At 41.4% G+C, this 142,493-nt stretch overlaps 10 protein-coding genes, 1 long non-coding RNA gene, 5 other non-coding genes and 1 pseudogene across 22 annotated transcripts in view; 6 read left to right on the top strand and 11 right to left on the bottom strand.

The window, feature by feature from the left end:
• The window catches only part of LOC131702963 (zinc finger protein 135-like), a 145,234-nt gene extending 140,577 nt beyond the window's left edge, over positions 1-4,657 (bottom strand). The window contains exon 1 of the mRNA XM_059005804.1: positions 4,590-4,657. The gene's annotated coding sequence lies outside the window, so the exon portion shown is untranslated. The remainder of the gene's footprint in view (positions 1-4,589) is intronic.
• LOC131702962 (zinc finger protein 135-like) overlaps positions 1-8,210 on the bottom strand; it is a 16,153-nt gene extending 7,943 nt beyond the window's left edge. Inside the window, exons 1-3 of one of the 3 annotated variants that reach the window (XM_059005794.1) lie at positions 8,116-8,210; positions 7,134-7,397; positions 4,590-5,087 (exon numbers count right to left, since the gene is read on the bottom strand). In XM_059005794.1, coding sequence (XP_058861777.1) covers positions 4,590-4,851 — 262 coding nt within the window. In that variant the 5' untranslated portion in view covers positions 4,852-5,087; positions 7,134-7,397; positions 8,116-8,210. Of the gene's footprint in view, positions 1-4,589; positions 5,088-7,133; positions 7,398-7,958; positions 8,048-8,115 lie in introns of those variants that run through there. The other 2 variants (XM_059005795.1, XM_059005797.1) reach the window with 2 other exon arrangements.
• Positions 8,211-9,235: 1,025 nt separating this feature from the next.
• On the top strand, positions 9,236-9,354 carry LOC131703513 (5S ribosomal RNA). The gene has a single exon (XR_009309955.1). It is a non-coding gene; the product is annotated as a 5S ribosomal RNA (ribosomal RNA).
• Positions 9,355-17,061: 7,707 nt separating this feature from the next.
• LOC131703108 (uncharacterized) lies at positions 17,062-23,504 on the top strand (annotated as a pseudogene).
• On the bottom strand, positions 21,409-22,129 carry LOC131702997 (histone H1-like). The gene has a single exon (XM_059005873.1). It carries the CDS (start codon positions 22,078-22,080, stop codon positions 21,463-21,465), a length of 618 nt encoding a protein of 205 aa, XP_058861856.1. The 5' UTR covers positions 22,081-22,129; the 3' UTR covers positions 21,409-21,462.
• A 2,605-nt stretch (positions 23,505-26,109) lies between the features above and the next one.
• LOC131703501 (small nucleolar RNA U3) lies at positions 26,110-26,314 on the bottom strand. The gene has a single exon (XR_009309943.1). It is a non-coding gene; the product is annotated as a small nucleolar RNA U3 (small nucleolar RNA).
• A 7,601-nt stretch (positions 26,315-33,915) lies between these two features.
• LOC131702978 (zona pellucida sperm-binding protein 2-like) lies at positions 33,916-36,260 on the bottom strand. Its single transcript, XM_059005845.1, has 8 exons — positions 36,137-36,260; positions 35,843-36,012; positions 35,095-35,147; positions 34,896-35,023; positions 34,586-34,815; positions 34,338-34,431; positions 34,143-34,247; positions 33,916-34,050 (listed from the first exon to the last, which is right to left on the bottom strand). Exons 1-8 carry the CDS (start codon positions 36,189-36,191, stop codon positions 33,941-33,943), a joined length of 945 nt encoding a protein of 314 aa, XP_058861828.1. The 5' UTR covers positions 36,192-36,260; the 3' UTR covers positions 33,916-33,940.
• Positions 36,258-38,082, bottom strand: LOC131702969 (uncharacterized). 2 transcript variants are annotated; one of them, XM_059005828.1, is made up of 7 exons: positions 37,886-38,082; positions 37,683-37,779; positions 37,367-37,587; positions 37,141-37,291; positions 36,838-37,046; positions 36,606-36,723; positions 36,258-36,529 (listed from the first exon to the last, which is right to left on the bottom strand). In XM_059005828.1, the coding sequence occupies exons 1-7, from the start codon at positions 37,988-37,990 to the stop codon at positions 36,273-36,275; spliced, it is 1,158 nt and encodes a 385-aa protein (XP_058861811.1). In that variant the 5' UTR covers positions 37,991-38,082; the 3' UTR covers positions 36,258-36,272. The 2 variants fall into 2 exon arrangements, with proteins under 2 accessions (XP_058861811.1, XP_058861812.1); XM_059005829.1 differs by having other exon boundaries at positions 36,366-36,723; positions 37,886-38,080.
• Positions 38,083-38,445: 363 nt separating this feature from the next.
• On the top strand, positions 38,446-41,522 carry LOC131702966 (E3 SUMO-protein ligase KIAA1586-like). Its single transcript, XM_059005812.1, has 2 exons — positions 38,446-40,602; positions 40,997-41,522. The coding sequence occupies exons 1-2, from the start codon at positions 39,727-39,729 to the stop codon at positions 41,495-41,497; spliced, it is 1,377 nt and encodes a 458-aa protein (XP_058861795.1). The 5' UTR covers positions 38,446-39,726; the 3' UTR covers positions 41,498-41,522.
• Positions 41,523-41,844: 322 nt separating this feature from the next.
• Positions 41,845-43,460, bottom strand: LOC131702984 (uncharacterized). Its single transcript, XM_059005861.1, has 6 exons — positions 43,342-43,460; positions 43,199-43,260; positions 43,021-43,110; positions 42,437-42,564; positions 42,216-42,359; positions 41,845-42,102 (listed from the first exon to the last, which is right to left on the bottom strand). Exons 1-6 carry the CDS (start codon positions 43,365-43,367, stop codon positions 41,860-41,862), a joined length of 693 nt encoding a protein of 230 aa, XP_058861844.1. The 5' UTR covers positions 43,368-43,460; the 3' UTR covers positions 41,845-41,859.
• Positions 43,461-54,051: 10,591 nt separating this feature from the next.
• LOC131702968 (P2X purinoceptor 4-like) lies at positions 54,052-85,103 on the top strand. 4 transcript variants are annotated; one of them, XR_009309627.1, is made up of 12 exons: positions 54,052-54,298; positions 66,821-66,968; positions 74,375-74,446; positions 76,471-76,543; positions 77,448-77,544; positions 80,557-80,637; positions 80,740-80,881; positions 83,099-83,235; positions 83,700-83,790; positions 84,142-84,202; positions 84,331-84,447; positions 84,879-85,103. XR_009309627.1 is itself a non-coding variant. In XM_059005825.1 (12 exons), exons 1-12 carry the CDS (start codon positions 54,183-54,185, stop codon positions 84,927-84,929), a joined length of 1,191 nt encoding a protein of 396 aa, XP_058861808.1. In that variant the 5' UTR covers positions 54,052-54,182; the 3' UTR covers positions 84,930-85,103. The 4 variants fall into 4 exon arrangements, 3 of the variants coding, with proteins under 3 accessions (XP_058861808.1, XP_058861809.1, XP_058861810.1); XM_059005825.1 differs by having other exon boundaries at positions 84,142-84,207; XM_059005826.1 differs by lacking the exon at positions 84,142-84,202.
• A 13,946-nt stretch (positions 85,104-99,049) lies between these two features.
• Positions 99,050-99,122, bottom strand: trnak-cuu (transfer RNA lysine (anticodon CUU)). Its single transcript has one exon. It is a non-coding gene; the product is annotated as a tRNA-Lys (tRNA).
• A 414-nt stretch (positions 99,123-99,536) lies between these two features.
• On the top strand, positions 99,537-99,610 carry trnan-guu (transfer RNA asparagine (anticodon GUU)). The gene has a single exon. It is a non-coding gene; the product is annotated as a tRNA-Asn (tRNA).
• A 135-nt stretch (positions 99,611-99,745) lies between these two features.
• Positions 99,746-99,818, bottom strand: trnaf-gaa (transfer RNA phenylalanine (anticodon GAA)). Its single transcript has one exon. It is a non-coding gene; the product is annotated as a tRNA-Phe (tRNA).
• A 14,542-nt stretch (positions 99,819-114,360) lies between these two features.
• On the bottom strand, positions 114,361-115,292 carry LOC131703047 (uncharacterized). Its single transcript, XR_009309667.1, has 2 exons — positions 115,193-115,292; positions 114,361-115,105 (listed from the first exon to the last, which is right to left on the bottom strand). It is a non-coding gene; the product is annotated as an uncharacterized LOC131703047 (long non-coding RNA).
• Positions 115,293-117,279: 1,987 nt separating this feature from the next.
• Positions 117,280-121,501, bottom strand: LOC131703107 (uncharacterized). The gene is made up of 13 exons (XM_059005973.1): positions 121,390-121,501; positions 121,248-121,306; positions 121,067-121,156; positions 120,504-120,631; positions 120,280-120,426; positions 120,087-120,167; positions 119,243-119,413; positions 119,042-119,138; positions 118,726-118,946; positions 118,503-118,653; positions 118,202-118,410; positions 117,974-118,085; positions 117,280-117,299 (listed from the first exon to the last, which is right to left on the bottom strand). The coding sequence occupies exons 1-13, from the start codon at positions 121,413-121,415 to the stop codon at positions 117,280-117,282; spliced, it is 1,512 nt and encodes a 503-aa protein (XP_058861956.1). The 5' UTR covers positions 121,416-121,501.
• A 4,987-nt stretch (positions 121,502-126,488) lies between these two features.
• On the top strand, positions 126,489-133,864 carry LOC131703106 (reticulon-4 receptor-like 2). The gene is made up of 4 exons (XM_059005972.1): positions 126,489-126,540; positions 130,925-131,145; positions 131,626-131,883; positions 132,526-133,864. Exons 1-4 carry the CDS (start codon positions 126,489-126,491, stop codon positions 133,354-133,356), a joined length of 1,362 nt encoding a protein of 453 aa, XP_058861955.1. The 3' UTR covers positions 133,357-133,864.
• The last annotated feature ends 8,629 nt before the right edge of the window (positions 133,865-142,493 follow it).

Here is a 142,493-nt window from a genome sequence, read left to right as displayed (position 1 = left end):
GAGTGATGTTATGGGAAACATATAAAAGTTCAAAATGTATGTGAATTGTTTTTGAAAAAAAAAAAAAAAAAGTACCAGAAAACTCTGACTATTCAAAAAGGTCGCTGTAAGAGATAGCCGTCTCTTTTAAAGAAGAACATAACATTAAGTTTCATATTGCACACACTATAGCTTCTAGAGGGAGAGTGAATTAGAGGACTGGGAATGTTAATCAAATCTCTTAACTGTTTCATCGATTTTTACCTACATAATTGGGTACAATTTGGTTTCGACAAACAAATAAATACAATAAATTGAACTGTGTTTGGGATCTCAAGCTGTGTTGTACGGACTGTGTGAGAATGGAGAGAAAGATGTCCAGCTGCATTCTGGGACTACAGGCTCTCACCACACAGACACACACACACACACTCATTTCAATGCCCACTTTTTAAATAATATACTTTGAATACTTAGAAGTGATTAGGAAGAAAATAACATGAATTTGGTGATTGATTTTGCATAGAATTAATTAACACATAAAGCATTTTGTTGTAAGAATCATTTAAATTGTTTATTTCTTACTTTTGATAAACACTGAAAGACCTTGGCTGTTAACTGAATCTGGTAGTTATGGACATGTTCATTAAATTACATTGAAGTTTTACCCAATTAGCCAAATTTGATAAATTACTGTGGATGGTCTTTAGGAGCAGATCCATTACGATGTTTATCTACCAGTTCCATTGAGAAAGATCCATGAGAATAAATGCAATTCATATTACAAAAATTAAAAGTAATCTGAACATTTTAAAAGTAAGACACATTGACATTGTAATAAGAAAACAAGTTTTACTTTAGCCATTAACTAATTAATGGCTTGTAGACTGAGATTATGGAAAAGCTAATGATTAAAAACTTTTTACAAAAGTGGCCTTGGGCAGCAAATTGGACGGGACCACGTGAAATTATAGACACATGTGGCGAGGGGAATATGATGGTTTGTAAAAACAAGGAAACAGCCGACATATAAATGGTTTCATGTGGATTAGTGCAAATTGTTTAAAGGCTGATATTGTCTAGAATACATTCTAAATTAAAGTCTTAGACCTATATTTCAATGGGGAGGTTGGGGCAAAAGTCATGCAATATATATTTAAGGTTTTCAAATATTAACAAAGAATAAATCCTTCACTTGATTTTTCATTTCAGAAGCTGCTGTTCTGTGTGCATTGGTGAGCCTGCTAGCAGTCACTGAAATGCACCCTTTAGTCCAGATCCCTGTGTTCCCTCAATGAGAGATAAACAAGCCGATTACTGCTTTGCTATGAACTAAGATCTGGTGGAAGCAGTGATTAACAAACAAGGAGAACTCCACAGTGATGTTAACAGAGGGGAAGCGAGAACCCGCAATTGATACAGGCAGTACCTCCAGAACAAAATACTGATGAACAAAAACACATAAAACCTACTGCTTTGCCAAAGATTGGAGATGTCAAATCCCTAAAGAAAGAGGAACATGGAGGCTGGGTAATGACTTCATTCAAAGATTGGAGATGTCAAATCCCTAAAGAAAGACGAACATGGAGGCTGGGTAATGACTTCATTCAAAGATTGGAGATGTCAAATCCCTAAAGAAAGACGAACATGGAGGCTGGGTAATGACTTCATTCAATATCCATTGTTGTTGAAAAATTCCTAATGGGGGGGGGGGGGATCGGACATTCCCTTTAAGGAGTTGCGAATTCATCCCTTCAATGCAAAACACACTGGAACTTACTGGTTGCAATATACCACACAATAAACTTGGACCACTCTCAATGTGTTTCAGCTTTCATTTCTGAAACAAAAACCCATTATTATTGCCACGACCATGACCAAAACCACTGATACCACATAGTCCACAGACTACTCCAGGATCCGCAAACAGACTTGTGTTTACTCGTTTCAAAAAGACTACTGTTGAAAATGTTCAAATAATCAATGTTGACTGTGCTTATTAATGTTGATAGTTGGAATAATATGCTAGAAATGTATTGTTTAAACGACATTAGGTCTAACTCGAAAGTTATCCAGGGTGCCGTTTCCCAAAAGTAACTCGACCATCGTAACAGCAACGTGTCAAATCTGATGTGTTTCCCAAACACCGTCGTTAGTCAAGTAGCTCATGAATAGCATTGTGGGTTCACGAGCGGTCTGGGGTAATTGCGAGGAGACTTTGTGAGCACACAAGGGCTGCGGAGCACCACTTGAAGTGTGTGTGTTGAGGGCATCAAACATATACATTCTGGTTTAAGTTTAATAATTCTTGCTTTGAACAGCATATCGCGTTGCTTTGTGTTGAATTTATTGCATTTATAACAAATAAAAAGGGTAATTTTATTAAGAATAAAAAAAGACCAGTATTTAATTGTATCGTTTTGAAGCCAGGTTACCTTCAATTGCAATGTGTAAAATAAAGACGCATTATATGAGGGCAGAAGTACAAAGTTTAGTAATACAAAGTGTACATAAGATCATGATTTAAATGGAAATTGAAATGATATCTGGAAGATGCTGTTATCACAATACATAATGGTTACTCCCCATGACCCTGTAAAGGAGTAAGCGGTTATGGAAATGGTTACTTGGATATACTGAACGGAGACATCACCACCAGGGGCCATAAGAAAAAACAAACTATTATTATTATTGCGCTGTAAGGCTAACCTACCTGCATTCTATATCTGGGATGGATTGAACTTATTATTACCAGTATTAGACCTATTATTATTATTTCATTACTTATCTTTATTAATAGACAACATTGATCTATATTTATAAACAAAAGTGCTAGTAGTTTATATCTTTAATTTACTTATTTGTATATAGAGCTTGTTTTTACTGTACCGTCAGTTCAGGGGAGTCCAGATAAGAAGAGAAAGATTGAGTTTGGCACGGTTGTTTTGTATCCCTTTTCACTGTAATAAACCCTCCATGCTTGATTCAAGTGGCCTGTTCGCATTTATATAACCCATGCCTGGCTGTCTAATCTTTTTAAACCCTTACAATATTACAGTATATTAACAATACAAATTTTTATTTCTGCTTGTTCATTTTCCAAAGTTTCCTCGTCTATATAATCGCCAGGTCTCAAATAAATTGGCAGTCTCCAATAGGCGCTGGTCTGCTTGTGAGTTTTGTAAATAAATGCCTGGCCGTTTAATAGAAGTTTCACGGTATGTGTTAATGTCCATTTAACTGCTGTTAAATACTTTTGTACATGTCCGGCTACAGAGATTAGCACTGTCTCTCAGAGCCGGCCTTAGGGCAAGGCAAGCAAGGTGACCGTCTAGGAGGGCCCCACCCCCAAATTGTGTATATGACGTCTTGAAATGAATCCCGATTCAGACTCTTCACAATAATCACCTCCAAAATATATTGATTTCTGCTTACCAATTTACTGTATGCACAGACTGACAAAGTGGATGTATTTCCTCATGTGTGTACTTGTTCTGCCATAACGGCCCTTTTATTGAAGGATGGGTCCTGATCATGACATGCTTTTATTAATTAGTAAAAAAAAATACTTAAAAAAAAAAAAAAAAAAAAAACTCAAGCAAAAAAGTAAACCTACAAAAAGGACCCTTCAGTACGGCATTCACACAGCGATATTACAGGCTCAGCTGCAATTTGGCAGCATACCTCCATTTACATAGAAGGCAGATCATGCAGTGTTAAAACATGCTGCCGGTGTGTCACACTTCAAAAGAATATACTGTATGCTGCACACATTAAATAGGGATTCGTTTTTTAAAAAACAAAAACATTCTGTTCTTCAAATCTGCAAGAGCACAAAACATAAAGTCTACCGGTAACTCACATTTCAGTATGTTGCTTAGACAAGTTAAACTGATAGTTTGTTTCAAACTTTTTGTGCCAAGTAATCATACACATAAAACAGTAGGCTACAGTATTTTAATTAAAGAATAAACCATTTTAGCCAGAACTCTAACTTATTCTAATAAATTAAACTTTATTTTATAATATAAAGCAGAAATGCTGTTAACATATGGTATTTTAAACAGTATTTGTGTTTTTATCATTTATATTCTGAGGTGAAATTAAATATTTAAGCTATTTATTACCCAACCTGTGACATAAAATATACAATATACTAGCCTACGCTGGTCAGACAGTTGGTTTCGAACTTCAGCCCCGTGTCATCAGCTGCAGATGTGGGCAGGACCAGATTTCAGAACACGAAAAAATAAGGGGAGTTTTAGGACTGTACCAGTAACATCTATTACACACATTATAGGGTGTTACATACTGTCCTATACAAAATGTGGTGTCTGTTCACACTGAGAAAAATCTGCTTCACACCGGCACTGTGCCTCCACTGAACCACCTTGAGAGTGTCGCTGCATTTACCAGCATTTCCCATTGACACTGAAAGTGATTCCGCATCAGTGCCGCCACAGACACAGTGATTTGCTTCAGTGTAGACAAGTATGTGAAATGAACCTGGATGCTAATGTGGAGCCCTGCTATCTGTTCTCAGCCTCTCAGTCACACTGTGGCCATCACTCAGTGTAGAATGACAATGTCACAGCTAGTCAGTCACTCACCTGCTGGACTGCACTCTGAATGTGAGCTCTCGTCGTCCTGTCCACCTCCTTGCGTGCTGTTGGGAGAGCCTTCCTCTCCAGAGCCTTGCTTTCTCACATAGATTCTCTCCAGCACCACGCTACACTCCCGCAGATGTACCGGACCCAGCTTAGTGGGGGCTGCTTTCAAGTCTTCGGATTCTTCCTTCCCTGGTTTCAAGAGTACCTCCTCTTTCAGGGGCTCCATTTTAATACGCACCATTTCCAGCACCTCTTCTTTCATAGGAACTGGTTCTTCTGTCTGGGAGATCTCCAGTTCGTTGCGCTCAGCTTTAATTCCACCACTGGCTTGATGCTGTCACAGGGCGTCTCACCGAGCTCCTGTTTAATGGGGAGGGCAGCCAGTCCAGTGAACTCCAGTCTAATGGGGACCAGTTCAAGTTTAGGGAGCTCCTCTTTAATCGGGACAGATTCCATCTTCACATTGTCCAAGGCATCAAACGTGGTTCTGCTTGGTAACTGTCAGAAAAAAAAGAAAAAAAAGATGAAAGGCTGGTTTCATATCACAGACCCTGATTAGCACTAATGCTGAGGCATGTCTACACTGAAGCAAATCACTGTGTCTGTGGCGGCACTGATGCTGAGTCACTTTCAGTGTCAATGGGAAATGCTGGTAAAATGCAGGTAAAATGCAGAGACTCTTTATTCTGTCACTGACCCGTCTCTCGAGGTGGTTCGGTGGCGGCACAGTACCGGTTCTGAAGCAGATGTTTCTCAGTGTAAACTGCAATGCCACAACAGACACTGCATTTTACACAGAACAGTATGTAACACCCTATTATATTTGTAATGGACGTTAATGGTACACTCCTTAAAAAAAACATTTTTTTGTGTTTTGAAATAGGGTTCAACCCGCTACGGTCCCCTGCCTCCCGAGCCCGCTCCTTCTCCACCCTTGCTCCGCAGTGGTGGAACGACCTTCCTACAGATGTCAGGACTGCCCAGTCCCTGACCACATTCCGGTGCCTCCTTAACACTCACCTCTTCAAACAGCACCTGTAGAACTCCTCTGTTTGTATCCTGGGACACTATCACCCTTCATTTAAATGTGCTTTATTTTGCTCTTATCTGCCCCCTATTTTACTGCATTTAATCCTGTATTTCAGAATATTGTAATCTGCCAAGTGTTTAACCTGTAGTAGTTTGTACTTAATCATATCCTGATGTATCTATCACTATTATCTTCTGTATTATTGAATTGTGGTTTGTCACACTTGAACAAAAATTATTGTATTTCTTGCTCTTATTGTATGACTTGTATTGTAACACTTGAATGTATTTGTATTTACTTGCGATTGTAAGTCGCCCTGGATAAGGGCGTCTGCTAAGAAATAAATAATAATAATAATAATAATCTGCAGCAGGGAGCCGAAGTTCAAAACAAACAAACTGCAGTGTACAAAAATGAGGGTCGATAGAATAAAAGAAGTAATTTTTAAATTACTAAATGATGCTTTAATCATGTCAAACTTTGTGTAGATCAACTTATTTAAAAATGGATTGATTTGATCGATTGCTCAAAGTAGGTGTTAATCCCCAGGGATCCTAGAAATCTGTTTATAACAGAATACTGTGGAAAAATGCGCAATTTGCATTTTGGCAGAGAATTTGTATTTTTTACATTTTGTGAAGAATGCAAAGAACATCTATGAACCCCACCAACTGAATGAGTTGTAAATGTTTTAATGTAAGCACCAGTGACACTTCTGCAATGTGCACATCATCACCCTGTTGTGTTTGATCAACCGCTACACCTACACTCTACAAGAAGCCTGGGAAAGTACTGGACGTACTGCATTCATCCCGTGGGGATAAAATAAAATAAGGGTTTTGGAGGTTGCCTGTGCTTTGAAGTTTTGGTTAGGATTGTTAGGATTATGGTGAATTATAAAAAAAAAAATCATGTGATGAATGAATAGCAACTGCCCACCAGCATCGAGTATGTGGGGGCCGTGAGACCTCAGCCACCCTCGGGCAAAGTCAGCATTTTAAAAGGGGGCTCAACCCCCCTGTGTTTTGAGACATGTCAGGGCATCCCTGCTGATCACAAATGAAAAGAAAAATGGTTTCACATTACTAGCATGAAATACATTGAAAGCACTTAGATCAAAATACCTATACAGTTTGTATACACAGCAATGCAGTCGAATACGTTTGCCTAGAGATTTATTGGTAGAGAACTTCTGACAGATATATCTTATAGTCAGTCTGACATACATAACCAACCCATACATAATTCTTTAAAAAAAATCTTATAACTGCTGTGACTACATTTTCACCATTCTGGTGTTGTGGTCACGTTCATGGGTTCTTTGTTAAAGATCACTTAACTCTGTTATTTTACCGTCAAAACTACAGATATATATCTATAGACAGATCTAGAGCTACAATCAGCGGAGTTCAAGTGAGATTTCGGTCCATCATCTTGGGTGATGATAAGAACACGAGAGAGTACACATAGTTCTATATATGTCTCTGGAGGGGTTCCAGTTTAGTAATACACACCATTTCCAGCACCTCTTCATTCACAGGAAGGGGTTCTTCTGTCTGGGAGATCTCCAATTCATTGCGCTCAGCTTTAATCCCAGACACCTCCGACTTGATGCTGTCAGATGGCATCTCACAGAGCTTCTGTTTAATGGGGAGGGAAGACAGTCCAGAGAACTCCAGTCTAATGGGGACCAGTTCAAGTTTAGGGAGCTCCTCTTTAATCGGGACTGATTCCATCTTTAAACTGTCCACAGTATCAAATGGGGTTCTGCTCGGTAGCTGCCAAAAATAAAAAAAGAAAGATTATAAGTCCTGTCAAAGAGGTTTAAGTGGGGGCTCCTGACAGGCACACCCAGTCAAAGCGCTCGCCCGAGTGCAGTGGATTTGTATTTCACTTTCAGACTCCAGAAACTTAAAAATACCAGAATTATTCTGATCTGACTCTTAAGGTGGATTTCACTTTTAAATCGCCACAAAACATGAAGATGTTTAATTTAAATTACTGATTGCGCATGCGTCTATTAAAAAAAACTCCTGCAAATTCGGCGAGTTTTCGGTTTAACCCTGAAGCAGAAATCGTGTTAACCATTGACACACACACACACACACACACACACAGACATATATATATATATATATATATATATATATATATATATATATATATATATATATATATATATAACATGGATTACATTGTCAACGTGTAGTTTATACTAACGTTTCAGAAAATGCGGAAAAATTTGACTACATGTTGTATTCACACACAAACAGGAAACAGGCTGCTCTCGTACAAGCAGTGTTATAGATTGGGTGGATTCCACAAACGATTAGACTCACACTGTGTATTACTTCTAAATGAACACACTTTATTGAAAATCACACATCCGGTACAACGAACTCCGCTCTTCCCAGAATCCCGCTCTCCAACATCTTCCTACCAGACCCCACCAGACCAATATAAATCCAGGATTTTATGAAATGGTTAACAACTCACCCGCTACTAATCTTCAAAACTCAAACCCGCCGCAAATCTTGCGCTTTAAAATGATGCGTCCGGTTCAGTTGAGTTTTTGGAAACCAAGCTTGTTCTGGGGGGCAAAACGAATGCTTTGCTTCTGATTGGTTACTTGCGAGTCTAAAATGATTAATGGAACATTTGATTGGCCAGATTATGTTACAAAAAGCTGGCGGGGAAAGACTGGGAAAAATTTAGGTGTGTCTGACTTTGCGGTTAGAACTACCCACTGAAATGCATAGAATTATATAAAATATTGTATAGAAGAACAGAGGCTGTATCAAACTACCGATATTTTTTTTTTTTTTTTTAATTTTGCAAGATTCGTACATATACAATATTTTAATACCAGTGTTTCCAAAGATGGTTTATTCAAGTTTTTCATGGCAATGCAGTGTTGGTGATACAGAATGAGACTTGAGTTTAAAATATGTCTGCCTTGAGCAAGTGCAGGTCTGTGTCCATCCTGACCGAATCATCTGTCGAGTATAAACAAATAACCACTAAACCTACTGCTGCCCCTCGTCAGCGGAGTCCAATGACACATCTAGCCCTTTATCATTCATTACACAATACAACTGAGATCGGCTGTTTTAATAACGGTGTGTGGATTTCATTTCTGCTTCTTTACGTGTTTGTTTTCCCTTCAGTATAATGTTTGCTTTTCAGGTTGTGTGTGTGTGTGTGTGTGTGTGTGTGTGTGTGTGTGTGTGTGTGTGTGTGTGTGTGTGTGTGTGTGTGTGTGTGTGTGTGTGTGTGTGTGTGTGTGTCGTTTTATGGCCGTGCATATGCGTTTCTTATTTTTTATTTGTTCTTACCCCGTGGTCAGTTTTGGTGTCGTTTAAATTTGGTATTTAGGCTACTGAAAGAACAATACAGACGAGAATCTTGTATGAAGTTTGTCCGACCACCTGCAATTATCGAAATAAATAAAGTAATATGTAAATATTGAAATGAATAAATAAATACGTATGGGAATAAATACATTTATGTCGATATTTATGAATTCATTCATTCATTTTAAGCAATGCTTTTTTCCTCGTGTAGCACTATTCCGGTATTAGTTACTATGAAACATACTAAACCACCACAGCTTTCCGCTTACGGCCATACCACCTTGAGAACGCCCGATCTCGTCTGATCTCGGAAGCTAAGCAAGGTCGGGCCTGGTTAGTACTTGGAATGGAGACCGCCTGGGAATACCAGGTGCTGTAAGCTTTTCTACCTACAGCTTGAAAGGGGGCGCTATTTCCCCACATATTTCGAATAATATTCTCACACTTACTCCAACTAGAATTTGTTTTACATTTTATTTTAACATTTAACATGAAACTTTTAACATAAGTAAATGATATGAACTCAATCCATTCCGCCCTTTTCCCATGTGTGTGTGTGTTCGAGTTTGTTAAAACATAAAAAATTACATTATTTTTTCAGTTTGATAAATAGACATTGTTGTGGGATTACGTGATTTCAAAGACATTGAGATTCAATGTATTATCAGTATATCAGCCTATATATGTACAGTAAAATGGTACATGCATATTTAAATATGATTTTCTATTTTCTAGCTGCCATGAAAACTTACTGGTGTTCCTTAAAAAGAAAAAGCAACAAATCCAACATTTGGAACAGATGGCATCTTGAGGAGAGAAGAAGAAAGTCAAAAAGAAATGTAAGTGGTTTTACTATATGGTTGCAATTAAGGACAAATATTTTAACACATTGAAATGGTCTTTGTTTTTGTTAACTTTTTTTAACTCAAATTTTAAAAGTTTTGCTGAATGTATCGGACACTACTTCAAATATTCCACATTGTATTGGACAGGATTAAGCAATATAAAAATGTCAGACGCATGGAGAGGTGTCATTAAATAGATGAAATGCTTTGTAAAAGAAAATGTCAAAATTAAAATTGTTTATTGCTAATTTTTCCAGAAAATACAACGTCGTCTCCAAGAAGTGTCAACAGCTGAGAACAGTAGTTAGGCCCAGGCGATGGGCATCACCAACATTTAAAGAGGTGAAGAAACACCTTGACTTACAATCCAGGGCGAGAAGCCCACAGGCAAAACCCCCCAAAAATGGGGTCATACTTAATTAGAGAGCATCCTGAATTTGAATCAGCCTGGATTACTCGGGAGAAATGAGCAGTATTCAATCAAATATGTCATGATAACAAAAAACACCAAGTCCCATATGCAAGTTGATAACTCCTCAGCTCCAAGCTAGTGCCACTGGAAGCAAACCCTGCCACTTGTTTCTCTAGATCTAACTCCAGACAATGCAAAATTGAAGAAACATGGCAGTTTGATTACAACATAATTTCTCATTTTTTGTTGACCCTTGCAAGGTCATAGGTCGAAGGAGAAATTAAAAAAAAATAACAACCATAGTTTCTGCACTCAGCATGTCAGAAAAACCCAGGTGATTTTTTCTAGTAAAATCTGCACTGGTTGACTTGGTATGGAATGCCCCATATATTAACATGGTGTGCACCTCAAATAGATGGAAGATTGGGTGCTTTAGTCTACTTTTTCTAACTTGGATTATAACTTATAATAATAAAAATGATGTTATCTCAATTTCAGACACATTTTTAAATGAGGAACTCAGAAGTCCCTGAATGAATTTGTATTTTTTATTAAGGATCAGCACATCAGCGTTATTGAAGGCAGTTTATTCTTCATTGTCTTGCCTCCTGTGTCATCCTTGTTACCCACCTGGTCTCCTTCATTCCTTATGTGTGCAGCAGCTCCCTGGCACACATGTCTCAACACTTATGGGCCAGTTCATTCTGAACAGGCAGATTTCTAATGCCCCTCCTAGAGAGCAGGAAAGCAATGAGAGGCTAAACATAAAACTACAGGAAGGATAATCTAACTGCACTGTGAGTCACCCAACCCTATCAAGTCCCACCTGTGTTCACAGCTCAGATCTCATAGAACTGTCTGTGACACTTATTGAAACAGAAGTGCAGCGCTTAGAACACATATACAAATAGAACTAATCCACTCTTCTATTAAACTGTGAACTTAGTGTTTGATTGAATCCCTCTCCGGAAACAGGCATCAGTGCCCTGCCAAGCTGCACACACTGCCATCACTCACACTGAGCACAAGAGGGAGCCAGAGCACTACTGCTGCCCCATACTGTAACACAGTAATAAAACATTTGAAATAGGCAGCAGCAGTGAGCTCCCCAGTCAGCCCAGTTCTCCCATTGTTAACACAAGGCTCCTCACACCCAGTAATCTAAACACTCCAGTGTGGTCTGTGTCTGGAGGAAGGAGCTGCTCACCGTGGTGTAGTTTACATGTATGTGTCACGGGTAGGGTGTCCACTGTAACCTGTATGATACCAAGAGATTGTGTTGACTACGCCACCTTGGGTTTTGGAAGGACAAGGACCTTCGTGGCCGAGAGGAAATAGAATTTGCCCCATGCGGCTTGGCAATTTTGAGTGAGTATTTAGGGCGCTGGCCTAAATCTTCTATGACGCTGGTTTGTGGACTGACCACGACCTGCCGGTCGGGCTCGGTTACCTGCTGGTGTGCGATGCCTTAGGTCACCCAGTGGAGCTGTGGAGACTGGGACTGTTCGTGTGACAGTCCGAGTCTGTGGAGCTCGTCAGCGGCCTGACCTACCCCATGCAGCGGCACAGGGAGGGAGCAATGCGGCCACCTGACTGGATACCTCGCGTTCCTGGTTTCCTGGTGGGATCTTTGCAAAATCTCCTCCACTGCTCGCCCAAACGTATGACCTGGGGATATGGGCGTGTCAAGCAGCGCGGCCTTATCCGCATCAGGGACCCTGGCTTGAGACAGCCATAGCTGTCTACGAGCCACCACTAAGCTAGCCAGGCTCCGGCCAAGGGCTTGTACTTGGAGACTGGAGACTTGCAGCAGTGTGCTGGACAGGAGTCGCAGCTCCATGGCCACAGGCCCGGGGAGTGGGGCTTCACGCAATACACCATCTAAATATGTGGTCAGCACACTAGCTGTATTAGCCAAGCGAGTTGCCTGCGCTTCTGCTGTGTAGGCTCGCTTCAAATGTGTCTCCGTCACCCTGCATTGGGGGTTCGGGCACGCCGGGTCTTTAATAAGACCACCCACCGGCGGGGCCTTAACCAAGGCTGCAATGGTGGAGTCTACCAGGAGGCAAGCGATGCAGCCTGCTTCAGCACACTGAGTCCCGAGGCCGGGTGGTCCCAGGAGGAGCGTACCTCCTCCAAAAAATCTGGGAAGGCTTGGAACCTCTGGGGGTGGGGAACCAGCGCCTGCTTCCGGAAAATGGACCAGCATGGTTCTGATGCTGGCGTCCCGGGGAGCTGCAGGAAAGCTGCAGCATGTCCCACAAGTGCCGAAATGGAGCTGGACAGCGGGGTGGTACTGGCTTCTGAGACACTCTCAGAACCAGGCTCTTCCTCGGTAAGGGTCTCACCCACTTGCATCTCCGAGGAGAAAGAAGCCCCGTCACCCGAGGCCGCTATAGACAGCGTGTCCTCCTGTACCAGCTGAGACGACCATGCCCACCCCTCCTGCACTCCGTTGGGAGGGGGGGGGGGGGGTATGGCGATTGGGGCTGTGGGACCTGGACAGGACCTGGATCATCTTGGCTTTGAGATCCATAATGTCCATACAGGGATGAGACCCTGACATAGTCCTGGCCTTGTGCATTAGCACTGAGACACTGCTTGCACTGCGACGAACACTTGCAAGTGTTAGCATAGTGTATACAACCACTATTGTTGCAGCAAGGGTATTAACCTTGTGCACCTTGTGCCGAGTACCCTGTTTACACTGGGTGCTGCGCAGCACTGTGAGCTATATGCTAGGTTGACCAGTGCCTACGCAATTAGCGCAACGTGCACCACATGTTCTGCTTGCACTGTGCGTCCCAGGCACCATATCTACGTGAACTGAGTACCGTGCGTAATCACACTAGAGTGGTAGAGGTATCAGCACACATGCACACGTGTTCTGTGTGATCCGAGCACTGCACACTCCGAGTACTGAGGGCACTAAGTGCACCGTGTATCGTGCAGCGTTGTTGTGCACTACCACTGAGGCGCTTATATTAAGCACCTGTGCCCCGAGATAATAACATCACGGGTTATGCGTGCGCCGCAGTATCGCAGCACCAGGGAGGCCGCTACGCAATGTGCCGACCCTAACCGCGTGGTCAACACACACACCTGGTCAGCGCGTAGCGTGTACCGGGGGGGGGGGCGCAGGGCCAAAGCCGCGGTGGGCGAGTATAAGCAGACAACAAACACGGTGAAAAATAGTACACTGTTTGTTTACAGCATTGCAAACACCTTGCTGCCTAGAGAGCACACACACCACAAACAATACATTCAAAGTAATACCGATAAATATGACACACAAATAACATTAGTTTAAATTATTATTATTATTCAACATATACGTCATTCAATAATAATAATAATAATAATAATAATAATAATAATAATAATAATAATAATAATAATAATAAAATAGGCTTCTAATCAATAAACTGCATTTCTGTTTTTACTTTGGAAGAGAATTCAATTGCTGAATATTTGTAGGAGGCACAGAAAAGAACAAGACACAGCAATTATTTGACACATGACGGGAAGCAGGGATTCAGGATTTAACTGTGGAAAATTAGCAGAGAACAGAGCATACAGTGCAATAATGAAGTGCTCTCGAGAAACTCATCAATATAATGAGATCTGATTGGGACAAAGCAATTCCACACTCAGTGCAGTAATGAAGTGAACCTTTATACGCTTTGGATTCCAAACTAATCTCAACAGAAGACTTTGCTCTTGTTATTATTAAGTACGATTTCATCAACTCTACTTTACTTGTGTGTGCAGGCTAGCTTTAACCCTACCAGGACACCTGTCCTTGGCTCTAATAATATGACTATAGTAGCTTATCCACCTGGCTGAAAACCAGAGAATCCAGCACTGTTATGGATTTTTTTCAGCTTTAGCACAAACCAGAGGTATTTACAGATACTGTAAAAAGATCACAGAATGAGTGCAATAAGGAGCCCAGCTAGAAGAACTTGAAAATCAACAGGATGAATAAACCTTGTTTGTTTGTTTATATTCTTTCATTATTATTTTTTAATTTGTTTAATTACTAAAAGGAAAGGGGGTGTCTTCTGTAATGGGGCAAGATTATCCCTTTATTCTATCTTTCGTTTTCTAATATTATTTAAGGTTGTTGTTTTGTTTTGTTTTTTGCTGATAGTAATCCTATACACGCATTTACAAGTACAAGGAAAGCTCACCAGAGGGCACCAAAACATTACTTGTGTGGAAAAGGCCTCAACATGGCTGTCCAGGGTATTCTGTTGGGAATGGTAATGGACAGAATCCACCTGTCAGGAACTTCAGTATTAAAGCGACCACACTCCAGGATAAATTACCCTGAGAGGGAATACCTGCATCATAAATATACAGTAAAATAGACTATACAATAAAAATAAACTCAAATACAATATATACTGTATACTATACAATAAAAACAAACTCAAATACAATATATACTGTATACTATACAATAAAAATAAACTCAAATACAATATATACTGTATACTATACAATAAAAATAAACTCAAATACAATATATACTGTATACTATACAATAAAAATAAACTCAAATACAATATATACTGTATACTATACAATACAAATAAACTCAAATACAATATATACTGTATACTATACAATAAAAATAAACTCAAATACAAATTATACTGGGTACTGTACAATACAATTGACTCAGATGTCTACTGTCAACAAAAGACCTGCTGCAATGTACTGCCATTTTGCAAAGGTTTGAACTGTATAACAAAAATAAATCTTTGAACGTCTAACAAACATGAATGAATTCATTTAGAAACAATCAGTTGTTTCATAATACTTACACTGTATCTGAAGCCATTTGGACTAGGTTGCACTGACATTCAGTTTAAATGTTTAGTTAAATTACAGTGTTTTTTTCAACCTTACCTGTTGATCCATGTTATTACTTACAGTACCAGTATTGTCCTATTCATTTCAGTGGACAATGGCGCTTCATGAATTAAGCAATAATTCACTAGAACTGTGTCATTAAGGATTACTCAAATACCAGTGGAAGTAAATGTAATCAAATGCTTCTTAAATAACTTTGAATATCTACCAATATATATTTTTTGAGTGAGCAGAAATGATTTTCATTGGTAGTGTAATGGGCAGTACTGTGTGTTGCACTGTCGTTATGGATTCCGTCCCCTGTCGATGAGATGAGATGAGGATAAAAGCTCTATAACCACAATGCAGACCAGCTCTTTGCTTGCTTGCTTGCTGTGGGTCAGGTCGCTGGTTTGGACTCATCCTCTGTCCTGTTAATTACACAGGCATGCTTGTCATACCTCTGATTGACTAAGCAGGTACTGTATTAGAGAGATGTGGTCATTTAGATTTTAAACACAAAAATGCAAGACACACAATGGTTTCCTGCATCTCTGTCAGACACAGGGCACCCCTATTTCCCTTAGAGCGCCCCCATCAGCAGAGGGGGTGGAGCAGCAATGCTCTATTGCAGTTCCACTAGCATTTTATTGAGACATTGTTACAAGGCTCTACATATCCTGTTCAGGAGCAGGTTATGATTATGGCATGTTGTATCCAATCAGAGTGATCTCTGAATGTATTGTAGCAAACCAGCTATTTTATGAAGGAGACTGGAAACTGGAGGGTAATCTAAATAGACACCCAGGCTTTTTATTACACAACAGCAAAAATAGCTGCTGAGCAGCATGACACAAAGTAGGTACAAATAAAACACTTACTAAAAGAAAATGAGTTGTACAGATCTAAACCTTGCACACTGTAGAAAACCTACACAGTTGAGCTGATTGAATTCAGTTTCATTTGCCTGGTGAAGACAGCCATATCCTTTTACGATTTATATTAAAGGGTAAGCATTAAGCAATTATTATTATTATTTTATCTCACATGCATTGCATGTATTGCCATAAGAAACTCACGCTAAGTTTTAGAAATAAGAGAGAGTTTTGTTGAATGTGCTGAAATAGACCATTGGGTACTTTAGGTGACGTGTTCTTGGCCTGCTTGTCGGCCTTGATTAACACATATATACATGTATTAAAGTGTTAACGTTGATATCTGTTAAGACACTGGACTGCCCAGTGTGTCTTTAAGCTGGGGATATGAAGTAGCCTGTAGCTACTCTATCCAATATTTAACCACCACCCTCTTGCTCTGTATAAGATTGTTCACCTATCCTTAAAACAAAACCCTATTTCTATCTTTACCTGCTCTATTCCTTTGTACCCTTCCCTTGTGTTACCTCTCTCTCCAATTCTTCTTTCTTACTAATTTTGGTGAATAAACCGAGACCCTGAAAAGAACCCCAGACCCCGTGTGAGTGTGTTCAAAGAAAGAGAACAAAACACGAGGACCCTGGTAGAGAGGGGGGGGGGGGGTTACATAATAATAATAATAATAATAATAATAATACTTACAGCGCATCGACTCCCAACAACACGGGTGTAAAAAAAAAAAAACATGAGTGTGTGTGCGTGTGTAAACATTTGTTTGCCTCTGCAGAAATACAACTGCAATACGCAGGGAAATGCATAACCATTATCTAAGAAAACAATGTGAAACAACTTATTTGGAATCAGGTTAACAACGCGAATGCAGATGCATGTATTGAACTGTTTTTTAATCAGCAACACTATGCAGGGAATGCGAGTCAGCAGTTTGGTGGTTAACACGCGCTCACAGACACGGCTCAGTGGTGGGCGGGTCTAATGTGTGCGCGCTCTTCTTTGCTGGCTTCTTTTTCAATCAGGTCCGGTCTGCGTGTATGTAATACAACCTCAGCCCTTGTTTCAAGTATTGTGTTATTTTCATAATACGTACCTATAATATGTCTGGGAGAGGTAAAGGTGGTAAAGGACTCGGGAAAGGAGGCGCCAAGCGGCATCGCAAAGTGCTCCGTGATAACATCCAGGGCATCACCAAGCCCGCTATCCGCCGCCTGGCTCGCCGCGGAGGAGTGAAGCGAATCTCTGGACTGATCTATGAAGAGACCCGCGGGGTGCTGAAGGTTTTCCTGGAGAATGTGATCCGGGATGCCGTCACCTACACTGAGCACGCCAAGAGAAAGACCGTCACCGCTATGGATGTGGTGTACGCTCTGAAGCGCCAGGGTCGCACTCTGTACGGATTCGGAGGTTAAGGATATTCATCGGCTGCATTTGAACACAAAGGCTCTTTTCAGAGCCACCCACAATATCAAGCACGAGTTTAAATCCGTTTACTAATCATTCACTTTCTACAACATGAGGAGATGCTTTTTGGGTTAGGGTGTTACATATATAAACATGCATAAATATATAATTATCTGCGTAAACTCTGAATTCCAATGACATTGTATGTATAATATGCGTTTTGGGAGTTATTTTGTTTAAAGAAAGTCTGCATTAATAAAGTATGTATAATGTATTAACGAGCTAATTTAATTAAGGTAGTATGTTGATGTAAACTAGGGAAAGAGGTATTGTTATAAATTTGAACAGTCTTAAGCAAAAACACCGCTGCGTAACTTTAATATTAACAAACTGCTGATACCGCAGAACTAGCGGTGTGTTCACTGGAAACCCCTTGCAGCTCTCCTAACAGGAGGCTGCCTGTCACCGGGGGAATGCGCTGCTCAGATGCGCGGGATTAGACAGCGGGTGTCGAGGCCGAGTGGGTAAGACGATGGACTGGGAATCCATTGGGGTCTCACCGCGCAGGTTCCAATCCTGCAGACAACGTGTAAATATCCATTTTGTATTATTCCGTGCCATTGTATAATCTCAATGAAACCATAGATAGGATGTCTATGAATGTTTTCAAATGGGCAAAAATCTGAGCCTGTGTTACTGAACCTCATCCCGAGGATACTCGGGTTAAAACAGGCACGGTGATCTAAAAATCTACAGCGATATTTCGGTTATTTGTACTTTGGGGGGGGAATGTTTTAATCAAACTGTTTTATAATGTAAATAAATTATTGGAACATATAATTTAAATTGGTATAATTGCAGATATAACTACCTTTACACAATGTAAACAAACTGGACAGTCAACAATGTCGACTTTCTAGTTAACTGAAGTGCCCAGAACTCTAAACTGTAAACTAAAACCTAGGAATTATAACAACTCGAACACGACTGTAGGGCAGTGTGGTTTTAAACACTTCTAAACGGTTACATTTTGTTACAGCTGTCTTCCAATTTAAAAATGTGCGCCAAGAGGAAAAAAGACAAACCGCAGCAGAACAGCGCCAAATCAGAAACAGCGGGCAGGGAATGATACAACCAATCAGAGGCATGCAATAAGATTCTGCACGCCCTCATCCACTATGACGTCTTTTAACATTCTAACTAGTATTGCACCGTTCTGTCCAATCACGAATGAGCCGGTGTGTATAATAGCAGGAGAGCGGCCGCGCATTTATTGTTGTGATATTCTGAACTACAGTGAAGATGTCTGGAAGAGGAAAGACTGGCGGTAAAGCGCGTGCTAAAGCAAAGACTCGCTCCTCCAGGGCAGGACTGCAGTTCCCAGTCGGTCGTGTTCACAGGCTACTGCGGAAGGGAAACTATGCCCAGCGTGTGGGCGCTGGAGCCCCGGTCTATCTGGCCGCTGTGCTCGAATACCTGACTGCTGAAATCCTGGAGCTGGCCGGGAACGCCGCCCGGGACAACAAGAAAACCAGAATCATCCCGCGTCACCTGCAGCTCGCTGTCCGCAACGACGAGGAGCTCAACAAGCTGATGGGAGGCGTCACCATCGCTCAGGGCGGAGTGCTGCCCAACATCCAGGCCGTGCTGCTGCCCAAGAAAACCGAGAAGCCAGCCAAGAAATAAATCACTCGGACGCCGCTTTTACATCTTATAAACCCCCAAAGGCTCTTTTAAGAGCCACCCACTTTTCTATAAAAGCGTATCGAATCAGTTTATTTTTATTGTCTGAAAAATACCGACTGGTGAGAATTGAAGCAATAAATAGTTAGTTTGTATTTGTGTGTGGCAGTGCAGCGCTGCCATGTCTGTTTGGAGCGATATCAAACCCACGCCTCGCCTCAGCGCGTGTAGATCACGTTCCCACATTAATGCCACGTTCTTTACAAAGAGACAATCTGATACAATATCAATGACTGCTTTACTTGGTTTTCGATCGAGCTACCTTGAAACATGCTTCCAGTTGGAAATCCACCCCCTCCCGCGTTTGTGTTTTATTGCGGGGATATGTATTTTCCGTGTTTTGTTTTTTGTTTGTTTGTTTTCAGTCTGATTTATAGTTTTTGAATTGGTTTATTTTCTTTAGTGTTAAGGGTACATGCTTGGTTTATGTATTTTCTCTCGCCATAAATAAGTATTGCTTGCCTATTGTTGAGCGTTTCTCCGTTACAATTTTGAACCCAGACTGCTTAATGTGAATGGAATGCATTTCTTATACTGGGGATAAGCAATGTTGTCCTGAATGACTATACTGTATTTATTTAAAAAAGGCGCCAACAGCTCCGAAACAATAACTGCTTAACAGAATGCGCGCGCGCAGAATTCAAATGTTCCAATCAATCATTGAGAGTCTGGAATATAGCCAATGAGGAACAGAGACCCGCCCTTCAGATCTCATAGCCTATCAGAGTAGCTCAGTTCCTATATAGTCTCTGGTATCGGCTGCTTGTGCCATTTACAGTTGTTTTTTTTAATACTGTGTAGTAGAGTTTGAAAATGGCAAGAACTAAGCAGACTGCGCGTAAGTCCACCGGTGGAAAGGCGCCCAGGAAACAGCTTGCCACCAAGGCTGCTCGAAAGAGCGCCCCCGCTACCGGCGGCGTGAAGAAACCCCACCGTTACCGACCTGGCACTGTGGCTCTGAGGGAAATCCGCCGCTATCAGAAATCCACCGAGTTGTTGATCCGCAAACTGCCCTTCCAGCGGCTCGTCCGAGAAATCGCTCAGGATTTCAAGACCGACCTGCGCTTCCAGAGCTCCGCTGTGATGGCGCTGCAGGAGGCTAGCGAGGCTTACCTGGTCGGGCTATTTGAGGACACCAACCTGTGTGCCATTCACGCCAAGAGAGTCACCATCATGCCCAAAGACATCCAGCTGGCCCGCCGAATCCGAGGAGAACGCGCTTAAACTGCAAAACCCTTAAAATACAGCGAAACTCAAAGGCTCTTCTAAGAGCCACCCACTTCTCTGAAAGTGTTATATTCCAATTTTAAATAAACAGCTGTAGTTTACACGGTAAGTGTTATATGTGTAAGTTTCGCAATTGGAACATGTTAATATTATATTAAGAGCGCGTTTCGCTTTTCCTTCCCAACGTTGTGTTTCTTTTAAACCATCAAATCTATAGATGGAAAGAGAGGCTACATTTTAGGCCAAAATAAAAATCTGATATCAGATATAAAAAAATGCCTCGTTTATTATCGGCGGAATTTCGGGAGGTGAACCGGCTCGGACTCGCTCAGCTTGTTCGGTGTGTAACAGGAACAGCTTCGAGTCTTTTCTCAGAATCAGTTTGTTCTGTTTCTGTTCTAGCATCTTGGCTGACAGCGATGTGGGGATGATGGGGTTTGTGCTTGGTGATGTTTTTTCAGTCGACAAGTTCAAACCAGTATTTATATCATATGTAAAATAGCAACATTAATAAAATTGAGTCAAATACATAAAAACAATCTCGCTGTACAGTACAGACCATCGTAAACCGAGTCTGTTTATTGCAGTTTCCCAGTATTGCAGATACAGCTGTCATTGATCTAATGTATAATGTGCACAATGTGATAGATTTTAATTGTAAGTCGCCCTGGTTAAGGGCGTCTGCTAAGAAATAATAATAAAAATAAAAGTATTGAACAATGTGACGTTTCCAAATCTAACACGAAATACTGTACAACTGCATTATGGCTTTTGATAGACTTTTACGACATCATTTCGTAGTTTATTTGATTACATGTCAAATAAAAGATCTAAATGAGGTTATTAATTATTTTAAAGGTGTTTCAATCATAGAATTCGAGATAATGCAACACCTTTGTCCACAGCTGTACCTGCGGGGCGGCGCCATGTTTCACCGTCTTGGACTGCTCGCCGAGGAGACCGGGCTGTTCCACCGAGAAAGCGGAACACGTTCCACGGCAGCACATTCCACACATCGCCCTGTGTTTACAAGGACAATCTGCTCTTTTAGAAAGATGTTTTGGCTCTGAAAAGAGCCTTTGGGTTCACTGTCGCATGGTCGCTTTAACTGATCACTTCTTTTTAGGAGGCGCCTTCTTCGCTGCGGGTTTAGCTGCCTTGGTCACCTTTTTAGGTTTGGGCGCTGCCTTCGCTTTCTTCGGGCTCTTCTTCACGACCTTTTTAGGCTTGGCAGCCGCTTTCTTCGGGCTCTTGGGCGCCTTCTTTACAGCTTTCGGTTTCTTCGCTTTCGTAGGAGTCTTCTTGGGTGTCGCTGCTTTCTTTGCCGAAACCTTTTTCGTTGTTTTCTTGACAACTGCTTTCTTTGCCGCTGGTTTCTTTGGAGCTGCCTTCTTCTTGGCCGCCTTCTTCTTGGCTTCAGCTGCTTTTTTGTTGAGCTTGAAGGAGCCCGAGGCGCCGGTGCCCTTGGTCTGTAGCAGGGTCTCCTTGGTCACCAGGCTCTTGAGGGCTCTATTGACGAGGGAGTTGTTCTTCTCCACATCGTAGCCGCCGGCCTGCAGGATCTTCTTGAGCGCCGCCACAGACAGCCCGCTGCGCTCCTTGGAGGCAGACACAGCCTTGACGATGAGCTCCGACACGCTGGGACCCGATTTCTTGGGCTTTGCTGCGCTTTTCTTCTTGGGAGCTTTAGCCGGAGCAGGAGCGGCTGGTGCTGGAGCAGTTTCTGCCATTTCTAATATTTCAACACGGAGAAAACTCACACGCAATGCTGAACTGTTCTGCGAGTCACAGAATGCGAGCAGAAAGGCGGAGAGCGAAACTTATCCACACGATGAGAACCGTGTAGACTCAACTGACCCGCAGGCAACAGATTCATTATGAAAACGTCCTGTCTTGTGTTTTCACGCAGCACAAAATATACAATTTGATAATGAAATTGGAACAAATGTACACAAACAACCGGAGGTATCAAAACAGAAGGGTTGTGTTTACAATATAACGTATTCTTTAACCAGGACCTTTACTGCATTTTTAATTGAGGTGACCAAAACTGCACTATCCTCCAGCGAAACCAAACTGCTCGCTCTGTACTTCGCTAGATTTTTTTGAATATAAGATGACAATTGTATTATTTAAAGTAACTGTATGATTGGTTTCACAAACGAGAAAGCTAGGCAAACACAACTTAAGTTTGAAGCGTGAAGTTTGTAAAACTGGACATTTAATCACCTTTATGTGCGGTGCGGTTAACACACTGCAGCACGGTCTGCAGGATCATCCCCTTGTAATCGATTGGGAGAATTACTTTGTTGAATTGTATTTCTCTTCATCCCTGACCCACACTTGTTGCAAGAATGTAAGTACCCTGGCATCAGCACAGCATTCTCTGAGTAGTTTAAATATTTCATTAGTAGTGTATTTCATAGGCAATGCCACCTCTGCCTCCTGGTGAGGAAAAAAGGTTATTTTTCCACTGTGTGTTTGCCTGCAGAAATACATAACCATTATGTTGGAAAACAATGTGTAAAAACTTATTTGGAATCAGGTTAAAGGACATTTCCATAAATTCATTCACATTCGCGTTGTTTAATCAGCAACACTATGCAGGGAATGCGAGTCAGCAGTTTGGTGGTTAACACGCGCTCACAGACACGGCTCAGTGGTGGGCGGGTCTAATGTTTCCGCGCTCTTCTTTGCTGGCTTCTTTTTCAATCAGGTCCGGTCTGCGTGTATGTATTAGAGCCTCAGCCCTCGTTTTAAGTATTGTATTATTTTCATAATACGGATCTACAGCATGTCTGGAAGAGGCAAAGGTGGTAAAGGACTCGGCAAAGGAGGCGCCAAGCGGCATCGCAAAGTGCTTCGTGATAACATCCAGGGCATCACCAAGCCCGCTATCCGCCGCCTGGCTCGCCGCGGAGGAGTGAAGCGAATTTCCGGGCTGATCTATGAAGAGACCCGAGGGGTGTTGAAGGTGTTCCTGGAGAATGTGATCCGGGATGCCGTCACCTACACTGAGCACGCCAAGAGAAAGACCGTCACCGCTATGGATGTGGTGTACGCTCTGAAGCGCCAGGGTCGCACTCTGTACGGATTCGGGGGTTAAAGATTTGGACACAAGGACACGAACACAAAGGCTCTTTTAAGAGCCGCCCACCTTTTCATTTAAAGAGTTTTCAATTCTGAAACAAGCTAAATTTAGTACACCACTAAAATCTTCAAAAGAATAAAATCAAATTTTTCAAAATGTTTTATACTGTTATCTCCCCAGTGTTTTCTTTGTTGTTTTAAAATGGCTATTTAGACCTATTTCACGCTGTGGAACGAGAGTATTTTAGGCTTAAACTTAAGTGTTGGATTTTTAACTCTTGACACAAATCCAGAAAAAAATAAAATTAAAATAAGCATTTCAGTTAATAAATCAATAAAATCAATTAATTGAATGGAATTGTATTTTAAAAAGTGAACATTTTCAGTAATAATGAGAAAATACGAGCTCGGTTTTATCCGATTCCCTGCAGAATTAAAGTCAGATAAGAAATAAAACACTTAAAAAAAAAAAAAAAAAAAAGTCTTATCTAATTTTATTTTCAGTACATTTTGTAATCAGTATAATAAATTAAAAGCAGCAGATCCTGATTCAGCTTTGAGCTCCACGATGTCGTCTTTTCTGAATTTGAGTTGAAGTTTCGCCATTCAAGCTGCTGTGAAACAATCGGGACTCTGGGATGAGGAAGAAATCGAAAAGCATCAGCATTGATCGTGTGTTTCTACATTTAACGTGTTTAATGAGTACAAAAAGTGAAAAGTGACGTGGGTTTGATTATTTATATTTCTATATTTAAGACGCATCGGGTGTGGATTTCAGTATTGCTGTATACCGAGTTCTTCATGTATTTAATAAATGAAAAACAAAAGACCTAAACTAACCGATCAAGAAAAAAGGCGCCGAATTCAAACCTGAACTCGAGAGAGAGAAAAAAAAAAGATCTCAGCTCGCGGCAAAGTCACCACCCCCTCTGTTGCGTTTCCAGTGAACAACCAATCACATCGAAGTATTCCGTCACTCGGGAGCGTTGCTAGGTTAACAGGTCAACATTCTCACTCTAAAGGGTTGTTTGGTAATAATTTGCATACAGACTCTATAAATACTGGGGCTCTGGGGGCTGGTTACTCATTCATCTTTCAAAAAGCATCAGAGAAGGAAAATGCCAGAACCGAAAGCTGCACCCGCGCCGAAGAAAGGCTCCAAGAAGGCTGTTGCCAAGACCCAGCCTAAGGGAGGGAAGAAGCGCAGAAAGACCAGGAAGGAGAGCTACGCCATCTACGTGTACAAAGTGCTGAAGCAGGTCCACCCCGACACCGGCATCTCTTCCAAGGCGATGGGCATCATGAACTCGTTCGTCAACGACATTTTCGAGCGCATCGCCGGCGAGTCGTCCCGCCTGGCTCACTACAACAAGCGCTCCACCATCACTTCCCGGGAGATCCAGACAGCCGTGCGCCTCCTGCTGCCCGGAGAGCTGGCCAAGCACGCCGTGTCTGAGGGCACCAAGGCCGTCACCAAGTACACCAGCTCCAAGTAAACCGAGACCGCCCCTGCTCCGTCTTTACAACACAAAGGCTCTTCTGAGAGCCACCCAAATACCGCAAAAAGAGTACAATTCTCATTTCAGTTATCTGCACATTTTAAAATGGAAATGTTTAAGGTAAGGAGACTTGCGTATTTATTTGGGAATGCATTTAGTTTTAGTTTCATAAACTTAAATGTTTATCGGGTTTTATGAATTGTATTTTTCTTGTAAAAATCGATTCGAATCTGTTTAATTTCGGCGGGAAAAATTAAATATGGATTGTTTCGACAAAACTGCGAATATTACAAGAAACATTACATTTGAGTTATAATAAGCGTTCTTAATTATTGAACAATCTGCTTTTGTTGGTATCTCATTTATTTCATGTATATTGCTGCCTCCACTGGCATGCATTCTGTTGTACATTGCAATTCAAAGGTTTGGTTGTGCATTGTTCTAAATCGAGAGTAGAACCGAGGCAGGTTTGAATTTCAGTGTTTACATTCATATATCATGTTTGTTTTTTATTAACCCAGTGAAATACACCGCCCAACTATCAGTGTATTCATAAACCTTGATTTAAAAAAAAATAACTGCTTGATAATGTTAGTTGTCCAGTTTGTTTACATGCTCTCCATTTGCAAGCAGCAGCGCTTGCTGGAGCATCTTGAGAAACGCAGCCGTCTGTTTAAGTGAGATAGAGAGATCTCAATGACACGACACGTGATCTTCGTTCTGTTTGCACCAAGATCACCTCGAACAACGAAATGGACCTGGATCAATATGGAGATGGAGAGATTCGCCTGTAACAGAACTCCCATAGGCTATACTGCAGAACGTGTCTATTGCCATTGTGCTTTTTCTTTCTCCACTAGATGGCACTCTTCTCTCATTTGTAACGTCTTTATCTTTGGTTCATTAATAAAGAAACAGATGCCACTCCTTGTAAGTGGGGATAAGCACAGGTTATTTTCAAATGTAATGTCTTTATTTAAGCTCATCTAGTCCTGCGTAGTGCAAATCACATTACTATATTTTTTATATCAGTCAAGGCCTATTTAAAGTGATCTTAAATTGTTTTAACATTAGCATTGATCAATTTGAAATTTGCTTATTTATTTAAACAACTGAACAATTGTAGGCTTGATGGTTTCTGATTTTCTGCGTTTCTACCAGTATGAGATACGCACTCAAAATGTGTCCCCTTCCTTCAACAACCCCCGATTGAAGATTGAAGTGTCATCACTAGCAGCGAGCAGGTGCCCAAAAACAACACTCATTGTCAGCTTGGTGCTGAGAAGAAAACACTCCCATTCCTCCTGGTGGATACCGAGACCAATCCCTTCAAAACATGTTTCACTCTAGAAATGATCCTTGCAAATATAGTCTTCTCTTTTATTGGCAGACCGTCGCCCCCAGCTGGCAAGCTCTACTTCATATGATACAATGACTGGGCAACAACGAGGTGTTCCATTAACAATACAAACTAACTTGAGACAGCCAAGTCGTTAAAGCATACCTTAAGTTTGTCATGAGATACAAAAGCAAGTTTTGGCATTTTTGCATTGCCAATAAAAAAAAAAAAATCTATAGGACAATCTGAATTCATATCAATCTGTGATGTAGCCTATGAGAATCAGTGGCCCCATTCAAGAGGAATTAGCTCAAATGATAGAGCGCTCGCTTAGCGAGAAGTAGCGGGATCGATGCCCACATTCTCCAAATAGTTTTAATGTATCTGCGTATTTAGTCCCAACACATTATGGAGATAAATACAAAGTGTAACAATTCTTTGTAACAGAGACGCCCGCCCTACATGTGTATTTTAAAGCACAGTCTCCTAATTTGTAATATTCCCCCGACTGAAAACTGCAGTGCGCCCTCCATCGTATGCCTTCCGAGAAGCACAAAGGGAGATTTTTTTTAGCAATTGAAGTGTTTGTGTTAATTGATAATAAATATAAATGGTTTGAAGTTTGCTTTCATTTGTAACGTGTTTGTAATTAAATATGTTTTTGTGGTTCCCTTTTACCAATCATTGTACTGTATACTAACTATTGTTCTATGTCCATGATTTTGCTACATAGCTTCCTATATGGTCTAGTGGTTAGGATTCCTGGTTAACACCCAGGCGGCCCGGTATCGACTCCCGGTAAGGGAACGTCTTTGTTATTGTCATTTTGTTACAGAACTAAAGTGTGTAATGTGTTTTCATTATGATAATAAATCTACAGTTACTTGAAATATATATATATATATATATATATATATATATATATATATATATATATATATATATATATATATACAGAATGATGCAAATGTATTTGACTCTATTCACATACACTCACATTTTAAATCCTCTTGTTTCTAAGCGACAATGAATCTGGAATAACATTCTTAGGGTTCGTGTCATACGACTTTGTCTCATCAAAGCTGTTTCTGGTGACGTGGATTATATTTGGAATCTTTGGTTCTGTCGTTAAGTATTTTCTCAAATAAGATGACAAATTAATAGCTCAGTTGGTTACAGTGAAAGTCAGCCCGGCTAGCTCAGTCGGTAAAGCATGAGACTCTTAATCTCAGGGTCGTGGGTTCGAGCTCCATGGTGGGCATCCTTTTTAAATACAAATTGAAGATGTTTCTTCGAGGCAACGGAGCAATGTCTGATTCTGTTCACATTGTATACAGTATTGCAACAAAATTACTTATTGGTCATTGTCAAATAGCAATTGCTATTGTAAAATGCATGCATCGTTTATAGCTATAACGATACTGAAATAAATAATCTTACTTTTTTGGGTTGGCTTCAATCCGTTTCTTTTTTTACAATTGTCATTACATCTTTCATGGAGCAACAGTTGGTATGTGCGTAATAAACCCAATCGGGCCTTGATACAATAGACAACCCTAGTCTGTGCTGAAATAAATAATGCAGATTTTTACTGTAATGGCCGAGTTGTCTAAGGCGTCAGACTCAAGAACTCTGTGTTTCCAAAGAATTGTGTGTTCTGATATCCAAATGGAGATGTGGGTTTAAATCCCACTTCTGACAGTTTGATTTTTACTTATTTTTAAAATGAATAAATGTGTTTACTTTACTATAAAAGATTGTTTCAAGGAAATCAACAGCTGATACCAAACTCTTGTCAGCACTCAATACCATTTTAGAAGTTGATTTGCTATTTGTTTGGTTTCCACACTGTTTAGCTGTTCTTTTCCCACCCAGCTGTTATATTAATCAGGAAGGCTATTTCCGTGGCCAGCACGAAGCGCCAGCAAACAGAAGAGCCTCAACAAAAGAGCCGGGAGTCTAGCTGTGGGAGTCCAGCGAGGGGAGGCCTGCCTCGAGACGCTGTTCGAATAGATCCTAACCTAACAGCGCTCTGGATGATGCCATCTACTAGTCAGGTCTGTACCCTCCACCGCACCGCTCCCACTGTGCCTATTTGTCTTACCTGTCCTGCTATGACTGTCTCTCAATTCCCTGTTCTGTCCTCTCGTCCTCGTCCTCTGCCCTCTCTCCACTGCTGCTCCTCCAACCCCTCTAACCTCATCCCGCTGCCTCTCCCCCCTCCCGCACACTCTCTGGTGCACTCTGGAACTGTCACTCTTCTGCTAACAAAGCTGATTTCATCTCTGCCTTTGCCTCCCACCTCTCTCTCGATTTCCTTGCTCTCACTGAAACCTGGCTGTCCCCTGATAACACTGTAACTCCTGCTGCCCTGTCCTCTCTCTACGTCCTGTCCCATACCCCGCGTCTCCCTGGACAGGGAGGTGGGACTGGTATTCTCCTCTCACCCTCCTTACTCTTTTCGGTCCACTCCAACCTCTCCTCACTTGCCTTCAAACAACCCCCTATCACTCCCCTCCTTAAAAAACACCCTCGACCCCACCTCCCTCCAGAGCTACCATCCTGTCTCCCTCCTACCCTTCCTCTCCAAAACCCTCGAGCGGGCTGTACACCGCCAGCTCTCTGCTTTCCTGTCCAGCCACTCTCTGCTCAACCCTCTCCAATCTGGCTTCCGCTCTGCTCACTCCACTGAAACCGCCCTCCTGTCTGTCACCAACTCACTAAACTCTGCCTTAGCTGCCTCTCTGTCTTCTGTCCTAATTCTCCTCGACCTCTCTGCTGCCTTTGACACTGTCGATCACTCAATTCTACTATCCTCTCTCGCTGACCTGGGAATCTCTGGCACTGTTCTGGCCTGGTTCTCCCCTAACTCTCCAACTGCACTTACCAAGTAATAAAAGGTTTGAACACAAAACAGGACAAGGCACTTCACGCCAAAATAAAGAGACAAACAAAACGGACTATACAGTGCACGGACAGACACACAAACAAACACGGTGAGTTTTAAATAAACAAGTATTGTGCTGGTCCTACCAGCACGTAATAGCAATTGATATTTTAAAGTTATTCTCCTTCTCTCTCTCACCCGTTCTCCACTCTCGAACACCCAACCCTGAGTGAATGGTACGTGTCTCTATATATACTGTTGTGCTGGGATTGAATTACTAATTAATTTTTCACTTGAATCCCAGCACGTGAATTAATTCTGTGCAACCCCGTGCTCACATATTACATTTAACCAGCACGTGAAGTGATTTGTGCCCTCCTCGTGCCTAAATACAAATCTACCTTTTAAAATCACACGTGAAACACAGACCCGTTTATATCTCGTGTACCAATGACTATACACCAACATTAACACACGCATGCAACATACAACATATAACACACAAATGCACACAGGGGCAGGGCACATTGCCACAGACACTCACTTGCCGATTCTTCCTGAGCAACATATGAAGAATCCGACCCTTCCTCACCAACTACGCCACCCAGCTCCTGGTCCAGGCCCTGGTACTCTCCCGTCTAGACTACTGCAACTCCCTCCTGGCTGGCCTCCCTGCGTCCGCCACCTGTCCGCTCCAGCTCATCCAAAACTCTGCTGCTCACCTGGTGTTCTCTCTGCCTCGCTTCTCCTACGCAACCCCACTGCTCCGCTCACTCCAGTGGCTCCCAATCACCGCTCGCATCCAGTTCAAGACTCTTGTACTAGCCTACAGATGCCTTGACCAGACTGCACCCAGCTACCTCCAGACCCTCATCTCTCCCTACACCTCCACTCGACCTCTCCGCTCCTCCTGCACTAGATGACTGGCTCTACCTCCTCTACACTCCCCTGCCTCCATAACTCGCTCCTTCTCCACCCTCGCCCTGCAGTGGTGGAATGACCTTCCTACAGATGTCAGGACTGCCCAGTCCCTGACCACCTTCCGGTGCCTCCTCAAGACTCACCTCTTCAGACAGCACCTGTAGAACTCCTCTGTTTTTCCCTCTGGACACTTATCACTCTTCCTTAAATGTGCTTTACTTGCTCTTATCTGCCCCCTATTTTACTACATCTAATCCTGTACTTGAGAGTACTCTAATCTGTCAAGTGTTATTTAAACTATAGTATTTTGTATTTAATTATATCCTGATGTAACTATCACTGACACTGTTATCTGCTTCGTTATTGAATTGTATTTTGTCATACTTGTACTTGCTTGAACCAAAGTCATTGTATTTATCTTGCTCTTAATTGTATTAATACTGTACTGTGATTCTTGAAATGTATTTTGGTTTACGACTATAAGTCGCCCTGGATGCAGCAGCAAAGGTCATTCAAAATGATCTAGACAGCATTCAGAACTGGACAGACATATGGCAAATGACATTTAATAGAGAAAAGTGTAAGGTACTGCACACAGGCAATACATTTCTCCCCCCTTCCTTTCTATATTGGTTAATTGTAGGCTCTAGTATTTTTTTTAAACATCACTGAGACCCTTGTCCCTGTGCAACCACAATGTAGAAACATATAGAGAATGTATGTGAATGGATAATAAACATCACTGCTGTTTCTCTTAAAGCGTGTTTATTTATTTATAATACTGGAGCCTGTCTTAATACTGTATTACATTCTGAATATGAATATAGCTGAATTATTAATTGTAGATAATACTTAGAATACCAGATACATATTTAGCATTAAAAAGAGCAGTGTGCTATACTGTAATGATGCTCCAGTCAGTCTGCCCGGACTGCACCAGAACCATCTTGAAAACACGAAGCCTCCAATAAGCTAATTTGTAAAAGTTAGTAAAGAGTTGCGCTAATAATGAAGATAAATTTGAACTCCTAGCTGGAGCAACGAGAGAGGGCGAGAGGGCGGGGCAGAGAAGGAGGGGGAGACGCTGCTAGGCAACCGGCTCGTGAACATTCCACTCAGCTGAGCAGAGACCGTTAGGATTTAAAAATGCGAACGTTCCGAGCGGCGTTAGGCGCTTCGTTAAATTAACACACAGTTGCTGGCATTTTAATTTTGAAGATAACCATATTTTAAATACTCAAATAGCACAGTATTAAAAAAAATATACTTTACTTCAGTTCCAGACCGTTTTCCAACAAATTAAAAGAAGTGCATATTTATAATATGCATATTTGTTATGATATTAAGACTAAACAAATGTTCTACAGTTTGGTGTATAATTTATTTATTTATTTAATGTTGTAGTATTTCTTTTTTAATATTGTCTTGTTTTCACAAAATAACACCCATACATTATCAGTTCATCTGCTAGAGTAATCAAATCACAAATATTACTCTTCAGTAATTCATACACAGACATGCTGTGGTAACTTCAAGAAGTTAAAATGTAAGGCTGGATTCAAGTTTAACCAGATAAATAAGTAAATACATTAATAACGACATGAAACAAAAATATGTTTTGGTAGCTCATACGTAGGCCTATTTAAATTACAAAATGCGACCTGTTTTAGAAATTGATTGATATACTACCTGCCATTTAAATCTAAATTATATTTAAAACTGTTTGAGGGGCAGACTAGTATAGATGATTTCTAAAATCCATTAATATGTACACCACATTAGCACTCAGAGAAACATAGAAATTGATAATTTGTAAATAATTAGCTGTGGGATTATAATAAGAATTATGGATCATGGATTTTTGATTAAAATACACCCACATGTATTTCTGTTTCATGTCGTAATTTATTTATTAATTTCATTTTTATCTCTTGCTTGTGCCACGGCTTGTCTCTGTATCAATTCACTGATATTTGAGGTTTTGTTTAGTACACACTAGCAGGTGATCTGATAATCTTATTGATGTTATTTTGTGAAAACAATAACACGTTAATACTGTGCTACAAAAAAATGACTCGCCGTGTTCTAACGTGTGCGGGTGATGTCATGGGTTGTCATGGCAGCGTCGATCATCACGGGAGGGGTTATCAGTGGTTGTCGGAGAAACGCTGGAGTTCCGCTGGCTTCCGAGGTATCCAACCCGAATATCTAAATCAATACATTGACAACAAAGGAATGTGACATATAAACCTAATGACTACATTAATGAAGCAGTAATACACGACAGGGTGTGTGTGTTATCATGAGGTAATATCACCATGCCTTGGGTGCGTTGGGAGACACTAGACGAAGTCGAGTTCTTGAACCGCCCAGGAAGTGGTGATATATCTCATGATAACACACAGACCCTGGAGTGTATTATTGCTATTATTAAATGGGTCTAGGAGTGTGGTGTTGTTGACAAATGAAGACTTTAAACCTTATTTTAATAATTCACTGAGAGAAGTAGTTCTACAGTAACTAAAAATGGTTAGATTAACAATTAAATATTTGATTTTAAACTGTTTTGTATAATATTTTCTTTTTCGGGGCTTTGCTAATAGTTTCTTGTTTAGGCTTTGTAGATATTGAAGTGGATCATTGTTTCAACGTGTATGTCTGGGTTTTGTCCAGTAGATGGCGCTGCTGCTGCTGCTGTGATGTTTTGTTTAGCAGAATGCAGTTCACGTACCGTGTTACAAACGGTACGGCGCTGCACAGAGCGGTACAAACTGTGCAATTAAAATCTCCGGTAGTACTACAGACGGGCCGCCGATAATCATCTCTGATTAACCCAACATGAATATAAATACAAACCCAGTCTGTTTCAAAGAGCACTCAGAGTGATGGCGCCGGAGAGTCTGATAGCAGGTTTAATAATATGAATGTGGCTGCTCGAGTTTTGCATCAAACTCAGTGTCCTCTATATAGTATAAACACATTACACAAGGGGTTGCCAGCGGGTGTAGTGAATTCAGTTCCAATATCTCAGCTCTCTCATAGATATGTTAAAGCTCAAAGAATGGAACTTCTGGTTCAGACTGGTGCGCGGATCTAAAGATTCCCCGCATCGGGTGTACCGGTTTGTTACGGAACGTGTTTCGTAAAATGAGTTTATCCAGTAACAGACAATATAAACCACAGTCAAAACAAACATGAAGAGAACATGTTGCCAAGTAGTGGTTTGTTTAACCAGTAACTCAAATTACTTAAAAAAAACAAACAAAAAAAACACAACCTCATTTCTATAGTGTTAAAACTGAAGAAGTTAAACTAATACCTTACTTGGAGCTCTCACCAGGGACCACTTTCAGTAAAAGACGTATTAATCTCAGTGAACAAAATGAATACAAACTTGTATTCATAACAAAAAAAAAAAAAAACAAGCAATCAGACCATATAAATCTACACACTTTTTGTGATGCTAGAACAAGGTTTATATATATATATATATATATATATATATACATATATAAAGGAGTGTTGATAATTTCACCCTAAACTTGCATACTGAAAGCAGCATGTCAAAGCAAAAAGGAACATAAAAAGAGGGTTACAACTCAATGGAGAAGGAAAGTCTTTGCCCCCAGGTTCACTCAGTGAATTAATGAAGGGTCCTTGAATAACACACCATATTGAGAATGGCCTGATCAGGAAACAAGCAAAGCATTCAATGCAGTAAGAGGAGAGAATCCCATTAACATGGCCATTCCGACACTCACCAATATATAATCTATGTAGAATTAGTCAAGCACCCACCAAAAAAATAAAAACACACAATCCAAAAAAGTCTTTAAAAGCAAGATTTTTATTTATCAATACACACGTTTGGGCATTTTCCAAAAATATACAACTCCAGCTACAAAGACAACCACTGGACACACACCCATTGCAGCTCCCAGAAGGGACCACACATTGAATTGGCCTGCAAGAGAAGAAAGAAATAGTTAGTGGAATATAAAGAGATAGTTATATATTTCACTTGAACTGCAATTGTGTTCACATCATGCATATTACCGCTTCTAGGCATAAAGTGAAGGGATCCATCTCTCTTCAGCTCAATTGGGCCAGAAGACACCAATGCCTTTACTGCACCACCATCCATCCCTTCAGCACTGCGACCTACAGGAGGAATTAGGAGTCCATCAAAACAAATGGACAAAAATGCATGCAAAATGTCGTCCCCCCCCCCCTCTCAAGCAGAGCTCTTACCAAGCCTCTGTTTCCCTGGAATGCACCGTCTGCTACAGAGGCTGTCTGATGGCCGGTTTGAATCACATATCACAACACTGCAGTGGAAGTAAATCTGAAAGACAGCACACCTTGTCAAGTAAAACAAGCATCAATAGATCAGGCAGGACCATCATCCAATGAGGATTACTGAATTGAAAAACAAATATATTGCATCATAGTAAGTGTTTCTTGCAAATGTGCAGTTATAGGTTTTCATTCCAACTCACTAAAGATGTGAGCACAGTGACCATTTGCTGCTTGCAAAGCAATCCAAACCAAGCATCCCACTTTGGAGAGCTATTCCTGTCAGCAGAATAGGTTGCCCAGCAGTTCTCCAAAAACAATTCAACCTGTGAATCCCTGCTGTACAGGAGCTCTACCTCAAAATACAAGGGTGTTCGCAAGTACTTCACAACAGGGTAATCCTGAGCTCCATAGAAGTCGTTGTAGGTTGAATCTGCAGAGATGCAAGGGAGAATTTTATAGGTGGAAACACGCTACTAGAGCATCTATATTATTTCAATTGCCAAGTCCTACCCAATGCAAGCTGCATGATGACCGCAAGGTCACCCAAGCCAGGCTGGACTACAGGTGCAGGATTATTCTGGTACAAGAACTGTACTACCTTGCTGTCATTGACCAGATAGTGACAGGCAACTCTCAACCTGGAAAGAGATGGGGTTAGCAGAGTTTCAGCATCAACCACAAGGATACTCACTTTGATTGCAATCCTTACCGGTAAGATGTGAACAGCACTTCATTCTCATAAGTCAGGAGGTTGTTGTCAAACTGAAAGAGAAATCAAAGACCCAGGTTGCAATGAACTTGTAGATTTAGTATGGAGCTGCATACCAAGTTGCAGACTAGCTAATATGGTACTCTGGATCATCCCCAGCTGTGTACTAACCTAGTACCAATTTCACAATTTAAAAATAAAAAGCGTTGGTTATGAATATTGCAATTTCATAATTGAACACTTTTTCGGGACCTCATGATTGTTACAGTTAGTATGATACCTCAAGCCTGTCTACAGAAACTGCTAGACTAATATGGTATTGTTTTAGTAAACTCTAGGAGGGCAACAGCAGTTATTTTGGATTTGTTGCGAATACACATTTGAATACACAGCTGGTGACTCTTGAGCTGCAGTTGGTATCAACTCATGTATTAGTTTAGTCCCGGCCTCACCACGGGATCATCCCCAGTAAGTACGCTCTTTCCAGTTCACCGCTATTGACCCAAAGGTCTCTAGGCAGCACATGCAATGCCATAACCAAGAGTCATGTGTCACAACGCCTTTGTCAACTGGACAAGCAGTTCAATACAAAGGTGGCATCCTTCAGATGTCCACAATTCATGCAAGTAATTCAGCGGATAGAAACACAGGTCACCATGGCTCCCCAGACTGATCCAGGGGTGTTGGGGCCACCTTGTCAATATGTTGAACCTCCTCATAATATGGTTTTAAATGTGTCAATACTAACCCTTCTAGTTGTGCCACAGGAGTTGACATTGAAGTAGAAAACCGCATTGATAGCATCAGACTGAAGAGGCCGGCAACTTGGATCCCTCAGAGTTAGTTGACTTGGAGACAAGCTGGGGACAGATTCCACTTTCACAGCAAGAGCTGCCATAGTTCCATTGGTGAAGCAATCTGAAACACAGCATTTGGAACCAGGTTAAGGAAACAGATTATAGCTTCAATACCACTTCATGCAGCCTTTTTCCAATCTCAAAAGCAGCTATTCTAAAGAATGCTTTGTTCGCAGGAGAGTTACCAATCATCTTTGTAGGGAAACTGCAGGACAGGGAGAAGTCAGCCACCACAACCATGGTCCCAATATCCTTCAAGGTCAAGTCAAGCCTGCTTCTGATGCCTGAAGAACTGATCACCTACAGAGACAATACATCAGGTCAGTAATGTGTTGAACCCAAAACAGCTAACACACATTTTAAAGTTCCATCACTTACTTCATATGTGGCATCAACTGAATTGTATGGGACAGTCATCCAGAAATTGGTAGAGTTGGCATTATACTTGTACAGGGCAAGCAGACTTCCACCAAGTTCTCTTGAGCCCACAAAAGGAATCCAGTTGCGACCCATGTTGCCATATGTTACCATGGTATAGAATGCAGCACCATCACAGTAGCCAGTTACTGTAGGTGGAACTGCAAGAGGAATTGTCACGGCAATGGACTGGATTGGTTAGAAAAAGGTAGTTGTAGACCACAGTCAGGCACTTACTGATGTCTTTGAGAATGGCTTCGACTACAGCAGGATGAGTAAAGGGTGTATTCTCTGGCACTATTTTCAGCAAGTAGGTCAGGGGCAGAATGTAGGTTCTGGTGTCTGGAGGAGTTACCTGAAAGAGAAAGGGTTTGTAGTATTAAACCCAAAGTCAAACAGCAAGCAAAACGTCCACAGGAAGCAAGTGTTTTCAAAGGGCAATAGGATGGTTTAACAGGTGGGATGTTACCTTTTGCTTCACATTGGGGTCCTCAAATGGCACCTGGAGAGTGTAGGTCTTGGATCCATTGGGAAAGACATGCTCCTGGACATTATAACCTTTTAGGTTGGCTTCTGGCACAGTTAACGTCTCTGGTCCAACTATAATTTTGACCAGCTCCACATCAGGCAGGAATGTCCCCAGGGTCACATTGAACACTCTGGCTTTAGGAACAGTGTCTGAAATTAAAACATGCAGTTAAAATGAAGGATATGAAGTGGAGCACTGCAACAAATCCCTTTGATTTACTGCATGTGGACCGGTTCTACATACGGTTTGTGACAACTGGTGGCCGAGGCATGAAAGGAGTGGTTATTGGATGAAGTACTGTGTACTTGGTCTTCTCAGGCCCATCTTGCCAGGTATGCTCCAGCATTGGTTCAATAGAGTAAGAGATCACATAGGTGTTGTCCAATACATGGCTCTGAAAGCACAGAAGCATCTTAGGAAGAAAGCTTTAAAATGAGAAGGATTTAGAAGATGTTGAACTTCTACATACCTTGTAATATCCACCAACAGCTCCCACAGGAATTTTTACAGTGATTAGCTGGGGACTGACATCCAGTTTATAATCTCTACTATGAATCGTTGCAGGGTCAAGCTTGCGGCCATCAACTCCCATTTGGACATCAAGGGTAGTAATTTGTGGTGTCGGAACAAGAGGAGGCAGAACACGGGGAACATTCCATGTAATCATCTGTTCTGTGAAGGCTGTTCCATCTGACAGAAAAGAACACCATAGACTTGGTATAGAAAATTCATACTTAAACCTAGAATAGTTCTTGAGCACCGTTGCCCTCCATAAACTTACTCACCAGTAGGACATGTAACTGCAGTGTCCACCATCATGACCATCCATCTTTGCTTATAAAAGGTGGTTGATCTTAGCACAGCCATTGGTACAGTTTGGATCTGTTGGAGGGGAGGGGGAACTTTTACTAAAACAAAAGCAAGATTAAATCTACCTTCATAGTCTGGATATACTGTACTAGACAACAATGAAGCCTAGACTACTTACCACCTGAGGCTGGCTTTCTGTGGAGTTGTATGCAGCTCTAACCAGAATTCGAGTTGGTGTAGTGTTTATGCCATAGCCATTTGTCATGGCCTGAGCAACAGTCATAGTTGTCTTTCTATTTGCTGAGAGATGGAACACAATTTTCCAGATGCTGTTGTCAGCAGCAGTTGCCTAGCAAAGAAAAAAACCTCATTAGAATAAGGAGTTTGAACACAAAGCATCCCCAGTCTAAAGGATTTGTCACAAATGGCTTGTTTAATAAACAGGAACTAAAACTGAAAGGTGAAAGTTTAACAATGTATCACTCAAACTGTTCTATGTTCACCGGGCATCTCTAATAGAACAAAGTAAATCCTCAAATACAACTGCGTACAAAAGCCTATGTGAAAACATGTTGTCTGGATCCGATACAGGCAGAGTTTACAGCCATTCATTTGTACTGCACCTTAATACATCAGTGTACCAAACTTTAGGACAATACCTGAAATTGCACCTATGCAGCAGTCCTCAAAAAGGTAAATCAGGACACATTTAGCATGAAGGGTTTATAACCAGGGGTGTAGTGGAGCCGGAGCGGGGCGGAGCGGCGCTCCGGCACTTTTTCAATCCATGTTTTTCAATTGCAAATGTTCACATTTATAAATACATATATTTAAAATATTTTCGTGTTCGAATTTTGTCTAAACACTTGTAGTAAGCATTGCCTGCGGCTCTGTGCCAGCTGTGCGAATTTGCGACAGACAGACAGCTAGCTATACGTTTAATAAAGACAAGCTGTCGGCTAAAACATCAAGTAATCTGAAAAACGATGTCACCACAATAAGCAGCACAGTTGCTGCTTTTGATTGGTCCATTATTATGCCATTAAAATATGCTGTCATTCCAGTTTTTTTTTTTAGCAAATCAATTTTGAAAGTGATGTTGCTGACAACCAATCAGAGAAGGAGGCGGTTCATTCCTTGGCCGTAACTGAGGTGATGATATTAGTAACGGTATTAATAATAATAAAAAACAACTCGCAAATCAAAAATGTCTGGTCTCGGAGGTAGTAAACGAACTCGTCAAGAGACTTTGATACAATATTTTGGCAATAGTAGTAAAAAACAGAAGATCGTTTGTTGTACGGCAGAAGCAGAACCTACAGTGGAACCAGAACCTACAGCAGTTGAAGAAAAAAGCGCGGAGAAACAGCCATGGCCAAACATCTGGAGTTCTGAGGTATGGGAAGAAAAGAAACAACTTTACACTTTCCTTGACTGTGCGGATGGTAATCTGGGCTGTCGTGTTTGTAGACGTGTTTCTGCGCTGTCAGTTTTGAAAAGTCAGGGTGTTTCTCTGTCTTCTGAGTGGAAAAATTACAGTGTTGGGTACAATGGAAAAACTCGAGAGCAACAGCTACGATCTTTGAGAAAAAAGATAGCTGAACACAAGAAATCCAGCGCTCATAACAAGGCCACTGCATTGTTACAGCAGAACACAGAGGACATTATTGGGAAATGTGTTGACAGTGCAAAAAGGCGAGATCACGAAACTACCTGTAAAATATTTTCTACTGCTTACTACCTTGCAAAACAAAATCGACCCTATTCTGATCATCAGGCCTTACTGGAACTGCAAGAAATAAATGGTGTTAATGTGGGAACTGGTCTTCATTCCAGATACAGCGCCACTCAAATTATCAACCACGTTTCTGATGAAATGGTCAAAAGGCCTGTGAGAGAATAATACACATCGATGGAAAAATTGCTGTGTTAATTGATGAATCAACAGCTCTGAATGGTTCCCCAGCACTTATTGTGCATCTCAAATGCGAGACAGACAAGACACGTGACCCTCACTTCATGTTTTTGGAGTTAGTTGAACTTTTTGATCAGTCAGCTGAGTCCATAGTGTTAGCGCTTACTAAGTGTCTTCAAAAACACGGGTTTGACCATGCATACTTACAGAAGAATCTTGTTGCATTTGCAAGTGACGGTGCAAGTGTAATGCTTGGGAAAAAATCTGGTGTGGCAAAACGAATTTCAGACATGTACCCCAACATTGTTGTCTGGCACTGTCTAAATCACAGACTCGAACTTGCAGTTGCCGATAGTGTTTCTGAGACTACTGGCATGAACCATTTTCATTCTTTCATGGACAAGCTATACTCAGTCTACAGTAGATCAGCACTAAATCAGCAAGAACTCCGAAATTGTGCGAAGGAACTGGATGCTGTCTTGAGGAAAATTGGTCGTGTACTGGATGTGAGATGGGTTTCCAGTTCGTTCAGGACTGTCTCCGCTGTGTGGGAAAGTTTTGAAGTTCTGTCGACTCATTTTAAAGCTGCCGTAAGCTCTAAGCGGACTTCTGCTGAAAGAGCGACATACAGCGGTCTACTGAAAAGGCTGTGCTCGCCAGAATTTCTCATTGACCTCGGAGTTATGTACGATGCCTTATACGAACTTTCACTGCTGTCAGAGATTCTCCAGAAACGGACTACTACATTGGTTTATGCAGATAAAATGGCACGTAGAACAGTAAGGATTTTTGAATCCATGAATGAGAATGTAGGTACAAAGACTCTTGAAGCGCAGATAGCTGCCATGGAAGGAACATTTAAATCTACAGTGCTGACGTCGAATCCCAAACATGTAAAAATAAATCATAAACAATTCCTTACCAAACTCGCCAATCATATGAAAGAACGACTTTTTACAACCACTGCATCAAATGAGAAGGTATGTTCATAAACCTTGTACAGATTTTTTTAATTTTAATAGCTAGCCTAATTGTTTGCAATTAACGAGCAGAGGGGGGCGTTAATTTCAGTTTCATGTGTAGTATAAAACTGCAACTGAGAAGTATATACAAATAAATTATAAACATCTGCACTCCTGTCAGTCTCATCGCAGGTGCATAGACTAATGTAAATATAAGAATAGAAAAACACTCCCGCACAGTATATGTATTCTGCAAAATCTCACTTTTATTATTTACTTTATTTAATCCTACTCAAAACTACAAAACGCATATATATATATATATATATATATATATATATATATACAGTTAAGGTTTCGAAAATACATTTTAGAAATGCTACCATTAATTTCAAATAGCTTATTCTTTCAGGCTTCTTCCGAGGTGAATTGCCAAAAATATGAAAGTCTTCTTTCTGAGCTCTTGGTCCTGGATCCACACCACTGGCCTGCAGAACTACCCCAGGGTTATGGCGAAAATGAAGTTGAAAGATTGTGTCGGCGCTTTCAGCTAAATGAACGTATTATCAAAAATGCATTTCGAGATTTTAAGGAGAACAACGGAAGAATTCCAGATGATTTAGCTCCACTTATTAACTGCACACGTGTGATCCCGTGCAGTACTGCTGAATGTGAAAGGGGATTCAGCCAAATGAACTTAATTATAACTGATCAGCGTTCCAAAATTTTAATCAAACATGCTTCAGCCTTAATGTTTATCAAGCTTCATGGACCCCCTTTGAGACAGTGGAATCCAAGCCCTTATGTGACCACTTGGTTGCGACACAATCATCGATCCGCAGATGACAGCCGTACACGGGTGGCAGCTCCAATTTCCAGCGACTCCCCTGACGCTCTGTGGCAGTTCCTATAGTTGACTAAAAACAACCTGTGATTGGTAAGTGGAACTTTTAATTTTCTATAGAGAGGGGAGATTTTACAGAAATTTGTTAAGTAAAATATGTGTTATATTATTATTAAAAAAACCCCGATTAAATCGCGTTAAATGGAAAGTGGGCGTAACTGTTAATACCTCGTTAACTATTTAATTGATTCTCATTGGGACCGCTCCGCTACTTTTTTTTTTACCACTACACCACTGTTTATAACCCTGCACATATGAAGCCACTACCTCAGTGGTTGAAATACAAGGCTTACACCAACAAGAAAGGGTTAATTTCTCCAATCAATTTCTATCAAAGCAATCACAGAATACATGTATGCAAAGCCAATGCCTTAAATGTCACACAATTCCAATATGGCCACCCTCTTGGGAGACAGGTTAAAGTTAAGGGGGCCGTTAGATTTTGCTTCCTCTAGACGAGACAGTAGAGTAAACTTCAATAGGCAAGACCAAGGGGACATGAATGAAGAAAATGCAAAGTCACATGATTCTACCTCTGGGTACGCAAGGGACCAATCAGGATCATCTTGAACAAAGTTTGGCTCAATGAGTGGCACCCCTCTTCTCACAGAAACCTAAAGAGAATTCACATTAGTCATGAGTGAAGTACTTCTGCAGTGACAATTAAATACCCACACAACCCAACAAGTTATACTGAACAGCATTATCACATCCCGACAGCCCTTACCTCCATGTAGTTTCTTTCACACAGAATCTCCCTCTCTGCCCATGGAGAATAGTGGCATGTCATGCTCTGAACATAGGAGGAAGCTGAAGTCATAGCACTGTTTGAGAAGACACTGATTTGTACTGTCAGCTTGTACGTCTCATTCTGGAAACAAAGGCTAAAGTTAGTCCCAGCATGTCACCATTAGAAACAGGTTTACAAGAAATAAAATGATGACTCACTGTGTTCTGAACAAAGCAGCTCAGCACAGAAGCAAGGAACTTGGCATTTCCCAAGAAGTCAACGGTTAAGCTATATCCACACTGTGCAGCCAGTCTTGGAGAGAGGGATACAAGCACCCCCTTATTGTCTATGGGAAAAAATTCAGTTGGCCTTAAACTGTACACGTGATCAAGCAAGGTAGAGATATAACAAAGTGAACACCCCGACCGCCCCGTTCCATCTACTTATTGAAATTGTCATAACTATTCCATCTACTAAATGCAATTTTATAAAAACGATTCATACAAGTAGAATTATACGCCCATTTGGAACAGTGGGTTTAGTGTAAATGATGTCTATTTCTGCGCACTTGCAGTCAACAAATCTGACTAAGGCTGTAGCAGCACAGGTCTACTTAGTGAGATCAGCAACATGCTTCTAAAACTAAGGCAAGAGCCTTTCATACCCTGCATCCTAAAAAAAACAAAGCCTGGTTGCTGTCATACAGCGCAGGAGTGCTCTGTATTTAATTCAGGTTATTACATTACGAGTCAACAGGCTTTGTACATCAAAAGCTTTCCATTCAAGAAAAATGATCACTCACCAATCACATTGATGCGAAAATACTTTCCAACAAAAGACTTCTCCAACATCATCATCATAACACTCCCTTGACATTCTGTCCTCACCGAGCCTGTAGAAGACAACGATACTTGAAAACACACAACCGGCAAATAAACAGGAAGCTGAAAGCTGTTGTGCTGAAGCGACCGTTATCGTACCTAGAGGGGCACAAACTTGCGTCCAAACTTCTGTGACTAACACTGCTAATAGCAATGTTATTCTGCATTGGAAAAAAAAAACGCAAGTGAGAAACACACAATAAAATGAACGTTTCTAAAGTAGAGAAAAGATCAACAATTACCCAAATCTAAGACAACACGGCATCATTAAATCCAAGGCAGCCCCGACCGTGAACTTTCACCGTTATAAAGAAACAATAATAAAAACAAACCCGTCAGTAGCTGAGTTTGGGGTTCCTTAGAGTGCAATGGGGTTATAAAGAGGTTCAGGTGCTAATGGGATCTAATTAGCTGCAATTGATGCACGCACCTCTTTCATATTAGTCCTCTAATTTGCAATCAGTACGTTAATTAAAACTGATAATAATAATAATAATAATAATAATAATAATAATAATAATAATAATAATAATAATAATAATAATAATAATACTTTTTAAATTATATTACAACCCATTTAGAAGATTGTACTTTGAATTGAAGTTTGGCAGAAGTACGTGCAGATCAAACTGGACTGTCACCTACAAGGACTGTCTGATTAAAGGCTCAGCTATGGAGGCATGTAGTAAACAAACCCCAATGAATAATAAAAAGCAGGCCGCGCAAATGAAGAAACACATTTATATCATGCAGGAATCCAGGCAGATGTGTTGCCTGCGCCAGTGTGAGGGGACGAGAATGACATCTCGAGTTCTGATGTGAACATCCACAAGTCAATTACACATTTTTACAATTTCACCAGACTGATAGGTAGGCTAAGCAGACATTAATGTAAACAATTTATTTGAGGCCACTTGATTTAAGAAACAGTGCAAAGCATCTCTTTCGCATGTCAGATTTGCCATGAAAGGGGCAGTCCCGGGGAATAGAATGACCAAGTGACAAATGGAAAGCACAGCGCTTAACCTGAAATACAACGCGCAGAATTGATTTAGAACAGACTAAACACAAATCGGATGGCGTGCTGGAAATTTGAATTGTAATCAATTTATTTAAGATTTCAAGTTCCCATTTCAATTTTTGAGCTTAATTACATTCATTATTTTATGTATAATTCATTCAATTAGTGTGTTGAGCATTTTCAATTTGGCATTTTATCTTCGAGTGTTGTGCTTTGTCTATTTGACAGCTGTTATTTCAATTCAAATGTTGAACTTTGTCGTTGATGTTTGACGCTCTGGCTTTTGAAGTTCACATTTTTGTTACATTCCACCTCTCATAGGTTTGAACACAAACGGGTTTATTTGTGAAATTGTCACATTGTTTATAGTGTATCCAGCGATCATCTGAACTAACTGGTTCAGTGGTGTGTTCCCGTGAATAGACAGCACATGTCTGAGGGGGTGTGTTCTGTTCAGCTGTGCATTTCTGTGCGCTCCCCAGCCCGGCCAGCTCTCCCTCCCACCCGATCTGCAATCTTGGGAATATCTTGGTAGCTTTGACCAATCATAGCCCGTGTCACTACCAATTAGCGAGCCAATCAGATTTCGCAGAGCTACCACGAATGAAGTGACGGAATTATCCAATCAGATCTCGTAGAACTCCCAGGAATCCTGCGCGTTCTCAACGGCGGGAGATTATTGAATCGTGAAGACTTTTGGTTTATTTCGAAATACAATCATCTGAAGGGAAGAATTTTATTACAGTATTATTTTAATTGTCACTAGTACTGTACGTATAGTCACCAAAAATTAAAAAAAATGGCAATAATAATATATGTTCGTATTGACATTTTTACAATAGGTGTCAGTTCTGAGTGTTAAAAAAATGTAATATTTACAACAGCTAGAAACTTGTTTGAGGGACTGTTTTATCCAAAGCGCAATTATATTTAATACATTTCTCCGTTATAATGTTACTGTAATACTTGTATCCGGGACAACAGAAATCGTACCATGGTAAAATAAATAGTACCATATAGTACCGTGGTGTAGTGTTGCATTATACTGTAGATACCAGGATACTTCTTAGAAATAAAAAGGACAATCATATTATCATGATGGTACTGCATTATAGTACCAGAATAGTGCATTGTACATTGATAGTATCGGATACATTGTGTTTTTCTATCATTTATTTTTAATTATGTATCCATGAACGTTATAGTACTGTATTTAACTTCAGGTTTTTAAGTCTAATTTAGTTTCATTGAAAAATGATCTTGTTTTGAAAGCAATACTTAAAAAATGTGAACATGGATACTCCATGCTTTTTAAAAAAAATAATCTCTCTTTTTCAACAGTAAGTCCCTTTTGTCATTGTATAGTAGTGTTTATTTGTTTTCACCCAGTGAACCCCTTTTTGATTTCTTGTTGTTTTGTGTAGAAACCTTTTATTTGGCCATTGTGACTATTTTGTGTTTAGGCTATTTGTTTAATTGAAGTCTTTTGTTTAACTGCAACCTTGCTATTTTGTCACAAATGTTCTTTTTTCAGGTTCAGATGGAACCCTTGTTTAGAAGAAAGGCTGATGGCAGACTCAGCCTGACTGATACAAAGTAATCTATAAGCTGGTATCGCCCCAGAAGGTTCAACCATGTAAGTTCGAATTTGAATCAATGCTTATAAAAATAATGATCTTCACATTATAACTACTTTATAGGTCTCCCTTTCAGTGCTAATTTCATTATCGATTACAATGCATTTTTATAACTGATGGTGTGATTTAAACTTGGGTGCTATATAATGAATGTTCTAGTATACACATATCAAATACTGGCATTATAATATTTCGAGGAAAACAGTCAGTTGATATAAATGATATGTGGTCCAGTTACCATACCAGGTACCTATTGCTGTTGTTTTTCAGCTCTGATGACTGGTGCTGAACTGAGCAACCAAGAACTCCAGAAAAATCGTATCTTCTTATACTGGACCATGCAAATACACAGGTACAGTGAACTTGATAAAGGATTGTCAGTATTACCATTAAAACTATAGGAATAAAGCTGCTAAATTTTTAGCGCAATTTCCTATGAAATTCCACACAGGAGTTGGTAGCAGTGTTTGATTTTTATAATCTTTCATAAATAATTATAAGGTAGCTGCATTTCTTAATTACAAATACAAAATTAATTAATATTACATTTCGCAATCAAGGATGATGTAATGCGCAAGGATACTTGTCTTTCATAAGAGCTGAAATAAATTATAGCGCTTTGAGATTATATATGTTACTAGCGGATTGTTTAGAAATGTACTTAATTATATTACAACTTTTCTAAAAAAAACAATGTTATCTCGAGAAAGGAGGCTTGTCAAGCCGAAATAGCTCAGCTGGGAGAGCGTTAGACTGAAGATGTAAAGGTCCCTGGTTCGATCCCGGGTTTCGGCAAACAGCAAGAATATTTTTCTGTTTTGTATTATTTTGAACTAAAAAACAGAACATATTTTCTTCTTCAGTGTAATTGGAGGAAATAATAACATATTACAGTGCCATCTTCTAATGGGATTAAGAAATGCAAAAAGCATCGTCCCTGGGTGGGCTTGAACCACCAAACTTTCAGTTAACAGCCGAACGCGCTAACGGATTGCACCACAGAGACCAACCTGTTAAACCACCAAAGCATACGGGAGATGCTGCACAACGTGATCGAGGGAGCAGAAAGCCGAAACAGACCACATCTAAGAAGAAAGCAACACTGGGCAGGAAAGTCTGTAATCACAATTACATGTATTCAAACCAATGCAAGCAAATTTCAAACCATTTATATTTATTCCCAAATAACACAAACTCTTCCATTGCTAAAAAAAATATAAAAAAAACTCAGTTTGTGCTTCTCGGAAGGCATACGATGGAGGGCGCACTGCAGTTTTTCAGCCTGGGGAATATTACAAATTAGGAACTGTGCTTTAAAATACAGATGTAGGGCGGACGTCTCTGTTACAAAGAATTGACACACTGTATGTATCTCCATAATGCGTTGGGACTTAATACGCAGATACATTAAAACTATTTGGAGAATGCGGGCATCGATCCCGCTACTTCTCGCATGCTAAGCGAGCGCTCTAACATTTGAGCTAATTCCCCCTGAATTATGCCAGCGATTCTCATAGGCTTCATCGCAGCTTGATTTGAGCAATTCAGATTGTTGGCAATGTAATCTGCGATTTGCAAATTCAAAAAATAAATTAATTAACTAAATAGCAAATATTTCGACGAGAGGCATGTTTTCAATTTCTTCAAAAAGTAGTCTCAGCTCGTTGATTCAGTCGCTTTAAAATCCATCTCTGTATCCCGATGCAGCAGCGCTGTGTGCTGTGGCTCGAGTTTGTTTGACGAGGCAGGCAATGCAAAAATGCCAAAATTTGCTTTTGTATCACATGACAAACTTAAGGTATGCTTTAAAATAAAATTGAACTGTCAGAAGTGGGATTTGAACCCACGCCTCCACTTTGAGACCAGAACACAATTCTTTGGAAATACAGAGTCTTTGAGTCTGGCGCCTTAGACTACTCGGCCATCCTGCCAAGCTGCACATACTACAGCAGAAAACCACATTATTTATTTCAGCACAGCCTAGGGTTGTCATTATCACGGCCCGATTGGGTTTATTACGCACATACTATTTGTTTATTTAGCAGACGCCTTTATCCAAGGCAACTTACAGAGACTAGGGTGTGTGAACTATGCATCAGCTGCAGAGTCACTCACAACTACGTCTCACCCGAAAGACGGAGCACAAGGAGGTTAAGTGGCTTGCTCAGGGTCACACAATGTGTCAGTGCTTGAGGTGGGATTTGAACCGGGGACCTTCTGGATACAAGACTTTTTTGTTTAACCACCGGACCACACAGCCTCCTAACTGTACATAGTGTAAAAAAGAAAGGGATTGAAGCCAACCCAAAAAAGTAAGATTATGTATTTCAATATTGTTATAGCTATGATGCACGCATTTTACAATAGCAATTGGTATATGACAATGATCAATAAGTAATTTTGTTGCAATACTGTATACAATGTGAACAGAATCAGACATTGATCAGTTGCCTCGAAAAAACATCTACCCGGGACGTTGAAAAGAATTGTGGGAAATGTGGGCTCAGGCATAGAAGCAAAGGTATATTTCAAGGTCTTATTGTTAATACGTGTAGAGGTTGCATGTCCAGAGCTATATTGCGGCGACACAGAAGGAAGCGACACAGGATGGCTTTAAACAGAGCAGTGTGTATATTTAATAAAGACAAAATGTTTAAAATAAGGAACAACCTGTTAGAAATGTACATACTTACTTAACCCAACACAAACAAACAAACAAACAAACAAACAAACAAACAAGGGCTCTGCACTCTTGACCGGAGGGTCGTGGGTTCAATCCCAGGTGGGGGACGCTGCTGCTTGAGCAAGGTACTTTACCTAGATTGCTCCAGTAAAAAAAATAACACCCAACTGAATAAATGGGCAAGTGTATGTAAAAATAATGTGTAAAAAATAATGTAATTTAATTGGTTTAAAAGCAAACAAGATTATCCATAAACTAATGTTTACAGAAAATACATATAAAAAGAGAATTTCGACAAAAGCTGCCGGGAAGCACTGTCGCTGATGATTGCTTGTTTCTACACGCTTTGAAACGGGAGTCTCCTCTTCCAGAATATCACTTACAATGAGCGCCATCAAAAATAAAAATAAAGTTTCTAAAGAAGATGATTTCAGCAAGCTACAACACCACACGAACACTTGTCATGTGGCACTTTCTGTATTGGCTTGCTAGCTTGCAATGGTCTGCTGGTCCGCGGCGGTGCGGCACTGAGCGCTGGTTTAACATGTTACAGGTGTTACACACTGAGCGCTGGTTTAACATGTTACAGGTGTTATACACCAGCGCCAGTAGGCACTGAGCGCTTTTCACCTCCAGCGACAGTGTGTCACTGACGCTGGCATGCGTACCGGGTGAAAATGTAAGCAAGTTTATCTTTGACAGATATTTACAAATCCCTATATTTATAATAAAGAATGAACAGTTAAGGGTTTGGAATGAACTTTTCTTCGTGTTGACAGGATATTTGTGTTAATAATCTCAAGAGTGCGATGTACGTCAGAGGCATCGACAGACATGTTAACACATGGACGCTACAGCGTTTGACAGCTGACCAGTTTGTGTGGCATAGAGGATGGACTAAACTAATATCTCGACACACAAAGCATAGTGTTTACAGCTGGGCATTAGATACAATTTGATCATGTAAATTAAGCACGTTTTACTATGGAGGTGACATTGGTACCTAGTTTCTCTATTTCACTTCAGTCGTGTTAGAATTCCCCTGTAAAAAATGAAACGGTGGCACTACCTCCTAGCTCAGGGAGATATTTATGTTCCTTCATTTCAGTGCATTCAAACTTTAGCTTTTTATTTTCAGGATCTTTGAGGAGGAGCCCCTCTGTCAAAGAGTCTGCATACTGTATTGTGAAGAATGTGGTTATCAAGTGACTGCATTACACCCCAGATAGGGCAGGTGTAAGTTAGATAGCCACGAGAGACGACAAGTTAAAGAAGAGCCCCTCACCCCCTTGTTTTTACACACTCTGTTTTAACAAGTCAATTTGTAACCAAGAAAAAATCCTTAATGTGAATTTAGGATACCTTCATAAATTATTCTTTGCAAAGAAAATGCTTAACATCTGCTTAAAGTATTTGTTGGTGTTTTCTTTATATATACATATTGGATATATGAGTGTTTGTAGACAAAATGCACGCATACAGAATGCAAAATGTGTGCTCACACACCCCGAACTATGTGTGTGTTGCAAATAAATAACAAGAAGCAGCGGATCCGTCCTGTAACGTGGAAGCGCAATACAAGCGAACCGTTTCACAGGATGTGGATAAGTACCTGTTTGTAAATATTGTAAATGTTTTGTAAGCAATGTTTTCTGATGACTAAATTGGAATATTTTTTAATTTATTGTTTTTTTTAAGATTTCAGTTTGCATAACTGAATTACTGGCACCACATGTTTCAATACTACACAGTAGTTGTTTGCAGAACACTGACACAAAACCGTTTCTAAAAGGACAATAATGTGAACACCATGAGGTCGGTTGGCCACTTGGCATCTTAAAACACCACATTTTCTTAGCTGACATCACAAACTGGACATTCTCAAGAACACCCATCCCAGCTAATGAGGGGCCCAACTAGCATTTCAAAAGTTTAGTTATTTTCATCTTGGCTAAAATAACAAACTCTTGAACACCGTAGCTTGGAAAAATATAACTAGCACACACACGCACGCACGCACGCACACACACACACACACAGTGTGAAGTGTAAGGGCAACAAAAGAGGATAGTTTTACAGTGTGTGCCCTGTGCTAAGAACTCCACAACAATTGTTTATCGCAATTGCATTGCCGATTCTCTTGTGAAACTGGCTGGACAACCTCTAGATAGCACCGCAGGACACAGCAGGTTGTAGGCTTTGAAATGCGCTGTCCACTTCTTTAGCTGTCTTGCTTGTCAAAGGGCCAGGCCCTGCATCCTTAGACAGCGCAGCTATACATGCTATAATGTAACCTAAAATCATCGTTGAAGTTTCAATACCAGCACATCTCTAATCTCTAGTTCATTTTGCCATTGCTACTCAATGTCAGCAACCACCGTTCTGTTTCTCTTGAAAAATGCTCCCTATTTGGTTTATGCATCGTGTAAGCTTACTGGTCTGTTAACCAATTTGACACTTATTTTCTTTATGCAGACACCCCACTATTCTGCACACTTTTTAACAGGATATCTGGAATAGTTTTTCGTGCAGTTTTCTGTAAATGCAGTCCTATGTATGAAAAACTTTAAAACGGGAGTGACATGCTGTGTAACGAGAAGTGTTCTATGTCATTTTATTAACTTTTTTAAATTGTTTAACATTCCCCTCTTTAAAACTGTTCTCATTCTACCTAAAGGAATTACAGCAGACTCTTGTACTTATCGCCTCTAGCCTATCACCACAGGCCAGTGCAATCCCCAGCCCCTCGCTCATGAGGGGGATCTGTCGCTTGTACAATTCTCTCTCAGTCTGCCATGCTCACACAAGAATAGACACAGCCGAAGTTTATCACATTTTATTTTAAAACAGTTTTTTGCTTTAAGTAAATACGTTGTAACAAAGTTGGAAATTGTCTAAAATATGACCGCTGATAGTCAATGTTTGTACCATATTGTTTTGACGTTTTGAAGCTTTAAAATAAATAAACTTAAATAGACATTCATGATCCGTGCATTTCAGCATAAACGCCTGGTTTCAAAGTGTTTAAATACGTGCCTAAAGACTGTTTTGTTCAGATGATAATCCTTCAATCTGTACTTTTGAAAACTTTTGTGTTTTTTGTATACTTCTGTATAAGCTACAGGCCTCTTCAGCATTGCCAAGAGAGACCCAAACTGATCTTTCTGCACAGCTGGGTCAACATATGCCTTATTTTAATTGTATAAATTAAAAAAAAATACATCAACAACTCTATACTTTAGTTTTATTTACCGTTTTACGGTAACAATTTGTTTTCTTTATATCAAAATTGACTTGAAAACTTTAAAACTGTTGTTTTAAAACTAAACACATGGCCCTGAACCGAGGTAAAACTTCTGTAAAAACTACAATCACGTGACAGGAAGGGGCGTGGCGCTTCCACAACGCCCTCAGCACCCTGGGGGAACTGCAGCCACACTCGCAATTCTCTCTGTTTGTTCAGATACAGACAAGCACTGACACTGAAAAGGTTTGTAGCGTCTTATTTTAAAACTGTATTTTTTTTCTTCAGTTTATGTAAACACATTGTAACAAGTCTAACATAGCAGCAGCCGATAGTCAAGGTGTGTATTCTTTTTTTATTTTTTATTTGACATTTTAATGTTTTAAAGCAGGGGTGCCCAAGTCTGGTCCTGGGGGGCCGATGCCCTCCTGGTTTTTGTTTAAACTGTACACTAAATTGATTAATTGGACAAATTAAGCTTCTAATAAGGGCTTGATTGGTCCAATTAAGTAATTTTGGGCACAGTTGCAACAAAAGTCAGGAGGGACATCGGCCCTCCAGGACCAGGATTGGGCACCCCTGTTTTAAACTCAAGACACTTGGTACAGACATTTCAGAAGCCGACCCTGCTGTTTTAGACATGCTTGTACATCCAGCTGTGTAAAATAAATAATGCAAGAAGGTTTTTTTTTAAATGTTAACAATGTATACAGGGTCTCACATTATTATTATTTAATTTAATTTATTTATTTATGTATTTATTTATTTGTGTTGGGTTAAGTATGTACATTTCTTAAACAGGTTGTTCCTTATTTTAAACATTTTGTCTTTTTTCAACAGACACGCTTCTCTGTTTAAGACCATCCTGTGTCGCTTTACTTCTGTATAGGTCAATTTAGCTCTGTACACACAGCATCGGATCGTTGTTCATTATAAAACACTTTATTTTATTTATTTATTTTTAAACGGACACGCTTCTCTGTGTAATGTACTTGTTTTTAACATTTTACTGTCTTCGTTTTCAAGCTCGTTTATTTTTTCAGCACTTCGTACCCTTTTTGTTTTCACCCATTTTACTGCTCATTTTTTTTCTGAAATAAAGAATAGAACAAACTGTATACCCTTGTTTTCAAACTTATTTTTATTTTTCTAAAAAGCTTATTTTATTTTCTGAAATGACACATATAACAAAACAATGTATTCTCCTGTTTACCCATTTCACTCTAAATACATTTAAATTAAAAATGAATACCCCAAACCTTTGTTTAATTCGCTATTTTAATGTTATAAACTACAATCATGGAACACGGATTCCAAAAGTGCATTAACAACTACATACACGTGACATGATGGGAGGGTGGGACTTCCGATATTGCTTAAAGACTACAAACACATGACCGGAACTGGGAGGCGGGACTTCTGGTCCTGATTGGTTAAGGCCGCCTGTCAAAACCAAATGCTGCATTTTCATTGGTTAAAAATTAACATGGTGATATCGCATATAGCGTATTCTACTGACGTCACACGTGAGAAGTTTTGGACATTTTTGCGGGTATTTTATTTGGTTATATTTTGAGTAGTTTTAAAATATTTACGATATGACTAAGCAAAATACTAAGCTGTATGATACACAACCATTAGTGTTTACATCACTGTTGCTAAACATTGTAACAATGACACGCATCAATATTTGTCATATGATGTACATTTCATTATTACCTTGGGCTACAAACGGAGCACTTTCTAAAAGGCACAGTCTGGTAACAGGCGTTATTGCAAATAAGAATTTGTTCTCAAAGGTTTTACTTGATTAAAGAAAAGGAATGATTTTTCGTATGATTCGTATCAGCGTTATTCCACAATTAAAATAAAAGGCTAAAATTGAGTTCCCCCAACATCTTTAAACAGCTTGTTGAGTAGTAAAAACGCGCTGGATACTGAACTAAACTGCAGCTACGTTTCAGCATGAATGTGACACTGACAGTGTGCCTCGTTCGCCAGAAGCAGTTTTATTGAACAAGTATGTTCACTAAATTTAAGCATTGCCTGTGTCGATGATGATTATATATGAGAAGTGTATTGATATGGTTACCAAACAACCAAAAAAAGCCTTCATAGTTTTTGCAAGTGTACAAATAAAAACTCTCCGACAGCAACTTATTCCGCAGCAAACGGATTCCGAGGATCCCTGGTAATTAAGCACATAAAACACAAAAAGTTGAAATTGCAAATAATGTAGTTGCTATTTGTTACACTGGGGAACATCAGAGGTGAGTGTGATGTCACAACTTACGCTCCTGCTTGGGTTGGGTTTGGGCGGGTTTTTAGGAAGAATTGGTGAGTTTTTGTAAAAATAGTTGGCAACCCTGTCGAGCACTAGAAAAGGCAGCACTGGTGCTAGTAGTACATGTGACAAGAGTATCTTGCTGCCAGTGTTAAGGAACAGAATTTAGAACACTATATTTATTTTTATTTCTTTAAACAATTTCAGGCACACAATGGGTCTGTGGAATTCCATTAGGTACTACAATACAGTTAAATACTTGCAGATTAAAAGCAAAAAACTGGCATGCCTGAAATGGAGTATACACGGAATCATTTTCATATCGATCTGGTGAGTCACAAGTCAAAGACTTCTACTGACAAAGCACTAATGCTCTGAAAGAAATTGGACATATTTAATTGAGGACTTTCCTCTAGTAAAATATCGGGTAAAATGTACTTGTTGTTACTATTAGTAGTACTAACCTTCTTCTTCTTCTTCTTCTTCTTCTTCTTCTTCTTCTTCTTCTTCTTCTTCGTGGTAGTCGTAGTAGTAGTTGTTGTTGTTGTAGTCATAGTCGTAGTGGTAGTATTAAGAATAACACACAACATAATACAATTCATTTATTTACATCACTTCTTTTTTTGTGAAATATCATTAATAAATTCGTTTTTTTTTCTTCTATGCTGAAGTAGCATAGTTCAGATCCCTGAATTTGCATTGTTTTGAAACGAAGGTCTTAAAGTGAGACTGGCCACAACGAAGGAGAGAATTATTAAACTATTCATTCCTGTTGTTTGTCATCATCCTGAGTGATTCAGAGTTCTGTTGCTCCCGTATTGAGATTAGTGTTCCTTCTATTTGACAACATATTTGAGTTAAATGCACTTCTACCTATGACATGTAACACTACCATTGCACTAAGATCAAACTATCCGCCTGATTTTCAGAAGGGGCAAAGTGAAAAACAGGTCGCAAAACACCTTTGTGACACCAGATAGCTGGCAAGCTGTATTTTCAAAAGCCAGCTGCTCGGAGGCATTTCAGGGTTCGCGCTTTATGAAAATACACTCGCATTACAGCTTGTTAAGCAATTGAAGTCCGCAATTATTCTGTTTTGCAAGTCGAGTGCGGTCCAGCAACAGCTGGGGACAGATCAGGCATCTGTCAGTCTTCTGTGTCAGAGATACTGGCTGATGTCACAGATGCGCTTTTCCGTAGGGCACGGGAGTATAATATTTCCAATTGGAGGTGAGGAACAAAATAGAACCAAACACAAATGCTATCAGTTGTCTGGCTTCCCAGATATGCCCTGGTGTAATAGATTGCACACACGTTGCAATATCGCCGGATTCAAGGAATTAAACTGCTTTCCGAAACATAAAACATCATCATTCTTTATATTATTTACTGAGTCTCACACGTGCAGCCAATACAACTTTAGTACACTCTGTCAATATAAACTTGGTACTTCACGTATTCTCCTAGAATAGGGCACCATCTATTGGCATATCCCGGTATTGCAGGTACACCGACATAACTGAATCCCAGTAACTTAACACAGTATCATTACATCTCCCCTTCTTTATAAGTATTCCAGTGTTTTGTAAGTGCAGGGGTGGACTACCCTGACCCTAGTGGCTATACAGGGATTATTCTGTCCCAGACGCTATCCAGTAAGAATTCAGCTTTCTGAATTCTAACTGGATAGTGTCTCTTCATGAATATAATATTAGTGGGTACAGAATATAATATTAATGGGTACACACTGTATAGGAAAGACAGGCAGGACAGAAGAGGCGGAGGGGTAGCGCTATACATAAGAAATAGTCTTGAAGCCCAGGTGTTCAATCAGGTCAAAGAAAACAATGCAGAATCAATATGGGTCAGAATAATGGACACAAATTCAAAGGGCATAATAATAGGAGCATGCTATAGACCGCCAAATTCAGTCGCTGAGCAAAATAATCTGTTATACAATGACATTCGAAATGCATGTAGAAAAGGAGAAGCCATACTAATGGGGGGTTTCAACTTCCCCCGTATAAAATGGGAAAACCCGATGGGGGGCACGACGGACGAAATTGAAATGGTGGAAATGACAAATGACTGCTTCCTAACGCAATTTGTCAAGGCACCGACTAGAGGGGAGGCATGCCTTGATTTAGTCTTTTCAAATAATGAAGACAGAATAACTAAAACAGAGGTCAGAAAGCCATTGGCAAACTCAGACCACAACATGGTCTCATTTGAAATATTTTTTAAAACCCCAAAAGTAATGACTAAAGCTAAGGTTTACAATTTTAGAAAAGCAAACTATGAAGGTATGAAACAGAGACTAACAGAAGTAGATTGGAGTAAAATAGAGAAAACATCCACAGAAAAAGGATGTCTGTTTTTTAAAAATGTAGTACTAGAGGCGCAAAACAATTATATCCCAAAAATAGACAAATCTAAATCTAAAACAAAATGGCCAAAATGGTTTAATAGATCAATTAAAAAAATATTCAGCGAAAAAAGGCACTTTACAGAGCATTTAAAAGGGACCAAAAACAAAGTAGACAGAAAGAGTACTTGGAACTGCAAACATAAGTCAAAAAGGAAGTTAGAAAGGCCAAGAGAGAGATAGAAATCAATATTGCTAAGGGGGCTAAAACCAATTCCAAAATATTTTCCAATATTATAACAGCAAGAGAACATTCAAAGAGGAGGTTAAATGTCTAAGAGACACAAATGGCAAACTCATAGATGAAGAAAAAAATAGCAAATATATTAAATGATTACTTTTCACAAGTTTTTACAAAGGAGGACACGGACAACATGCCCGACACATTCGACCTGTTCCTATCCAGTTTTAAATAACTTTAGCATAACACAGGTAGAAGTGTTAAAGGGACTAGGAGCTCTTAAAATAAACAAATCCCCTGGGCCAGATGAGATCCTCCCAATAGTACTCAAGGAAATGAAAGAAGTTATTTACAAACCGCTAACCAAGATCATGCAACAGTCTCTTGACACAGGGGTTGTACCGACAGACTGGAAAATAGCAAACGTAATACCGATCCACAAAAAGGGAGACAAAACCGAACCAGGTAACTGCAGACCTTAAGCCTGACTTCTATTATATGTAAACTTATGGAAACTATAATATGATCCAAAATGGAAAATTACCTATATGGTAACAATATCCTGGGAGACAGTCAGCATGGTTTTAGGAAAGGGAGATCATGTCTAACTAACCTACTTGACTTTTTTGAGGATGCAACATTGAAAATGGATAATTGCAAAGCATATGTCATGGTTTATTTAGATTTCCAGAAAGCTATTGACAAAGTCCCGCATAAAAGATTAATTCTCAAACTGAACACAGTAGGGATTCAAGGAAATGCATGCACATGGATTAGGGAGTGGTTAACATGTAGAAAACAGAAAGTACTGATTAGAGGAGAAACCTCAAAATGGAGTGAGTTAACCAGCGGTGTACCACAGGGATCAGTATTAGGTCCTCTGCTCTTCCTAATCTACATTAATGATTTAGATTCTGGTATAGTAAGCAAACTTGTTAAATTTACAAACATTACAAAAATAGGAGGAGTGGCAAACACTGTTGCAGCAGCAAAGGTCATTCAAAATGATCTAGACAGCATTCAGAACTAGGCAGACTCATGGCAAATTACATTTATTAGAGAAAAGTGTAAAGTATTGCATGCAGGCAATACAAATGTGCATTATAAATATCATATGGGAGATACTGAATTTGAAGAAGTGAACTATGAAAAAGACCTAGGAGTTTATGTTGACTCAGAAATGTCTTCATCTAGACAATGTGGGGAAGCTATAAAAAAGGCCAACAAGATGCTCTGATATATTGTGACAAGTGTTGAATTTAAATCAAGGGAAGTAATGTTAAAACTTTACAATGCATTAGTAAGACCTCACCTAGAATATTGTGTTCAGTTCTGGTCACCTCGTTACAAAAAGGATATTGTTGCTCTAGAAAGAGTGCAAAGAAGAGCAACCAGAATTATCCCGGGTTTAAAAGGCATGTTGTATGCAGACAGGCTAAAAGAATTGAATCTATTCAGTCTTGAACAAAGAAGACTACCCAGCGATCTGATTCAAACATTCAAAATCCTAAAAGGTATAGACAATGTCAACCCAGGGGACTTCTTTGACCTGAAAAAAGAAACAAGGACCAGGGGTCACAAATGGAGATTAGATAAGGGGCATTCAGAACAGAAAATAGGAGGCACTTTTTTACACAGAGAATTGTGAGGGTCTGGAACCAACTCCCCAGTAATGTTGTTGAAGTTGACACCCTGGGATCCTTCAAGAAACTGCTTGATGAGATTCTGGGATCAATAAGCTACTAACAACCAAACGAGCAAGATGGGCTGAATGGCCTCCTCTCATTTGTAAACTTTCTTATGTTCTTATGTTCTTAATCCTCTCCTGAGGTTCACTTTTTTCAGCCACTTGTTTCCTTTGATGCTTCACTTCATTTGCTTCAGGTTTCTGTTGTCTTTATCAAATCCCTTCAGTTTCTTCTGTACTGATGCCCTTCTGATTCCACAATGCATGAGTGTGGCTGTGTGCTATTTGTTAGAACAACAGCAGGTCTCCACATTCTCTCCTCCCTTACCCTCACTGTATCTCCTGGCTGAGGCTTCAGAAGTTTTGACCCTCGGTCGTAGTATTATTTTTTCTCGGTTTACTTTTAGCTTTTGTGTAACTCCTCTTGCTACTTGTGGTTGGAGCAGCTTCTGTGAAGAGGGGAGTCTGGTTTTTGTCCTTCGTCCCACAAGTAATTGAACTGTTGATGCCAAACCCTCCAGTAGTGTGTTGCGATAGTCCAGTAATGTAAGATGTGGATGTTGACAATCAGCTTCGGCTTTTCTTAACAATTCTTATTCTTTTTATTTGCATGGCTTTTTCAGCCTTTCCATTAGATTGAGGATATCTAGGCAATGCTGTACTATGCTTAAGCCCATACTCTTTGCTGAACTGTTGAAATCCTGCAGATGCATACTGTGGGCCATTGTCAGATATCACTTCATCTGGAATTCCATGTCTGCTGAACTGTTTGCAGTAGGTAATTACCATTGAGCTCTTGGCATTTGCCAGCTTGTTGATTTCAATGCAGTTTCAATATGGGAGGAGTCATACGAAAAAAAACACTCATTATCATATAATAGACGTATCCCACCAACTTAACACGACCATCATGACAGTAAAAATAAACATAATGAAGCGTTCTTACTTTTGTATAAGCCGCACGAAGACTAACTCGACTGTGCAGAATACTTTTTTTTCTATGGGTAAATATCGTGACTTTCTTCCTAAGCATCGGGACGCGGGTCATTTGCTAGGAAATCGGGACTGTCCCGACCATATAGGGACTGTTGGCATGTATGCATGTATTATTTACCGAGTCTCACACATGTAGCCAATACAACAACTGTATTAGTACACACTATGTCCCTACAAACTTGGAACTTAATATACTCTCCTAGAGTAGGTCACCATCTATTGGCATACCCCGGTATTGCACAAATATAGCAAATGCATATTAATGTTTACCGTTTATATTCTGATTGTTCACAAACATACAGAAACATTCAGGTATTGCATGTAAAGAATATGAATATTAATATTACATCATAGAATACATTTATATTGAAATAAGTTAAAGATGTATTTTTCTATAGGCACGCTGTAGTAGTAATATTATTTAGTCATTTAAAAGACGCTTTTATCCAAAGCGACTTACAGAGACTAGGGGGTGAACAACTGCTGTTCTGTGCTTTAGGTCGCATAGTCATTTTTGGACTTCTTTATTTGACATTTTTTATGGAAGACGTTGCGTTTATTTTTTCAGTTATATCCTTCCTTATTTTAAATTTGCCAGTGGCTCTAAACCTTTGCCGAAAAGAACAGTTTGATGTGCTAAAATCTCATCATCGAGCAAAACTCAACTTGGGTGGCTATTAATGTATTTTTCCTTTTTTTCTCATTGTTGATCAGTGCTTGAATTATGGGACAAAAAGTAGGGGGCCCTAAAATGTGAATGCGAAGTGACTGTTAGCACAGCCAATCAATGTGTTCCTCTCAGACTTCACAAGCATATACAAACTCCAGTATGTAAATCACAGTATTCCAGTACGCACTAGTGATACAAAATCACCATATTTGTCATGTTTGATTTTTTTCTGCTTGCATTTTTTTTCTCAAGGAAACAAAGTGAGTCAACACTCGCTTAGTTTATAGATAGATCTTTATTTTTATATTATTATTATTATTATTTGTTTATGTAGCAGACGCCTTTATCCAAGGCGACTTACAGAGACTATGTGAACTATGCATCAGCTGCAGAGTCGCTTACAATTAAATCCCTTAATATGATATTGCACTGTATATACCATCACAAAGTGCTTTACAGAGGCAGGCTGTGAACTGTGCATTATATGCAGAGTCACTTACAATAGGACATTGACTTAACATCTCATCCGCAGGGTTGGATTGCAAGAAGATAAAGTGACTTGCTCAGGGTCACACGTGAGTCAGTCAGTGGCAGAGGTGGCATTTGAACTGGTTACAAGCCTGGGACTGTAGCCACTGGACCGTACTGCCTCCTTGATATATTATATATATATATTCCCTGTGTTACTCCCTCTCTCCTGCATCACACAAGAACTGAGACAGGGAATCCTCAGGTTCTCCAATAGACGGTTTATTGAAGGCAGTTCTTGCAGCCGTTCCCACTCATGCAGTAACTTTAAAATAAAGAATCCAAATGGTTTCAACCAGCTTCATTTATTACTCCCTATCCCTCCTTCCCAATCATGCAGTAATACAAAATACAATTATATTTAGAGATAGCATGCTGAAATAAAATACATTTCTCAGAAAACACATTATTGCATGTTTTATCATTTACATTGAACCTTATTTTTCTAACAGTTTCATAAAATATTTAACACTACTACTCATTTAATGTAAACAACAAAAATAAACAGGAGAACAACGTACCTGTAAAATAAACCATTCCAATGGTTTCAGCCAGCTTCGGGTCTGACTCCCTATCTCCTCTACAGAAAACATAAAGTAATGAATATACTAGCTGAGCCATTGTCATTGAAGTCAGGCCAAAGCCCAGTGAAACACAATGCAGTCTACACATCAGCACCCACGTGTGGACATCCAATAATCAGAAATGCACTAAATACAGATTTCAAACTGTGTGCACTCATATGGAAGTATTACATTAACCGTCCAGCTGCCCATTTATTTTGGCAATTTCCAAATTTTCCATTCTCAGCCCTCAAATAAGTAATTTAGATAAAATTACTTTGCTATAGTTTAAAAAAATAAATTCTTATATTGTTATGAAACATGGAAATATATTATTTTCAATAGGACTTAAACAACAACAATGTGTTTACAATTATAGCATTATAACAATATAAATCACAACATCCCCCCCCCATGGCAGCATTATAATTACAGTGCAGCAAAAAGTCATTGTGCAGGCATATCACTTTTTAGAAATAACTTTGGTGTGATAGATTTCAAAGCAGATGCCCTTCAAACTCTAATCAATGCTAATGTCTTTATCTAGCACATATATGTAGCGGACGCACTGTGACTCTCCCCCCCCCCTCACTGCACCCCTAAAAGCTAATCTGAGTACGCCACCCCCTAATATAGAGTTTTATATTATAGAGCTGGAGGGATACCCTATAGGACTAGACACATAAGCAAATGTTACCAAGTTTCTACAACAGCCCCCCCCTCAATTAAATGAGCCAGCAGACAAGAATGCAGTTTAGAATGTTTTATTACAAAAGAAATATTAAACTAAAACAAGATCAACAATGAATGCAGAACTATGTATAGAAAATGACTGATAGATGCAATACCGAAAACTGCCACACGATGGCCAACAAGCATGTGCTTAAGGATTCAACTAATACAATAGATGATAAGCACAAGGCACACCTTAATTTTAAACCACTGGATCTCTCCCAGCGTGTGCTCATAGAGGGGCAAACTAAAAAAGAAAAATAGTATTCAAACTACAAGTGCATATATATCAAAACCAGACAGGTAATTACAACAACACAATTCTCTATAACAAAAAGAAAATACAGAAGACCAAGGTGAATACAAAACAAACCATAATTGTGCAATAAATGTAAAAAAACAAAATATAATTCCAAACAAAACAACTCACCCCTCCAAAATCACCCTACCATGCTGGCAGAGGCCCAGGAAGAATTCCTTAGTGTTAGCTATGGTTAGTAATATTGCAGTACGTATACAACGGCAGGATGGGCAACAGAAGCAAGCGCTAAATCAGTTTAGTACTACACAAAATGCGGTTCGGATAACTACAGGTCAAAACCGCATAGACAGTAAAAAAGAGCTAAAATAAACAAAGCGAAACCCTTTAATCAAATCATGATACAAGAAACAGTGGCGGTCACACTCCTCGGCGAGTTGAATTACCGTGGACACGGAGTTTCCCTGATCGCCCTTCTCTGAAGAGTAACAAAGGAACTCGCTGGCAGTCCTGATCGAAAAACAGCGTTGCGGTCAAGAGCAGTCAATGGAACACAGCTTTTATAAGGTACATTAAATCAGTTTCAATTAACACGCAATTAGGTTGTTAGTAGCAGTTGTCTTACCTGCTACATTTACATCAGAAAACTTGTCTCATATTTTCAATCGCGTCATATACTGTATCTTCCACAGTTTCAGGTACGGGTGTATATTGCTGTTATATGCATTATTATCTGTGTAGGTTACTTCATCGGTTGTTTTGAGCAGTGCCAATTCTAACAAGGGCCAAACCAAATCAAACCCTGATCACTCTTGCGAAAGATTGTTTATGCGATAATATCGCGAGTTTCCATATCGCATTTTCTTAATCCCGAAACCAAAAAAGCCATTTCCAATCTGCGAAATGAGCAGGACTGGAGGGACCGCCGAATACAACATGAAATCAGCTGTTGACCAATCCCCAGCCGGTATGTGTGACATTTTGAAGGGGCGGAAACAAGGTGGTAACATGCGAAAAGGCAGGCAAAGACAGCCAGGGCAGAAAAAAATAAAATTAAAATCTGTTTATTATTATTATTATTATTATTATTATTATTATTATTATTATTATTATTATTATTATTATTATTATTATTATTTCTTCTGTAAAACCCAAAGCAAATTTAAAAACCTCATCTTGATGCTTCTGAGATGACAGTTAGGCTACCATTCTAGGTATTTGTGACAAAGTGGCTGCTGATTAGAAACAGGTGCAGAGGTGATGCAGTGCAGAAATAACCACACAAAGGAAACTGTAATCCGGTTTAGAAAAAGGGGTTTCTTTTATTTGTAAACTCCTGGTCTGGCGGAAAAAACAATAATCCTCCAGCAATATACACCAATGTGTAAAGCACGGAAGGAAACAATTATAATGGTGTGCAGACCAAATAATAATAACACGTTATCCGCCCCACAATAATACTAACACGGTCACCAGTCCAGGTGCGTGCAGTAGTGCTCGGGGTGGGTGATAACAATAAACAGTGACTGTGGTGTTGTTGCTCCAGGTAGTGCTGGCCCAAGGCGACAGCTCCGGAGACATGTTAGTCGTCTAGTGAATTTACAAAACAAAAGACAATAACTAACAGCGCTACAAACAAACAAAACACTCACAAACTCTTTTCTCTAATACAATTCAATTGGGGATCTCTCCTGGTCCTTCCAGTTCCTTGTCACTCTGAAGCAAGCGAAGGAAAAGATTTACGATCCTCCGTCCCCTTTATGCTATCACGCATGACCCCTTGGTAAACAACTGCAGCTGTCTCTACTGGCTGCAGCTGCTACCTCGTTTCCCTTCCGGGTCAATACGTTCCTGCAACGGAGTCTCGCCTTCTTCCAGACTGACTGACTTCCCGGCATGGGGAAAGAACTGTCAGGCCAGCAACGTTCCCAACACGTCGGGAGGGAGATTTACAACCAAAACTCATATTTCTGTCACAGTATTACATTTTGTTATCTACATGGATTTATACGTTTCGAGGGGACCGCTTGGCATGCTGACATGGTAAGCCAAAATACAATTTGTGCTCCCTTGAACTGGAACGATGGCCTTGTTCTTACATGCTGAGACTTTGGGCTTCATAATGTTTCTGTGTGCTCGGAACGTATCCAGTTTCCACGCTCCGCTGTACAGAAACAATCTGCACTTTAAACTTCTTGTTGTCCTGCTTAGAACCATCTCTGTGTATTCCCAATCACGGCCACCCGAATGCATAACCAAGCGCAGTACTTATGGGCTGAGCAATCCACCAAGGCCCGCCTCTCAGCCACTCAGAGAGAGGGAAAGCCAACACACCCTCTTCCCCAACTCTCTGTGTCATCGCCATGACTGACAGGCGGATCTTACGAGGCTGCTGCCCTCTTCCTGCAGAACCATGCATGCGCCAGACAGTCAGTACAGATCTCCCCTGTTACAAGCAGTTTTTATCTCCTGATGCAGGCCAGGCCAGTCTTCTTAACCACGACTCTTCATCAAAAATTAAAACTCCCGCTCACTTGTACAGTCTTGTACACACTGCAGATTGATTGGTTACATCTCCAATCATTCATACTGCGTGCAACCAAAACAGCAGTTTGATTGATAGTAAGCTACCATGTACACCTTCTACAATGCTCACCCACAAATATTTTAAATATAAAGTATGTAAAGGTAAAGCTAATTCAGTGGTGTTCATCACTGTCTTGCGTATGTTGCCAAAAACTGACTTTCCCCACAAAATTTAAAAACATGCAATATCTGGCTAGATAAAAAATCTTCCCGCAGCAAACAGATTTCAAGCATCCCTGATGAGAAGTTATGGGGCCAAAAGTTAGGGGGCCCGAAGCAGAAGTTGCAAAATTATTTTCAAGTGGGAGAAATGAACCTGCCCCTGTTGAAAACAAAGATGTATAATTTGGTGGCAAAAAAAAAATAAAAAATAAAACTTGCAGTGCAAATGCATTGTGACCTCGATTTTCTCTCTAAAAATGTGCCTTCTGAAGATCAGGCTGAATGTGCCTACTTTTAAAATCCCTAAATTGAGATATAATACAGGCCAATGTGCTGTTGTGTATCAGGCATCTGATCTCTGGAATTCATTCTTCTAACATAAAAGCAGCCTCTTCACAATACGTTTTTAAATCACTCCGAAATATTTATTATATTACCAGGCTTGTAAATCCTATAAATATTGACTCTGGGCAGGATCATGTAAATCTGTTTGAAGTTTTATGCTTATATTTTGTATTTATGTTTTTATGACTGTTTTAGTTGTTTTTGTCTTTGTTTTTGTTTTTGTCTTGTTTGAATTGATGTCTTTTTTGCCATTAATTTTGTAATGTTGCCAGGATTTAATTTGTAAACGAGAAGTATATATCAAGAGTTCTGTACTGGTTAAATAAATACATTTGTCATGCTGTTTTTTCTCTATCCATTCTCTCTGCTAACACTGTGTTTGAACTCGGCAGTGTCATGCTGTTTTTTCTCCATCTGTCTTCTCTGCTAACACTTTGTTTGAACTCGGCAGTGTCATGCTGTTTTTTCTCTATCTGTCTTCTCTGCTAACACTGTGTTTGCACCTCGGCAGTGTCATGCTGTTTTTTTTTCTCTATCCATTCTCTCTGCAAACACTGTGTTTGCACATCGACAGTGTCATGCTGTTTTTTCTCTATCCATTCTCTCTGCTAACACTGTGTTTGAACTCGGCAGTGTCATGCTGTTTTTTCTCTCTATCTGTCTTCTCTGCTAACACTGTGTTTGCACCTCGGCAGTGTCATGCTGTTTTTTTTCTCTATCCATTCTCTCTGCAAACACTGTGTTTGCACATCGACAGTGTCATGCTGTTTTTTCTCTATCCATTCTCTCTGCTAACACTGTGTTTGCACATCGACAGTGTCATGCTGTTTTTTCTCTCTATCTGTCTTCTCTGCTAACACTGTGTTTGCACCTCGGCAGTGTCATGCTGTTTTTTCTCTATCTGTCTTCTCTGCTAACACTGTGTTTGAACTCGGCAGTGTCATGCTGTTTTTTCTCTATCCATTCTCTTTGCAAACACTGTGTTTGCACATCGACAGTGTCATGCTGTTTTTTCTCTATCCATTCTCTCTGCTAACACTGTGTTTGCACCTCAGCAGTGTCATGCTGTTTTTTCTCTATCCATTCTCTCTGCTAACACTGTGTTTGCACATCGACAGTGTCATGCTGTTTTTTCTCTCTATCTGTCTTCTCTGCTAACATTGTGTTTGAACTCGGCAGTGTCATGCTGTTTTTTCTCTATCCATTCTCTCTGCAAACACTGTGTTTGCACATCGACAGTGTCATGCTGTTTTTTCTCTATCCATTTTCTCTGCTAACACTGTGTTTGCACCTCGGCAGTGTCATGCTGTTTTTTCTCTATCTGTCTTCTCTGCTAACACTGTGTTTGAACTCGGCAGTGTCATGCTGTTTTTTCTCTATCCATTCTCTCTGCAAACACTGTGTTTGCACATCGACAGTGTCATGCTGTTTTTTCTCTATCCATTCTCTCTGCTAACACTGTGTTTGCACCTCAGCAGTGTCATGCTGTTTTTTCTCTATCCATTCTCTCTGCTAACACTGTGTTTGCACATCGACAGTGCCATGCTGTTTTTTCTCTCTATCTGTCTTCTCTGCTAACACTGTGTTTGAACTCGGCAGTGTCATGCTGTTTTTTCTCTATCCATTATCTCTGCAAACACTGTGTTTGCACATCGACAGTGTCATGCTGTTTTTTCTCTATCCGTTCTCTCTGCTAACACTGTGTTTGAACTCGGCAGTGTCATCCTGTTTTGGAAAAAGGAATACCAGGAAAACAGTCACCTTGTCAGCTCGGTGACCGCGAAAGTGAAGGGCGTGGCAGTTACCAATGACTCTGAGCTGGAGATAGTATTATGGGATGTCGTCGATCACAGTAGTTTATCACAGGTAACATGCTAACAGAATACCTCGTCACGTTGACAAACTTTACTGATACTATGGTATAAGGTGCAGCAATTCTACACAATTATTACTATGAGTTTCTCATAGAACAAAGTACAAACATTACATGTGCAGCGAGCTAATATGATCAAACTCAAAAGAGCTACAAAGAAAAGCAAACATAAAAAGAACATAATGAAAACCGTGATAAATGCTGCTCAGGCAAGCTATGATTGTGTGAACAGCCAACTCTGCACAGACTCGCACTATTGTAAATAGGAATGAAACCAATGTTATTTGTCTTTCTTTCACAGGAGCAGCTTACAGCACACCTCCCCTGTGTTCACCTCCATTCACAAACAATGGCTACTTTATATAACCACAGATTACTGCAGCAGTATGGAGTAGTGGTTAGGGCTCTGGACTCTTGACTGGAGGGTCATGGGTTCAATCCCAGGGGGGGGACACTGCTGCTGTACCCTTGAGCAAGGTACTTTACCTAGATTGCTCCAGTAAAAACCCAACTGTATAAATGGGGAATTATATGTAAAAATAATATGTAAATAATAATGTGGTATCTTGTAACAATTATAAGTTGGATAAGGGCGTCTGCTAAGAAATAAATAATAATAATCAAGTATTGCTGGACTAGAAAAAGGATCCCCTGGGTTCTGCGCTCCTATCCGCTACACTTGAATTCCTTCTCACTGATATTAAAATCGATCATCAGAGTGCCTTTACTTTCATCACCATACAGTTAATTCAATATTCTGCTTCATGAAACAACATCTAATTGGTCCTCATTTGTTTATTGCTCTAAATAATAAACACTTCATGAGGCAGGAGCCAGGCCTGCGTAAAGGGACTACTAAAATAAAGACAAAGTGCTTGTGGCTTTAGCAACAGAAGAGGGGCTCCCCTCGACTACTCGAGAACCGCCCTCGCTGAGGTGAGGCTGAACCGATCGACCTCCAAGACCGGTAATGTTGCACCCTTAAAAGAAACAAGCAGCAGCCCGCTTTCTTCTTCTACTTGCAACTTTATTAAGCCACGGTCCCAATCGGTTTTTAACAAAGCAAGGCGTATCACTTCTTTCGTACATACAACTCAGGTTTTTTTCTACACACAGATCTAGCATTTTCAGTTGTATTTTCTTTATTTTTTAATAGCAGTTCACTGTTATCACACGTGCACACCTTTTTCTTTTTTTGTCTTCTTTTTGTTTTGTTTGTATTTTTTCTTTTCCTCTACCTTTCACACTGTGACCTTCCACCTCCCCACGTTCAAAACTGTCTACATCTTAAAGGTACAGTGCTCCATTACAAACTAATTTGACTCTGGCTACTATAAACAGCAGGTATTGTATGTGCCTTTGGTTTTCTGCATGAAGGTTTTAAATGCATCAACTAATGCCCAACGTTCATATTTTTATTCCCAGCATTTTCTAGGGCTCAACACCCTCCCGTACTAAGAAAAAAAAAATGTTGTCAAAACATTTTATTAACAGTAATAAACAATTTAACCTTAAAGTGGTGTGTGGCAAGTTTTCTTTTTCAAAGATTACATTTTACACCTTTCATCTCAATACTTATGGCATAAATACAAGAAATAGTAAAACTGTCCTATTTTTCTTGTTTTTCAGGAGTTTAAATTAGCCTACAGTTATGCTGGTTGGCCAACCAACAAAAATGATGAGACAGGCATGACATCTACCATTTCACTCCTTTTTTCTCTGGTTTTAAACATGTACATGCCACTTTTCATTTCGATCACAAATACTTGAATAGTACCAATCAAAATTCCATCAACTGTACTAGTACTCTGTATCTTTAACTCACTGAAGAACAGGTGTCACTTTTGTGTTCAGTTATACTCTGGTAGTCTAACCCAGTAGTTACTAGGGACTGTAAATAGACAATTACTTCAAAACTACACTAACTGTCAGTCAGGCATTGTAAATAAACATGTAGTTTAAAATACCTTAATGGTCCACACATAACTTTTGTTATTTAACTTTAACATTTTTTTTAACAAGAACATGAAACATTTAACAGTCTCTGAGTCCTTTGTTCAGCATCCTTGGCCTACCAAGCAGAAGTGACCAGACTTGGGTGGCGTCTCGGTGGAGCCCAAACAATCGGTACAGGTTTCCTTCTAAGCATTGCAGGTCCCTCCATCTCACTGTGTACTCTCTGGTCAGCAGGTCGATAGGTAGGTTCCCCTAAACGATCGTAGGTATACAGCATTCATGGCTGTCTCACTCACACAGATTGTCTGTTACATCTGAAGTTTGTTTCTTCTCTTGTAACAGTTCTAGGTGCTGTTATAAAGAAACCATATGGTTCTTCACCCAAGCTTTCAGAATTTTCCTGATTCACTGAAACAGTATAGTCTCTGCGCCGGGGTGTTTTTTTTCTTTTGACTGAGGGGTTTTTGTTTTGGCTGTGCGTTACTACTGATCTGACCATCTACAAGATATGGACAGGGCATTAGCAAGTTTCTGTGCAGAACTCTTATTCTCCCACTTCCTTCTAATGGCTCAACCTCATACACTGGACTGTCTGTCCCTCTTCTTTTTTCACTGCATGTATCTTATCTTCCCAGTGTGCACGTAACGTCCCAGGTCCTCCTCTCTCAGACAAATTTCTTACCAGCACGTGATCTCCTGATTCCAGAACTGAACTCCAGGCTCGCCGATTGTAATACTTGTTTCCACGTACTGCAGATTTTTTAAAGTTTTTAGACACAATCTCATAGGCTTCCTGCATAGCTGTTTTGCACTTTTCTGCATAACTTTCATGGGCCTGCTTTTCCATTTCTTGTTCTCTTGGAAAAACAGGTTGATTGGTAGCTTTGGTTCTCGGCCAAAGAGCAGAAAAAACGGGGAAAATCCAGTTGCCTCGTGGACAGTAGAATTATAGGCATGGACCACTTTATTGAGGTAATCCTTCCAGTTCGACTTCTGGACTTCTTCTAATATCCGCAACATGCTCAGTAATGTCCGGTTAAAACATTCTGCAGGGTTCGCTTGAGGGTGGTAGGGACTTGTCCTTGAGTTAAGTATCCCACTGTATTCTTGCAGTTTCCTGAAGAGCTCATTTTCAAACTCCCTTTCCTGGTCGTGATGGATTTTCAATGGGAATCCAAATCTCAGGATGAAATCATTGAATATTTTCTGTGCTGCAGTCTTTCCAGATTTGTTTGATGTTGCATAGGCCTGAGCAAACTTGGTAAAATGATCTACAATGACTAGAATATATTCATATCCACCTTTGCTTCTTTCTAAGTGCAGGTAATCAATGGAGATCATCTCGAACGGTGCAGTGGTTACAATACTTTGTAGCGGAGTTCTTGTTGTTCAATTTGGTTTCTTTTGTTTTAGACATCTACACACTTTAGTTATGTAGTGCTCGATTTCTTCTCTCATTTTCGGCCAATAGTAACGATCTCTGGCTAAAGCAAGCATCCTGTCAGCTCCCAAGTGCCCCATCTTCTCATGAAGTTGCTTGAAGACTACCATCTTATACTTCTCTGGCAGGACCATTTGAAGTTTTGTTGCTGTTTGCGGCAAAGTATTCCATTCTTGTCCACTTGCAAGTGAGGCCACTCTCTCGGTAGATGTCTTACTGTTGCAGGTTCTTTTTGCCTTTCCTTATTCTTCAGGACATTGTTCTGCAGCTTTAAGGCTAGCACTCTACTGATAACTGGGTCCCCTTTCTGTGCATCTCTGATGTCCTCAGTCGTCTGTAGTTGGGCTGTAGTCTCACATTCCCATACAGTTTCTGCCAAAGTGGCCACATCACACAACACAGTGGCGATCCAGTCAACATCACCTCTTTCCTGAGCATTGCCAGAGGGAGCCGGGCCGCCGTTCCCGCCTCCGCCACCAGAGGGAGCCGGGCCGCCGTTCCCGCCTCCGCCACCAGAGGGAGCCGGGCCGTCGTTCCCGTCTCCGCCTCCCGAGGGTCCGCTGCTGCTTCCGTCGCCTCCTGAGGGTCCGCTGCTGCTGCCGTCGCCTCCAGAGGGTCCGCCGCTGCTGCCGTCGCTTGGGGTCTTGGGGGCATGAGGAGCACCACTGCCCGGAGGTGTTACCGGACACAGACCTGGAGTGGGAGGAGCCCGAATGTCCTGTGCCTGAGTGGGAGGAGCCCGAACGTCCTGCGCCTGAGTGGGAGGAGCCCGAACGTCCTGCGCCTGAGTGGGAGGAGCCCGAACGTCCTGCGCCCAAGAGGGGGGAGTCGGTGCGTCCTGCGCCCAAGAGGGGGGAGTCGGTGCGTCCAGAGCCCAAGAGGGGGAAGGCCCAACGTCCACAGTCCAGGTGTCCACCAGCAGAGGGAGAGTTCCTGTTGGTTTTGCCTCCATCACCGTCACCAGCAGAAGGAGCATGCCTGCTGGTTCCCCTGCTGCCGCCGTCCCGAGAGCCAGAAGGGAAGGAGCCGTCGTTCCGAGAGCCAGAAGGGGAGGAGTCGCCTCCCGAGGGTCCGCCAGCAGAGGGAGACGAGCTGCTGTTTCCGCCTCCGCCAGCAGAGGGAGACGAGCTGCTGTTCCCGCCTCCGCCAGCAGAGGGAGACGAGCTGCTGTTCCCGCCTCCGCCAGCAGAGGGAGACGAGCTGCTGTTCCCGCCTCTGCCAGCAGAGGGAGACGAGCTGCTGTTCCCGCCTCCGCCAGCAGAGGGAGACGAGCTTCTGTTTCCGCCTCCGCCAGCAGAGGGAGACGAGCTGCTGTTTCCGCCTCCGCCAGCAGAGGGAGACGCGCTGCTGTTCCCGCCTCCGCCAGCAGAGGGAGACGAGCTGCTGTTCCCGCCTCCGCCAGCAGAGGGAGACGAGCTGCCGTTTCCGCCTCCGCCAGCAGAGGGAGACGAGTTGTTGTTTCCGCCTCCGCCAGCAGAGGGAGACGAGCTGTTGTTCCCGTCTCCGCCAGCAGAGGGAGACGAGTTGCCGTTCCCGCCTCCGCCAGCAGAGGGAGACGAGCTGCCGTTTCCGCCTCCGCCAGCAAAGGGAGACGAGCTGCCGTTTCCGCCTCCGCCAGCAAAGGGAGACGAGTTGCCGTTCCCGCCTCTGCCAGCAGAGGGAGACGAGCTGCTGTTCCCGCCTCCGCCAGCAGAGGGAGACGAGTTGCTGTTCCCGCCTCCGCCAGCAGAGGGAGACGAGTTGTTGTTTCCGCCTCCGCCAGCAGAGGGAGACGAGCTGTTGTTCCCGTCTCCGCCAGCAGAGGGAGACGAGTTGCCGTTCCCGCCTCCGCCAGCAAAGGGAGACGAGCTGCCGTTTCCGCCTCCGCCAGCAGAGGGAGACGAGCTGCCGTTTCCGCCTCCGCCAGCAAAGGGAGACGAGTTGCCGTTCCCGCCTCCGCCAGCAGAGGGAGACGAGTTGCCGTTCCCGCCTCCGCCAGCAGAGGGAGATGAGTTGCCGTTCCCGCCTCCGCCAGCAGAGGGAGACGAGTTGCCGTTCCCGCCTCCGCCAGCAGAGGGAGACGAGCCGCCGTTCCCGTCTCCGCCACCAGAGGGAGACGAGCCACCGTTCCCGTCTCCGCCACCAGAGGGAGCCGGGCCGCCGTTCCCGCCTCCGCCAGCAGAGGGAGACGGGCCGCTGTTCCCGCCTCCAGAGGGAGCCGGGCCGCCGTTCCCGCCTCCGCCACCAGAGGGAGCCGGGCCGTCGTTCCCGTCTCCGCCTCCCGAGGGTCCGCTGCTGCTTCCGTCGCCTCCTGAGGGTCCGCTGCTGCTGCCGTCGCCTGGGGTCTTCGGGAATCCTGCTTCGCCTGGGGTTGACAGGGATCCTGCTTCGCCTGGGGTCGCTACACTATGGCCGGAGCCCCACGGAGGGGAGTTGCCGGCCATGAAGAGGGGGAGGGAGGTCAGGAGACCAGCTCCCCCAGCGGCACTTTCGTGGCAAGATAGTGTGTGGCCGGAGCCCCGGAAGAGGGAGCTGCCGGCCACGAAGAATTGGGTGGTGCCGGACGTCCCACCATGGCCGCCCCCATGGACATTGTGCTTCCCCCTCTTCCGGGACTGAGACTGAGGGGGAGGTGGCCATTTAGGCCATGTTGTGCTTGGCATAAGGGGGGGGATATGTGACAGGGGACTGCCCCGTCTTTATGATCATGGTTGGGACTGGCAGGGAGGGGGTTAAAATTCCTGCCAGGAAAACATGTGAGAATGTGGCCACAGGGAATAAAAGCCAGGGGAGAGGCCATGGCTGGGGGGAGTTGTAGAGAGAGTTCTGGAAAGAGAAGGAGTGTTTTGTTTGTGCTGTGTTTTCTGTTCCAGTGGCAACGCCCAGCCTGGAAACTTTATTTTGTAAGTTTTTGTTTTGTGTTTGTATTTTGTGTTTGAAACCTTTTTGTATGGCCATCGTGCCTATTTATTTGATTATTTTTGTATATTAAAAACTTTATTTTTGAACTTTAAAACTGTCTCAAACCTCGGTCAATCCTGTCACAGTAAGATTTTTACACAGCCAAGGATCCGTGAACAGACAAATCTCCACAGTCTACTACCCTGTGATCCAGAAATTCTGAGGTTTGAATAAGTATTGAGACCAAATTAATATCTTTACCTTCAATAATATTACGTCTCAATTGAGGAGAGAGAGAGTGGCGATGAACTACTGAAGCAGAAGAGGATCCTGAACTAGTCGAAGTCACTAGAGTGAAGATTGGCAGCTTGAGATCAGGAGTGGGCGTGGCTGAAGCAGCGGGAGAGACGAGTGCTGCTGCTGGTGCTACTGATGAGGAAGTAATGGCTGCCGGTTCCAAGCGAGTGATCCTGATATCGAGCGCATCCAGGCATCAGATACTGTAGAAATTGAGGTGGAAAGAGGATTTATGAGTTGCTTCATATTGTTAAAAATCTGATAATGCAAATCTGACGAAGGATCAGATGAAATTGAAAAGTGCGGGGTTGTAGTAGCTGGATCATGAGTGAGTGAAGCTTGCACTACAGGGGCATAGTGTGAACTGACAAGCTTGGATTTCTGTTGTGACTTTTGAGGGGAAAAACTGGCTCTGCCGATATGGAATTGCAGTATGAAACAAATAAAGCAGCCCAATCACTCCCGGATTTCTTTGTGAGTTTTGTCGGTGGATTATTTGTTACAGGCAGACAGCCAGAAGGAGTGAAAAAATCTTCATCTGAATCATATGAAAACGAAAGCTGCATCGGGTTAGTAGTCATTTTAAGCCGATTGAAAACAAAAGGTTTGTTTTAAGATTGGGTCTGCAGGTCTGCTAGCTAACCACAAACTGAAAAGCAAGATGAGAATTAGGAAGCTGACTGTGGTTTAAATAGGGTGACTGACAGGTAATTAAAGGTTAACTGACAGATATTTAAGTGGGATGACACCAAGGTTCTACCAATGCTTAAAGTGACAGTTATGTCCTAATTTCCTTTGTATTACAATTCTCATTTTCTTCCACAGGGGAAGGACTCCTTTTTTGTTGTTACTAATGCAGTAGTCACAAAGAATCAAACTCAAGGAAACTGTCTGGAGGTAACTACTTTTAAAGATGCTGGCATCTATATTGTATATTAGCAAAGGTATATAAAAAACTGTATAAATAGGTAATTGTATGTAAAAAAAAAAATGTAAAAAATGTAATTGTAGGTAAATATAATACGATGTAACAATTGTAAGTCACCCTGGATAAGGGCGTCGGCTCAGAAATCAATAATAATAAATACGTATATATGGACTCACCTCCCAGCCAATCATTTACAATCGTTCCCAGGGCTGGATTAAGCCATCACTGTGCCCTAGGCAAGCATACACTTGTGAGCCCCCTACCACTGAACAAACAGCCACACACACATATACATACAAACATACACACACACACACACACATATACATACAAACATACACACACACACACATATACATACAAACACACACACACACACGCACACACCTCTATACACTATAGCCTTTATAACTAGCGCTCCACCTAGGGTTGCCACCTTTTCCACAGACCAAACCCGGTCTGTGGAATACAGTTTAACACAATTAAGCAGGTTGGTGATTCCCAGTCCTTACATAAAATATGCCTTTACCATTAACAGAATGCTTTATATTACATGTATGATTTTACTGAACTAATATGAAGTCACAGAAACATCATCATTTATAATATTTTTAAAAGCACAATAATTGCAAACTGCATTAATCTACCTGTCATTTTAGGCTACTTGAAAACTAAACAGAAATCGTTATGCATGTAACTTACATATTGTTAATGCTGTGCTCCTTTTTGCACAGCATAGTCCTTTAGTATCTTATTTGAACTGTTTAGCTGTCACTCGCTGAAGCAGATTTTACAGCAAATTTACAGATTCCAGTTACTGACGCTTCGTAGAACAAAATCTTTTTTTAAATTTATTTTTTATCCCGGTACAAAGCTTCTATATCAAATATAGGCCTACATTACTTTAACTGCGATATAGAATGAAAGATGTTACATGTTTATATACAACAACACTGTAATTAGGGCTTCTGATTTTTTTTTTCTTCTTCGGTGGATAGCCAATAAACACTGAAACACCGGGAAAACTGGAAATGGTTAATCAATTCACGTTGACTTTACCCTTTTCACATTAAAAAAAATAAAAGCTTCTACAAAAATAATAATAAATACATTTTCCTGTGCTGCAGGGCAATGTCCCGCCTTCTTGACTTGTATTTATCATTGATTCGTTCTGAATACTTTAGACCCGCCCAACAACTGAGTGACAGCACATTCCTACATTTCTATTGGAGACTCTGCTTGCCAGATTTAAAACAAGATTACAATCAGGATGATTTAGTGAATAAAAAGGCAACATGGAGCACCATATGAAGTTGATATATAGGTAATATATAGAAGGGTGTTCAAGCTTTTGTTCATTAACGGTAGCTCCATAATAGTCCACAAAAATAAATAGTAAAAAACAAACATACCTGTACATTGTTGTGTAGTCAAATACGTTACAGTTTACTGCATGCAAAATCTGCAATAATGTTTCCTTATTTTTTTTGTTTTGTTTTTTTGTTGATCCAGTGGGTTTTGACTTCCTTCATTAAATAAAATGTCCTTTTCTCCAGAAGAGCAGAGAAATCGCCAGTGTTTTGGCATACAAGTTCAGTGAGTGTTGTTTTCCAGTTTAGGCGTAAATCTGTATATGTTAAAAAAAAAAAAAAAAAAACACATTTTGGGCCCCCCCTTGAGTTCGGGCCGTAGGCACATGCCTACTTTGCCTATGCATCCGGCTCTGATTGTCCCTCTCCCAGTGTCAGAAATAATGAGATGCAGTTTTTAGCCTGTATATTAGCATGCCATTCATTCAGTGTTAACTTACTTGACAGCCCATTGTGAATTCCACAGCATTCTTCCAAAACTTTTAGTGATTTATAAACAGGTTTGATTTGATTTCTGTTTTTCAAAATTTTTGTCTGATGTTACATGTTCTTAAAAAAAATAACAAAAACAGGTCCAATGATGCAGCATGTGTACATAAACAGCCCTTTTCCATCTTCTTTAGGGACCAGACTCTGGAACAATATGCAGCTCAAATGAGGATTGCACAAAGGAATATACTAACCAGAAGAGTAATGGTATGTCATCTTTTGCTCTAGTGTTTGATTCAGTTGAGCTGCTATCGTTTGTGTGAATGGAATATAGATTCTGCAAAACTCCACGGCAAGGATTATTCCTGTGAGGGCTTGACCGTGCTGGACAAAGACAGAATGGTAGCAAGCGCTGATACACTGGAGTAGGAGTCAGAGGATGCAGTTCCAGCACAGCACTGCACACGTTTATTAAATGAAATCTAAAACTAAATACTTTTAACCATTCAAAAACAAAAGTTACCTAATAGACTTCTAACAAAATAGCTCTCTGTAGCAGAGCAGGATCGCACACAGGTAGCCAGCCTCTCCCATGAGTCCAAAACAGAACTAGCAGCAGCTCAAAGGGCTGCGCATCCAGACTACATTACCAATCATTTAAGCAATTCAGCTAAACCAGCTGCATTCACATGAAGATGAACAGATCATTGAGGCTCAAAATGAACTTTCATGAAAACAAGTACCGGTACAAAACAGACTAACAAAATAAAATTCAACCCAAATAAACACGATTTACAAGTGAGGGGTTTTCATCCTGTCACAATTCCATTGTTAAATTAAACAGTGGAATACTCCCAGATACACAGTGTTCTAAATGTTAGTTACATCCAAACAAGCCTGGCTTAAAGGTATCATTTAAAGGTAAGGTTTTAAAACAATCTACATTTTCCAACCAGTTTCACTGCTCCTATACCCACCTATATCATTGTTTCCTTAACTTACCTATCTTAGTAAACATCTTAGTACATCAGATAGTTGAGTATGTGAATCTGCCACTTTTTAGATCATTCAAGTAGTACCATTAGAGACCTTTCAAAGGAAGAAAATATAGTGGTGAAAAAGCTTAGTAAACTGATTTTAAAGCTTAGAATATTTATTTTTTTATCCTCAGGGGATCCGACTGGCCAATGTGTTGAATTTAACTCATCAGTAAAAACCTGTGAAGTGTTTGCCTGGTGTCCGATCGAGGGAATGAGGAATGCTTCCAAGTATGTGTGTTATAGATCACAGTGTGTGTACGTTTTGTACAAACTCAAAAGTTATTGCCTTTAGTTAAGCATGTACTATCTGTTCCTAATTGCAGTTAGTCGTAACGTCTTGTGTGTATAGATCTCTGGATGGGTTGCTTTCAGAATGTGGGTTTATTATCCCCAAAAAATCACTTTACCAGACTGCTTGCACCACCCTATACTATACTATGAAAACTCTGGTGCTTTCAGTTTGGTCTACTGCCGAGGTTGCTGTGGCCACTGACTGTGTACGAGGTTTCTTTGACAACAGTAGAGAAGCTGGAAGCTTTAATCAGTTCATACATCAGGAAATGGTTGGGAGTTCCACGCTGCCTCAGCAGAGTGGGACTTTATGGTAAAGGAATACTGCAGCTACCAGTCTCTGCTCTAACCGAGGAGTTTAAGTGCGCCAAGGTCAGATTGGAAATGACATTAGTAGAGTCACGCGATAAATGCGTAAGGGAGGCAGCACCTGTGTTGAAAACTGGAAGAAAGTGGGCGGTAAAGAAAGCTGTGGAAGATGCAAAGGATGCCCTTCGAATTGGTGATATCATGGGGCAAGTTCAGCATGGAAGAGGGGGTCTTGGTTTCAGTTCAACTCCTCCTACATGGCACAAGGCGGCCCCAGCTCAAAGAAGGAAGCTGGTAGTCAACGAGGTGCAAAAGCAGGAGGAGAGGATGAGGTGTATAAAGGCCATTTCCCAGGCCAAACAGGGAGAATGGATGAGATGGGAGAGTGTGGAACAACGCAAGATTGGCTGGCAAGACCTATGGTCAATGGAACAGAGCAGGATCAGTTTCCTCATCAGGTCAACATATGATGTTCTCCCATCACCACAGAACCTAAACCTCTGGGTAGGAGAGGATCCCTCATGTCCTTTGTGTTCATCACCTGCAACATTAAGGCACATTTTGACAGGATGTAAGGTGGCTCTTAGCCAAGGACGGTTTACTTGGCGCCATGACCAGGTGCTGCGATGTTTGGCCTTAGCATTGGAAGACAAGCGTAACATGACCAATAAGTTGCCACCTGTTCCATCAAAACATTACACACAAAAGACAACATTCCTCCGCCCAGGAGAGCAACCACCAAGAAAAGGTGTTAAAACCAATCCTCGCCCAGGACAACTGGAAGCTGCTAGAGACTGGAATATGCTGGCAGATGTTGGTCAACGGCTTATTTTTCCACCTGAGATTGCCACCACTAACCTTCGACCAGATATTGTCTTGTGGTCTGGATCAGCACGCCTTGTTCACCTGGTAGAGTTAACAGTGCCATGGGAGGATGCTGTAGATGAGGCGTATGAGAGGAAGAAACTGCGGTATGCTGAACTAGCCACTGAAGCGGAACAGCGAGGATGGAGAGTTCGGGTTTACCCAGTGGAAGTGGGTTGTCGAGGATTTGTGGCACACTCTACAACCCGGTTTCTCAGAGACGTCGGATTCAGTGGCCAAGAGTTGCGTCGCACAGTGAAGAACTTATCTGAAGCAGCAGAGAGGAGCAGCAACTGGCTGTGGTTGAGACGGAAAGATTCTGGCTGGGGACAGGTAAGTAAGCTGGGCTGAGTTGAGTGGGGGACGGAGGGGGGTGATGCTGGGACGCCAGAATCACCGTCGAGCCCTCTTGAGGTGTCGTGGGCTAGTCGACGAAACACTGAGGATGGAAGGTGCCCACTTGAAAACCCCAGAGATGTACCCTACTTAGCTCAATCCAGACGGTTGTCATGCTGATGCGCTGGGGAGGCCGCACTTTGGTTGATCCCCGGAGCCAGCATCGCAGCCGTTGTGTGTGCTGATGCGCCAGGGAGGCAAAATAAGCTGATCCCTGGAGCCAGCATTACACTTCAGCCATTAATACCAGACAGAAGGATATCTACATCATCATATGGAAGGAAACGTAAATGGATGGAGACGCATATGGATCACATTAGTTTACTGTAAAGCTACGTCTTAGTTGGTGCTTATCTTGGCGAGAGCCGAGTTCAAATCAGCATGAAGTTTTAACATCTACTCTCGTGTAATGGAAATCATTTTTTATAGTCTGGTAAATTGACGGGGTGTCTGTATTTTAGTTAGAATACAGTTTCTGAGGGGGGTCCAAGAGTGGCTCACCTGGTACAAGCACAGTGTGTGATGTGCAGGTGAGTCATATAGTCAGGGGAGCACAGGTCTGGGTCCTGGCTGTTTGATTGAGTCATATAGTCAGGGGAGCATAGGTCCGGGTCCTGGCTGTGTGATGTTGCTGGTACAAGCACAGTGTGTGATGTGCAGGTGAGTCATATAGTCAGAGGAGCACAGGTCCGGGTCCTGGCTGTGCGATGTTTCCAGAGGGAGTGTCACAGTGGCTCTGGTGCTCCTGCAGGTTAGGGAGGCAAACCCGGCACACTGTTTCTCATCATCATGCTACACAGGACCCTCCTGGCCAGACGCCTAGTGAGCTCGGCAGACACCTGCAGGGCTGGCCTTTGTCCTCCAGAGGCCGGTAGTTCCCTGACATCCTCTCTCTAGTTCCTGGGTGTAGAAAAGGAAACTGGCTCGGTCATGGGATCGGAGGACACTCACTGAACCTTCAGTTCAACTGAGCAGCTGTGTGGGGAATTTCTGCGGTGAGGGGAAAAAATGATTGGGCATTCTAAATTGGGGAGAAAATCAGGGGTAAAATAATTAAAATTATTTATATATATATATATATATATTTAAAAAATCTGATTCTTTCTGAGTGAGTCCACTAGAGAGCTCTGCTGCTTGATTAAGATCTGAGTACGTACAGATAGCACAGGAGTCAACTGGATGGCATGGTCGGGGGTTCACTGATGGGATCAAATCAGATGTGCCTAATGGCTTATATTTATAATGTTACACTTTCTTATAAAATACATGATAAAAGGCATAGGCTATGGGAGCCACTCGTCAGTGTTTGCCTAATAATAAAGGCTCAAAGGGCATGAAAGATGATTCTCAGTTAATAATGTCATTCTTTTTTCTACCTAGACCTGCTGTTTTGGAATCAGCAGAAAACTTCACCGTCTTTATTAAAAACAACATTGGATTCATTAACTTCAATTACACAAAGTAAGGCTCTAGATTACAAGCTAATTTACTGTAGTAATATAATGTCACCTTTATATTCATTTATTTATTTATTTATTTATTTTATTTATTTATTTTTCACAGGAGAAACATCTTGCCGGATATGAACGAAACCTATCTAAAACAGTGTATGTTTAACCGAAAGACAGACCCATACTGCCCGATATTCCGCCTGGGAAATATTGTCCAAGAAGCCGGGGAGAATTTCACAGAAATGGCTGTTAAGGTTAATTCCTGGTTCTTTTCTTTTCATAGAATCACACAAGAGGGCTTCTGTTCCCAGGGTCAGGGCTGCCAATTGCAACCATCTACATTTCATTGTAGAGAAATGAGAAAACAAAACAGAAGGCAATTCAAAGGAGAGATCATTGACTTGCTTCTTACTGTGCCCCTGTTCTTGTGCTGAAGAGTATGCTTATTCATTTTCTTACTGTGCCTCTGTTCTTGTGCTGAAGAGTATGCTTATTCATTTTCTTACTGTGCCCCTGTTCTTGTGCTGAAGAGTATGCTTATTCATGTTCTTACTGTGCCTCTGTTCTTGTGCTGAAGAGTATGCTTATTCATTTTCTTACTGTTCCCCTGTTCTTGTGCTGAAGAGTATGCTTATTCATTGTCTTACTGTGCCCCTGTTCTTGTGCTGAAGAGTATGCTTATTCATTTTCTTACTGTTCCCCTGTTCTTGTGCTGAAGAGTATGCTTGTTTGGATCATAGAGTGATGCAGGTGTAAGGAAACTACATCCTGTCTGTATCTGTGTGTGCAGGAGTGCACACAACAAGGATCGAAGCAGAACTGAACCTGTTTCCTTTATTGATTCCAGTAATCAAGTGTCACACTTCTGCAGCTTAATCAGTATTAATGTGGCTTTGTGGAAGGGTGAGGGTATTCACTGACACGGGAGACCAAAGATTGTACTTGAAAACACTGCCCAGGTGCCCAGTTTTATTTATTTTCTTTTGTATTTATTTTAGCCCGCAGAGGGCGCTGTTGTCTGTGGCCTGTATACCGGCAGTAGTAATCAGGACTACAGGTTACCAACACAGGTATAGGCAGGTGCACTCACAGGTGCTCAAAAATAATAATGAAAACCAAAGGCGAAATGAAAAAGGAAAATAAAACACAGTAATGAAACTACAAAACAAAAGTGCTGCTTATGTAGCCCCCCACTGCTGCTATGCCAGCCAGCTCGGATCTTGTCCTACGCTTCGCTGTGCACTATACACTAGGGTGGCCAAGGTTCCCCTAGTTCTACATTCGTCCCCTCGGGTACGTAACCAGAGATTTTAATAAATTGTTTGTTTAAGGCTGGCTGTCTTCCTCAGCCGTGCTTGACTGATTTTATTTTTCTTGCTTCTACCACTGGCGTTCCTGCCTGGTGTTTGTGTACGCTCGCCACCTCAGCTAGCGTCCCTGGGCTTCCTCTGTCATGGCCACCCGAATGCACAACCAAGCACAGTTCTTATGGGCCGAGCAATCCCCCAAGGCCCGCCTCTCAGCCACTTAGAGAGAGGGAAAGCCAACACACCCTCTTCCCCACCTCTCCGTGTCATCGCCATGACTGACAGGCGGATCTTACGAAACTGCTGCCCTCTTCCTGCAGAAACACGCATGCGCCAGATAGTCAGCACAGACTTCCCCTGTTACAGGCTTCTAGTTATTAGCAGAAATGAATGAGTAATGAGTTCTCTAATCTCTGGGAGAGCATCCGACACAATGCTGGTGTGTGTTCATGGAGGATCCTCTTGAATTCTTCTCAAATGCCTGTCTTATATCTTGCCTAAACATGCTGTGAAGCTGAACCTTGTTTTTGCAAGCTCTTTGTGTCAGCAGTGTTCCAAGTGTTCCAGCATACCTTGCAGCTGTGCTGAGCGCAGTGCGTCTGATTTGTTTAAATTAATTACATTATCCTTGATTTAAACTACAAATGTGTTTCTTAATATAAATTGAGTATCTGCAATAACTTTTATTTGATCTACTTCTCTACAGGTTAAATGTGGGGGATCTTGTATCCTTAAAACTAGAAGTACTAAATATTCTGCATCATATTATCATACTTCAGCAGGGAATTGTATTAGATATATTCTGCATCATATTATTAGACTTCAGCAGGGAATTGTATTTGATGGTCTTTACATTTAAATTCCCATTGCTATCCCTCGCAGAGGAATCCCCAGCAATGGGAATACAGTGTAGGCAGTCGTACCTCCATATGTCTCACTTACATTTTTACATATATCTGGACAATCTCTTATCAAACCAGAATGAAACATGGTATTCACATTATTCAGCACATGCTATTGGGAGTATGAGATTGTGGGGCTATATGGAGGTGTCTCTGTCTGTCCACATGTCAGTCATTACCATTACTTTATCCTATTCTGTACATGCTCTTATACCTCATGGTCATGTTTGTGAGGGTGATCGTACTTCCACTTGAATTACAGGGAGGAGTGATAGCAATACAGATTAACTGGGAATGTGACCTGGATTGGCTGCTTCACAAGTGTGTCCCGGAGTACAGCTTTCGAAGACTGGATGAGAAAAACGACAAGAAGACCCTATTCCCTGGCTTCAGCTTCAGGTCAGAGCAGGAGTACAGTCTTGTATTAGAGGGAAGGGGTATGCTTCCAGTGTCTAATATACTGTTAGCTAGAGCTGGCGATGGTGGTATTGCTTACTGTTGACTGGTAGGCTTGAGTTGTCAGCCACAGGGAAAACTTTTTGCCATTTGTCTTGGTTGTTTCAAAGTGTGACAATGCCTTAGAGCTGGAGCGCCATCCCGTGGCAGGCACAGGAACTGTTGCGTTCCAGTTTAAACCTCCTAATTCTGGCATTGAGGGGATGCAGCTGGATAACAGCGCACTCGCTTTGCAACAACATTATGCCGTTAAATCATCCCTTTTATTTCAGCTTTGCTGAATTGCAGCTGTACTGCTGCGAATTGAACAAAACCATAATAGATACGGATTTGCATCTTGATAATTCCTGTGGGTATGGCAGGCAGGACTGTATACCAGAGAACAATCTGCTGGTCTTTATTTACAGGTTTGCAAGATACTATAAACAGAATGGAGTGGAAGAGCGCACATTGTTCAAGGTGTATGGAATCCGGTTTGATGTCATGGTGACTGGAAAGGTGATTAAGACTCTTAGTTTGAACTCTGTTTAGTGCATATCAAATTAAACCAATTTATCACATGAATATGTACACTGAAACAAGTACACCTGTCCTGTGAAGAAAAGTATGTTTCTTTCATAACCACTATTTTGAAATGTAACCTAGAGCATTGCATTCAGAATAGGATTTATTAATTAGCTTTCAGTCCTTCAAACAGGTCACTGCTCTGCTCAAGATGATTCTTTCAGGACGGACAGTTTTAATGTGAGCCCCCCTTCCCATTCAAACCTTCAGCCTAGTTTAGAGTCCTGACACAATGAAAGACTTATTATTATAATAAACATTTACATTTTTTTTTTTTTTCAAAAGGCTGGAAAATTCAGTCTAATTAAGCTGATTACATACATTGGATCCACACTCGCCTACTTCGGTATGGTGAGTCTAAAACAGTTGCAATGTATTCTGCTAATGCGTCCCTGTCTTTGTGTATAAAGTGCATTCACAGTTTTAAATCAGTGTGGATCTCATGAAGGTCATTTTCCTCTACGTACCTTTCAGACAATAATCGTGGTTGACTTCCTCCTTGCAAACTACGTTCATCCCAGTTGCTGCAAAAAAGAGGTCAAAAGTTACTATACTGGGAAGAAATATGAAACTGTGGAATATCAGTTAGAGGTAAGGACTGGTTACCAGTGCTTCTACATTGAAGTTAATGAGAAAAGGTTAGCTGGGGGTCTGCAGTGGCTCACCTAGTAAAGACACTACTGCATGGTTAGTCATATGATCCAGAGCTCACTGTTTTGAATCTTGGTTGTATCTAGTACTGTAGTTGCCAGTCTAGTGGCTGCATTTGCAATTGCCAGTTGGCTGGGATTAGTTCATCTCACCAGGCAACAGCACTCTCCACCATACAGTATAAACGATTGGCTAAAGTGCCCCAGGTGGTTTGTGGGTAGCTGCCTAGGTTAGCAATCAAATTGGGCATTCCAAATTTGGGAGAAAACGGGTAAATACTGGGCATTTCAATTTAAAGAAAAATCGAGGTGATGAGATTTTCATGGTTCACATGGTTTACAAATACTGTATTTATTTTCTTATTTTTTTAGATGAGAGACGTCAGCAACAGAGAAGGTCAGGATTGTGAATCCAGCCCTTAGTGCATTTTTATACTGTGTTTATTGCTGTTGTTGTTATTTTAACATGTATTGTGCACACAGTATATTTTTTATTGCTAATCAAAGGCAGATAGTTAATTCAGTTTTGTTCTGACAGCAGTTTTCATAAACTGATGCTTTGCAACACTTTTGTATCACGCTGAAATTAATAAAAATGAACAAAATACAGTAAATGGAAAATGACCTTTTAAAAGCCTCAGGGTAAGGAATTGCTCTGAGTACCTAGTGCTTACTGTCATTATAGGAGACAGTACCGCTCCATTTCACACTGCTGTGAATAACAAACTCCTTATAAGAGACAGTACCGCTCCATTTCACACTGCTGTGAATAACACACTCCTATAGAGACAGTACCGCTCAATTTCACACTGCTGTGAATAACACGCTCCTTATAAGAGACAGTACTGCTCCATTTCACACTGCTGTGAATAACACACTCCTTATAAGAGACAGTACTGCTCCATTTCACACTGCTGTAAATAACACACTCCTTATAAGAGACAGTACTGCTCCATTTCACACTGCTGTGAATAACACACTCCTTATAAGACAGTACCGCTCCATTTCACACTGCTGTGAATAACACGCTCCTATAGAGACAGTACCGCTCCATTTCACACTGCTGTGAATAACACACTCCTATAGAGACAGTACTGCTCCATTTCACACTGCTGTGAATAACACACTCCTTATAAGAGACAGTACTGCTCCATTTCACACTGCTGTGAATAACACACTCCTTATAAGAGACAGTACTGCTCCATTTCACACTGCTGTGAATAACACACTCCTATAGAGACAGTACCGCTCCATTTCACACTGCTGTGAATAACACGCTCCTTATAGAGACAGTACTGCTCCATTTCACACTGCTGTGAATAACACGCTCCTATAGAGACAGTACTGCTCCATTTCACACTGCTGTGAATAACACACTCCTATAGAGACAGTACTGCTCCATTTCACACTGCTGTGAATAACACACTCCTTATAAGAGACAGTACTGCTCCATTTCACACTGCTGTGAATAACACACTCCTTATAAGAGACAGTACTGCTCCATTTCACACTGCTGTGAATAACACATTCCTTATAAGAGACAGTATCGCTCCATTTCACACTGCTGTGAATAACACACTCCTATAGAGACAGTACCGCTCCATTTCACACTGCTGTGAATAACACACTCGTTATAAGAGACAGTACTGCTCCATTTCACACTGCTGTGAATAACACACTCCTTATAAAAGACAGTATCGCTCCATTTCACAATGCTGTGAATAACACACTCCTATAGAGACAGTACCGCTCCATTTCACACTGCTGTGAATAACACGCTCCTTATAAGAGACAGTACCGCTCCATTTCACACTGCTGTGAATAACTCACTCCTTATAAGAGACAGTACGCGTCCATTTCACACTGCTGTGAATAACACACTCCTTATAAGAGACAGTACCACTCCATTCCACACTGCTGTGAATAACACACTCCTATAGAGACAGTACCACTCCATTTCACACTGCTGTGAATAACACACTCCTATAGAGACAGTACCGCTCCATTTCACACTGCTGTGAATAACACGCTCCTATAGAGACAGTACCGCTCTATTTCACACTGCTGTGATTAACAGGCTCCTATAGAGACAGTACCGCTCCATTTCACACTGCTGTGAATAACATGCTCCTATAGAGACAGTACCGCTCCATTTCACACTGCTGTGAATAACACACTCCTGATAAGAGACAGTACCGCTCCATTTCACACTGCTGTGAATAACACACTCCTTATAAGAGACAGTACCACTCCATTTCACACTGCTGTGAATAACACACTCCTATAGAGACAGTACCGCTCCATTTCACACTGCTGTGAATAACACACTCCTTATAAGAGACAGTACCGCTCCATTTCACACTGCTGTGAATAACACACTCCTTATAAGAGACAGTACCGCTCCATTTCACACTGCTGTGAATAACACACTCCTTATAAGAGACAGTACCACTCCATTTCACACTGCTGTGAATAACACGCTCCTTATAAGAGACAGTACCGCTCCATTTCACACTGCTGTGAATAACACACTCCTATAGAAACAGTACTGCTCCATTTCACACTGCTGTGAATAACTCACTCCTTATAAGAGACAGTACCGCTCCATTTCACACTGCTGTGAATAACACGCTCCTTATAAGAGACAGTACCGCTCCATTTCACACTGCTGTGAATAACACACTCCTATAGAGACAGTACTGCTCCATTTCACACTGCTGTGAATAACACACTCCTTATAAGAGACAGTACCACTCCATTTCACACTGCTGTGAATAACACGCTCCTTATAAGAGACAGTACCGCTCCATTTCACACTGCTGTGAATAACACACTCCTATAGAAACAGTACTGCTCCATTTCACACTGCTGTGAATAACTCACTCCTTATAAGAGACAGTACCGCTCCATTTCACACTGCTGTGAATAACACGCTCCTTATAAGAGACAGTACCGCTCCATTTCACACTGCTGTGAATAACACACTCCTATAGAGACAGTACTGCTCCATTTCACACTGCTGTGAATAACACACTCCTTATAAGAGACAGTACTGCTCCATTTCACACTGCTGTGAATAACACACTCCTTATAAGAGACAGTACTGCTCCATTTCACACTGCTGTGAATAACACACTCCTTATAAGAGACAGTATCGCTCCATTTCACACTGCTGTGAATAACACACTCCTATAGAGACAGTACCGCTCCATTTCACACTGCTGTGAATAACACGCTCCTTATAAGAGACAGTACCGCTCCATTTCACACTGCTGTGAATAACACACTCCTTATAAGAGACAGTACGCGTCCATTTCACACTGCTGTGAATAACACACTCCTTATAAGAGACAGTACCACTCCATTCCACACTGCTGTGAATAACACACTCCTATAGAGACAGTACCAATCCATTTCACACTGCTGTGAATAACACACTCCTATAGAGACAGTACCGCTCCATTTCACACTGCTGTGAATAACACGCTCCTATAGAGACAGTACCGCTCTATTTCACACTGCTGTGATTAACAGGCTCCTATAGAGACAGTACTGCTCCATTTCACACTGCTGTGAATAACTCACTCCTTATAAGAGACAGTACGCGTCCATTTCACACTGCTAGGAATAACACACTCCTTATAAGAGACAGTACCACTCCATTTCACACTGCTGTGAATAACACGCTCCTTATAAGAGACAGTACCGCTCCATTTCACACTGCTGTTAAAATAACACACTCCTATAGAAACAGTACTGCTCCATTTCACACTGCTGTGAATAACTCACTCCTTATAAAAGACAGTACCGCTCCATTTCACACTGCTGTGAATAACACGTTCCTATAGAGACAGTACCGCTCCATTTCACACTGCTGTGAATAACACACTCCTTATAAGAGACAGTACTGCTCCATTTCACACTGCTGTGAATAACACACTCCTATAGAGACAGTACCACTCCATTTCACATGGCTGTGAATAACACGCTCCTATAGAGACAGTACCGCTCCATTTCACACTGCTGTGAATAACACACTCCTATAGAAACAGTACTGCTCCATTTCACACTGCTGTGAATAACACGCTCCTATAGAGACAGTACTGTTCCATTTCACACTGCTGTGAATAACACGCTCCTTATAAGAGACAGTACCGCTCCATTTCACACTGCTGTGAATAACACACTCCTTATAAGAGACAGTACCGCTCCATTTCACACTGCTGTGAATAACACACTCCTTATAAGAGACAGTACCGCTCCATTTCACACTGCTGTGAATAACACACTCCTATAGAAACAGTACTGCTCCATTTCACACTGCTGTGAATAACTCACTCCTTATAAGAGACAGTACCGCTCCATTTCACACTGCTGTGAATAACACGTTCCTATAGAGACAGTACCGCTCCATTTCACACTGCTGTGAATAACACACTCCTTATAAGAGACAGTACTGTTCCATTTCACACTGCTGTGAATAACACACTCCTTATAAGAGACAGTACTGCTCCATTTCACACTGCTGTGAATAACACACTCCTATAGAGACAGTACCGCTCTATTTCACACTGCTGTGATTAACAGGCTCCTATAGAGACAGTACTGCTCCATTTCACACTGCTGTGAATAACTCACTCCTTATAAGAGACAGTACGCGTCCATTTCACACTGCTGTGAATAACACACTCCTTATAAGAGACAGTACCACTCCATTTCACACTGCTGTGAATAACACACTCCTATAGAGACAGTACCGCTCTATTTCACACTGCTGTGAATGACACGCTCCTTATAAGAGACAGTACTGCTCCATTTCACACTGCTGTGAATAACACACTCCTATAGAGACAGTACTGCTCCATTTCACACTGCTGTGAATAACTCACTCCTTATAAGAGACAGTACGCGTCCATTTCACACTGCTGTGAATAAAACACTCCTTATAAGAGACAGTACCACTCCATTTCACACTGCTGTGAATAACACGCTCCTTATAAGAGACAGTACCGCTCCATTTCACACTGCTGTGAATAACACACTCCTATAGAAACAGTACTGCTCCATTTCACACTGATGTGAATAACTCACTCCTTATAAGAGACAGTACCGCTCCATTTCACACTGCTGTGAATAACACGCTCCTTATAAGAGACAGTAATGCTCCATTTCACACTGCTGTGAATAACACGCTCCTATAGAGACAGTACTGCTCCATTTCCCACTGCTGTGAATAACACACTCCTATAGAGACAGTACCGCTCCATTTCACACTGCTGTGAATAACACACTCCTTATAAGAGACAGTACTGCTCCATTTCACACTGCTGTGAATAACACACTCCTTATAAGACACAGTACTGCTCCATTTCACACTGCTGTGAATAACACACTCCTTATAAGAGACAGTATCGCTCCATTTCACACTGCTGTGAATAACACACTCCTATAGAGACAGTACCGCTCCATTTCACACTGCTGTGAATAACACTCTCCTATAGAGACAGTACCGCTCCATTTCACACAGCTGTGAATAACTCACTCCTTATAAGAGACAGTACGCGTCCATTTCACACTGCTGTGAATAACACACTCCTTATAAGAGACAGTACCACTCCATTTCACACTGCTGTGAATAACACACTCCTATAGAGACAGTACCGCTCCATTTCACACTGCTGTGAATAACACACTCCTTATAAGAGACAGTACCGCTCCATTTCACACTGCTGTGAATAACACACTCCTATAGAGACAGTACCGCTCCATTTCACACAGCTGTGAATAACTCACTCCTTATAAGAGACAGTACGCGTCCATTTCACACTGCTGTGAATAACACACTCCTTATAAGAGACAGTACCGCTCCATTTCACACTGCTGTGAATAACACACTCCTTATAAGAGACAGTACCGCTCCATTTCACACTGCTGTGAATAACACACTCCTATAGAGACAGTACCGCTCCATTTCACACTGCTGTGAATAACACGTTCCTATAGAGACAGTACCGCTCCATTTCACACTGCTGTGATTAACAGGCTCCTATAGAGACAGTACTGCTCCATTTCACACTGCTGTGAATAACACACTCCTTATAAGAGACAGTACCACTCCATTTCACACTGCTGTGAATAACACACTCCTATAGAGACAGTACTGCTCCATTTCACACTGCTGTGAATAACACACTCCTTATAAGAGACAGTACCGCTCCATTTCACACTGCTGTGAATAACACACTCCTATAGAGACAGTACCGCTCCATTTCACACTGCTGTGAATAACACGTTCCTATAGAGACATTACCGCTCCATTTCACACTGCTGTGAATAACACACTCCTTATAAGAGACAGTACTGTTCCATTTCACACTGCTGTGAATAACACACTCCTTATAAGAGACAGTACTGCTCCATTTCACACTGCTGTGAATAACACCCTCCTATAGAGACAGTACCACTCCATTTCACACTGCTGTGAATAACACGCTCCTATAGAGACAGTACCGCTCCATTTCACACTGCTGTGAATAACACACTCCTATAGAGACAGTACCACTCCATTTCACACTGCTGTGAATAACACACTCCTTATAAGAGACAGTACTGCTCCATTTCACACTGCTGTGAATAACACGCTCCTATAGAGACAGTACTGCTCCATTTCACACTGCTGTGAATAACACACTCCTTATAAGAGACAGTACTGCTCCATTTCACACTGCTGTAAATACACACTCCTTATAAGAGACAGTACCGCTCCATTTCACACTGCTGTGAATAACACACTCCTATAGAGACAGTACTGCTCCACAACACACTGCTGTGAATAACACGCTCCTATAGAGACAGTACTGCTCCATTTCACACTGCTGTGAATAACACGCTCCTATAGAGACAGTACTGCTCCATTTCACACTGCTGTGAATAACACACTCCTTATAAGAGACAGTACTGCTCCATTTCACACTGCAGTAAATACACACTCCTATAGAGACAGTACCGCTCCATTTCACACTGCTGTGAATAACACGCTCCTTATAAGAGACAGTACTGCTCCATTTCATATATTATATATATATATATATATATATATATATATATATATATATATATATATATATATATATATATATATATATTGTGATTGTCAGAAGCCTTTTGGCCACTTTCAGGCAATTTGTTTGGTCCTTGTTTTTGCTGAAATTTGCATATATTGATTACCCATAATTCCATAGCTACTGTGTTCAATCAAAAATAATCTAAACTTCATTGATATAGCACCTTTCAACTGATGTAGCTCTTCTGGGATGAGGTGGCTGTGCATTCCACAATCTGGGAGCACAAGGACTAAAAGATCAAGTGCTCTCTCTGTCTTATTGTTTTTCTTTTGTGTTGTTCAATAAAGGGATTTTAAAATTCAATTCTCTCTCTCTCTCTCTCTCTCTCTCTCGAGCTGAGAGCGGTGTGTTTGAATAGTGCAGGTCCGTTTTTAGAGTCTTGGTTTTACTATTTTTACACGGTTAATTTAAAAGGAATTTTATAAGTTTCTTCAAAAAAGCTTTATTTATTTATAGCCTTTCTATTTCAAATTGTATTGTTATTTATTTATTTATCTATCTATTGGCCTTGCCATTTGGGAGGCTAAGTTAGTTTGTGTAGCCCAAGATGGGCTCACACTCTGGCGGTATAGAGGGACTGACACGGAGACATGGGTTCAGGTGTGTGCCCGACAATGAAGTTTCCGTGGAGGACGTTCTGTTATCGGTCGGTAAGACAATTGGTTTTAACAACATTAAATCTGCTTCACGTATGAATAAGGCCATTGTTGTGTTTTTAAGTCAAGAAACTCTCGTAAATAAGATTGTGGAGGAAGGATTTTCTGTCAATGGTGCTTTTCTTTCTGCTTTACCTCTTTCAATTTCTCTGAGGAAAGTGGTTTTATCAAATGTCCTCCCTTTTATTCCAAATGTAGAGATTGAAAGAGAATTGGCAAGATACAGTAAAATCATGTCCCCTATTAGAATGATTCCGCTCGGCTGTAAGAACCCCGAGGTGAAACATGTGTTGTCTTTTCATAGACAAGTGTTTGTATTGCCGCATAACCCGGGGCAGGATCTTAATGTAGCCTGGAGATTTATTATAGAGGGGAAAGAGTGTGTTATTTTTGCAATCTCGGACACAATGAAATGTTTTCATTGTGGCGAGGAAGGGCATATGAAGCAAGCCTGCCCTAAGCTCAGATCAGCGGCTGCGGCGGAGGGCAGCGCTGAAAGGCAGGGGGCTGGTCAGGCTGAGGGTGTTCGCTCATCCTGCTGCTCCTGGGGAGCCGAGCCATGGCTCGCTGGTTGGTGGAGATGCGGGGTCTCAGCCAAGCGCTGCCGCTGTCGGAGAGTCGGGGCTGGGGGAGAGCGGCGGCGACGGCGGTGATCAGGCCGTGGCTGCGGAGCTTCCCCGCACAGGGAAGGAGGCTAGCGGCAGCGTTGGACTAGCATCCAGTGACGCCATAGCCCTGCCGCTGTGTGCAGCCACCCGCGAGTGAGTCTTTTCCTAAAGAGAGTTACACAAGTATCCTCCTCGGGGCTAGGCCTGCCATATCCCCGCTGTCGAGTGACCCAGCCGCCCTCCCTTCCTCGGGGCTAGGTACTACCGTATCCCCGTCTGAGTGGAGTCGCCGGCCGAACCTGACCGCTGCGGTGAGTCGGTTCATGTGCGTTCGGTGTGCTCTCTCTCTCTCTCTCTCATTCCTTCCTTCTTATAAACTGTAATTTTTGCTTGACATAAACTTCACCCACCGCGGCTTCGGCCTCTGTCCCCCCCTGGTACACGCTTTGCGTTGACCACGCGGTCTGGGTACGCACTTTGCGTAGCGTCCTCTCCGGTGCTGCGGTACCGCGGCGCACGCATAGCCCGATTTCTCTTGGCACAGGCTGCGTATTATCCGACGCCAGCGTAGGAGCATAACGCACACGGTACTTGGTTCCCAGTACGCAGTGTACGTAGAACGATATTCACAGCACATATAACGCGCCTGTGCTCGTTGCTCCTTCCAAAAAGTTACACACAGAGCGCAGGGTATGCAGTTTACGCTCCAGCTGCACGAGGCGTCTAGAACGTTCGACGTTGCGCTTGATCTAAATTGCAGTTACGCACAGTGCGCACGATACGCAGTTCACGCAGTATATGGTACCCATTGCGCAAGGCGTTTGGAACGCTCGAGGCAAGCAGTGCGGTGCACGTTGCGCTCGTTGCGTAAGTACTGCTCTACTAGCGCATAGCCTGTGTTGCTGCACGGTAATACCAGTACGCACTGAGCTCAGCTCAAGCGTTGTATGCAGTGTACATATTATACGGTGCAGGCGTAGTTGGTTGTACACTAGTGCCCATACGCTGCGTAGTACACGGTGCACTTGTGCCCACGGTACCCGGCACTGGGTAAGTGGTGTTAATAGCCTTACTTGTAGCCCTAGCGAAATTACACTGTGTTAGTACCTGTGGGTCAAACACAGTGAAAGCAGTGCTTAGTGCTATGCACAAGCCAGACGTCCTGTCTCAGGACTCTGCCTAGCATCTCAGATACAGTACACAGTGCGCTTGGGACGCACGGGTTATTGCGTAAGCACTGCTCAACCTGGCACATAGCTCACGGTGCTGCACAGTATCTGTGAAAACAGGATACTCGGTGCGCATGGGGCTCAGCATACCTTGCTGTAACGCTAGTGAGTGGACACACTACGTTAACACTTACCAGTGTTCAACGTAGTGCAAGCAGTGCCTCAGTGCTAATGCAGAGTCAGCACCATATCGAGGTCCTTCCCTGTACGGCCTGCGACACATCATACCCACAGGACGTATGGTGCTTAGTAGGCAAGTGCTTAGTACATCAGGGCGCATAGCGCCTCGGGTGCTCGATGCACGAGGTGCCTCGTTGCCTTCTGCCTGTAGAAGGTGCAAGGTGCTTCACTCCGCGGTAAGCTACACGCTGCTCCGGTCGTGTGACTGCACGTAGTCCAGGCTAGACACCCCTGTCCAGTTACTACGCTGTGTTCACTCTTTTTCTGCTTAACAGCCTAAATCGCTTTGCGATTGCGGTCTGCTGAAAGCCTTACAGAGATCGCTGTTTTCTGCTTTCCTCTGCTGTTAAGTCGCCCTGGATAAGGGCGTCTACTAAGGAATAATATAATAATAATGTTGCAGTTTAAAAGAAAAAGAGACACGTGTTCCCCCACCGGGCTCCGGCTCTGCCGTGCCCCGCTGTGGAATTGACTCTGCTGGACTGGCTCAGCCCACCCTCTCGGTGTGCTTAAAATATTCAGTTCACCCAAGTTGCCGTGGTGTCTGCGTTATTACCCTCACAGCTTGCTGTTGTGGGCGTGAATGTGTGTTTTTATTTCACTGCCTTGTGTTTTTAAAAATAATAAAAACGATACAAGCGCGATTCCTCCATCGGGATCCAGCTATGCTGAGACTCGCTGTCGAGATGCTTACGCCGGCTTGTTTAAAAAAAACAAAACAAAATCAGTTACCCGCGTTGCCGTGGTAACTATTATTTTTACCCGCACAGCTTGCGTGGACGGTGTGTATTTTCGGTTCTTGACTGCCTTGCAGTTTAAAAAAAAATATACAGCTTTATTTCCACCGGGACCCCGGCTGAGCTGTACGGTCCTGGCCAGACAGCAGGCTCAAGCCCTTGCTGTGGCCCTGGAGCTGACCCCGCCTGCACCGGTGGTTGCCCCGGATGTTACGCGCTGGCATCTGCCGTACTCGGCAGGCTGTCTGGCCGGGCGAATGGTTTATCACACTGGACTGAAAGAACGTGGATTCCACGTTGCTATTCGTCTAGTGCACAGGAAGTATCTCCGCTTCACCTTACAGGGGAGTGTCCTGAGTTTTCTGTGCTGTGGTTCAACCTCTCCTTAGCCCCCGCACATTTCAAAGTGCATGGATGCCATCCTAGCTCCCTTGCGGCTGCAAGTGATCAGGGTGATGAAGCAGCTGAACGACTGGTTGATCTGCCCAGTCGCAGGAAGGAGCAGTGGCCCACACAGTGCAAGCCTGCCTGTCGGACGACAGAGTGGCTGCCATTTGCAACTGTCTCACCCTGTTCAGCAAGGGTTCACAGTATAATTGGTGTTGTGTTAAAAACTATTGGGTCTGATGGCCTCGGCTTCATCACTCACCCATCTAGGGTTACTCCACAAGCGCCCGATCCAAGTGTGTCTCAGTGCCTTAGGCTGCACCCCAAGCATTACAGACACTGTCAGCTGACCGTGTCTCGCCTAGGCTGGGAAGCCCTATGCTGGTGGAAGCAAACCTCTCTTCTAAGCAAAGGATCAAACATAGGAGTGATACAAAACTATCAATTGGTGATGACAGACGCACCCAACTCTGTTGGGGGCCGGTCTGGGCAGGTGGAGGAGTTCGCGGACCCTGGTCGGATCGCTGGATATAATGCGTGGGAACTGAGAGCAGCCCACGAGTGGTCCAAAGCGTTTTTTTGTACGCTTTCCCGCCTATACCGCTGCTCCTGGCTTTTCTACGAAAAGTCGGGTTAGAGAAGCATCAGTTCTCCAGGTGGCCAAGAGAATGTGGTTTTCGACCCTGTGCCAGCTGTTGCATAGCCAGCCCTGGGAGATTCCACTTCGTTGGATCTCCTCAGTCAGGCAGAAGGCTCTCTTTGGCACCCGGAGCCACGCAGGTTCCAGATATGGGTCTGGCCCCTGTAAGGGACTGCTGGCTAGAACTAGGGCTATCGGACCCAGTTGTGGGTACCATGCATAGCGCTAGGGCAGACTCCACTAGGTTTTTTGTATACCTATAAGTGGAAATATTTTCAAGCTTGGTGTCTGGCTAGAAACCTTGACCCCATCACTTGCCCTAGGCCAGTCATATTGCAGTTCCTGCAGGAACTGCTTGGTGCTGGACGGTCACCTTCCACCTTGCAGGTGTATTCAGAGGCTATCTCTGCTTGCCATGCCCCTGTAGATTCTATGTCTCCGGGTGTGCATTTTTGACTACCCATTTCCTTAAAGGTGCACGGTGATTACGCCCTCCTAGGAGGACTGTTCTCCCCGAATGGAGCCTTAATATTGTGCTAGAGGCTCTCACGAAGGCCCGTTTGAGCCCTTAAATTCCATTGAACTGAAGTATCTGTCTATGAAGACAGCCTTCCTCTTAGTTATCACCTCTGTAAAGCAGATCAGTGAGCTGCAGGTGCTGTCTGTGCACAGCTCCTGCATGCACGTGTGGGAGGATGGAAGTGGAGTGTCGCTGCGCACCAACCCCGCTTTCCTCCCCAAGGTGATTACAGCTTTCCACATTAACCAGTCTGTGGAACTGGAGTCTTTTCATCCACCTCCGTTGCTTCAATGGAGGATGAGAGATTGAATTTCTCTGCCCAGTGCAGGCATTGAGATGTTACGTGCTAGGACAAGAGCGCTGTGTCAATCTGACCAGCTGTTTCTCTATCACTGAACACTGACCCTAGGACAGCCCCTCTAGCAGCTTTTGTCACACTGGATTGCAGACACGGTGTCGACTGAATATGTTGGTGTAGGGTTACCCCCAACTGGTAAAGTAGCTGCGCATTCGACTGTCTGAGATTGTGCTGTGGCTAGCTGGGCTACGCCGCATACTTTCACCAGATTCTACCACATTAATGTAGTAGATCCTGTTGTGCCATCTGTGGGCACAAGGGTCCTTGAGGGTGTAAGTTCACACCGCTAACCTCTAGGTTAGACAGTGCTTGTGCGTCCCTCATATGCTGCCGTTCCTTCTCCCTCGCGACGGCTCTGGTATACATTATCCCATACTTAATGTTGGTGGTCGTCTTCGACTTGAAAGGGAACGTTAGGTTACCTACCGTAACCCTGGTTCCCTAAAAGAGAAGACGACCACCAACCATGAGGTCGCTCTGGTCGCCCTCACGGGTTTGGCGGAAAAAGAGGGAGATCTTCTGGTGAGTGACGGTTTTATACCCTCGGTAGGCGGGACCGAGTGCGTCATCACAGGAAGGGGCCTTCGGCAGCTCTGATATAGAGAGCTCAGTATTACCTACCTCAAGGGCAGGGAATATCCCATACTTAATGTTGGTGGTCGTCTTCGACTTGAAAGGGAATTATTAATTGTTGATAATACTTAGAATACCAGATACATATTTAGCATTAAAAAGCAATACATGTGATTTATTTAAACAGTCGTTCATTATTTTGTGTATCAGCGGCCACACAAAGCTGAGCGCAGTGCGCTATACTGTAATGATGCTCCAGTCAGTCTGTCCGGACTGCACCTGAACCATCTTAAAAACACGAAGCCCCTAATAAGCTAATTTGTAAAAGTTAGTAAAGAGTTGCGCTAATATAACGAAGCTAAATTTGAACTCCTAGCTGGTACAACGAGAGAAGGCGAGAGGGCGGGGCAGAGGAGGAGGGGGAGACGCTGCTAGGCAACCGGCTCGTGAACATTCCGCTCAGCTGAGGAGAGACCGTTAGGATTTAAAAATGCGAACGTTCCGAGCGGTGTTAGGCGCTTCGTTAAATTAACAAACCGTTTCTGGCATTTCAATATAACCATATTTTAAATACTCAAATAGGACTGTATTAAAACATATATATGTTTTTCAAAGTAATATGTTATTTGGAATATTAAAACAATCAAATTAAATAACACATGTTTGGACACCAAAATATTGTTCTTCCTCATAACGTGTTAGAAAATGTAAACAGCAGTTGGAGAATGCCGAAGTCGATCATCCTAGCATGTTAAACGAGGGCATTTCTCCTGTAAGCTGCGTCTACTAATAGATGGTTTATACTGTTCTCAATGGTCCACATCCCAGCCTGAGACCACGATCCAGTGGTCGACGGAGATGTTTTTCAAAGTAATATGTTATTTGGAATTTTAAAACAATCAAGTTAAATAACATGTTTGGACACAAAATATTTTTCAGTGACGTTAACAAGTAGTCTGTTTACAACAAAAATGCAATCTGTGTTAGAAACACTATTTTAGTCCGATTTAAAATGGAAATTAAAATGGTATTGAGTGCTGAAATTTATTATTTTTAAAGATAAGTGAAAGTCAACTGTCAGAAGTGGGATTTGAACCCACGCCTCCATTCAGAGACCAGAACACACAATTCTTTAGAAAGACAGAGTCCTTGAGTCTGGCGACGTAGACCACTCGGCCATTGTGACAAGCTGCGTTTGTTAATGTAGAAAACCGCATTATTTATTTCAGCACACACTAGGGGGTCGTATCAAGGCCCGATTGGGTTTATTACGCACATACCAACTGATGCTCCATGAATGATGTTAAGACAATTCTAAAAAAAAAGAAACGGATTGAAGCCAACCCAAAACAGTAAGATTATTTATTTCAATATCGTTATAGCTATAAACGATGCACGCATTTTACAATAGCAATTGCTATTTGACAATGACCAATAAGTAATTTTGTTGCAATACTGTATACAATGTGAACAGAATCAGACTTTGCTCCGTTGTCTCGAAGAAACATCTTCAATTTGTATTTAAAAAGGACGCCCAACGTGGGGCTCGAACCCACGACCCTGAGATTAAGAGTCTCATGCTCTACCGACTGAGCTAGCCGGGTTGACTTTGCGAGGGATCTTTCACTGTAACCAACTGAGCTATTAATTTGTCATCTTATTTGAGAAAATAGTGAATGACAGAACCAAAGATTCCAAATATAATCCACTGAACTCTAGCTTTATTATCATAATGAAAACAGATTACACATGACCACAGTTCTGTATCAAAATTAAGTCGTAAGTATATGGTTTCCATTGTAGCTATTTACACACACTGCTCTGTTGTCTCCCAGGGTGTTATCTAACAAAACGACATATGCTGTGCTGCCATAATTGATTACATAGACTTTCCTGCCCCGTGTTGCTTTATTCTTAGATGTGATCTCAAGTTCTGATGAGTTCTGCTCCCTCGATCACGTTCTGCAGCATCTCGCCTTGCTCATCACTCCCGTATGCTTTGGCTGCGTAATGGGTTGGTCTCTGTGGCGCAATCGGTTAGCGCGTTCGGCTGTTAACCGAGAGGTTGGTGGTTCAAGCCCACCCAGGGACGGTGCTTTATGCATTTCTTAATCACATTAGAAAATGGCACTCTGATACGCTGTTATTTCATCCAATTACGCTGAAGAATAAGTGTGCTCTGTTTTTTTACTTCAAAATAATACAAAACCGATATCGTCTTGTTGTTTGCCGAAACCCGGGATCGAACCAGGGACCTTTAGATCTTCAGTCTAACGCTCTCCCAGCTGAGCAATTTCGGCTTGTCAAGCCTTCTTTTTCGAGATAACATTCTTTTTTAGAATAGTTGTAATATAATTACGTACATTTCTAAACAATCCGTTAGAAACATAATATCAAAGCGCTATAATTTATTTCAGCAGGGAGGCCAGCCAATCAGGCTCACATGCTGGGGATAGAGTGTTTCTACAGCCAATCAGGCTCACATGCTGGGGATAGAGTGTTTCTACAGCCAATAATACGCGATGGTTCCAACCAGACCCGCCTTCTGCTAGTGACGCTTTCATTTCAGTGCAGGAAATAGAGAGGTTTGTTTTGTTCATGTGTGGAGAGGTGGTTGCAGTCAGTGATGATTTTACAACACGCTGTCTCTTGCTGTTTAAAGTATTTAGGCTGGGATGAAATGTTTTCTAATAATTAGTGATTTTTGTGTTTGTTTATCACCTGCACGGAGTTCCGTGAAAAGGAAAGCATCCCTTTTCTGTGTTGAATTTCACACACAGAGCGGAGCGCGTCAGTCGCAGCTACAGACAAGTCGAGCTTTTCAGAGATGATTTACTGAGAAACAAACGCGTTGAAGCTCCAGCAGAGCTCTGCGCGATTCTGAAAGACCAAAGTAAAGTTACTCCTTGCAAAGCATGTTGTTTGTGTTCTTTCTTTATCACACCAGAAGAAGTGATGAATATATTTGAATGGGAAGGCTACAGTAAAAAATAAATATTACTAAATACAAACCGCAGCCGGTGTTTCTGATTGAAAAGAGGATTCCGCTAGACCAGTGTGAAACTCAAACCAGTGAAGATGGACGCGTCAGTGTGTCCGTGTCGCTCTTTCAAGACGAGCTCGCCTCTACCATCGAGCACGCAGTGAAAGCGGCTCTACACACCGTCTTGTGTACGATTACTAAAGCTGTTATCAACAAATTCACTGAATTCAGAGTGAAATGGAACAAAAAGGAGAAAGAGAATGAAAGTCTGAAGCTGAGATTGGAAATATCAGAGAACGAGCTGAAAGCAGTGCGAGGGTGTATAAACGCTGCAGATGCAGACATTAAACAGCCTTTAATATTTCAAGGTAAGATTGATTTTATTGTGTGGTATTGCTTGGTCAATCCAGCACCTTAAACTACCTTCTGTTGGAAAGATCTTGGTTAGAATTTCTCTTCGGACACGTTTTAAAGTGTTTGATTATTATAAGCGTTGTTAATAACACAGTTCTGTCCTAATATTGGTTATAAGGAGTCTAATCAAGACATTGTATTATTTTATATATTTAAATAGGTAGTCTAGAAATTAATAAAGTACTAGATTGGTAAATCTTAGCCAGTCTAATTTAAGAGCCTTCAATGGTATCCTTCTGGTAAAGTGATGTCTTGTATAGAGTCCCACTGAGACAGTCACAGACCATATTGCAGAGGGTTAGAATAATGATTTGTGATTTAATATCAACATACAGGCAGCAGCACATGGGGTTTCAGTGTTTGATTGAACTGTTTGACTGCGAATCTATTTTTAGATAAATGGTTTCATTGTATTCCGCTCCAGTGCTGTTGAGTTTGTCTTTGGTACAGTCGCGGCTCATTCGCTGCTCGTTCTTGTGCTTTAGTCCTGTTTCCTTCTTGTTCCACACACACACATTTACACGATCTTTCCAGACCTCACTGTGTGAATAAAGGGGGCAGCAGCAGCACCCTGCCTGCACCAATCCGCTGTAAGATTTTGGACCCGAGTGGTTCCACAAGTTCAATTAAGGGTTGAAGTTGGAGGAAGTAAATACAACACAGTAAGGTGTCAACTGAATTGTATCATTTTATTGAGTCTCTAGATTGAGTCTCTAAATAAAGTACTTTGTTCAGCTGATGGTAAGCAGAATTAGGAAACGATCGCTCATATTGCTTATAAACATTTACTAATCCAGGTTATTATTTAAGAGCAGAGATGAGTTTGCACGGGATACATACAATAGGGAGAGCCACACCATTACAAATGTATTTTAATACTACAAGGGATGTTATTGGATTTATATCTACAGGTCATGTGATGTTGCTCAAGTAAGCTTCCAATGTTCTGCCTAATGATTATTACACAGGTGGAGTTTGTACAAAAAACATATTGCGGCACTTGAAAAAGTTTGAGTTGTGTAAATCACCTGTTTAAATGAAACTGCTTTGAGAATAAGCAGGTTATCCTGCTGCAGTCGCTTGTCTGCTCATTGTATTTGACACATTGAAACTTGTATTCTGCGTTGACCGTTTCCTTCAAAACCGTTCTCACAATACAGGATCAGGTAACAAAAAGACATTCCTCAGACACTTTGCTAAGACTGCAAGTCTCCAGGCTTGGTTTCTAAGCATATTTGCAGTAGAGAAATGGATGTTTGCATTAGAACAATGCAAAGGCAGAACGGCAGTCATGATGGTGATTGACAGGGAGGTAGAAGTGGATGCAATGCTCCAGTGTGAGGCTACAGGAGGTGAGAAAGACCAGCAGCACTGAGTCTTGTACAGGACGTAGAATAAAAAGATGTTCATATGAAAATGCCTTTTCCTTCACTTTGTTCATAGGAACACAAACACAGCGTTAACCGACAATTGCAATGTAGAATAACAGGAATGGTATCAATGCCATCATGTACCTAAACCACCAAACTATTATACCGGCTCACCCCTATATGAAATAACTGAGGAACAGTAACTTTAAATCCCTGATCAAAGCAACTAACAAACCTAGCTGGTAAGTAAGAGATCTAATTGTATACAGTTTTGTTTCCCACAGATCCCAAAGAGAGCCACGCTATCCCTGAATCGGAAGCACAGGAAGGGCCAAAGATAGAAGCAGGAGTGGTGTGCAAGTCTAATTCAGGTTACAGAGCTGGCATGTGTTAAAGATGAAGAGGTCCCTCAACAGGAATGTGTTCCTATTAAAGAGGAATTCATAGAGCAGGAATGTGTCCCCATCGCAGAGGAACTTCCTCATGAAAATCATGTCTGTACACTTGAGGAGAACAAGAAGCTGGGATCCAACCTGTGTGGTGACTCTCCATCTGAATGTGAACTGGGATTTAGAGGTAATCCTACAAAACAAGCAGCATTGAGCTGCCTGTTCATCCTGCAGAACCTGGTACTGAACACCAGCAGTGTGCTTGAGATTCATATTTTAACCAAGGGGAGCTGCCCAACCACTATGTCAACAAGGACATCACTGTGCTTGCTTCTGAGGCACCTGCTAGATGTGCTGCCGCTGCCACGCCTCTTTAGAATGCTGTGAGATCAGCGGTGTCCAATCACGCTCCTGGAGGCCATTCCACTGGGTAAGGAATGAAAGAATGAAAGAAAGAAAGAAAGAAAGAAAGAGCAAAAGAGAGAGAAAGAAAGAAAGAGAGAGAAAAAAAGAAAGAAAGAAAGAAAGAGCAAAAGAGAAAAAGAAAGAGAGAAAGAAAGAAAGAAAGAGAAAGAAAGAGAAAAAAAGAAAGAAAGAAAGAGAGAAAGAAAGAAAGAAAGAGCAAAAGAGAGAGAAAGAAAGAAAGAGAGAAAAAAGAGAGAAAGAAAGAAAGAAAGAAAGAGAAAGAAAGAAAGAAAGAAACAAAGAAAGAAAGAAAGAGAGAAAGAAAGAAAGAAAGAACAAAAGAGAAAGAAAGAAAGAGAGAGAAAGAAAGAAAGAGAGAAAGAAACAAACAAAGAAAGAAAGAGAGAAAGAGAGAAAAAAAGAAAGAGAGAAAGAAAGAAAGAAAGAAAGAAAGAAAGTTTCTTATTTGCAGGATTTAAGTTAAGCAATGACAAAAAAGCACAGTCCTGCACAGACCACACAATTTGTTTAGAAACTCAACCTGACTAATCATCGCTAATCATGCATAACATCAAGGGCTACTGTATATCCAGAAATCTCATGGTTAAACCTCACAGCTCTGCATTGCAATGTAATGGGGAACTCTCTGCCTCCCTGTGTTGAGTGTCCTATGAAGCTGTGCACTGCAGTCGAGGGAATCCTTCATTGCTTCATGAAGCTCTCTTCTCCCTGTTCCAGAGGCAGAGGATTCAGGTGACAGTGATGCTGAACTGGACAGTGATGGACTCAAAGGAGAGCGGGAGTTGGGTGAGTCCTTTGAAAAGCACATCTGGGTAGTGTGTGGGTACAACGTTAAACCTTCAAGAGGAACACATTGTGAATTACAGATGATAGACTTAAGGCCAAACCCCAGTGAATCTGAGCACATTTAGATGCTGTTTCTCTACTGGCACTAACACAAAGTGCCCAGATCTGTTTCCTAATGTACTTCTAACTGTATAAACCTATTTCTGTTTTACCTGATAGGAGACAATATGATGGAGAAAAGAGCTGACAGTGAGTACAGATGGCCTATAGCTTCTTCTGTTGAGTGTGTTTCTGCCTGTCTGTCTGTCTGTCTGTCTGTCTGTCTGCCCGTCTGTCTGTTACACTGAAGCAGAAGAGGAAAACACAAAGCTTGAGGGATATACACTTTGAAAATATTTCACCTGTTTGCATTTAACATGTGCATTTAAATGTGTTGATGCAGCACCTTTAATAAGACGTATTGTATTAATTGATCACCTTAAATTTCAGTAAGAAGGATCGCCCAACTGAGATATAATAACTTGACTAAAAGGTTGTCCTGTTCCCTTACCTTTTTATCAATCAATGTTTATTTTATATAGCGCCTTTCATAGTTGACCACAGTTGTTTTGTGCGATTGTTCTGTGTGATTCTTTTCATATGTAATGCAGACTGAAATATCTTTCTGTTAGTAAGTGCCATCACCATCTAGTGCATAGCAGTGAATTGAAAGCAGAAGGAAGCGTGATCCAGTCACTGGCTCTTCTATAAAGACACTTTGACTGATCCAGCCTACATTATGTACATATATCTAAGACAGGCAACTAGAACTGAAGAGCAGCTCCTGAACTCAGGTGAAAACATTGTAACGCACACTCTAACAAAATGAAATCTGAAGCTCCTTACTGTTCAGCAATCTTCTTTAATGTACATTGAAATCCTAATCCAAATTTGGAGAGTTCCTCAACATGGTCTGTGTTTAAATAGAAGGGATGCAACCTACTGTTTGTTTAATGATCTTCACATGCTTTCTGTCTCCTGAAGTGGATTCTGAAGTGGTCCTGACACAGTCCATGGTAGTGAAGAAGGATGCCCTGTCCAAAAGATACTACAGAAGTAAGTGTGTGTCTCTCTGGAGCTGGCTCCTGGTTTGGGTGAACTGCATGGATTGTAGACTGAAGGTCAATTGATTGAAGACATTCCAGTAAATGGAACTCAAACATGAATATAAAGTGAACTATTAAATCCAATAACCACTGTTTCTGTTTTTCTTTTTCTTTGGAACAGCTTACTGTTGTAAGTATTTTATTTTATTATGGTACATTAATATGTAGAAATGAATTGTATATATATTTTTAAATTGTATTTAATGGTGTATGTTTATTTCATTTCCAGATTATAGCATCTGTGCTCGTGGTAAGTGTGAATCTGATATTTTAATAAAAATGTGACTGTACACTACAATACAATACACATGTACTGTGCGTGTCACAAGAAATGAATACATGTTAACAATGGGGCCTCCTACAGATGATGTTGAGAATATGGAATGGGGTATTATTGTATAATAGTATGAATTAGCTGCTCTTAATATGAAATGCCATCTTTATTTAATACATACTCACATAGTGAGGTGTTCTGTATACTCTGGGAGGGGATATAAAGAAGGAGCCCTGTCTTTGGATTTTGCCAATAATAGAAATGTACAAATAGAGAGACACTCCTTTGAAATATATAGCTCTCTAATACGCTACTGAGGCCCCATTCTTGTATAAAGCAGCCACTGCAGTGACTTCAAATGGACTGAACTCAATATATCACTTGTATCTTTCACAGTAAGGTACAGATGCTACTATGGTAAGTAAATGGATTCTACTTTATTTTATGCAGCAATCAGTGGGTTTTATTTATTATTTTCAATCAGGGCATGAATTGTTTATCAGTGTAGCTTTGCTGAGAGGCTTCAGTGACACAGTGACTAGAGTGCAGAGCTGCAGTGTGGAAGGTAGTGGGTTTGAGCAGTTTAGTGGTTAGTGCTGGGCTGTAGTATAGGAGTTAATGGGTTTGATAGCTCAGTGTTTAGAGAAAGTGGTGCCCTGCAGAGTGGAAGGCAATGTGCATGCTTGTGGATCTGAGTATTACTTTTTTATTCATTAGTCTTTTAGCAGTCGCTTTTCTCCAAAATGCCTTCGAGACTAGGGGGTGTACTATGCATCAACAACTGCTGCTGCAGTCACTTACAATAGGACTCCAGTTTTACGTTTTGACTTGCTCAGGGTCACACACAGTGAGTGAGTGGCTGAGCCGGGATGTGAACCTCCTGGTATCAAGCCCTTTTCATTAACCACTGGGCCACTGTCCCTGGGTAGCTCAGGGGGTTGAGTTCTGGGCTACAGTGTGGAAGGCAGTGGGTTTAAGAAGCTCTGTGTTAAAAATAGACTGTTCCTAATTATCTTTTCTTTTTTTGTGTAGCTCATCACTATCACTACTATTTCTACTACCATCATGGGTACCGCTGCGCACGCTGTGAGTATGCTTTTGTCATTTCAGTGAAACAAAATATAAAAGCAGGGGTTAAAACAAAGGAGCTTTGATCTAGGATTGCTCTGAATAAAACCTCAGAAGCATGTTTGGCATTTGAACTAGTATAGAGGGTTTCCGTGTTTTTTATTGATAGGATTATATTGCGAGGTTGTGGTGGCTCCACAGTTTAGCAGTTGATTCCATACCCTTTGGGATTGTGAAATTGCATGCTGAATTACACAAAGCTTTACTCAAATTTGTAATTCAAAGGAGTGCAATACAAAGAGTGTGGAGGATGCTGTCTACACATGGGAGGGAGTTCAATTCTGCAGCTCAGTGTGACACTGATTGCCTATATTATTAGACAATGCTGACCATTACCACCCCACAATCCCATTACCTAGCTGTGCAATGCTCTGTAGGGTATGGATCAGAACAATAGCTTTTCTGCCCAGGTTGCTGATAATGTCTTCAATTGGTTTCAGACTGGCGTACCTACCACTGCAGGCGATGCCAGCACTACTGAGAAGCAGCAGCGCCCAGGGATCACAGTGCTGGAGTTTACCTGACAGCAGACCTGCAAGCAAAGCTTAAACACACCAGCAACCTTCTTTTGTAGCATGGCTGTAACCTTTCTGTTGTGGTCCCTCTCCAAACACACAGCTACAGCACCCATACTTATTTCTATCAGGCCATTCCCAGTTTGTTTAAAACAGCTGCTCTCTGTTGTGCATTTGGTCAATCTCTTCAAGGATATATAATATGGAAAGTATGGAAAGGTGTCCTTATTTAACATGTAGTCTCAGATTCTCAGTGTGATCACATGCTCACACATGTTTGAATAGAAACACAGCTGCACATGGGCACATATACAAAGCGTTACTTGGAGAGCGTGCATGATTGATTTGCCCCAGCTCATAATCACTGCACCGAGTCAGGTTTGACCAGTAGACTCCTTTCTTCTCCCAGCTCCTCACAGCCACCCTGTGATGTCACAAGTGACCCGTGACAGGCCTTGTTCACAGACTGACAAAAACATTGTGTTTATATAGAGATTTTCTTCATCTCTCAATTATTTAAAAATCTCTTTATTTGCATTCATGACAACAAATGCTCCAACTGTTGACCAGTATAAATGCTGTCCTGCCAAAACAACACTATCTGCTGTTACATGAAACTGGGTAAAAGCCTGTCTCTTTCTGTAAAGCTTTTTAAGCAATGAAACTATTAGCATCAATGTCTCGTTTTGGTCTGGTTTATTTCACATGACATGTATTCTTGTCAAACTGCCACCACTGAAATCATTCAAAAAGCACTTTTTTATTGACAACAAAGAACTCTTAACAGGCAAGGGAGGATTCATGTATTTCTTCTTTCTTCTGCATTGCATATTTAGTAAAGGAGGAAGTGCCTGATTGTTTCTATAATGTCATCGGTTTAGCCGTTCAGAAGCACGCTGCTCTTTCCCAGGTAATTGTTACTTGCATATTGTGGGTAAACCAAGAGGCATGATGAGATGCTGGAGGCATTATGGCAAACCCTGCTTTTACTTTACTGTGTGCTCCCTACATTAAACTGGTTATTGAACCTGGACCATCTCTCATCTTTCACTTCTACTAATGAATTACTCTCCAACTCTGGGGAAACAAATCACAAATGTGTGTATTGTATTATCATGATGTGCTAGAATTGACCTTGCTCTAAAGACTCACTGTGCTGTCTGTATTAACTTGTATTATAACAAGGTCAAGTTTATCAATTAATGCCAGTGGGCTTGGACAGCATTTAAATACTCCCGCTTCTAGAACATAAGAAAGTTTACAAACAAGAGGAGGCCATTCGGCCCATCTTGCTTATTTGGTTGTTAGTAGCTTATTGATCCCAGAATCTCATCAAGCAGCTTCTTGAAGGATCCCAGGGTGTCAGCTTCAAAAATATTACTGGGGAGTTGGTTCCAGACCCTCACACTTCTCTGTGTAAAAAAGTGCCTCCTATTTTCTGTTCTGAATGCTTCTTTATCTAATCTCCACGTGTGACCCCTGGTCCTTGTTTCTTTTTTCAGGCCGAAAAAGTCCCTTGGGTCGACATTGTCAATACCTTTTAGGATTTTGAATGCTTGAATCAGATCGCCGCGTAGTCTTCTTTGTTCGACTGAATAGATTCAATTCTTTTAGCCTGTCTGCATACAACATGCCTTTTAAACCCGGGATAATTTTGGTCACTCTTCTTTGCACTCTTTCTAGAGCAGCAATATCCTTTTTGTAATGTGGTGACCAGAAATGAACACAATATTCTAGGTGTGGTCTTACTAATGCATTGTAAAGTTTCAACATTACTTCCCTTGATTTAAATTCAACACTTCTCACAATATATCCGAGCATCTTGTTGGCCTTTTTTATAGCTTCCCCACATTGTCTAGATGAAGACATTTCTGAGTCAACATAAACTCCTTGGTATTTTTCATAAATTCCTTCTTCAATTTCAGTATTGCTCATATACAGACACAGACCACACTGTAGTGTTTAGATGAATGGATGTGAGGAGCTTTGTGTTAACAATGGGAGAACTGGGCTGACTGGGGAGGTAACTGATGCCTATGTCAATTGTCTTATTACTGTGTTATTACATTATAAACAGCAGTGGTGCTCTGGCTCCCTCTTGTGGTCAGTGTGAATGATGGCAGTGTGTGCAGTTATGCAAGGCACTGATGCCTGTTTCCAGGCTATACAAACACAGAGATGGATTCAATCAAACACTAAGTTCACAGTTTAATAGAAGAGTGGATTAGTTCTATTTGTATATGTGTTCTAAGCGCTGCACTTGTGTTTCAATAGGTGTCATATTATGATATTTATAATGCACATTTTTATTGCCTGCGTGCAGTACCTTACACTTCTGTGTATTAAATGTCAGTTTCCATGTGTTTGCCCAGTTCTGAATGCTGTCTAGATCATTTTGAATGACCTTTGCTGCTGCAACAGTGTTTGCCACTTCTCCTATTTTTGTGTTGTTGTAAATAACAAGTTTGCTTACTATACCAGAATCTAAATCCTTAGTGTAGATTAGGAATAGCAGAGGACCTAATACTGATCCCTGTGGTACACCACTGGTTACCTCGCTCCATTTTGAGTTTTCTCCTCTAATCTGTTTTCTACATGTTAACCACTCCCTAATCCATGTGCATGCATTTCCTTGAATCCCACCTGCATTCAATTTGAGAATTAATCTTTTAGCAGGACTTTGTCAAAAGCTTTCTGAAAATCTAAATAAACCATGTCGTATGCTTTGCAATTATCCATTGACAATGTTGCATCCTCAAAAAAAGTCAAGCAGGTTAGTTAGATACGATCTCCCTTTCCTAAAACCATGCTGGCTGTCTCCCAGGATACTTTTACCATATAGGTAATTTTCCATTTTGGATCTTATTATAGTTTCCATAAGTTTACATATAATAGAAGTCAGACTTATTGGTCTGTAGTTACCTGGCTCGGTTTTGTCTCCCTTTTTGTGGATCGGTATTACGTTTGCAATTTTCCAGTCTGTCGGTACAACCCCTGTGTCAAGAGACTGTTGCATGATCTCGGTTAGCAGTTTGTAAATAACTTCTTTCATTTCTTTGAGTACTATTGGGAGGATCTCATCCAGCCCAGTGGATTTGTTTATTTTAAGAGCTCCTAGTCCCTTTAACACTTCTGCCTCTGTTATGCTAAAGTTATTTAAAACTGGATAGGAAAAGGTTGACATGTGGGGCATGTTGTCCGTATCCTCCTTTGTAAAAACCTGTGAAAAGTAATCATTTAATATATGCTATTTTTTTATTTTTTCATCTATGATTTTGCCATTTGTATCTCTTAGACATTTAACCTCCTCTTTGAATGTTCTCTTGCTGTTATAATATTGGAAAAACATTTTGGAATTGGTTTTAGCCCCCTTAGCAATGTTCATTTATATCTATCTCTCTTGGCCTTTCTAACTTCCTTTTTGACTTGTGTTTGCAGTTCCAAATAGGAGTGGCAAACACTGCAGCAGAGGACATTCAAAGTGATCTAGACAGCATTCAGAACTGGGCAGACACATTTCAAATGACATTTAATAGAGAAAAGTGTAAGGTACTGCACACAGGCAATACATTTCTCCCCCTTCCTTTCTATATTGGTTAATTGTGGGCTCTATTTTCTTTTTTAAACATCACTGAGTCCCTTGTCCCTGTGCAACCACGATGTAGAAACATATAGAGAATGTATGGGAATGGTCAATAAACATCACTGCTGTTTCACTTAAAGCGTGTTTATTTATTTCTAATACTGGACCCTGTCTTAATACTGTATTACATTATGAATATGAATATAGGAGAATTATTAATTGTAGATAATACTTAGAATACCAGATAAATATTTAGCATTAAAAAGCAATACATGTGATTTATTTAACAGTCGTTCATTATTTTGTGTATCAGCCGCCACACAAAGCTGAGCGCAGTGCGGTATACTGTAATGATGCTCCAGTCAGTCTGTCCGGACTGCACCTGAACCATTTTAAAAACACGAAGCCCCTAATAAGCTAAATTGAAAAAATTGCGCAGATATAACGAAGCTAAATTTGAACTCCTAGCTGGAGCAACGAGAGAGGGCGAGAGGGCGGGGCAGAGAAGGAGGGGGAGACGCTGCTAGGCAACCGGCTCGTGAACATTCCACTCAGCTGAGGAGAGACCGTTAGGATTTAAAAATGCGAACGTTCCGAGCGGCGTTAGGCGCTTCGTTAAATTAACACACAGTTGCTGTCATTTTAATTTTGAAGAAAACAATATTTTAACTCAAACAGCACTGTATTAAAAAAAAATACTTTACTAGAAGTTCCAGACCGTTTTCCAACAAATAAAAGGTGATACGTATTTATAATAAGTATATTTGTTATGATATTAAGACTAAAGAAATGTGCTACAGTTTGATGTATAATTTATTTATTTATTTATTAAATGTTGTATTTCTTTTTTAATATTGTATTGTTTTCACAAAATAACATCCGTACATTATCAGTTCATCTGCTAGAGTAATCAAATCACAAATATTACTCGTCAGTAATTCATACACAGACACACTGTGGTAACTTCAAGAAGTTAAAATGTAAGGCTGGATTAAAGTTTAACCAAATAAATAAGTAAATACATTTTTATCTCTTGCTGGTGCCACGGCTTGTCTCTGTATCAATTCAGTGATATTGAGGTTTTGTTTAGTACACACTAGCAGGTGATCTGATAATCTTATTGATGTTATTTTGTGAAAACAATAACACGTTAATACTGCGCTACAAAAAATGACTCGCCGTGTTGTAACTTGTGCGGGTGATGTCACGGGTTGTCATGGCAGCGCCGATCATCACGGGAGGGGTTATCAGTGGTTGTCTAAAACATTTGATTTTAAACCGTTTTGTATAATATTTTCTTTTTCGGGGCTTCGCTAATAGCTTCTTGTTTAGTCTTTGTAGATATTGAACTGGATCATTGTTTCAACGTGTATGTCTGGGTTTTGTCCAGTAGATGGCGCTGCTGCTGCTGTTGTGATGTTTTGTTTAGCAGAATGCAGTTCACGTACCGTGTTACAAACGGGACTGCGCTGCACAGAGCGGTACAAACTGTGCAATTAAAATCTCCGGTAGTACTACAGACGGGCCGCCGATAATCATCTCTGATTAACCCAACATGAATATAAATACAAACCCAGTCTGTTTCAAAGAGCACTCAGAGTGACGGCGCCAGAGAGTCTGATAGCAGGTTTAATAATATGAATGTGCCTGCTCGAGTCTCGCATCAAACTCTCCGTCCTCTTTATAATATAAACACATTACACCCCCCGTACTACACACGGTGTTTCCAGTGTAGTGAATTCAGTTCCAATAACTCACACACTCAAACATGAAGAGAACAACATGTTGTTAAGTAGCACTTTTTTGTGATGCTAAAACAAGGTATATATATAAGGAGTGTTGATAATTTCACCCTAAACTTGCATATTGAAAGTAGCATGTCAAAGCAAGAAGGAATCTAATAAGTAGATTATGCCTGTGTAATCACAACTCAGAGGCAGCCAGACCTATGGCATCACACATGGGACTACAGAAACTGGTACGGCATTCTGGGAATTGTAGTTTGTTTGCAGTTTTACCGTTTTGTGGCTGAACGCTGGAGGCTGCATTAGCCACTGTATTCGATTTTTTTTTTATCTAACGGGAGTAATACAAACTACACTAAGCAAAAATGTAAGAGATATATTAATGTTTTATATTTTGCATGTATTTGGATTAATACTTAATATACTTAGTTTTTGTGAACACGATCACCCACAGAACTGTATAATAAAGTTTGTTTCTAGAATTCTGTTCTTTGCATGTGTGTGTTTTATAATATGTATACCTGTCAGCACTGAGCTTTCAAAATAAGGGAGACTGCATGGGGCAGGACTCTGAAACAGGCCTTCACGGGCAGGGTTACCATATGACTTCATGCACACTAGAACACACTGGGATAGTTTAGGCTCTTCAACTCACACGCTAAAAGATTGTGGGAAGTGTAGTCCTGCTGTGAACAGTGACCAAGAGGTGTAGAATGTACCACAATGCATTGCAATTGGAAAAGCCTGAATTGTCCCAATGAACAAGGAGTCACATGGTAACCAGAATGCATGCCTGCCACAGGCTTCCCATGGGCCCTAAAGTATGACCAATACAGACAGGAAGGAACTGCACTGCTGGAAATAGTGATTTTAGAACCTGAAATGTTAGCAAAAATAATTGCTTTTGCAAAAACGTATGTAGGAGCTGAACTGGAATTTTGATTATTAAAAAAAAAGGAATTGTCACAGATAGCTGAGTTGGGTGGAGGTGTAAAAATAATCAAGCCCAGACAATGGTATGATATGACACAAGTTGTTTTCTTTTCCTTTATTAGTGTCTGCAAACAGTGGTAATCAGGACAACAAACAAAAGAAAATGTCCAAACAAAAGAGAAACGCTAACTGAAATGTGGAGAGACAAAACAAACAAAGTAAAATTATCCAGACTCTGGGTGGCTGTCCTTGCCTTTCTGGTGTCCACCCTCCTGGTTGGCTGTCTCTTTTGAATTAGTTTGTTTATGTCTGTCAAAAAAGTCACAGTGAGCATTTGTTTGGTTTTGTCCCTCAGTACCTCTCCCACACTCCTTTGTGCTTTCAGATACCACCCTCGACTGCTACAACACGGCCCCCTTTTATGTGCTGTGGAACGCCCCCTGATCAGCAGAACACCAATCAGCAATTGCCATTTTAATCTCCTCCCAATTCTGGGACTTTGCAGGACATTCCGTGTTGTTGCCCTCAACAAAGATGGTGACCGTCCTTTCGGGACTTCCGCCCCAAAGGCAGAACTGCCACATCACACCATCTCTGTTGGGGCCTTCTAGGCTGGCTCACAGCCCCCTGACGGCTGGGAGGATGGCTTACAGCACGGGATCGCTTTATCTCATCACAGGAATGTATTCTTATTTAATTTATTTAGGTATGTATAATTATTATGGTTTATGGGTTGGTATGTGCTCCTTTTCTATGCACTGCACCCTCAAGTGGTAGTTTTCTTTATAGCTAATGAATTACAGAATTCAGTGTGGAAAGTAAACAATAAAGAACACAGATGACACAGTGAGGAGGAGCAGCAGCAAATACAGTTCAACTGAAGACAATTAGTTTGTACTTTTGAAAGGAGTTCCTGGTATGGAACATATTGCTGTATTGGAAGGATTTTCCACTAGTTTTATTATTGGATGTAAGTTAATAAAAGCTTACTGTATTCTGAAGATTGGGAAGTTTACACACCTGGAATTATTCTAGAAGTTAAGAGCTGGAAGTGATGTGAAGCACAGTGACTGTATGATGAGTCGTAATGTAGAGGATACCTAGCCTACAAAAACCAACAAGTGGGAAAATCATTTATGAAGCCACCACAATGTAAATTTAAAGAGACAAGAGAATCTGTCAGGGAGAAGGGCCCAACATAAGGGAAAGTGGACAAGCCTGGCTTTGGTGGACAGCTTTTAACTTTACACCAGCTTTTGTTTTCAAATGACCCCCCCCCTCCTCCATTACTATTTCTACACACGAGGCTTCAAAATAAATTAACAGTTAAATATATTCTTAAATCAGTGATGCAGGGCTCTAGTTTGTTTCTTGTTGAAGCCTGGTTCATGACAATATATAAGTTGTATACTGAAATAGAATTTCTATATGAAAATTGTTACCCAATACATATTTAATAAAAGGGACAAATGAGGGGGGGGGGTTCTTCCTTAAATTTGATCATACTAAATAACTGAAGGTATAGTAATTGCCCTGTTACTGTTCAATATAAAAATAAGGTTACAGCTCAATGGGAGGAGGAAAGTCTTTGCCCCCAGGTTCACACAGTGAATTAGTGAAGGGCCCTTGAGTAACATACCATATTGAGAATGGCCTGATCAGGGAAAATCAAAGCATTTGCTACAGCAAAGAGGAGGAAATCCCATTGACATGGCCATTCTGACATATCAAGTGTAGAATTAGTCAAGCACAAAAAATAAGCTTTTACAAGTAAGATTTTCATTTATCAATACACACTTTTTGGCAGTTTCCAGAAAGATACAACTCCAGCTACGAAGATAACCACTGAACACACACCCATTGCAGCTCCCAGAAGGGACCACACATTGAATTGGCCTGCAAGAGAACAAAGAAATAGTTAGAGGAATAAAGAGTGTTATATTTTACTTTAAACTGCAATTGTGTTCACATCATGCATATTACCACTTCTAGGCATAAAGGGAAGGGATCCATCTCTCTTCAGCTCAATTGGGCCAGAAGACACAAACACCTTTACTGCACCACCATCCATCCCTTCAGCACTGCGACCTACAGGAGGAATTAGGAGTCCATCAAAACAAATGGACAAAAATGCATGCAAAATGCCCCCCCCCCCCCCCTCTCAAACAGAGCTCTTACCAAGCCTCTGTTTCCCTGGAATGCACCGTCTGCTACAGAGGCTGTCTGATGGCCGGTTTGAATCACATATCACAACACCGCAGTGGAAGTAAATCTGAAAGACAGCACACCTTGTCAAGCAAAACTAGCATCAATAGATCAGGCAGTACCATCATCCAATGAGGATTACTGAATTGAACAACAAATATATTGCATCATAAGTGTTTCTTGCAAAAGTGCAGTTACATGTTTTCATTCCAACTCACTAAAGATTTGAGAACAGCGACTATTCGTTGCTTGCAAAGCAATCCAAACCATGCATTGTGGTACAAGATCCCCATCCCAACACTCCACTTTACCTGTCCTTTCAGTGCATCCCGGCCGCTTGTGAAGGAAAACATTTTCACTTCAAACCTCTTCAGATGGGAAGGGAACAGCACTCTTGCATTGCTGGAGACTGGGTGAAAGATGGTCAAGTACTCATCTGCAGAGTTCTCACAACTAGAAAGAGAAAGTAGGTCAGGAGCACATCAGCCACAACTCCAATTCCTAGGTTTTGTAGCAGCAATATCATATTCCTGCATCTTACCTGTCCACAACAACATCCCACTTTGGAGAGCTATTCCTGTCAGCAGAATAGGTTGCCCAGCAGTTCTCCAAAAACAATTCAGCCTGTGGATCCCTGCTGTACAGGAGTTCTACCTCAAAATACAAGGGTCTTCGCAAGTACTTCACAACAGGGTAATCCCGAGCTCCATAGAAGTCATTGTAGGTTGAATCTGCAGAGATGCAAGGGAGAATTTTATAGGTGGAAACACACTACTAGAACATCTATATTATTTCAATTGCCAAGTCATACCCAATGCAAGCCGCATGATGACTGCAAGGTCCCCCACGCCAGGCTGGACTACAGGTGCATGATTATTCTGGTACAAGAACTGTACTACCTTGGTGTCATTGACCAGATAGTGACAGGCAACTCTAAGCCTGGAAAGAGGAGATGGGGTTAGGAGAGTTTCAGGCTCAACCACAAGGATACTCAATTTGATTGCAATCCTTACCGGTAAGATGTGAACAGCACTTCATTCTCATAAGTCAGGAGGTTGTTGTCAAACTGGAAGAGAAATCACAAAAGGCTCAGGTTGCAATGAACTTGTAGATTTAGTTTGGAGCTGCATACCAAGTTGCAGACTAGCTAATATGGTACTCAGGATCATCCCCAGCTGTGTACTAACTTTGTACCAGTTTCACAATTTAAAAATAAAAAGCGTTGGTTATGAATATTGCAATTTCATAATTGAACACTTTTTTGGGACCTCATGTTTATTACAGTTAGTATGATACCACAAGTCTGTCTACAGAAACTGCTAGACTAATTTGGTATGGTTTTAGTAACCTCTAGGAGGGCAACAGCAGTTATTTTGGATTTGTTGCAAATACACATTTGAATACACGGCTGGCAACTCTTGAGCTGCAATTGGTATTAACTTGTGTACTAGTTTAGTCCCATCCTACGTACTAACCACGGGATCTTCCCCAGTTAGTACGCTCCTTCCAGTTCATTGCCATTGACCCAAAAGGTCTATAGGCAGCACATGCAATGCCATAACCAAGAGTCATGTGTCGCAGCACCTTTGTCAACTGGACAAGCAGTTCAATACAAAGGTGGCATCCTTCAGATGTACACAATTCATGCAAGTAATTCAGCAGAGAGAAACACCGGTCACCATGGCTCCCCAGATTGATCCAGGGGTGTTGTGGCCAACTTGTCAATATGTTGAACCGCCTCAAAATATGGTTTTAAAATGTGTCAATACTAACCCTTCTAGTTGTTCCACAGGAGTTGACATTGAAGTAGAAAACTGCATTGATAGCATCAGACTGAAGAGGCCGGCAACTTGGATCCCTTAGTGTTAGTTGACTTGGAGACAAGCTGGGGACAGATTCCACTTTCACAGCGAGAGCTGCCATAGTTCCATTGGTGAAGCAATCTGAAACACAGCATTTGGATCCAGGTTAAGGAAACAGATTATAGCTTCAATACCACTCCATGCAACCTTTGGCCAATCTCAAAAACAGCTATCATAAAGAATGCTTGGTCTGCAGGAGAGTTACCAATCATCTTTGTAGGGAAACTGCAGGACAGAGAAAAGTCAGCCACCACAACCATGGTGCCAACATCCTTCAAGGTCAAGTCAAGCCTGCTTCTGATGCCTGAAGAACTGATCACCTACAGAGACAATACATCAGGTCAGTAATGTGTTGAACCCAAGACAACTAAAAACACATTAAAGTGCCATCACTTACTTCATATGTGGCATCAACTGAATTGTATGGCACAGTCATCCAGAAATTGGTAGCGTTGGCATTATACTTGTACAGGGCAAGCAGACTTCCACCAAGTTCTCTTGAGCCCACAAAAGGAACCCAGTTGCGACCCATGTTGCCATATGTTACCATGGTATAGAATGCAGCACCATCACAGTAGCCAGTTACTGTAGGTAGAACTGCAAGAGGAAGAGCAGTTGTCAGGGCAATGGACTGGATTGGTCAGAAAAGGGTAATTGTAGACCACAAACAAACAAACAGTCAGGCACTTACTGATGTCTTTGAGAATGGCTTCGACTACAGCAGGATGAGTAAAGGGTGTATTCTCTGGCACTATATTCAGCAAGTAGGTCAGGGGCAGAATGTAGGTTCTGGTGTCTGGAGGAGTTACCTGAAAGAAAAGCAAGGGTTTGTAGGATTAAACCCAAAGTCAGACAGAAGCAACACATCCACAGGAAGCAAGTGTTTTCAAAGGGCAATTGGATGGTTGAACAGGTGGGATGTTACCTTTTGCTTCACATTGGGGTCCTCAAATGGCACCTGGAGAGTGTAGGTCTTGGATCCATTGGGAAAGACATGCTCCTGGACATTATAACCTTTTAGGTTGGCTTCTGGCACAGTTAATGTCTCTGGTCCAACTATAATTTTGACCAGCTCCACATCAGGCAGGAATGTCCCCAGGGTCACATTGAACACTCTGGCTTTAGGAACAGTGTCTGAAATTAAAGCATGCAGTTAAATGAAGGCTATGAAGAGGAGCACTGCAACAATCCCTTTGATTTACTGCATGTGGACAAGTTCTACATACTGTTTGTGACAACTGGTGGCCGAGGCATGAAAGGAGTGGTTATTGGATGAAGTACTGTGTACTTGGTCTTCTCAGGCCCATCTTGCCAGGTATGCTCCAGCATTGGTTCAATAGAGTAAGAGATCACATAGGTGTTGTCCAATACATGGCTCTGAAAGCACAGAAGCATCTTAGGAAGCAAGCTTTAAAATAAGGATTTAGAAGATGTTGAACTTCTACATACCTTGTAATATCCACCATCAGCTCCCACAGGAATTTTTACAGTGATTAGCTGGGGACCGACATCCAGTTTATAATCTCTATTATGAATCATTGCAGGGTCAAGCTTGCGACCATCAACTCCCATTTGAACATCAAGGGTAGTAATTTGTGGTGTTGGAACAAGAGAAGGTAGAACACGGGGAACATTCCATGTAATCATCTGTTCTGTGAAGGCTGTTCCATCTGACAGAAAGGAACTCCATAGACTTGGTATAGAAAATTCATACTTAAACCTAGAACAGTTCTTGAGCACCGTTACCCTCCATAAGCTTACTCACCAGTAGGACATGTAACTGCAGTGTCCACCATCATGACCATCCATCTTTGCTTATAAAAGGTGGTTGACCTTAGCACAGCCATTGGTACAGTTTGGATCTGTTAGAGGGGAGGGGGAATTTTACTAAAACAAAAGCAAGACTAGTCTACAGTCATAGTCTGGATATACTGTACTAGAGAACAATGAAGCCTAGACTACTTACCACCTGAGGCTGGCTTTCTGTGGAGTTGTATGCAGCTCTAACCAGAATTTGAGTTGGTGTAGTGTTTATGCCATAGCCATTTGTCATGGCCTGAGCAACAGTCATAGTTGTCTTTTTATTTGCTGGGAGATGGAACACAATTTTCCAGATGCTGTTGTCAGCAGCAGTTGCCTAGCAAAGAGAAAACCTCATTAGAATAGGGAGTTTGAACACAAAGCATCCCCAGTCTAAAGGATTTGTCACAGCAGATGGCTTGTTTAATAAAACATGAACTAAAACTGAAGGGTGAAATTTTAACAATGTATCACTGAAACAGTTATGATCACCAAACGTCTAATGGAACAGAGTAAATCCTCAAATACAACTGCGTACGAAAGAGCCTACGTGAAAGCATGTGGTCTGGATCGGATACAGGCAGAGTTTGTAGCCATTTATTTGTACTGGACCTTAATATATCAGTGTACCAAACTAAGACAATACTTTAAATTGCTCCTATACAGCAGACTTCAAAAAGGTATATCAGGACACATTTATCATGAAGGGTTTATAACCCTGCACATATGAAGCCACTACCTCAGTGGTTGAAATACAAGGCTTACACACTGACAAGAAAGGGTTAACTTCACCACAATTATGTTTTACCAAAACAAATCACAGAATGTTTATACAAAGCCAATGCCTTAAATGTTACACAATTCCAATATGACCACCCTCTTGGGAGACAGGTTAAAGTTAAGGGGGCCGTTAGATTTTGCTTCAACTAGATGAGACAGTAGATTAGACCTCAATTTAGGCAAGACCAAGGGGATGTGAATGAAGCAAATGCAAAGTCACATGATTCTACCTCAGGGTATGCAAGGGACCAATCAGGATCATCTTGAACAAAGTTTGGCTCAATAAGTGGCACACCTCTTCTCACAGAAACCTAAAGAATATTGAAATTAGTCATGAGTGAAGCACTTCTGTAATGACAATTAAAATACCCACACAACCCAACAAGTTATACTGAACAGCATTCACATCCTGACAGCCCTTACCTCCATGTAGTTTCTTTCACACAGAATCTCCCTCTCTGCCCATGGAGAATATCGGCATGTCATGCTCTGAACATAGGAGGAAGCTGAAGTCATAGCACTGTTTGAGAAGACACTGATTTGTACTGTCAGCTTGTAGGTCTCATCATTCTGGAAACAAAGGCTAACGTTAGTCCCAGCATGTCACCATTAGAAACAAGTTTACAAGAAATAAAATGATGACTCACTGTGTTCTGAGCAAAGCAGCTCAGCACAGAAGCAAGGAACTTGGCATTTCCAAAGAAGTCAACAGTTAAGCTATATCCACACTGTGCAGCCAGTCTTGGAGAGAGGGACACAAGCGCCCCCTTATTGTCTATAGAAAGAAATTCAGATGGCCTTTTAAGAAACTGTACACATGATCAAACAATGTAGAGATATAACAACGTGAACACCCCCACCACCCCGTCCCATCTACTTTTTGCAATTTTTTTAAAAACTATTTATATTTGTAGAATTATACGCCCATTCGGAACAATAGGTTTAGAGTAAATTATTTCTAATTCTGCGCACTTGCAGTCAACAAATCTGACTAAGGTTGTAGCAGCACAGGTCTATTTAGTGTGATCAGCAACATGCTTTTAAAGCCAACGCAAGAGTTTCATACCCTGTATTTGAAAAAAAACGAAGCCTGGTTGATGCCATACAGCGCAGGAGTGCTCTGTACTTAATTCAGGTTATTAAATTACGAGTCAACACGCTTCAAAAACATACATCAAAAGCTTTCTATTCAAGAAAATTGATCACTCACCAATCACATTGATACGAAAATACTTTCCAACAAAAGACTTATCCAACATCATCATCATAACACTCCCTTGACATTCTGTCCTCACCGAGCCTGCAGAAGACAACGATACATGAAAAACACACAACCGGCAAATAAACAGGAAGCTGAAAGAACAGCTCTGCAGAAGCGACCGTTATCGTACCTAGAGGGGGGTTCTGCGTCCAAACTTCAGTGACTAACACTGCTAACAGCAATGTTATTCTGCTTTGGAAAAAAAAACACGCAAGTGAGAAACACACAATAAAATGAACGTTTCTAAAAGTAGAGAAAAGATCAACAATTACCCAAATCTAAGACAACACGACATCATTAAATCCAAGGCAGCCCCAACCGTGAACTTCTTTCACCGTTATAAAGAAACAATAATAAAAACAAACCCGTCAGTAGTTAAGTTTGGTGTTCCTTAGAGCCCAATGGGTTTATAAAGAGGTTCAGGTGCTAATGGGAGCTAATTAGCTGCAATTGATGCGCGCACCTCTTTCATATTAGTCCTCTAATTTTCAATCAGTACGTTAATTAAAATAAATAATAATAATAATAATAATAATAATAATAATAATAATAATAATAATAATAATAATAATAATAATAACCCATTTAGAAGATTGTACTTTGAATTTAAGTTTGGCAGAAGTACGTGCGGAACAAACTGGACTGTCACCGACAAGGACTGTCTGATTAAAGGCTCAGCTATGGAGGCGTGTAGTAAACAAACCCCAATGAATAATAAAAAGCAGGCCGCGCAAATGAAGAAACACATTTATATCATGCAGGAATCCAGGCAGATGTGTTGCCTGCGCCGAGAATGACAGCTCGAGTTCTGATGTTAACATTCACAAGTCAATTACCCATTTTTACAATTTCCCCAGACTGATAGGTAGGCTAAGCAGATATTAAAGTAGACAATTTATTTGAGGCCACTTGATTTAAGAAACAGTGCAAAGCATCTCTTTAGCATGTCAGATTTGCCATGACAGGGGCAGTCCCGGGGAATAGAATGACCAAGTGGCAAATGGAAAGCACAGCGCTTAACCTGAAATACAACGCGCAGTATTGATTTAGAACAGAATCAACACAAATCGGATGGCGTGCTGGAAATTTGAATTGTAATCAATTTATTTAAGATTTGAAGTTCACATTTCAATTATTGAGCTTAATTACATTCATTATTTTATGTATAATTAATTCAATTAGTGTGTTGAGCATTTTCAATTTGGCATATTATCTTCGAATGTTGAGTTTTGTCTATTTGACAGCTGTTACTTCAATTCAAATGTTGAACTTTGTCGTTGATGTTTGACGCTCCGGCTTTTGCAGTTAACATTTTTGTTACATTCCACCTCTCATAGGTTTGAACACAAACGGGTTTATTTGTGAAATTGTCAGATTGTTTCTTGTGTATCCAGCGATCATCTGAACTAACTGGTTCAGTAGTCTGTTCCCGTGAATAGACAGCACATGCCTGAGGGGGTGTGTTCTGTACAGCTGTGCATTTGAGTAAAGTTTGTCGCGGAGTTTTAAACGTTCCCATGGCAACTGAGTCAACAAAACCAACATCATCACGCTTTGAGACGCAAGCTAAGGGCTAAGAAGTAAATGGTAAAAAGTGAAAGCAGTGTGAGTCAGTGGAATTTTTTGATTGTTTGATTTTATCAAATGTTCACGATAATCATGTATGTTCTGTAAATGCGGAATGCAATTAGTTGATATGTAAAAGCATGAATAAATGAATGGTGTCTATTCCTAACGCATCGGTAAAGTTCAGTATAGTGCCGCTTTTGTAGCAGCAAGCAGGCTTGATATCACTATGTAACACAATTTTTGTTCCTGGGTAGTAGGTGTTATTTCCTAATTGCTTATGCCTCAAAAGTATAGAAAATGGCTACTATTCCCCACAAACTTTGCTTTTGTTACCAGGACAGTGATATTTTGAAATTTACCTTTTTCCAATGAGAAAACGGACGAATTTGTGTCTTTTGGTTCACATAAAGTCAGAATAAAACAACATATGAATCCAAATTAACATGTATTTATACTAAAGTAATACAAAAATGACTACAAAAGATTTAGAAGTGAGTAGTTTTTCGAGATTTAAGATTATACTGTAAATCACTTTCACGAATCAGCCCCCAAATGTAGTCTCCCATCATGTTCTCGTTATACTGTCCTTGGTAGCGGCGTTCAAAGTCCATTATATCCTGGTGGAAGCGCTCACCTTGCTCCTCCGAGTACGCTCCCATGTTCTCCTTGAATTTATCAAGATGAGCATCAAGGATATGGACTTTGAGGGACATCCTTCAGCCCATTGTGCCGTAGTTCTTCACCAGAGTCTCAACCAGCTCCACATAGTTTTCGGCCTTGTGATTGCCCAGGAAGCCCCGAACCACTGCGACAAAGCTGTTCCAAGCCGATTTCTTCTTACTAATGAGCTTCTTGGGGAATTCAATGCACTCCAGGATCTTCTTTATCTGTGGTACGACGAAGACACCGGCTTTGAACTTTGCCTCAGACAGCTTAGGGAAGAAGTCTTGAAGGTACCTGAAAGACCCTTCTCTTTACTTCTAAAGATGGCTGCTCTCTCTCCGGAGGAGTGGGTACGGGGAGCTCATGGCAGTGTGGCACCGGGGCGATGGATGAAGGAAGGTCCGGATACGTGATAGCAGGTGCATTCTTGCCAGTCCGACATTTGGAAGGGTCCATCATGCAGAAGTAGCAGTTGCTTGAGTGGTCAGTGGGTTCCCGCCAAATTCTTGGGATAGCGAACTTCATGGCTCTCTTTTCCCCTCTGTACCATCCTACAAAAATACATTTATTTCACCCATGACTAATGTGTAAGAGATTCTCGCAACATTTTTCATATATGATATATTTATTCAATAACATTGAAAATTGTAAAACATTTTAAAATTAAAAACTTTTACAATTTTAAAAATTTTAACAAATTTTATAACATAAAATTCCGAGCAATAATTGTCCATCTTACCTTCCAGAGTTTTTTTTTGCAGTGCTCGCAGGTGAAATGAGGTGCCCAGGGTTTGTCTTGATCCCCGACAGGCATGCCAAAATATGCCTTGTAGGCCTTAGCAGATGCTTCCACGGAGTACTTTTTCACTCTTGTCTTGATAAATTTGCCGCAGACATAGCAAAATGCGTCTGCCGGATGCTTGCAGCCTCTTGATGCCATCTCAGAAAAATGCAGATATGTATCCACTTAGGCAGCTGGAACTAAACTGAACTGGTGGGCTTAAGGCCCCTGTATTTATACTACTATTTATATTACTGGAAAGTTCTAGAAAGTTCTAGAAGTTACTCCAAGTTTACTCAGCACTGAATCTATCTGGAATGTTCTGGAAAATAGGTAAATTTCAAAATATCACTGTCCTGGTCACAAAAGCAAAGTTTGTGGGGAATAATAGCCATTTTCTATACTTTTGAGGCATAAGCAATTAGAAAATAACACTTACTACCCAGGAACCAAAAAAAAAAAAAAATTGTTACACGGTGATATCTGCCTCCGGTGGCTTCTTTGAGGATTGTGAACAAATTGTGACTGAAAAAAGATCAAGAATGTACCAATCTGGCGCGAAGAAGCGTAAAAAGAAAAAGACTGAGGAAGAAAAACAACATGAGAAAGGTATTGTATTATTTGATTTAGCTCCGTTTTTATTGCTGTAGCTTGCTTGCATGCTGGCTGTGCCCAGGCGCGTAGTCACAGTGTACACATTGAGGCAGCCGAGGCCCTCGGTAAAAATCGACTCAATTCTTAATTGTGAAGACCAAAATAATAATAAAAAATGTACCCACTTTCTTTTTTAAGAGTGTAAAATTGATATATATATATATATATATATATATATATATATATATATATATATATATATATATATATATATAAAATGTTATTTTTTATTTCTTCACATTACTATAATCTCGGGCTGTGTATTTGAGTTGAGTGAGAAACTGTGTGCTAAACTCTTTCAAAGCAGGAGTCACAGTGTCAGCACCAGTCCCAGCAGTATCAGCACCAGTCTTACCGTTCAGCAGCAGTTACCAGTCCCAGCAGTGTAAGGCAACTTAAGTAGCAGTGAACCAAATGCAAGTCAATAAAGGTATGAACCCATCTACTTATTAATAGTGATGTTATATTCTTGTCCTTTTAAAATCACATATTTCTGACAGTGTGAATATGGTCATTGTAGGTTGCTGTGGTTTTGCTGGGAGACAATTAGTTTTGATCTTTGAAATAATATGGGTCATCAAATTTTAACATTAACATCATCATCCAAGAGACTTAATATTGCTTTGCAGTTTACACGAACAGTCTCCAGGCTTTGTAAGATGATAACTTTTACCTTTGTAACATGAACAGGATCTGCAAGAGGTTTGTTCAACTGTTTTTTTTTTGGGGGGGGGGTTCAAACCAAATCCTGCTTAGGGCCCCCCAAAGGGCGAGAAACAGTCCTGTCTATTACCAGTAAAACACACACACACACAAACACACACACACACACACACACACACACACACACACACACACACACACACACACACACACACACACAGAGGCAGCAGTTGTACAGTGTTATACAAGGAAAATAACAATATATACTCATGACACATTAAGTGTTGAGATGACGATATCACATTATTTTTACATTAGTAGCCTATTATTTATTTTACAGTTGTCACACACAGCCTACATAAAATAATAATAATAATAATAATAATAATACACATTTCAAGAATCACAAATGTATACAAATTCTGCCACCCTTTTACACAGTTGGGTTTTTACTGGAACAATCTAGGAGGTAAAGTACTTGCTAGCTGTCTGTCTGTCCATCCATCTAGTGCAGGAGTTGTTAACCCATGGTCCTAAAGAGAGCCTCAATCCTGCAGCGGCTCCCCTATAACTTTCCTGCCGTATCGGAGCGCCTGTCAGTCTGCGAGTGAACGGCGGTGTGAGCCGTGTCTTAGAGCGCATAACCTTCAAAGTAAAAAAAAAAATAAGATCCGTATTAATTTGGAATAGCATTAAAAATTGACGCAGACGTCTTCTTTTCATCCTTTCTTCATTCATCCCTTCCTCTTTTCTTTTGATATTTAGCGGAGAAATTGAACTTTTTATAGACCTCCTCGGAGTCTCCTCCCCCCTCCCTCGCTTCTGAGCTCCGTCAGCGGGCACAGTGCCGGGTTTTGTCCCCCGCCTTTAGCGCACAATGCCCCGGCTTGGCCCGTGTGGGTTTCCCGTCGCAGCCCCCAAGTGCTTCGTAGGCAGTGGCCCTCTATAATAGGCGCAGTCGAGCCGAAAGAGAGCACCAGACTCCAGCGGAGAGATAGCAGCAGCAGCGCCGCACACGATTACACCCGGCACAGAGTAGAAATGGGGACTCGGTCGAATTTACGAAGCGGTTCCCGTACTCGAAATGTCAAAGGTAAGTAAAAATAAATACTGAATCTTATAGCAGTATGGATTTACATTGACAATGATGTGTTTTATTTATTTATTTATTGTCATTTATTTTAAGTCTTTGTTAAGTTTAACACGCAGTGAGGAGCATCTAATAACATAAATGAGCAGATAGACTTCGTTTGTTTATTTTTTTTTCATCTCTTTTCAAATATTCATTTATGTACTTTGAAATGTTATATATTTGATCATTCACATATATATTCAACACAATCTATATATTATTAAATATACGGGTTTGGTCTATGTATGTATTTCTTTGTATCGCTTGTTTTGAGTTTGCGAACATGGTCCTTTTAGTATTCCTTATTTTTAGTCGTTTTCCGTTTGATAGAAATGTCAGACATGCTCAATCCATATCAGGGTCTGCTGCTGTGTATTATAAAGAGATTTCAGACATGCTCAATCAATATCAGGGTCTGCTGCTGTGTATTATAAAGAGATTTCCGACATGCTCAATGAATATCAGTATCTGCTGCTGCGTATTATAAAGAGATTTCAGACATGCTCAATCCATATCAGTATCTGCTGCTGTGTATTATAAAGAGATTTCAGACATGCTCAATCAATATCAGTATCTGCTGCTGTGTATTATAAAGAGATTTCAGACATGCTCAGTCAATATCAGTGTCTGCTGCTGTGTATTATAAAGAGATTTCAGACATGCTCAATCAAGATCAGTATCTGCTGCTGTGTATTATAAAGAGATTTCAGACATGCTTAATCAATATCAGTATCTGCTGCTGTGTATTATAAAGAGATTTCAGATGTCTCAATCAATATCTGGAGCAGCAGTGTGGATTAGTGGTCAGGGGGGCTCTGTACTCTTGACCGGAGGCTCTTGTGTGGGTTCAGTCCCAGGTGGGGACACACACACTGCTGCTGTACCCTTGAGCAAGCAGGTACTTTACGTAGATTGCTCCATTAAAAAACCCAACTGTATAAATGGGTAATTGTATGTAAATAATAATATCACAATTGTAAGTCACCCTGGATACGGGTGTCTGCTAAGAAATAAAATATCAGAGTCTGCTAAACAGTAGAATGTATGCTGTGCCATAGGAGTCTCAGTAAAACTGCTGTGCCATAGGAGTCTCATTGAAACTGCTGTGTCATAGGATTCTCATTGAAACTGCTGTGCCATAGGAGTCTCATTGAAACTGCTGTGCCATAGGGAGTCTTATTGAAACTGCTGTGCCATAGGAGTCTCATTGAAACTGCTGTGAAATAGGGAGTCTCATTAAAACTGTTGTGCAATAGGGAGTCTTATTGAAACTGGCATAGTCTTTTTTAACTGAAGTTTATGCCATAGGGCTTCATCAGCAGGTTACAAGCTGACAAGCTAATTATTAAGTTGTATACCCTGTGTGTGTGTGTGTGTGGTCATGTCTCAGTGAGTGTGTGTGTGTTTCCCTGTGTGTATGTGTGTTCATGTCTCTCTGTGTGTCAGTGTGCGTATTTCTCTGTGCATGTGTCACTGTGTGCGTGTTTCAGAATGTGCACCTGTGTCTCTGCGTGTCTATGATGTAAACCAATCATTCTGGTTTTCAAACAGCTTGCAGGGCAATAGTGAATCACTCAAATTGTGAATGAATGTGTAAATAAATAAATTAAACAAACTAATGAGAGAGTGGGAGGGAGAGGGAGGGAGGAAAAGGAAGTGAGAGAAAGAACAGCAAGAGGGAAAGCGAGAACGAGTGACTCGTTTGGAAGTGTAAAGGGATGAACTAATGAATGAATCAACAAATTACTCCCTGGAATTCTGGAGACTGAAAGATAGATAGAAGTTTATAACCGTTTGTCTGAGGGATGCTGTGGGAGGAAATGTGGAGTAGTGGTTAGGGCTCTGGACTCTTGACCGGAGGGTTGTGGGTTCAATCCCCAGTGGGGGACACTGCTGTTGTACCCTTGGGCAGATACTTTACCTAGATTGCTCCAGTAAAAACCCAACTGTATAAATGGGTAATTGTATGTAAAAATAATGTGATATCTGTATAATGTGAAATATCGTATAATGTGATATCTTGTAAGAATTGTAAGTCGCCCTGGATAAGGGCGTCTGCTAAGAAATAAATAATAATAATAATAATAAAATGACCGAGGTTGAGACTCAGAGACAGTTTAAATGTTCAAAAATAAAGTTTTTAATAAACAAAAATACAAAATAAACCGGCACAAGGGCCAAACAAAAAGGTTTTAAACATAAAATAAACACAAAACAAAAAAAGCAAAACTTACAAAAATAAAGGTTTCCAGGCTGGGCTTTGCCTTCACTGGATTCAAAAACAAACAAACAGAAACCCAGCACACACAAAACACTCTTGTTTCTTCTCCTTCTAGAACACTCCCCCTAGCCAGGGCCTCTCCCCTAGCTTTTATCCCCTGTGGCTGGAGCCCAATTAATAAATAATTGCTGATTATTCAATTAGGGCTCCAGCCACATCCTCACATGTTTTCCTGGCACGGAGGAATTGAACCCCCTCCCTGCCAGTCCCAACCACGTTCTTAAAGACGGGGCAGTCCCCCGTCACAAATGCCTTTTCAAGCAGTCACCCCCTCAAATGTTAACATCAAAGCATATCAAAGTTTAATTTCTTTTTTTTTTTGGAATCGTCAATTATTTTTACCCCGTGATTTCTCCCCAATTTGGAATGCCCAATTGTTTTTAAGACAGCCCCTGTCTCACTGCTTCTACAACCCCCCCCCCCCCCCCCACCTCCACACCTCCCCTCCTCCCCCCCCACCCCCACCCCCGCAGTGACTCTTTCTCGGCTGGGAGAGGCTGGAGACAGACAAGCGCACTCAAGCTTTAGTCCTCTGAAACAACACCGTACTTCAAACTGTCAAGTCAAGCTGTCCACTTTCTTCTTTCTTTGTTTTTTTGTTTCTTTCTTTCACACTGCAAGCCCAGTGTAACACAGCCGGCTCACAGGCAGGCAGGCAGGCAGGCAGGCGGGCGTCTGGCCACCCACAGGAGTCACTGGTGTGCGGTGAGACCGTGATTACCCAGCTGACTTGAGCCCCCCTGCCTGGGTGGCATTCTGCTAATTGTGCACTGTCCCCTGGGAGCCCCTTGGAAATCCTCTAGGAATCCCCTAGGTACCTCCTAGGAGCTCCTGGCCACAGCTGGCGGTGGCATAGGCCCGGATTCGAAACAGTGCATTCTGCACTCCAGGGTGTGCCTTTACAGGATGCACCACTCGGGAGTCCCCTATTATTGTTAAAGATAATAAAATATTATAATCAGATTTGTAGGTCAAGATCCACCATAAATAAAGCGGCTTCTTGTTCCTGATGAAGTCATTTCCACCATGCTGCTGATGTGCTGCTGTGTGAGAGTGCTAATCTGGAGTGAAATGTGTTCAGGCTTTCACACACACACATTGAGAGAGACACACACATTGAGAGACAAACATACGCACACTGGAGCACACACACATTGCAAGAGAAACACACTGAGACACACACACACACTGAGAGAGAAACACACTGAGACACACACACACATTGATAGAGACACACACTGAGACACACACATTGAGAGAGAGACACACACACACACATTGAGAGAGACACACACTGAGACACACACACACACTGAGAGAGAAACACACTGAGACACACACACACATTGATAGAGACACACACTGAGACACACACATTGAGAGAGAGACACACACACACACATTGAGAGAGACACACACTGAGACACACACACACAGAGAAACACACCGAGACACACACTCACACACACACATTGGGAGAGACACACACACACATTGAGATAGACACACACTGAGACACACACACACATTGAGAGACACACACACACATTGAGAGAGACACACACTGAGACACACACACACACACACACATATACACACACATTGAGATAGAAACACACCGAGACACAGACACACATTGAGAGACATACACACATACACACACACACACACACACACACACACACACTCATTGACAGTGTTCTTCTCTATTCATTGTCTTCCCTGAATTATAGAAGGCGTTCCTGTTTTTCCGAGTATTCGGGTTCCTCTATAAATGTCACCAAAGTTTCCGAGCCTCTCTCTGAGTGACTGTTCGCCCAGTCAGTTCTGTTATGTGCTGAGAATATTATATCATTGGGTCAATCGGGGTCAGGGGTCACTCTTAGAGAGATCTATGACAGACAACTGAATAAATGTTCATTGAGACATGACTTCAAATCTGTCTGTATATTGGTTTATCTGCCTTTCTGTCTTGTCTGTCATTCTGTTTATCTATCAGTCTATCTCTCTCCCCTCCCTTCTGCTCTCTCACACTCTCTCCTCTCTCTCCTCACGCAGGCTCGGTGTCTGTCTGGCTGTTGCTCTGGCTGGCAGTCTGCTCCCCTAGCCCTGCCTATTCCTGCCCCAGGCTGTGTGTCTGTTACCCCTCCCCGATGATGGTCAGCTGCCAGTCTCAGAACTTCTCGGCGGTGCCGGCCGGCATTCCCTATGACAGCCAGAGAGTATTCCTCCAAAACAACCGCATCACAGAGCTGCAGGCAGAGTCCTTCGGCTTCCAGACACAGGTACCGTCTTGCCCTGTTCACACTTCACATTCATGGGTAACCCCCTTTTCTCCCCCAATTTATAAATTGTTTTTAAGACTATGTCTGCCTCACCACTGCTGCTGCTGCTGCGATCTCCCCCGCAGTGACTCCTTCTCGGCTGGGAGAGGCTGGAGATAGACAAACACACTCAAGCTTTTGTCCTCCGAAACAACAACGTGCAAGCCCACACAATAATCTAAATGTAATTCAATTCCACTACTTATTTTGTTCATATATGTAGTCTTTTACAGAGTTTTTTAAACATACATATATAATTACAGGAAGGTAGGATGTTGGAGACAAATAGAAAATGTATGGGGGGGTCCATCTTTTAAGAGACACTATTTGACTGTTCCTTGAGTGCAGGTCTCTTAATACATGTTTGACTGTAACTTGAAATTGAGCTTGAAAATGATCTTCATCTCTCTCCCCCACCTCTCTCTCTCTCCCTCTCATCAGGTCCTGTGGCTCTACTCCAACAACATCAGCTCCATCAAACCCGATTCCTTCAGCGACATGCGAGATCTGGAGGAGCTGGACCTGGGGGATAACCCCTCCCTGCGCACCCTCCATCCTGACTCCTTCCGGGGGCTGGACAAGCTGCAGAGCCTGCACATATACCGCTGCCAGCTGGGGACCCTGCCCGGAAACATCTTCAAAAAACTCTACAGCCTGCAGTTCCTTTACCTGCAGGACAACCTGCTGCAACACATCCAGGTGAGAGAGAGAGAGAGAGAGAGAGAGACCTCCTATCTAATACAGTGCACCTCCAACCCTGCTCCTGGAGCCCCCCCCCATCCGATCTAATACAGTGTGTCTCCAACCCTGCTCCTTGAGCCCCCCACCATCCCCCCCCATCCTATCTAATACAGTGTGTCTCAACCCTGCTCCTGGAGAGCCCCCTCTATCCTATCTAATACAGTGTGTCTCAACCCTGCTCCTGGAGAGCCCCCTTTATCCTATCTAATACAGTATGTCTCAACCCTGCTCCCGGAGAGCCCCCTCTATCCTATCTAATAGAGTGTGTCTCAATCCTGCTCTTGGGGAGCCCCCTCTATACTATCTAATACAGTGTGTCTCAACCCTGCTCCTGGAGAGCTCCCTCTATCCTATCTAATACAGTGTGTCTCAATCCTGCTTCTGGAGAGCTCCCTCTATCCTATCTAATACAGTGTGTCTCAATCCTGCTCCTGGGGGGTGGGGGGGATGACAGGAGGCAGATACATACAGGAGAGCTATAACACAAATAATTTTAATTTCATAATTTAACATACAACTTTTTGGTAGTACTGAATTTTCATATGCCAAATATCAATCTCTGTCCCTCCCCTTCCCCCTCCCTCTCTCTCTCCCTCTCAGGACAATCTCTTCTCAGACCTGGTGAATCTCACTCACCTCTTCCTCCACGGCAACCGAATCCGAGTCCTGTCCGAAAATGTCTTCAGAGGGCTGGTCAACCTGGACAGGCTCCTCCTCCACGAGAACCGAGTGCGACAGGTCAACCGCAAAGCCTTCAGGGACCTGGGTCACCTCACCACCCTCTTCCTCTTCAACAACGCCCTAACAGACCTCCCTGCTTCGGCCCTCTCCGATCTCTCGTCTCTGCAGTTCCTCAGACTCAACGGAAACCCCTGGAGCTGCTCCTGCCAGGCCCGCCCCATCTGGGAATGGTTCCGTCAGGTCCGGATCTCCAGCTCCAAGCTCCTCTGCGCCGGTCCCGAGGAGAGGAAAGGTCTAGATTTGAGGTTCTTGAGAGAAATCGATTTCGCTCCCTGCCCCATGATGCCTTACTATCCGAGAGCCCGCGTCACTTACACCTTCAGCACCAGAACGAGATGGTGGTTCCCCAAATCGGGCAAGGCAAGCGGGGGGAATTCGGACAAATCTAAAGGCTTGGATGGAAAGAAAGGGCAACAGCAAGACAACAGTTACATCAGTCCAGATAAAAGTCAAACCAAAAGTTACGAAGCTGAGTCCACATTGACGAAAGTTAAAGAGCAAGACTACTGGGAGAAATATGAAAACGAAGACTCCACTATTCGTTGTTACAAGTTGGATTGTTTGAAAGAAGCAAACGGGAAATCCAGAGGCGTTTGTCCAGACGCGTCCCTCTTTCTCCTCTCTCTCTCCCTCACTCTCACCCTCTCCCTCTCTCTCACCCTTCACTTTCTTTTTCCTGAAACCATGTGAAGAGCATTTGTGAATTTCCCCTTAAAGTCTATATTGAAAAGATATTACAATTCAATTACTGCTCTGCAGTGTTGAGTTTCCTATAGACCAGCTCTGCTCTGAAACTGCTGTGCGATAATGAGTCTTATTGAAACTGCTGTGCGATAGGGAGTCTTATTGAAACTGCTGTGTGATAGGGAGTCTTATTGAAACTGCTGTGCAATAGGGAGTCTTATTAAAACTACTGTGTAATAGGGAGTCTCATTGAAAGTGTTGTGTGATAGGGAGTCTTATTGAAACTGCTGTGCAATAGGGAGTCTTATTGAAACTGCTGTGCAATAGGGAGTCTTACTGAAATTGCTGTGCAATAGGGAGTCTCATTGAAACTGCTGTGCGATAATGAGTGTTATTGAAACTGCTGTGTGACAGGGAGTCTTATTGAAACTGCTGTGTGACAGGGAGTCTTATTGAAACTGCTGTGCAATAGGGAGTCTTATTGAAACTGCTGTGCAATAGGGAGTCTCATTGAAATTGCTGTGTGACAGGGAGTCTCATTGAAACTGCTGTGCAATAGGGAGTCTCATTGAAATTGCTGTGAAATAGGATGAGTCTTATTGAAACTGCTGTGTGATATGGAGTCTCATTGAAACTGCTGTGCGATAGGGAGTCTCATTGAAAGTGTTTGAGAGAGACTCAGGGAAAGCACTGTTTTAAAAGGAACTAATCTAAAAAGTTATATAAAAAAATGAAATGTTGTCTTTCCTATATACTCGCTCTGTACAGCGCTGCAGTGTTGATCTCTCTTTCCTTTTAACCTGCTCTGTACAGCTCTGCAGTGTTGAGTTTCCTATAGACCTGCTCTGTGCAGCTCTGCAGTGTTGAGTTTCCTATAGACCTGCTCTGTGCAGCTCTGCAGTGTTGAGTTTCCTATAGACCTGCTCTGTGCAGCTCTGCAGTGTTGAGTTTCCTACAGACCTGCTCTGTGCAGCTCTGCAGTGTTGAGTTTCCTATAGACCTGCTCTGTACAGCTCTGCAGTGTTGAGTTTCCTATAGACCTGCTCTGTGCAGCTCTGCAGTGTTGAGTTTCCTATAGACCTGCTCTGTACAGCTCTGCAGTGTTGAGTTTCCTATAGACCTGCTTTGTGCAGCTCTGTTCATAATGAATTACAAATTACACTTCTTTTAAAGTGTTTTGCCATTTTTTCCCAGTTATGTCTCTCTCTCTCTCTCTTTGACTTTCTTAATTGCTACGAAATTCCCTATATATATATATATATATATACACAAAATGTGTTTCAGGTGTTACAATTTGAAACTGTTTTCTTTTTAGTTTGAAATTGTGTGTATTTTATTTAATTTCAGTGGAAAATGACTTTTTTTTTTTTTTAAGGGACTGGTCCATTTAGGTGCAGTCAAAGAGAGGGGTGAGGGAGTTTGGACTAGTAATAATACTATAATAATAATAATAATAATAATAATAATAATAATAATAATAATATGCACAATAGCCTTAGACCAATCACCCCCTATACTAACTATAATGGACTGTTCCGTGTTACTTTGTACTTTTTTCTTTTTTTTAAAGGTGTTGGATTGACTGAATTTGTGTAATTTTAGGAAATTGTTTATAAAGTTGTGTATTGATTTTTTTTAATTTATGTATTTTTATTTGTTTATTTTGTTCATTTATTTTCATAAGTGTTAGATCTCAGGAATTTAAGATTTACAACATTTTATGGATTTTAAAAACAGCACTGTACTGTACTGGGGATCTGAGAGCCAGCTAATTCAATACAGTCCAGTCTAATCTAACAGCACTGTACTGTACTGGGGATCTGAGAGCCAGCTAATTCAATACAGTCCAGTCTAATCTAACAGCACTGTACTGTACTGGTGATCTGAGAGCCAGCTAATTCAATACAGTCCAATCTAATCTAACAGCACGGTACTGTACTGGGGATCTGAGAGCCAGCTAATTCAATACAGTCCAGTCTAATCTAACAGCACGGTACTGTACTGGTGATCTGAGAGCCAGCTAATTCAATACATTCCAGTCTAATCTAACAGCACTCTACTGTACTTGGGATCTGAGAGCCAGCTAATTCAATACAGTCCAGTCTAATCTAACAGCACGGTACTGTAATGGGGATCTGAGATCCAGCTAATTCAATACAGTCCAGTCTAATCTAACAGCACTGTACTGTACTGGGGATCTGAGAGCCAGCTAATTCAATACATTCCAGTCTAATCTAACAGCACTCTACTGTACTTGGGATCTGAGAGCCAGCTAATTCAATACAGTCCAGTCTAATCTAACAGCACGGTACTGTACTGGTGATCTGAGAGCCAGCTAATTCAATACAGTCCAGTCTAATCTAACAGCACGGTACTGTAATGGGGATCTGAGATCCAGCTAATTCAATACAGTCCAGTCTAATCTAACAGCACGGTACTGTACTGGTGATCTGAGAGCCAGCTAATTCAATACAGTCCAGTCTAATCTAACAGCACTGTACTGTACTGGGGATCTGAGAGCCAGCTAATTCAATACAGTCCAGTCTAATCTAACAGCACGGTACTGTACTGGAGATCTGAGAGCCAGCTAATTCAATACAGTCCAGTCTAATCTAACAGCACGGTACTGTACTGGTGATCTGAGAGCCAGCTAATTCAATACAGTCCAGTCTAATCTAACAGCACTGTACTGTACTGGGGATCTGAGAGCCAGCTAATTCAATACAGTCCAGTCTAATCTAACAGCACGGTACTGTACTGGAGATCTGAGAGCCAGCTAATTTAATACAGTCCAGTCTAATCTAACCGCACTGTACTGTACTGTACTGGACATTTTGGTAGGGAATGTGTTCACATGCGACAATTGACAAGCTCTTACCAAGATGGCAGCCCAACAACAAACAGAAAAAAAAACGAAAAAATATTTTAACTTTTGTCATTATTTTAACAAAAAAGAAAACATTCTGTGTTGTATTGTGTTGTATTTTTATGTATTTTTGTAAAAAAAAAAAAAAAAAAAAAAAAAAAAAAAACATGTTGAATAAATGCTTTATTTAAAAAAGAAAAACCTAAAAAACACCTTTTGTGTTTCCTCTTTCCAAGCAAAATCCAATGGGACTTTATTTGATTTCATGCCAAACACACATACATCAAATATATTTCTGTCAATAAAAACATAATTCTTAAAGGTTATTAAATTAGTTTTATCTTTTCTTAATGGATGTCTTTTAAATTTGTAAAATTATAACCCAATAAAATAGAACAAATCGACAGAAATTAATGCATTTGTCGCTCGTTACCCTTTTTCATTTTTTTATTATTATAAAGTCCAGCCACTGTAAAATATCAGAAATTATCGCGATCACTAAAACCCAGCCCATCACAGATGCATCATGGGAACAAAGAACAGTCGTTTGAATTTGAATACGAATATATTCAATATTTGACCAAAAAAGAGGGGATATGGCAGGAAGACAAGTAAGAGAATAATCTTTTTTATTGTATTTTAAACAGGAAATAGGAAACTTTTTTTTTCTCAGCGTCTTTTCTGTGTTTTCAACGTGTTGTGTTGTCAGGATACCGTACACACTTAACTCGCTCAGTCAAAAATAGATTTTTTGAAGCTTAACTATTTATTTTTTTTGTTGTAATATTTTTTAAAAAAATCTCCCAATTTGGAATATCCCATTTTTTTGTTTATGGCTCTGCTGCAACTTCCCGTATCGACTCGGGAGAACGAAGACTCATCATGCGCATCCTCTGAAACAAACGCAGAGCAGGAGGGAGAGCCGCACCAGTCCCCTGCAAGTCAGGGAGAGCCGCACTAGTCCCCTGTAACAATGGTAGACTAGAAGCTGCTCCCACCTCTGCCGCCAGGAGACTACACGCCTCCGCCACCTCCACCGGCAGGAGCAGAGCAGCAGGAGCTGCCTCTTCCTCCGCCACCACCACCACCACCACCCACTCCGGCCGTCTTTGTGACAAGCCTATATAATAATGATGTGATATCTTGCAACAATTGTAAATCCACCTACATAAGGGCATATTTATTTTACTGGTAGCATGTCGTTAGCTGTGAATAGAATTTCAAATTATCTCCTGTTTCATTATTTGAAATATACAATTTCACAGTTAAGTCGGAGGTATATAAAATTAAGCAGTCCAACCCAGGCATTACGGGTCACCATGGCTGTAAACCGGCGGTGACGTAGGGTTATCAGTGAGAGACTTCCACGTGTGCTCCCGAGACATTATCATTTACTTGTGATATGAGGGTTTCCATGTGGAAATGGGCGTGGTGTTCATGTGTTTCTGTCATTGTTCATCATTTACGCGTGTTTTTGTGATTGACGCTGTCCTTCTCTGTGGCTGTTTTTTTGGCTGCAAACCTGATTCTTCTGAGTTTTAGGCCAAACGTGTACGCACATCATCACTTCACGAGTCAGTAACATGTAAACTCCCCCAATGAGGCTTCAGAGCATTCACAGGAGCTCATTGAGGCTTCAGATCAATGACATGATTCACTGATTCACTGCTTCAGGTGATTGAAATGACCACTGCTTCATGTGAAGCAAACAAATGATGCAACCCGTCTCTGACCATATGAAGTAAAGAGTGTTCAATTGGTCCGCATGAAGCAACACATCATGTGATCTGACTGAACCAGTATCAATACAGTGCTTCACTGAAATATAGAATAGCCTCCTCCTGGAAGGAAGAAATTATTCTTTTTTTTTTCTTCAATTCTTTATTTTAAAAAATATCAGCAAATATATTTCTTTGAGTTTTGCATTTTGGAAAATGTAATTACTTTTGTTTTTAATTTAAACTAAAACAAGGAGTTCTCCGCAAGCACACTTGTTTGCATTGGTGGGGATTCGATCCCGCGCTTTACAAGAGTCTGTAATTACGTGACTTACTTGTTGCCCTGGTTAAATTGTGAAATATTAAATATCTTACATAAGTTACAACACTAATTTCCCAGCCGAGTACATTACCCGAAGCCTTGCAGATATGCCTCCTTTTCTAAGCAACATTGTCGTGTTTTTAATTGTGCAACAATTTTAAATTTCAAGTATGATAATTCATGACTTTTTTGTTGGGTAATCACATGTGCGGTTGATATGTAACCAGATAACAGAGAAATTATAAAATGTAACTTCATTTTGTAAGTCAAAAATGACACAGTAAAAGCCTGACGGACCCTGTAAAAAGCATGCTGTACGGGGTCTATTGTGCACATGAGGCTACATAATTTCAGATACCTTCTACCAGGAAATAATGTGTGTAATAATGATGCAGCTCTGCCACCACTAGTAATTACACTATATTCATCATTTAAATGCCCTTCTATCACTTGTACTAATTAAACATTTTCCTCCACTTTTCTACTGATAAATTCACAAAACAGACATCCTGCAGGTTTTTGACAGAGCTATATTGTATCTCATTGTTGTGCAATTTCCAGTGTGGATACCAGTAGGCCTTTTGTAGCAGTGAGGGTTGCGTGCGAGCCAACAAGATGACTAGAGATAGGATATTACCACAGCGGCTCCTTCTGTACCTTTTCCCTCATGTGTTCTTTTGTCTTTATTTGAACATGTGATTTGATTTCTTCAATAATGACATCCATAATCATCTCTTCCCCTTGTCCTGTTCCAAACATAACTGTTTGCGGCACCACCTCTTTACCTGCCTTTTTTAAAGCCTGTTTTTCATGTTCCTTCATTGCTACAGTAAATCCATTTCTAGCCTCACTAAGTAGCATTTTGGGCAAGCTCTTCACATTTTTCACAAAGGTGTTTGTTGCTGCTTTAACATCTTTGAAACCTTTGCTTAGAAGTGTACCAATTCCACTGCTAATCAGTGATAAACCAATAGAGATTGCTTTGGAAATAGCCCAAGACTCCCAACTGAATTCTCCTGTGACCATAGCTGTTACTCCATCAATGCAGTCAGATATCCCCTCAGTAATCGGTGCCATGCCAATAGTGGAAAGAGAGCCAGCTGTTAGAACGGCTAGAAGTACTCCTGCTACTATTTGTACGACTCCCAGTAAAAACGCCAGGAGGCCTTCCCAGCAGAAACGGGGTTTCTCCTTTACAGAAAACACATTGAGGAGACCTAGTTTGTACAATTCATACAATTCTTCCTGTACATCTGGATCATCTTGAAGACCAAGAGAAACCAGACTCATCTGTCATAGCATCACCATCTTTGGCCTTGATGTCCTTCAGCTTTTTAATTGATGTCAATATGTTTTTCTCAAAGAAATCAAGCACTTGAACTTTGATGTGTATGTTCTTCTGAAACTCTGTTTTGTTTTCAGTCTTGATGTGGGATGCTGAGAGTTGCAATAAACTCGATGTTACTTGATATTGCTCCTTAAGTGTCTTCAGAGAAGTCACAGAACTCTCAAGATCTTCCAAAGATATGTCCAGGTAGTTTTCTTTGCTTTGCTTTAATGTACAGTAAGCATGATTGTAGAAAGCAATGGCAGCCCAAGAATAGTCTAAATTCATGGCTTTTTCAAGAAGCTTGGCACATTCTTCTATTTTATCAGCATTTAGCAAGTTGTTACCAAATTTAATGTAGTGATAGATACTTGATAAAGGGGACTCACTGCTTAGTGATTTATGTTTAGCCATTTCTATATCAATTTCTAGGCTTTCCTCAAGTTATTTTTCCTTAAGCTGAACTATATCTTTGGATTTAATCTGTAGCCATGTTCCCCAGTATTCATTCATGATGGCAACCACAACTTTTTCTTCACTTTCATCAGTAATGCTCTCATATATTCCTGAAAGAATACTGCAGTACTTCAAGAAGAGCTTCTCTCTCAGGTTGACTTCAGGCATATCATCTTCCATGATGTGTTCAACCTTCTGCTTGGCTCTGTAGTCTCGGGCATCCTTCATTTTGTCAATGTTTGCATCCATTGTAAGAATACAAGGGGTGTAGCTTGAACAGACAATCACCTGAGCTGAGCCAGGCTGCCCTTTGCGAGCTGTTCAACTGTTCAACAAGAAAAGAGAGAACCACAAACAGACCCCCACTTTTTACAACCTGTTCAGACACCTTGGTGTCAGTGCCTCGACCAGCTAAATTTGTGGCTACAATCACATCTCCTGGCTTCAAAACCCAGTCGCTAATATTCCCATTCCGAGAGTCATTCCGAATGTACTGTGTGACTTGGCCAGGTGCTTGATTTTTAATCAGGTCATATAGATCATTAGCCTTATTGATATCTTCACATATCACGAGAGCTGCTTGGCCTTTCCTGTAGGAAGAGGCTTTCACTTTTTTCTGGACCACTGAACAGATAGTTTTTTGCCATTCTTCTTTTGTGCTTCTGATTAGGCCTTTCACTTCAAACAGCTTCTTTCGATTGAATGTTGGAACCCTACAAACAGAGAGTGTAGGATACAGCTTGTGTAGGAACCCCAGGTCCGATTCTGTTCCCAGTGTGCCTGTTGTTCCATAAATCTGTCCGTTATACATGCTGAAATATCTGACATTGGAGATGTAGTTGGTGATGGTAGACAAGGTGCTCACTTTGGTGAGGTGCTTCATCTTAAGAAACTGCTGCAGCCCATCACCCCATTTCTTGTTCATTTCAACAATGCCTGTTCTTTTGAAGTCAACAGGCAATACCTGCCTCCCTTGAACCAAGTATTCTCTGCCTTCTTTAAGCTTGACGGCAAGAAAGGCATTTTTCACCCACGTCTGTAGTTTTGTTTCAACCAGATCTTTGAGGAAGCCTGGTACACGTAATGCATCAGATTTGTTTTCATCAAATGGAATATACTGGATATGTTTTTTGACGTTCTCTGCCACAGTTTCACTGTAGTCTTCATCAGCATCATAAAGAGCACAACATAAACCATCTTCAACAATTAAAACAGGTAAATTGGGAATATCTTGATTAGTATCAGGAGGCATTCTTTGGAGGGCACCTTTGTCATCCAGTGTGTATGGCAGCCATTTATATGGAAAATATTCTTCTGCTTCTCTTACAATGTTTAGCATTTTTTCTGGATCAACAGAATTTAAGATATTTTTTAAAACCTCCTGCTTGCCTGATAAGACATATTCAGTAGCTCCAAGTGGAACCAGGCCCTTCTGTTCAGCAATTTCTAGAATCTGCAGGGGATCCTCAATATCAGTTCCTTCACAAAGAGCCTTGTAGAAGGGTAAAGGGGGGCCCCTCAAGAAGGTTTCAGTTTTAGACGCAACCTAAGCATACTGGCTAACAGAACACAAGATCATGGCAAGAATGGGACCAAGATGCTGCATGCCAGGCATATCACTAGATAAGTAAGTGAACTGAAGTCCTTGATCCAGCAGGAGGGAGTCAACCTCATCCACTATAATGCACTGAAATCGTGGTTGAGGAAATATCCATTTCATCTCAAAATTCTGATGGAGGTAGTCAGCAAAAAATGTCTCCACTGTCCTGTACACAATATCAGAACCATAACACCGGTTTCGATCTTCATCTTCAGTTTTGTCAGAGTTTGTGTCCACTGTAATATTAAAGAGATTTTGATAGAGACCAGAGCTGGGTTAGGACAAGTCCTATTAGTTTTTCTGTGATGTCACTGCCATGTTCTCCCTTCCAGTAACGCATAACTCTTTCAATCAGTAATTCAGAACAAATACGTTCAGTATTCGTTAACAAACTCCTGTCAAAGTCATTTAAGTCCTTTTAAAAGAGTTTGCAAAAAGTTTAGCAAGAATGTGTCTTTGTTTAAAATACCTTTTTTAGCCCATGTTTTAGCAAGGCGTAACATACTCATATGAGCGCTGCTTGAGCTTGTAATGTTTTCACAATCATGTTGAAATAGATGGAACAGAGCTTGAGTTAAACAAAGGCATTCCTTTACACTCTGTGTTGAGTCTGACATGGTGTGGATATGATCATGCAGCTCTGCTGCCAGTTCTAACACTAGAGCAGTGTCCTCATCTATCTCCCAGGATCCTACTATCCCCTCTATAAGAAGCACCTGCAGCTGCTCCAGGACGTGTTGGCTTGGAGCTTCCTCTGTCCAATCAGTGAACAGTTCTCTCAAGATCTGGACAATTTCCTCTTTCTGTTTAGGGGACAGTTTCTGGAGTTCAAGACTAGACAAGTCTGAATTCAA

This window comes from Acipenser ruthenus, chromosome 32, assembly GCF_902713425.1.
Source record: "Acipenser ruthenus chromosome 32, fAciRut3.2 maternal haplotype, whole genome shotgun sequence".
In the NCBI taxonomy this organism is placed as follows: domain Eukaryota; kingdom Metazoa; phylum Chordata; class Actinopteri; order Acipenseriformes; family Acipenseridae; genus Acipenser; species Acipenser ruthenus.
The sequence above is the reverse complement of the archived record's forward strand: the minus strand, read 5'-3'. Positions and strand labels throughout refer to the sequence as shown.

What these genes read in the sequence shown, in the direction of transcription:
- LOC131702997 (XM_059005873.1), bottom strand. Translation starts at nt 22,080, where the DNA reads ATGGCAGAAACTGCTCCAGCACCAGCCGCTCCTGCTCCGGCTAAAGCT.
- LOC131702978 (XM_059005845.1), bottom strand. Translation starts at nt 36,191, where the DNA reads ATGGTTGTGGTGGCTGACTTCTCCCTGTCCTGCAGTTTCCCTACAAAG. An exon ending in GTGCTGTTCACATCTTACCG is followed by an intron (nt 35,024 to 35,094) that starts GTAAGGATTGCA and finishes ATCTCTTTCCAG; the next exon opens with GTTGAGAGTTGCCTGTCACT. An exon ending in TCACTGTGCTCACATCTTTA is followed by an intron (nt 34,432 to 34,585) that starts GTGAGTTGGAAT and finishes GCTGTCTTTCAG; the next exon opens with ATTTACTTCCACTGCAGTGT.
- LOC131702969 (XM_059005828.1), bottom strand. Translation starts at nt 37,990, where the DNA reads ATGACTGTTGCTCAGGCCATGACAAATGGCTATGGCATAAACACTACA. An exon ending in CTGTTGGTGGATATTACAAG is followed by an intron (nt 37,292 to 37,366) that starts GTATGTAGAAGT and finishes CTGTGCTTTCAG; the next exon opens with AGCCATGTATTGGACAACAC. An exon ending in GCCACCAGTTGTCACAAACC is followed by an intron (nt 37,047 to 37,140) that starts GTATGTAGAACC and finishes TTTTAATTTCAG; the next exon opens with ACACTGTTCCTAAAGCCAGA.
- LOC131702966 (XM_059005812.1), top strand. Translation starts at nt 39,727, where the DNA reads ATGTTTTTGGAGTTAGTTGAACTTTTTGATCAGTCAGCTGAGTCCATA. An exon ending in CCACTGCATCAAATGAGAAG is followed by an intron (nt 40,603 to 40,996) that starts GTATGTTCATAA and finishes TTATTCTTTCAG; the next exon opens with GCTTCTTCCGAGGTGAATTG.
- LOC131702984 (XM_059005861.1), bottom strand. Translation starts at nt 43,367, where the DNA reads ATGATGCCGTGTTGTCTTAGATTTGG. An exon ending in CCGTGTTGTCTTAGATTTGG is followed by an intron (nt 43,261 to 43,341) that starts GTAATTGTTGAT and finishes TTTCCAATGCAG; the next exon opens with AATAACATTGCTATTAGCAG. An exon ending in TTTTCGCATCAATGTGATTG is followed by an intron (nt 42,565 to 43,020) that starts GTGAGTGATCAT and finishes TTTTTCCCATAG; the next exon opens with ACAATAAGGGGGTGCTTGTA.
- LOC131702968 (XM_059005825.1), top strand. Translation starts at nt 54,183, where the DNA reads ATGGGTCTGTGGAATTCCATTAGGTACTACAATACAGTTAAATACTTG. An exon ending in GGAATGAGGAATGCTTCCAA is followed by an intron (nt 77,545 to 80,556) that starts GTATGTGTGTTA and finishes TTTTCTACCTAG; the next exon opens with ACCTGCTGTTTTGGAATCAG. An exon ending in CTGTGGAATATCAGTTAGAG is followed by an intron (nt 84,448 to 84,878) that starts GTAAGGACTGGT and finishes TTATTTTTTTAG; the next exon opens with ATGAGAGACGTCAGCAACAG.
- LOC131703107 (XM_059005973.1), bottom strand. Translation starts at nt 121,415, where the DNA reads ATGATGTCGTGTTGTCTTAGATTTGG. An exon ending in TTTTCGTATCAATGTGATTG is followed by an intron (nt 120,632 to 121,066) that starts GTGAGTGATCAA and finishes TTCTTTCTATAG; the next exon opens with ACAATAAGGGGGCGCTTGTG. An exon ending in CAGAAAGCCAGCCTCAGGTG is followed by an intron (nt 119,139 to 119,242) that starts GTAAGTAGTCTA and finishes CCCCTCTAACAG; the next exon opens with ATCCAAACTGTACCAATGGC.
- LOC131703106 (XM_059005972.1), top strand. Translation starts at nt 126,489, where the DNA reads ATGGGGACTCGGTCGAATTTACGAAGCGGTTCCCGTACTCGAAATGTC. An exon ending in CCGTACTCGAAATGTCAAAG is followed by an intron (nt 126,541 to 130,924) that starts GTAAGTAAAAAT and finishes ACGCAGGCTCGG; the next exon opens with TGTCTGTCTGGCTGTTGCTC. An exon ending in ACCTGCTGCAACACATCCAG is followed by an intron (nt 131,884 to 132,525) that starts GTGAGAGAGAGA and finishes TCTCCCTCTCAG; the next exon opens with GACAATCTCTTCTCAGACCT.